The sequence below is a fragment of the Citrus clementina genome, unplaced genomic scaffold, assembly GCF_000493195.1.
Source record: "Citrus clementina cultivar Clemenules unplaced genomic scaffold, Citrus_clementina_v1.0 scaffold_6, whole genome shotgun sequence".
Taxonomy (NCBI): Eukaryota; Viridiplantae; Streptophyta; class Magnoliopsida; order Sapindales; family Rutaceae; genus Citrus; species Citrus x clementina.
In genome coordinates this window covers 20,667,590-20,773,258 of record NW_006262139.1, presented here as the reverse complement: position 1 = coordinate 20,773,258, position 105,669 = coordinate 20,667,590, and the positions used below count along the sequence as shown (strand labels likewise).

At 33.3% G+C, this 105,669-nt stretch overlaps 14 protein-coding genes and 1 pseudogene across 20 annotated transcripts; 2 read left to right on the top strand and 13 right to left on the bottom strand.

Moving 5' to 3' along the window:
* Nucleotides 1-2,211: 2,211 nt before the first annotated feature.
* LOC18039274 (GDSL esterase/lipase At5g03610) lies at nucleotides 2,212-5,610 on the bottom strand. The gene is made up of 5 exons (XM_024182682.1): nucleotides 5,398-5,610; nucleotides 5,059-5,259; nucleotides 3,707-3,978; nucleotides 2,731-3,025; nucleotides 2,212-2,606 (listed from the first exon to the last, which is right to left on the bottom strand). Exons 1-5 carry the CDS (start codon nucleotides 5,453-5,455, stop codon nucleotides 2,392-2,394), a joined length of 1,041 nt encoding a protein of 346 aa, XP_024038450.1. The 5' UTR covers nucleotides 5,456-5,610; the 3' UTR covers nucleotides 2,212-2,391.
* A 9,030-nt stretch (nucleotides 5,611-14,640) lies between these two features.
* Nucleotides 14,641-15,908, bottom strand: LOC18039273 (probable F-box protein At2g36090). Its single transcript, XM_006430189.2, has one exon. It carries the CDS (start codon nucleotides 15,849-15,851, stop codon nucleotides 14,757-14,759), a length of 1,095 nt encoding a protein of 364 aa, XP_006430252.2. The 5' UTR covers nucleotides 15,852-15,908; the 3' UTR covers nucleotides 14,641-14,756.
* Nucleotides 15,909-22,001: 6,093 nt separating this feature from the next.
* LOC18039272 (probable F-box protein At2g36090) lies at nucleotides 22,002-23,230 on the bottom strand. The gene has a single exon (XM_024181965.1). It carries the CDS (start codon nucleotides 23,127-23,129, stop codon nucleotides 22,134-22,136), a length of 996 nt encoding a protein of 331 aa, XP_024037733.1. The 5' UTR covers nucleotides 23,130-23,230; the 3' UTR covers nucleotides 22,002-22,133.
* A 4,790-nt stretch (nucleotides 23,231-28,020) lies between these two features.
* On the bottom strand, nucleotides 28,021-29,235 carry LOC18039969 (probable F-box protein At2g36090). Its single transcript, XM_006430187.2, is given in 1 exon segment — nucleotides 28,021-29,235. A coding segment is annotated over 1 exon segment (1,050 nt). The 5' UTR covers nucleotides 29,200-29,235; the 3' UTR covers nucleotides 28,021-28,149.
* An 11,356-nt stretch (nucleotides 29,236-40,591) lies between these two features.
* On the bottom strand, nucleotides 40,592-41,850 carry LOC18039968 (probable F-box protein At2g36090). The gene has a single exon (XM_006430185.2). The coding sequence runs from the start codon at nucleotides 41,753-41,755 to the stop codon at nucleotides 40,730-40,732; it is 1,026 nt and encodes a 341-aa protein (XP_006430248.1). The 5' UTR covers nucleotides 41,756-41,850; the 3' UTR covers nucleotides 40,592-40,729.
* Nucleotides 41,851-52,128: 10,278 nt separating this feature from the next.
* LOC18038156 lies at nucleotides 52,129-52,443 on the bottom strand. Its single transcript, XM_006430184.1, has one exon. The coding sequence runs from the start codon at nucleotides 52,441-52,443 to the stop codon at nucleotides 52,129-52,131; it is 315 nt and encodes a 104-aa protein (XP_006430247.1).
* Nucleotides 52,444-53,479: 1,036 nt separating this feature from the next.
* On the bottom strand, nucleotides 53,480-57,707 carry LOC18038155 (uridine nucleosidase 1). 3 transcript variants are annotated; one of them, XM_006430182.2, is made up of 9 exons: nucleotides 57,252-57,707; nucleotides 55,965-56,080; nucleotides 55,779-55,838; nucleotides 55,158-55,340; nucleotides 54,962-55,066; nucleotides 54,448-54,544; nucleotides 54,239-54,346; nucleotides 53,984-54,119; nucleotides 53,480-53,900 (listed from the first exon to the last, which is right to left on the bottom strand). In XM_006430182.2, exons 1-9 carry the CDS (start codon nucleotides 57,352-57,354, stop codon nucleotides 53,792-53,794), a joined length of 1,017 nt encoding a protein of 338 aa, XP_006430245.1. In that variant the 5' UTR covers nucleotides 57,355-57,707; the 3' UTR covers nucleotides 53,480-53,791. The 3 variants fall into 3 exon arrangements, with proteins under 3 accessions (XP_006430245.1, XP_024037929.1, XP_024037928.1); XM_024182161.1 differs by lacking the exon at nucleotides 57,252-57,707 and adding an exon at nucleotides 56,272-56,370; XM_024182160.1 differs by lacking the exon at nucleotides 55,779-55,838.
* Nucleotides 57,708-60,265: 2,558 nt separating this feature from the next.
* Nucleotides 60,266-65,850, bottom strand: LOC18039852 (transcription initiation factor TFIID subunit 12). The gene is made up of 9 exons (XM_006430181.2): nucleotides 65,221-65,850; nucleotides 64,769-64,936; nucleotides 63,287-63,805; nucleotides 62,617-62,691; nucleotides 61,971-62,049; nucleotides 61,812-61,876; nucleotides 61,628-61,663; nucleotides 61,307-61,442; nucleotides 60,266-60,560 (listed from the first exon to the last, which is right to left on the bottom strand). The coding sequence occupies exons 1-8, from the start codon at nucleotides 65,770-65,772 to the stop codon at nucleotides 61,323-61,325; spliced, it is 1,614 nt and encodes a 537-aa protein (XP_006430244.1). The 5' UTR covers nucleotides 65,773-65,850; the 3' UTR covers nucleotides 60,266-60,560; nucleotides 61,307-61,322.
* A 541-nt stretch (nucleotides 65,851-66,391) lies between these two features.
* Nucleotides 66,392-70,179, bottom strand: LOC18039498 (solute carrier family 35 member F1). Of its 2 annotated transcripts, XM_006430177.2 has the most exons (11): nucleotides 69,843-70,179; nucleotides 69,632-69,726; nucleotides 69,292-69,349; nucleotides 68,938-69,129; nucleotides 68,594-68,670; nucleotides 68,355-68,437; nucleotides 68,192-68,243; nucleotides 67,775-67,843; nucleotides 67,451-67,537; nucleotides 67,203-67,267; nucleotides 66,392-66,779 (listed from the first exon to the last, which is right to left on the bottom strand). In XM_006430177.2, exons 1-11 carry the CDS (start codon nucleotides 69,985-69,987, stop codon nucleotides 66,668-66,670), a joined length of 1,035 nt encoding a protein of 344 aa, XP_006430240.1. In that variant the 5' UTR covers nucleotides 69,988-70,179; the 3' UTR covers nucleotides 66,392-66,667. The 2 variants fall into 2 exon arrangements, with proteins under 2 accessions (XP_006430240.1, XP_006430242.1); XM_006430179.2 differs by having other exon boundaries at nucleotides 68,192-68,437; nucleotides 69,843-69,995.
* Nucleotides 70,180-71,005: 826 nt separating this feature from the next.
* Nucleotides 71,006-73,971, bottom strand: LOC18039992 (solute carrier family 35 member F2). Its single transcript, XM_024182708.1, has 12 exons — nucleotides 73,836-73,971; nucleotides 73,609-73,703; nucleotides 73,355-73,412; nucleotides 73,061-73,261; nucleotides 72,823-72,882; nucleotides 72,662-72,761; nucleotides 72,419-72,470; nucleotides 72,122-72,190; nucleotides 71,561-71,647; nucleotides 71,366-71,430; nucleotides 71,129-71,257; nucleotides 71,006-71,040 (listed from the first exon to the last, which is right to left on the bottom strand). Coding segments are annotated over exons 1-12 (1,053 nt in total). The 3' UTR covers nucleotides 71,006-71,039.
* A 608-nt stretch (nucleotides 73,972-74,579) lies between these two features.
* LOC18037943 (solute carrier family 35 member F1) lies at nucleotides 74,580-78,323 on the bottom strand. Of its 3 annotated transcripts, none has more exons than XM_006430175.2 (11): nucleotides 77,942-78,323; nucleotides 77,739-77,833; nucleotides 77,448-77,505; nucleotides 77,059-77,250; nucleotides 76,504-76,580; nucleotides 76,301-76,383; nucleotides 76,046-76,097; nucleotides 75,644-75,712; nucleotides 75,311-75,397; nucleotides 75,085-75,149; nucleotides 74,580-74,988 (listed from the first exon to the last, which is right to left on the bottom strand). In XM_006430175.2, the coding sequence occupies exons 1-11, from the start codon at nucleotides 78,078-78,080 to the stop codon at nucleotides 74,877-74,879; spliced, it is 1,029 nt and encodes a 342-aa protein (XP_006430238.1). In that variant the 5' UTR covers nucleotides 78,081-78,323; the 3' UTR covers nucleotides 74,580-74,876. The 3 variants fall into 3 exon arrangements, with proteins under 3 accessions (XP_006430238.1, XP_024037838.1, XP_024037837.1); XM_024182070.1 differs by having other exon boundaries at nucleotides 78,005-78,323; XM_024182069.1 differs by having other exon boundaries at nucleotides 77,739-78,323.
* A 2,732-nt stretch (nucleotides 78,324-81,055) lies between these two features.
* LOC112097405 lies at nucleotides 81,056-83,146 on the bottom strand (annotated as a pseudogene).
* A 5,453-nt stretch (nucleotides 83,147-88,599) lies between these two features.
* On the top strand, nucleotides 88,600-89,900 carry LOC18037942 (zinc finger A20 and AN1 domain-containing stress-associated protein 6). The gene is made up of 2 exons (XM_006430173.2): nucleotides 88,600-88,950; nucleotides 89,045-89,900. The coding sequence occupies exon 2, from the start codon at nucleotides 89,089-89,091 to the stop codon at nucleotides 89,593-89,595; it is 507 nt and encodes a 168-aa protein (XP_006430236.1). The 5' UTR covers nucleotides 88,600-88,950; nucleotides 89,045-89,088; the 3' UTR covers nucleotides 89,596-89,900.
* A 2,931-nt stretch (nucleotides 89,901-92,831) lies between these two features.
* LOC18039928 (purple acid phosphatase 22) lies at nucleotides 92,832-96,168 on the bottom strand. 2 transcript variants are annotated; one of them, XM_024182162.1, is made up of 6 exons: nucleotides 96,066-96,168; nucleotides 95,744-95,942; nucleotides 95,353-95,644; nucleotides 93,828-94,396; nucleotides 93,614-93,702; nucleotides 92,832-93,336 (listed from the first exon to the last, which is right to left on the bottom strand). In XM_024182162.1, exons 2-6 carry the CDS (start codon nucleotides 95,909-95,911, stop codon nucleotides 93,102-93,104), a joined length of 1,353 nt encoding a protein of 450 aa, XP_024037930.1. In that variant the 5' UTR covers nucleotides 95,912-95,942; nucleotides 96,066-96,168; the 3' UTR covers nucleotides 92,832-93,101. The 2 variants fall into 2 exon arrangements, with proteins under 2 accessions (XP_024037930.1, XP_006430235.1); XM_006430172.2 differs by lacking the exon at nucleotides 96,066-96,168 and having other exon boundaries at nucleotides 95,744-96,050.
* Nucleotides 96,169-97,317: 1,149 nt separating this feature from the next.
* Nucleotides 97,318-100,737, top strand: LOC18039927 (probable purple acid phosphatase 20). The gene is made up of 5 exons (XM_024182132.1): nucleotides 97,318-97,716; nucleotides 99,011-99,302; nucleotides 99,432-100,006; nucleotides 100,140-100,228; nucleotides 100,345-100,737. Exons 1-5 carry the CDS (start codon nucleotides 97,558-97,560, stop codon nucleotides 100,526-100,528), a joined length of 1,299 nt encoding a protein of 432 aa, XP_024037900.1. The 5' UTR covers nucleotides 97,318-97,557; the 3' UTR covers nucleotides 100,529-100,737.
* Nucleotides 100,738-105,669: the final 4,932 nt, after the last annotated feature.

The following is a 105,669-nucleotide window of genomic DNA, read 5'->3' as shown; positions in this document are numbered from 1 at the left end:
ATACAGCCTTGACTTTCAAAGAAATCATATCTTGAGGGACAAGGACCCTGAGAGTAGTGTAAATTGATATGATTTTGAATGCATATGGCCCATAATAGGAGATAATTTACTTCAAACAAGTGGCACTCATAGATCTTGGTCCAAGGTTTTATGTTCTTGCCCAATTCTCTTCATTCTAACCAAGATCCTTCTACCACTTATGTCAAGTGGTAAACATTGATCTTAGTCCAAAGTATGTTTTACCGTAGGAAAGAAATGTTGATCCTGAACCTAAAACCTAAATACTAGAAAATTATGTACTCAAACCCGATATTTTTCCTTCGTAAAATAAAACATACAAATACTCTGAGAATAGACCTTATGTTGTGATATAGGTTACCTGCTAAAACTTGGCTGAAAATAATTTGCAGGATGTGTTTGTGGGAGGGGATTTGACCAAAAAACACGAGCACCCCATCCTCTGATGGCTAGACTGCATTTCCTAGCAAGCAAGTTGATCAAGGTAGCAGGTAAAGCAGATGCAGAGCATAAGTAGACGTCAATGCCAATGTTACTACAAAGAGAAAGACTAACATCTAGTTGCTCAGTGTTAAAAACTTGTTAAATTTTCTCACTGTATGGTGCTTGTAGCGTGTAATGATTTAAAAAGCCTGTAGTTACCTAATGGCGTTTAGGCAACAATCGTAGTAATGTGGACTACTTGGCAATTAGCATTTTCACACATCAACACAGTCGATGTAATGAAACTAGAAAAATTAGAGAGAAGGCTCATGAGCAAAGGAGTTTAAACATCTACATTACTTGAATGCACCGTAATGATAATTTCTTAATCATGTATATATTTAGACATACGAAACAGCATAAAAGGTTTTATTAAAGTTTATATTAAACCACACAGCCTAAAAGGTTATTTGTATATATATAAAATAAAATAAAATATGATGAGGTCTAAATTAGAGAAGGGCAAACTCACAACTCTTCAATAAAAAATCCGTTACAAAATCATTTAGCTGGTATTTTTTTCCACAATCAACAAAGTTCCCAACTTAAACCCACCAAAAAAAAAAAAAATCATTGAGTTACTACTATTAAATTATTGTATTTATGAAATTTCATCTGAAAGAAAATTGTTCTATCAACGTAGATGCAATTGGATATAAATTTAAAATAAATTATTGGAGAAAACATGAATTCCAATCGGAACAGACAAAATCAAACCTCAAAAATATTATCAATGGAGTATTATGATGATGAGAGTAAGACGGTACCTTTGAATTTGAGGGGTAAAATTAAATCTGAAAATGCTGATGATAAAGTAAGAACATAGCTCTGAATTTGAATACTGGCGCGGTGAAATGAAAAGTAGAAGACGGAGAAGGAGAAAGAAGCCGCTTGCATCAAATAAAGGGAAGACGAAGTAGAAAAGTTATGAGGAGCATGTGATGATGTAGAGAAGATTTGCCGCCAATTTTTTTGGTGAAGTTTCCCTCCTAATCGTAAAGTTTGAGCGCCGTGGTGTTTTAAAAACGATGCGGTAGGTGGGGTGATGATACTACAGGCCCACTATATCTATTATTATAAAATTAGTCGGCTCTATTTTTGAATTTATTATTCTCTCGCGTGATAGAACAATACTAAACGCATGGGTCTACGTGGATTTGATTGAAAATTAATATGATGAGTCTATACGGATTTGTCATTTGATAAAAATAATAAACTTCAAAAGTGAGGTCGGTCGATTTAGACACAATGAATATATTAATAATGATACTTTTGAAAATTTTTTGTTGGTAAAAGTAAAACCAACCTAAATGAACTCTATTTTGGTACAATAAGATTTTTGTTGATATATTAAAATATACTTATCTCTATAATATCCATATTTATGAGAGACTATTTATCTAAGTTAGTTCTTAGTTTTCAACAAATTTTTATTGTAAACATAATTTAAAAATCCATTAAATAATTTCATCTGTTCCCTGTGAAATTTTACTTTAATATCTTTCATCGCTTGTGAGATTTTACTTTAATCTTTGATCTATAGCATAACTCTATAGCACGTACTGGCAACTCGTTTGTACTGTTGTAAAATATAATGCAAATATTGGAGCAATTGAAGGTTTTATATATTGGGTTCTCATAGGTTATTTCCTCGGAAGAAAGACAAATTGAATCCCAGTTATACAAAAATCTATAGCGTATTATCTATAGTGAAGCTGCAGCTACGTGCAAAAGACACCATCTGTGTTATTTCCTCGCACACATAAAACGAGCAGACCAGCAAACGCTGTTTGTGAACAATTGAATAAGACGGAGGCTTGACATAAAAACATACAAAACACGATGGCTAGCTAACAACTGAATTACAAATTTGGACACTTGAAATTCTAATTAACAATAAATCTGTTGAAGCTTGGGTTTCAAAGCAGAATACACGGATTGCCATCCCTCCTGTGAAGGATGAACACCGTCCCAAAAGAATGATGCTTCAGGCTTCGCACAGACTGTATACAACTTAACTCCATTGTCATCTACACTTCCACAACTGGAATCTTTCCCTATCCCAACACAGCATGGCATCAGCGGATTCTCAGTCTTCGAGCTTCCTGCAGGCATAAGAGATGATCAAGAGATTGTTATATCCTACCTGCTTGCAATAATAATAGAAATAAATGAATGAAGATATTGAAAGCATAACGATTCGTAATCTAGATGATAAGATGACGATACCTTTGTTCTTGAAAGTAGTCATGAAGGCGCCAAAAAGATCAAGAATGACAAAAGCAGAATCTTTGGTTTCATTGTTCAGCTTTGCAACAGCTTGTTGCAACAGAAGGTTGTGGAAGCCGGAGAGGGAATTCTCTGTTTCGTTGCACTGTTGGAAGGACAGTTTAGAAGTGCTTTGAGGAAGACATCCCAATGGTGGCAGAGATGGCACCAAAATTTTTCTCACTCCCAATCCATGAATTCGCTTCATGTTCAATGTAAGTTGGTTCACAACTTTTGTTATGAACGGCTGGAAACCCTGTCACAGTATTAAACAGGTATAAGAGATTGAACAAATTTGGATTTCGAGCTAATCAGATCTAGTGTTGTTCTTTTTACAAAGTTGATGGTTGTTATACAAGTACTTTATGCAAGTAAATTTTACTAGTACATGTTGTAAATATACACATAGAACAAAATCATTTAAAAGTGAAAGTAACTTCGATCACTATAAGTTCTATGATATAGATAATATAATAAATTAAAGATGATAGACTTTACATATTTTCAAAATAGCATGTTATTCGTACTCAAATTCATATTTGTTGAAGTGCATGCATGTACAAGAGCGCGATGCATTACCTTAAAAGAAATTAATTTTAGCATAACCAAATTTAATAGATTTTAAAAAAAAATTAGCCGAGGCAATCCCAGCTGTACATCAGGCATGTACAAAAATGCTCGATCAATTCGTCCAGGTAAAGTAGCTGACTTGGGTCTGTCACTAATCTCCTATAATGGGTCCAAACTTTAAGCTTGTCGCCATCCATCTGATTTATGACGGGACACATACAGACACCAACTAATCAACGGTGGATGACATGTATGATGTATGTTAGGGTCCCACCAGTAAGGGTATGTATATGCTTGGGATTCGACCATTTTTAAAGATTTTTAAAAGAAAAAATAAATAAAATTGACAAGTAAGAGTTGTCGGTACCTCAGCTGAACCATTTACGGCAACGTAAGTAGAGTAATCATTTCCGGCAGCTGAGACGAGGGCCAAAGAAGATTTTAGGTCAGCTGGAGAGTAAACTGCCTCCTTTATAACTTGCTGGAAGAAATCGATTTGGGTCGTCATATTCGGGTTCACAACCAATGTATCGAAAACCCCCGTGCCACCAAACGCGAAATTCATGCCATATTTCAAGTTTTTTAACGCAATTTTCCTCCATCTGTACGCAATCGGTGACTTGATTCCCACAAACCTAGCTGCATCGATTGTTCAGAAAACAAAAATATTGATGATAAATTTTTTTTGGCGTTACACACTTTTAAATTTGATAACTTCTAATACATATATGGTTACCATGTGTAATTAACTCGTTAATTATGTTGAATCTTGGGACTTGAATTAATTAATATTTAAATCAACGAAAACAATTGCACGTTAATAAATCTAACTTTGGGTTACTAAAGTAGAGATAGAACATTAGAAGTAGCTTAGCTGGGAAAGCACTAGCGATAAAGTTTATGGAGATTAGGCGCTAGGTTAAATAATTGATAACTAAAGGTGGTTCTAATAATAATGGTTCTAGTTGCTTTATAGAAGAAGCGTTGCCGCGGTGCCACCTCACCTTTAATTTTGTTTGTAACTTACTAACTTTGCATATAAGAATTATACATATATAGAGCCTTTTAGACTTTTGCTTCAGACCCATTTGGAGAAGATGAAAAATATTTATAAATAATATATTTAGTGGGTCTGCTGACAGCTGAGTTCAAATTAAAACGCAGCTAAATAAGTAGAACAGAGATAAAAATCATGATGTGGCGGGTAAAAAGGACCGTAAGGTACCGCCATAATAGCTTAGGGAAGCACTGCAAGTTACGGTTTATTACTTGAGTTTATATAATAAAGTTTAACAAAGAACAAAAATGTACCATCATATAAAAAATCACGTGAGAAAGTATTAAAGACGTACTACCAAAAAATTAAAAAAAAAAAAAAGATAGAGAGAGAGAGAGATAGAGAAAGAATGCTCAATTGTTGATCTGACGTGATAGAAAGAAAAAGAAACCAGAAAAGAAATAAAGGTAACTCAATAATGCAAGTTAGAAGAGCAAAAGCAAGAAGAAGTGAACAACTCAGTAGTAATCATCACAATATCAAAAGTAGCAAACTTGCAGAGAAGAGGAACCCACTGGCACTTAAATAACACAACACGCGAAACGGGAGAAATGAAAAAAAAAAAACATAAAGCAAACCCATCAAAGAAAAAATAAATAAATAAATAAAGTAAATCATCACAAGAGAAATAGAGATAAAATAATTAATGTTGATAAATTTACCTAAGTAATCAGTCAAGACACGGCCATCCGAAAAACGACCGGCTGGTTTTCCAGGGAAAGTGAGTCCGTAGGGTTCTTTCCAGGAACCAAGTACAGATTTTGGGATGTTTCCTGTATCAACATATGAGTCTCCAAATACAAAGAGCTTTGTTGGCCTGAAACCGTAAAGTTGTCGGTGTCCAAGCACTTGCTGCTGCTGCCCTGCATGCAAATGCAATTTTCAACATATGCAAAAATCAGCTACAAATTAAAGATATAATAGACCCTTAAAAATAGAAGAACTTTAAGTTATGAAGTGAAAAGATTTCGGAAATAGCTTGTTTGAGATAAATTATTTACCTGAGAGAAAGAATAGGAGATGGAAGAAGGAGAAGAGGAGAGCTTTTATTGTGTCCATAATAAGGGACGAGACAAAAGGTGCAAAGCAATTGTAGGGGCCTGCTCGATAGCTTTGAAATGAGAGGGTAGAGAGAGCAGAGGAGCTATTAACTTGGAAGGGTATCCAAAGGTCTTTATGAGTTCATATATAGAAGATCCGTGCCATTTGATTAGATTTGATGAGACTACCAAGCGGTGACATAGCTTTGGTCAACTTAGGAATCCTTATAAAGCTAATTAATTAAGCGAGCAGATTATGGGGTATTCGACTCACCTAAAACGGGGTCCAAAAAGTTCCGATTTCTGACATACGGGTAGAACACTTCTGAAAATTTGACACGAATTAAAAATCCTTTTTATTTGTAGAACATAATATGAAAGGAAGAAATTGTTTCGCATCCATAAGCAGATCTAGAATGGTTCAACTAATTAATTTTTTAGTGACATAAATTCTATGAATTTAATTTAAAAAATAAAGTTCTATGAATTGATTTTCAAAAGTATTGAGGTTAGGAGGATTTTGGTTTATTGTTATATGATGATATTAATCCTTTGAAGAACTTCATCAAAGGAATTTAATTATGTATTTTTTGTGGATAATTGATGCACATCATAAATAATGGATGAAAAATTGAACAAATTCTAACTTTAGAGGTATTTTTGATAACATGATAAATTTTGAACGAATGACTAATAATCTCCTAATATTAAATCCCTTACCTTAGAATTAAAAAAAAAAAAAAAATCCTTTGAAGTGCTTTTGAATATTTCCCTATACCACTAAAGTCAATTTGGAATCATCACAACATCGAAAAAGCTCTTGGAATATTTTATCACAATCTGCCCACGTGCTAATATTTATATATTTTAATACCATTAGTTGGTGAATGGTCGTATTTGGTGCACTTCTGATTTCCTCACATTCACTTTCATCAACGGCAGCCAAGAAAGGGTGAATACTAAATAGCCGTGCGGATAATGTGAACTAATAATGAAATCCAAATAAATATTCTTTTGAATTTGACATTCAACAAGTTGAAACTTGCAATTGTTGGTGAAAATGTTCCCATCTAGTTTGTGTTTCTTTAATATTTTCTATTCATAATTTGATTCGTTCATTTATTTATTTATTTATTTTTTTCAGATGTCTAAACTCGTACAAGGAACTCAGAAAATTGAGATTGCACAGAGTAAGTGTTTGGATCGATATTTGATTTTATTTGGACCTAGATGACATAGAGTGAATCTCACAAAATGGCCCAAGATCCAATTATTGGCCCACAGGCAGCTCATCATCAACTATGTTGACATCATTTGCTAAATTATCATTGATGAGAATAGCGCTTCAAACATTCTTTTATTGATAATGTATATAATATATTATATAGGCTGTTGCCAACCAAATCTCATGCCAAAATGTTTTGCTTTGCATAGTCAAGTTGGGCTTCTGCTGAAGAAAATTGGGCAGGTGCACAATTTATAAACAATAATGTTAGTTATTTTAATATTTTTAAGTTTTAATTTAAGTCATAATTAATGTGATATTCATTTGTTGGATGATGATTAAGTAATTTTAAAAGATATAAAATTCATTATTTAATCAATGAATGACATGTAATATTTTGATTTAAATATTGAGATTCCTAACATAAATAAATTATTTATGGATTGCATCAAATGCCCAGTTTTCTTAGGAGAATCCCAACCTAATCATGAAAAAGCAAACATCTTGGCATGAGAGTGGTTGGCAATGGGCTATAAAAGCTGGAAATAATCATATTCAATAATTCAAACTAATAAAATTCAAATCCTTATTGCAAGAGGATAGCGTATGCCAAGAAGGAAGGTTATTTAATAGGAAGCAGCGTGGGAAAAGAGGATTGCGCCAGGTGTGAGGAACATGAAAATTTTATGCTCAAATAGTTGGGTATTTTGCTATTTTGTGGGCAAGACTATGTTGAATAATTCTAATAGCTTACCGATGGTATGTTTTTCATTATCGAAAACAATTTCCCGTCGTATTTACAACTTATGTGAGCGATTTATTTGAGATATTTATTATAACAATAGATTGGACTACGTCAACAAACTAAACACGTTTATTGTTCAATAGGGCGTCTTATTTTGCTACCTTGCTGCGGTATGTGGAAAAAAAAAAAAAAAAAAAAAAAGCCCGAACCCTGAGCTCGGCCTGACAAGGGCTCAATGTATCCAAGCCAAAGTTGGGCCGGGCTCGAACCCTTGGACCAATAATTAAATGATAAAGTATTTTAAAATACACCCTATAACTTCTAAAATCACACCCTTTTAATAAAATAAATGTTTAAATGTTAATATAAAACTAGAAACATTCCGCAAAACCCTGAGGCTACAATTAGAAGACAAAATTGGACTCGATTAATTTTTAGGATCAGATTGGATTAAAAGTTTGAATTAAATATAATGATATCTTTTGTTTCATGAATGTCGGACATGGCTATAACAGCGTTTTCCTATGTTTGGCGTTTTATGGGACTAGATAATAAAAAAATTATAATTAGTATGAAAATTAAGTGAAGTGAATTATGCTTAAATTTTGACAATAGCTTTTGAACAAAATTTACCTTCTATAAATGACATCAATTTTTTTATTAAAAAATGCACCTGATTCAATAATATCCTACATCTCACTACATAGCCACCCGACATAAACATTTTCTACAATATATAACATTTCCATTAAACTATAGAGCAACAATTTAATTTAAATAAGATACAGATTATTGTATAATATAAATTATAAAATAAAACAATGGAGAAACGATAAACAATAACGAAAATGTCTGCAATTATGTAATTAAGAAATTAAAGAAAATAAAGCAGTGGAGAAACAATAGCAAAAAGTCTAAAAATCAAACAAATTTGATATGAGAAAAAGTAAAAAAAAACCCACAAACAAAACCAAACAATATTATTGATAATACAAAAATGAGAGGAATGTCACTACATAGTTGGAAAAGGTAAGCGAAATAATTGAGATTTGACTGGAAAACCATGTAAATTCACTTATTGATCAAAGAAGAAATATGAGTCTTCAAGTCCTACAACCAAACCAACGAAAAAAACAAAAGATGAAGGCCATATCCAAAAATAAATTTGAATACTTTTGATTGTTGTTCAGAACATCCAATTTTTGCTTTCGACTTGATAAAAAAAAAAATACAATAGTTTCACTAGATATCTTATCCAATGTAAACCTACGTGAAGAAAGAGATTAATAATTCTAAGATGAGTGCTGCTATTTACCTCGAATGTAAAATGCACCGTCTGGTTTCATTTGCTTTTGAGAAGCACGTGTTTCATTTGCTTTGTGTAATTTGATTGTCAGTCAACGAGTTTCATTTGCTTTTTTCATTTATTGCCTCCAGCTGTGCAGCACTTGTTTCATTTGCTTTTTCCTTTCATATTATTTTCGTTTAAGCGGAGTAGAGATTTCATTGCAGTGTTAAAAAATCCTAAGTGTAAAATTTCATTTGGAAACTGTAAAATTGGAACTGGTTTGTGAAAGTGTTGAACTTCTACATTGCAAAACCCGTAAGTATTTATTGTTCATACATTAATTTAAAACGTGTGAGGGTAAGAGAGAAAAGCAAGAAAATGAGAAATGTGTGTGTAACAGAGAAAAACTAAGGAAAGGGAAAGTGTTAAAGCAAATGAAATCAAACGGTGTGTTTTACATTCGGTGCGCAAATTCGGGATAAATAAGAGCCCGTTTGGTAGTGTTTTTTACCCATTGTTTTCATTTTTGTTTTCATAATACAAACGTAATATATGTTTGGTGAGATGGATTCAAAAAACAAATCACAAAATAACAAATTCAGATCCAGTGTTATAACTACAAACATGAAAACATGTTTAACATGTTTCCTAAATATTACAAACTAAACTCAAAAATAGATTAAGAAACAAAACCCATTCTCTTCGGCAGCAACCCTCTCCCCCCTCTCATCGTTCTCGATCTGGTCAACACCCCCCCCCCCCCGGCCATCCTCGATCTAGTCACGGCAGCGGTGCTTTCTCCTTTTCTCCCTCCAACATCATTTTCTCTGCCGCCGCTCCAACTTCGTCTCTACCGCGGCTGTCCTTTGGTGTGCCGTTCTCTCTCCGTCGTGGCCGTTGCCACAAAATACGAACGCCGACCTGCCCAGTTCCAGGGCTGCTCACAACTGGGATCAAAGATGTCACATCCCGCACCTTTACCAAAGTTGAAGCGAAAAGGATTGGAATTGCCGGAATCACCATTTGAGCTTTCATTAGATGAATTCTCATCCTTCGACTTGCCAAGCTGAAATGGAGGGAACGGTCCAGCTTTCTTGGCAAACACACTGAATCTTGGGTTCTTGATGATGAGCCTTGAACGGGGTGTTGTATTGAGCAGAAATGAATTGGAGGAAGCAAGCGTCGTGGCCATGAATTTTGGATATACAAACAGAGGATAACAATCAGAAGGACACTCTCCTTCTTTGATGCAGTTGCAGTTAAGTGTTTTGTTGTATATACAACAAATCTTTGGATTGCGTACAATCGAATTTGGCATTCATTGGGTTTTAATTTGCTTGGGAATCTTTGTTATATGAGTTGCTGAACGTGTAATGTAATTTTCCTGCTAGTGCTGATGATTATTGATTATTGTGGAATTTATGATTGAAAGTGGAGGAGTCGATTGGTGAGTCAATGTGAAGTAGTTTTTTTTTTTTTTTTCTTTTGGCAGAGCAAATATTGTTTCTGGAAAGCAGTTAAACAACTTTCTAATTCCGTGTCTAATGTGTTTTCATAATGAATATTCAAAAAAAAAAAAAAATTGGCACTTACTTCACAAAAAGTTGTTCCAAGAAGATGTGTAATTGGATTTACATTTATTGCTGTGTTTGGGAGCATGGAATCAGAACCTTGGAATTGGAAATTGAAACTGCAAATGCTATATAAAATAATTTTGCACGAGCAAGCTTCATGTTAAATTGCACTAACTCTAGTTCATACCATGCATGCTTTCAGTTTATTATCAAACTTTTTTTTTAATTAATGTTAATTTTAAAACTTTATCGTCATGTAATTTTTTAATAATAAATTTGTTTAAATTATTTTGTTGTATTTATGTATGTATTAGCTAAATAATTATTTTATGACTACAAATATAATGTAAATGCTTAGTAAAAACTGTTTTTGAAAAAAGTATTACCAAACGCATATTTTTTATTTTATCATTTTCAACTGTGTCTACCAAACACATATTACTGTTTTCAGTTTTAAAATATAGGATACAGAAAATGATACCAGACGCATATTTAAATTCGAAATACAGCAACTGCAAAACACCATTTTTATTTTCATTTTTATTTTCAAAAAATACAAATTCAAAAACAATACCAAACGAGCCCTAACTTTTTCCTTTTAGAATAAAAACGAGCTTTTTGTTTTGTTTTTTTTTTAAATCCACATAATCAAACACACTTTGGACAAATTTTAAATTTTGAGTCCTAAAAGTTAGCCTTATCCCGTCTTTTTCTGAGGCTCTGAGCCGCCAAACATAGCCTAACTCTTCTAATCTTCATCTTCAAAATTACCACAGCAGCCCCCTCCCATCTTCCCACCCACAATTTGTTTTGTTATCAAATTGTTGATTATTCCGTCTTCAAAAAATAAAATAAAATAAAATTGTTTATAATTCTCTTCATTTACTATTTTAAATTAATAGACGAATGAATGATTAGGAGCTCATTTTTTTTCCCCAACTTACAGAAACCGAAACCTCATCAACAAATTCGTCTTTATAAATGCAGGCATAAATCTCACATGAAGTTTCCTCTATCCACCAAATTTTCTCCATAAAGTTTGGAGGAACGCTTCTTGAAATTCAGAGATCTGCCATGTTGCTTTATCATCATCATCATCATACCAATAAAGTGTTGGCTCCATTGGCAATTGAGTCCCCTTAAGTGGCTTGATTGGGTTTGTTCCCCAGTTCGAGTCGCAGGGAAGTCGCCTTTGTTGGGAGAACCTGTGCCTCCCGGTTCGAGCGGAGACTTCTAATCTAAATTATGGTACGGGCTTAAAGATGTCTCCCACAATTGGGGCCCTCCCCAAGATACCTTATGGATAAGACCAAAAAAAATAAATCATCATCATCATCATAACAATTTTTCATCGGGGTTGGATGCATTTAGGGGCTGGGCTTTAAGTAACTATATTGTCATCCTTACCTGCTACGTCAGAAATATTGTAATTGAAGAAAATTTGAAACCGATGATTAATTTACTTAACAAAATCGAATGCATTTAAAATTTGTTGAAAAGTAACTGAAAAGAAAGTTCGTACACGAAAACAACTCGAAAATTTCATTGATTAGAAGATTCCAAAGAATGACTGCTTACTTTCTTGCATGATATTTGAGGGAAAGTTATGAATCGATTAAACAAGTCTCACAAATTTAGGAGTTTTCATTCAAATTTTTTTTAATCAACTTGTGTTTGTTTGGTATTGAGGTTGAACAACAACAGCTTAAAATTTTAAAATACTAACAATTATTTGTGGCTTATAAACTGAATTAATTTGATACCATTATTATATAATATACATATAATCTTTTATAATTTTTGTTATAATCATTTATAAGTTATAATTTTCTTTTTAACGCAACTATAATTTAAAAAACTACAACACCTCGATATTAAAAAAGACCCATCGTGTATAACTAGCTGATCGGAAGCAAACATCCAGCAAGATACATGGGAAAGAGATAACTCACTGGCCTTTTGCCCCCACCGTTCCCTGGAGTAAAATTACCAAACTATCCTCCCCCTCAATTCCTTTCCAAACACGTCTTCCAAACGCAAACTCACCATCGTCCCGTGCATACCTCCCCACACAGAGAACCCTTGCATGTGACCATGACCCCCGCGGTTCACGTAAGTCGTAACGTACTCATCGGCTTCCCCTGTTCGGAAATTCCCAAGCATAACGCACGTGCACTTTTCCAGTTGTCAGCCAACAACGTTCTATAGTCACCGGCTCTGTAGCTTGGGAAATAAGATTCATCGCCCCTCAACCAAGACCACTTGCTGCCGGGTTCAATCTTTGACCGGGGGAGGAAGCCCGGCTGGCACGGAGTCGTTCGGGTCAAGTAAGTTAACTCTTAAACAGGGAGCTATTCAATGTCAACAATCAACATAAAGAATGTTTGTCTCGATCTTTACCACCCAACTCAAAAGTTTGATTGTCAAACCAATATTAATATTATTTGACACAAAAATTTATTATCCGTCAACATTAAATTGATTGACTTAACCTTTGTAAATCAATTAAATTTTCAAGTGGGATTCTCTCTTTATTTTATTTTATTTTCTCTCCTAATTTTTCATACTTAAATAAAGGATCAAGACTGAATTTTAATTTTTTATATTGATAATAAAATTAATTTTTTATTTTATTTTATTTACAATTAAACCAGTCTTTTTAACTAAATTTAAAAATAAGAAAAGACTAAGAGATGAAAAAAGAAAAAGAAAAAGAAGAGAATCTCTATCTTAATTATAATTGTAACATTTTATTTTTAAAATCTTCGTTTATTATATAAGCTAAATCTTTATGTATCTAAAAATGAACAACAGCGGAAGTTTGTTGTGTTTTTATCAATCAATAATGCTACGTTTTACTGAATTGTAATATTCACTTATGTGTTCCCAATCATTTATTACCATGCATAATATACTCATTGATTTTAATGATAATTATTTACATATGATTTTTATAACTCAATCAATAGATAATACATAAGATGCTGCACCAATGAGTGTCCCAATTGAGTAAAGGCTAATTTGGTAATGTTGTAGCTTTTGAAATAATTTCTATTAGTTGTACTGTAGAAATAAGTAATTGTGAAAAGAATTAATTAAATTTTTGATAAAATTTATTTTAAAAGTGTTGTGAGTGTTAAAAGCAATCATATGTATTTGGTAAATATTACTGTTAAATTACTGTAAGCATACAAATGATTATTCATTATTTGGTAAATAATACAAGTTATTGGACATAATATTCAATAAAATTTATTTATATATTTATAAACATGTATATGCCACTTTTTTAGTTGTGTATATATAATAATTGATAACTAAAATAAATATTTTTATATTGTTAATTTTTATTTTTTTATTTTATATTTAAATAAAAATAAAACTGATTCTCGAATCATATTTTAAGAAGTTACTCTTTTCTTTCTTTTTTTTTTCAAATCTGTTGAAGGATAGGTTAATTTTGTGAGAAATGATTTCTAAAAAAAATTACTAAATGCTAAAATTAGTTTTGAACTTTTTAAAATAAGTTTTAAACCTCTTAAAAGTAGGGGTGGGCAAAAAAACCGTAGTCTTAAAAAAACCGAACCGAACCGACGGTTTTTTCTAATTCGGTTTGGTTTTTTTTTAAAAAAAAAACCGAATATACCGTTTGTAAAAAAAACCGAAATGTCGGTTCGGTATTCGGTTCACTTAGCTAAACCGAAAAACCGAACCAAAAAACCGAATTATTTTTTGATTTTATTCAAATCAAACATGTGTTAATAATTTTATTCAAATCAAACATGATTTTATTCAAATCAAACATGTGTTATTTCTCTTTATAACATTATGATTATGTTTATATAGATGGAGTATTGGAGTTTGGTTATATATTTTAAAATTTTAATATTTCATATATTTGGGAGTATCTTATTAATAGTTAGTAAGATATTAGTGATAAAATGTGTTTTGAATACTTTGTATTTATTGTTAATATTTGTAATAAAATTAGGATAAATTAATTGTTGAAAAAAATTATTACATTCATGAGGCCCAATGGGCTAAAAATTTAAAAATTCAAAATAGGCCTAATAGGCTCAGAACCGAAAAAACCGAACCGAACCGAAAAGAACCGTTTGAGTTCGGTTCTTATTGAGTTCGGTTCTTATTCGGTTCTTTTTATAAAATAACCGATTTAAATCGGTTCTACTTAATTTCGAACCGTGCCCACCCCTACTTAAAAGCAATCCCAAATGAACCCTAAGTGCATTAAAATAAGTTTTAAATATCTTAAAAGCAATCCCAAATGAACCCTAAGTGCATTAAAATAAGTTTTAAATACCTTAAAAGCAATCCCAAATGAACTCTAAGTGCATTACTCTTTATCAATAACAACTTTTATCAATTATATCTACAACAATTCCAATAGTTTAACTAAACTTATTTCAAATATGCTAATTTTTCGCTGTAAACAAACGATAATGGAGGAGCAAATGTTTTCTATGATGTTTAGAAAAAGATATGTAACACAAGAAAAACAAAAATGAATACCGAAAAAGCCAAAAACAATGTATCTAATGTCCTCTGTCGGTTTAGTGGCTTCCTCACCTCGCCCAGGATTATTTTAATTCTCCTCATCTTCTTATACGCATCGTATCTCCGCCTCCCTTCCTCTTCTCTCCCTTTTACAACTCCCCTTTTACCCATCATTCCCTTGTGTAAAATTGCCAAACTATCCTTCCCATTCAGATGCTTTCCAAACATGTCTTCCAAGTGCAGACTCACCTTGCTCACGTGCATCTCCCCAGTGTGAGACGCACTGAACGTCGCCGTAACCCCACATTTCACGTACTCAAGTGACGATCCCTCTTGCCCGGCAGAGAACACCCATGCATAGCGCAGGTGTACTTCTCCTGTTGACAGCCAGCGACGCTCTGCGGCGGTCACCGGCTTGTAGCTTGACACATTCATCGCCCGCCGTCCGATTGGGTCGATCAGAATCCAACTCAACTTTAAACCCTCGAGGATTTCGCGATACATTTCCTCATTGACCGGGTGAGGTATGCCGGTGGGCACCGGATCTTTCGTCTCGAGCAAGTCAACTCTAAACGGGGAGCTGTCAGTTGTTTCTGTTTCGACAACTTTACTGAATATATGCCTTTCCTGAAAGTGGATATCAACGGCTGAGATTAATCCTGGCGGACAGTCGAGATTCATCGGAGAGGAAGAGGTTGCCATGTCGGGGTTAGTAAAGGCGTGGGAGAAGAAGGAGCGGGGCCCCTTGGGGAACGATGAGATGACGTGGCGCAGACGTGGATGGTTGGTGGAGGGCCATGTGGAGTTGCAAATATTTGTCCATAGAGTTTCGTTGGAAGTGAGGGAGTAGAGTCGAGAGGAGGCGCAGGAGGCAGAAGCGAGGGCAGTGGGGTCTAAACGTGTTAATATATGAGTTTCGATAATATCAGGATGGACGGCGGAGATTGAGCTGCTGCTGGTGCCGGCCAACGACGGAGGATCCATATCCATTTGATTTGATGCGAGGCTTTGTAAATCGTCTTTTTGTTTGACCTTTTCGATAAGATGATTTTTGGGATTGGAGTTCATAACCTTTAAAAAGGGAAAAAAGAAAAATTGAAGACGGCTGTATGCGATATAACACTGCATGTCAAGCGGACCCATATGTATATATATGCGGTTTGCCCACAGCAGCCTCAGCAATACTAGAACGTACTTTATTGTCTTTTTCTATTTCTTTTTTAAAATAACAGGACTGCCATTATACATTAACCACGTTTTTTGTTTAAATAGTACCGCAAAATTTAGTATATGCTTTTATATATGGTCAAAAATGGCGAGCTTGTTGCTACAAATTTTAATCGTTAAATCTGCTTGTCTCGAACCATGCAGTTGGGGAGTCAACCATGCTAGGATAAACTCAGTTCACGATTGATTGGAAGAAATGAAAAAAAAAAAAAAAAAAAAAGGGGGGGAGAGCAATAGAGAGAGAAGGGAGGAGAGAGAAAATAAGAAAAATGCGTCAATTTTACTATTTAATTTGACATAAAATTTATCTTTTTTTTTTTGTTTTAACCACGAAGTATCTTGGGGAGGGTCCCAACTGTGGGAGACACCTTTAAGCCCGTACCACAACTCAGATTAGAAGTTCCCACTCGAAACGAGAGGCACAGATTCTCCCAACAAAGACACATTTTCTTATCTTTTTTTTTTCTCTTCTTTTCCTCTTCTCTACTCTCTTTCATTTCTTCAAATCAATCATGTGATTAATTTTCGGTGATATTAAATTATTCAGATTGTGTGGTTGTCGTATTACGTTTATGTGTGAGATTTAATATATGGTTATGCTGATTGTGGGCCAGCTACGTGATCTCCATGAAATCACAACTTATTTTTCTTATATTCTATATGATTCAGAATCTGTTTGTAGGTATGTATGCTGCGAGAAAAAACCTATCTCGCTATATGTGAGTTTTGATCGTGAGTGATTGTGCCACCAAATAGCATTTAAACAAATTAATTAATAAAAAGGCTACTCATACAAGGGAAATGACTATGGAGCAATAACGAACAATTTAATTTAGGGACTTAAATTTTTTAAATGAATTAAAGTGTCACAAGATATATAATAGATTGTAATGAATGTTATGATGAGTAGATGACTTTTTCCGAAAATGAGTTTAGCGTTTGGGGTTCATATATTTGCTGCCCTCGTAGATCTGAAAATTACGTCAGTCCCCCCCTCCTTCTATTTTCGGTTTGTGTTTTTAAAGTAACAGGATTCCTTTTCTCAATAATATGATTGCCATGAGTCAGGTATGTTGTATACACATACAAAATACTACGCACAACTCAATATCTTTAATTTGAGTCTTTCCGTCAGATTTTGTTTGAGATCCAGTGATCTGTCTGAACAATCATTTGGCATATATATACTTAATAAAATTAAATTTTCAATCAGGTGCCTGGTGCAGTGTTCAACCGAGACATACACCTTATCATTGAGATAAGGTTTTCTGAATTTTAAATGCGTTATACTTGTCGCATGTGCTTCCGTCCGTGGTCAACAAAAGTTAGCCACATGATTTATATTATATTATTCAACTTAAGGACGATAATTTACCCTTTTTACCAATTTGCCAAAATTAGAAAGAGCTATTAGTTATGTGTAATGTAGCACTCTGGTCAACAAATGGCACTCTGGCTTTCCAAATTATTATCATAATCTGCCCTCGTGCTAATATCTTTTGATACCTGATGTCAGTTCTCTTTTTAATAATAATAATAATAATCACATTCAGCATGTAAAAAATTGGGATCGTCGGTGAATTAATTATGATTTCCGACAAGTTTTTTTTTTTAAATAGTATTTTTTTCAATGTTGATTTCTTCATTAAAAAAAAAAAAAAGGAGATCGGAAAATGAGATTACTTGGAGAAAATGATGAGATCACGGAGATTTTTCTATTAGATCATTAGTTTGGAACCATACAAATTTGAGCAACTCCCATAAAATATTATGTTCTAAATCTTTTGCCAGCTATAGTTGGTGTAGGGGTGGGCAAATTCGGTTTGGATCGGTTTGAGAATACCGATCAAAACATATCGGTTTGAAATATTTTCAAACCGATATCAACCTAAAAAATTTTCAAACCGAACTGATCCAAACCGACTGGATCGGTTTGGATCCTCGGTTTGAGCTTATTAGCTAAAATCCCACTTCTTTTATATTATTTTACTTAAATTATATGTTATTTTTTTGTGTCCGTAATCTAAATTGATACCTCTTTTATATTATTCATAGCTGTTTTGATATCTATATAACAATTCAAAGATACATCCATGCAAGTTTACAGCATAATACATCCTAATAAAGAAGTTCTTAACTTGTTCATTCAAAATAAACTCACAAAATTAAAATAAACTTGAACAACATTTGACAATTAAAATATTGTGCATCTTGTCCGTCAAAACTTGTCCCAATTACTTTTGATTTGTCAAAATCTGCATAAAATGATAAATATAATTAGTTAGATTGCTTAACTTAGAATATAATGTAATTATATAATATTTCTGGATTGGATCGGTTTGAATCGGTTTGGAAGAAATCCAAACCGAGTGATGTCGGTTTGCAATCCAATAAACCGAAACTAGTTTTTTTACTAATGAAACCGATCCAAACCGATCCAAATGGTCGGTTTGGATCGGTTTGGATCGACCATTTGGATCGGTTTGGATCAATTCGGTTAAAATATGTCCACCCCTAAGTTGGTGGACAGATCTACTCGGATAGATCAAAAGTCTTTGAATTTCTGAATGGAAATTTAAGGACACAGAACGTGGGAATTTATTAAGGAAATGAGAAAAAGAGAGCGTGGAAGAGTGGGGGTATGGGGAGAATCAAGTTAGTAAAGGACAGAGTAAAATCCTTACCCCTTAGAAATATGCATAGCCTTAATCAAGACAAAGAAACTACATTTTAGAAAAGCCAAACAATTAACACTGGAACTGGAAGCAAGCTTATGAAAATCTATAAACCCATTTACATGCTGATAGAAGAATTTTCAAACTTTTGCAAGTAGAATCTGCCCCCACTGAAAAACAGTAATGTGAAGCCATGAATTGGCAAAGCAATCAACATTCGTCTTAGACGAGCATTAATATTAAAAGCAATATAGATAAATATTATAACAATATAGCACTACAACAAAACTGAGATTTAGAAGCACCTGCAATGTGCTACTAAAGGTAAAAAGGTAATACCTTTCGAAGTGCTTTGTTAGGCCATGTTATTAAAAGTATACTCTTCTATTAGCAATTATTAAATTCCATAAATTACATTTTCGTAGCATACCATAAAAGTTACATATGTATTTTTAGTTGCTTTAGGTAGATGTTACTATCTCATAACTCATAGCATTTATAAATTGCTACTAAATAACTTGCCATAGCGTTTATAAAATGCTCCCAAATTCTAAGTCCCAATACAGTAAAAAATGCTATGATCTCTTATAATTTCGAGCATTTTTATGTTGCTTAAAATTAAGTAGTTAGTAGCATTTAGACATTGCTATTATATTTGGTAACAATGTATTAGCACTGTCATCATAATTTTAAAGAAATTGCCAATTAGCTTAGATATTTATATTATTCATCTTGATAATAATACAAAACTTTTTCAAATACAAGCCTATAATCCAAATGAACAAAAAGTACCATATATTAGATCAAATATTGCATCAAGGTAGCAATGTATAAACTTCATAAGTTGAAGATCAAATATCAACTCCAAATAATAATTATGGTTGACTATCAGCAAATATGCTACTTGTAAAATAGAAAAAAAAAAAAAAACAAAAACTAATGCTTCATCTTCAGAATGTGGCCAAAACTTCTTCACTTGTCGTTATCATCACGACCTGCAATATTATAAATTGAGAAAATAAAAAAGATAAGCATGTACTATCATAAAATACATAAATAAAGTGAAACATTTGCGTAAGTATTTAGATATGTAAGTTTATTTTCATGAGTTTGCATATAAAAATTTTCATCATAATATTTAAATAATAGTAAAATTTTGGTCCTAAGAGCTTTCTTTTCGACTTGTAGCTTTGGACTATTGTAGTAGTAAGAGGGTAACAACTAAAATGTTAGAACTAAACTAGAAAATGAATTAAGTAGAAGGCAATTTGGTTTCAAGAACAATTTAAGAAAGAGATTTGCAGTAGTTAACGGTAGATATTCATGGTATTTGATTCAAAATGTATCTCTTTCTTTATGCATCACCAAAATTGTTTTCTCACTTGCAATATTCATTCAATCATTTGGGCAATTCAATTAAGCTACAAGCAGATAAAAAGGCTTACCTCAATTTCAATAAACTACAGGGATGATCGATATAAAAAAAAAAAAACACCTTTGCCGGAGAGCTCCCGAGTCTAATCAAGAAAATAAACTTTCATATCATTAACATAGAGGTGCCAAAAGGAATATCATATGCACAATCATGTTCAAAAAATTAGTAAAGCACCAAAAGTCTAGCACCCACATCCATTAATTTGTTGTGTTCCAAAACAATACTACTTCCCTCTAATCAGCTGAATACCCTGCATAGTACAAAAATAGTCTTATCCAACAAAAATTAAGCCAATATTGAAAAAGGTGACACAAGTTGAGGTGGCGGTTGCAGGTCCACGACCAAACTTCTTTTTTTAAATCAAGCGACTAGTAAAATTGATATTAAACGGAAACTGTTAATACAACATCAAGCCAAGATACTAAACTTTATCAGCGTGAAGAAGTAGCATGGTTTCGTTGGATGGTGAGGGGTAAATAAAAATAACAATTTTAGGCAAAAAGAATACTATATCTGTATGTATGGAGGCTTTTTCTTAATGTTTTGCTGTAGACAAAATTTTCCCGCTAATTATTTTTTTTTTCCCTTTGAAAACATTTTCTGGTGCCACAAAATTATTGTTAACTTTGCTGTTTGTTCGATATTACATGACACCACGTATAGATATGCTATTGTATTAGATATTATTGAATATTTGAATGTAACATTGTTTTGTAGCATTTCTAAGTGTTACGATACTAAAAATTAAATGTAGCATTTAGAAATGTGGTACAAATTAATTGTGAAATATAATAAAAATAAATAAATGATACTATTTAATGATTAATTGTAGCGTCTGACTCTTTGAATAAGTAAAATTGACAAATAAATATGTTGTTTAAGAGCTCTCTAAGAAAGGGGGAAAAAAAAAAAAACGCATAGTTCATAACTCAAGGGAATATGGCCGAATCATGTGATTATTTAGGGTCTGAAAAGACTTTTTAGAGACCTCCTTATACGTTTATAAAGATAGGTAATCTGTGAGATTTTTATCTTTTTATGAAGAATCGGTTTCAATTTTCCCCATTTTAATTTCAGTTACGAATTTTTCGATACAAAATTTATATACATATCATGTGAACAATACCGAGGACGGAGAAGTTAAACACTTTGCTTAATTTCTTGCTCTGTCCCTTAATTTCTCTCCATTTTCTTCTAGAGTAATAATCCTATTGAAACCCCGTTTCTGTTTTTACAATTTTAACCATCTATAAAGTTACATTAAAAGACAATAAAGATATAATGAAGTACGAAACCTCAGCAGCCTGCACAATTCGTTTTTGATACCTCTCTTCTCTGCAGCCTTTCAAAACAATGGAGAAAAAGGCTTAAATAATAAGGAATTGGTTGTCTATGTTTATAAATTTGTACTAATATTTGTAAACTGTTCCTTCAAATTTGATGATGAGCTAATCCCAAATATTTCCAAAATACATATGCTTCATTGATGCATGCAATTGGGATTAAAGCAACCTTATAACTTTTCTGTTTCAAACATTCTACAAGAAGAAATTAGCTAGTCTTAAAGAGAAATCTCCGCATGATCGTGACACAAACTTCATCACTTTTACTTCTTGACGGAGGATTGGGGGTTCCTTATTTTATTGAAGTTTCTCCTCTCCTCCATAGATTGAAAAATACTAATTAGTCTCCAGCATATAAAAATAGATTATTTTGCTCTACTTTTCTAAGCTGTCGTCTGCTTCTTTATTAAACTCCACTTCTTTTCGTAAGTAATTTCAAGGCTTCGAAGTGGATTATAAAACTTGGTTCTCTATATAAACTTTATTTTTTAATAGTAGACAAGGGTATTCAGAGAATTGAATTTGAAGGTAGTGTACGTTATAAGAGAAAAAGGTAAGTTTTGAAATTATTAAACCGGGGTGTGTTTACAGAAGAGGTTGCGAAAGAATTATTCCGGGGTGCGCCGGTAACGCCACTCTTTCTTCTATAAGGTTCCGAAAGGTGGGGAAATTAAATCCGGCCCACGAAAACAAATAAACCCAAGATAAGCAAAAATGAAGCAACAAACGACGCCTCTACTAATCTCCTTTGTCGCGTCCGCAGCTCGCTCGCGAGTTGCATCTTTTCCATGCTCATTTTCAAATGCGTTTTGTATCTCCGCTTTGCTTCCTCTTCCCTCCCTCTTACAATTACTCTTTTACCCACCATTCCCTTGAGTAAAGTTACCAGACCATCCTTCCCGCTCAATTGCTTTTCACACGTGTCTTCCAAGAGCAACCTCACCTTCCTCACGTGCATCTCCCCACTCTGGGACCCCTTGCACTTGACCATAATCTCACAGTGAACGAACTCATCTTCCCCTGTAGAGAATACACAAGCATAACGCATGCGCACTTTTCCTGTCATAAACCTCCAACGTTCCACGGTCACCGGCTTGCAGCTCGATAAATTCATCGCCCGCCGTCCGATTGGGTCGATCAGAATCCAACTCAACCTAAAATAGTCGCTGAGTTCACTTCCCTCGCCCTCGTTGAACGGCTGATTTAGCCCGGTTGGCACCGAGTCCTGCGGGTCAAGTAAGTCAATTCTGAACGGGGAGCCCTCGAATGTTTCTGTTTTGACAACTTTACCGAAGATGTGCCTGTCCTGATAGTAAATATCAACGGCTGATATTAATTCCGATGGAAGGTCGAGATTGAGAGAGGAAGGGGTTGCGTTGTCGGGGTTAGTGATGGAGTCGGAGAAGAAGGAGCGGGCCCCCTTGGGGAAAGACGAGATGACGCTGCGCAGACGTGGAGTGTTGGTGGAGGGCCACGTGGAGTTACAAATGTTTGTCCAGAGAGCGTCGTAGGAAGCGAGGGGGTAGAGCTGAGAGGAGACGCAGGAGGCGGAGGCAAGGGCAGAAGCGTCTAATCGTGTTAAGACATGAGTTTTCATGATATCAGGGGGGACGGTGAAGATTGAGCTGCTGGCGAGGGCAGTGTCTGCCGGCGACGGAGGATCCATACTCAGATGATATGATGGCCTCCGTACAGTGTTTGAGTAGGAAGAGTTTACTTCACCACAAAACACAAGAGGGAGGGCTTACGGCTTGGAGTTAGTTTTTAAAGAAAGTAAACTGTCATTAATCGGCGCCAGTGCGACACGTGTTCGCTTCTAGAAAAGGATGCTAGTTAAAATTATAAGAGCTTTGGCTACCTTGGAGCTGATCCAAGGTGGCTGCTGCCAATTATAAAATATGTGGCTTGGGGAAATTGGTGAAGTGTGCGGGTGGTGTGATGTGATAACGCGGTGAAAGTGTGCGGTAAATCAGATGTACAACAGTCAACTTTGAAATCAGACTTTACAGGACCGCATATGTAAGTAAGCGAAATCGAAATCGAGATGTCCAAAATATCATTTTTTTTATTTATGGTCATGCCTAATTTATAATTGTTGGCGGCTTTTAGTGTGGATCACCTAGGCAGTCGATCATATTTCTCTAATAATACTTGAATTAATAATTTTTTTTTACTTTTTTTAGTAAAAAAAAAAGCCTACTTGACTTCTTCTTAAGTAATAATTAATTATCTTATACAAATATATTTGATAGTCTTTATATTAAAGAGTTATAATTAATAATCTTTGTCTAACAGTTAAATTACTATTAATTTTTTTCCAAAAATAATTTAAATTCTTTGTCATTTCAATTTAAATCCTACAACTAACATTTTTATACAAATATATATCAATAACCTTAATGTTAGAGAGTTATAATTAAAATATTTGTATTGCCATTAAATTATTATTAAATTTTCTAAAAAAGTAAAAATTTTATTGTCTTTCAATTTTAAAAAAAAATAATTATTTAACATTACTAAATTTCTTATGTTCTTATCTAATAAAAATTTGTTAGCCCACTTTTGAAGCAAAAAAAAAAAAAAAGGAATAAAGATTCAAATAGAAGTTAAAAAAAAATCTTGTTGACTATTTTTTTTTTTTTACAATTTCTTAATAATTTACTGATTATTATTAAAATTTAAGATATAATTAAAATTTTTAATAAATTTTGATATTTCTTTATATTTCTATTAAGTGTTAAAGTTAAGAAGTCTCGTAAAACAATTTTGTCTGGAATTCCCTAAATCCTGTATAGCCAACTTTGTGGATCCCAAGATATAAACTTGACAATGAGATAAATTGTCAATCCCACAATTAGGGGTGGGCATTTTCCGGTTCGGTTCGGGCCGAACCGAACTGGAACCAATCGGTTCTTAAAAACTCAAACCGAACACGAACCGAACCGAAATATTTCGGTTCGGTTCGGTTCGGTTCTAAAATTCGGTTCGGTTTGGTTTGGTTCGGTTCGCACATATTCCTGTATTTTACAGTTTTAACCAAATGTTTTACTGCATTTTATAATTTTCACCTAATCTCACTGCATTTTACAATTTTCACTTGCATTTTACAGAATATAAGTTCACAACAAGAAAAATAAAATTTTGTGAGTTTACAATTTTGTGATTTAGCATTTTATATTTTATATTTTGAATTTTGATTAAATTAATTTGTAAATAATTGGCAAGAACCGATCGGTTCTTCGGTTCAGTTCGGTTCAAAACCGAACTGAATGTAAACCAATCGGTTCTTGTAATTTCAAACCATTCGGTTTTTTACCTTAGAACCGAACCGAACCGAATTAAATTTTTTCGGTTCGGTTCGGAAAAAACCGAACCGTTTGCCCAGCCCTACCCACAATAGACTCACTTCTAGAAGGATTTATCTTTGGATCCAAGCCGCGTCAGATTTACTTCTTTTCTTTTCTTTTTTCTTTAATACACTAATATTTACCATAATAAATTTATCGAAATTATCCTCCATAATTTTATTATAATATAGGCCGAATTTCCATTCCTCACATAATATTAGAAAGATATTTATGCTACCCTAAATTACAAAGAGATAAATCAAAATCTATCAAGACTATCTATATCTTTAATAATTCTACTATAGTATAGCCGCCCTAATTTTGACATTTACATAATTCTGAAGGGATATTTATTCTACCTCTAATTATAGAAAGACAAATAAGTTTCCAGCCGTGCATTAGATTCACTTTTTATATATATATACTAATATTTACGATAAAAAATCCATCTAAATTATCCTTAATAATTTTATTATAATACAGCCTAAATATTTACCCTCACATAAAAGTAGAGAGAGATATATATTCTGCTCTTAATTATAGGAGATAATTTTACCTTTATAATTTTTTTGGGTGGAGAATTGAGTCCCATCCAATATTGGGACTGGATCGCATGTGTATTTGTTGTGTAGGCCATTGGCCGTCAGTTCTTTGTCTTACATCCAACAACTTCCAAATCTTTTGTCAATTTATGTGCTTTCATATATATAGTCTCCAAAAGTTAGCTGCTTGTCATATTTTTGACCTCTAAGGCTGCAAGTTTTGGAAGCAATTGCGTGACAAACAGCTTTAAGGCTGCATGTCACATCCCTTGCACGATATCAAGATGGACGGTGGGAGATATAGCGGGTGTTCGCCAACAACTGAGCAGCCACATGCAAAAATAGGATGTAACTGTGATGGCTTCTTAAACAGTGTTTGATTAGGAATGGGCTTACCAAATATTATAATTCTTCTGTTTTTAGGCTTCAATTCTTGCCTTTTTAATTTGCCGAGGTCATGGCAATTATTATCTACTGTCGTTGAGGAGTATCAAGATGACAAGATCACCTTGTAAAGGATTTTCAGGATCATATGTAATCCATGGGACGATCATGAGAATAAACACATGCAAATTATCGAAATTGACACTTAATTGCTTTTTACATGGACATTGGTCCTAACCCATAAGCACATTAATACTCAATTTATGTTAAAATTGCACAGTTGTCTTTCTCTGTCTCTCAAAACGAGAATAAAAAAAAAAAAATGTAGTTTCAACAACTGAAATGTAATAAATTAGCAATCTTTACTGCAAAATCAAAGATACGAAAAAAACAATTAACCTTACTGTTCAGTGTTTGGAAGGACCGAAAGATCTGAAGATCAAGTGCTCAGGAGTACATCTCTTGCAACAATCTAGTTAATGACTCATCTTAGGAATCATCAAGTGATAATGCCGTGTAAAGACCCAAAATTTTGTAATGACACCTAAAACGAATCTCAGGACACCGCGTGTCAAGGTATTAGTGTAAGGGCGACATTGTGATTAAAAAAGGCCCGGGCCTGCAGCCGGCCTATACAAATAAAATAGAAGCCTAAAGCCCATTTTATTCGTTGAATAGAGGAAAACTCTGGAATTCGGGGAAGATTTTCCTAGCAATTAACCCAAACAACAGGTGCTTTTAAATGATTGTCTTAAAAAAAAATTTCGTTTTTTAACGATCGTGTGTTTTTAAATGATTGTGTATCGGTAAAATTTATTATTTTTTTTAATTTTTATTAATTTATCAACTAATCATTTATATATATTTTTATCTATGAGAAGTTTAGTTAATGAGAGAATCGAAACCAATTACATTTAGTAAATTAAGCTTTAATTTAATTTAATTCGAAGGATTAAAGACTATGTGTGTCAACGTCAAAACGTCACTAACGTGGGGTTTAGTGAGTGAGGAGTAAATACTGTTCGCTATTTTAGAAAGAGTTATTACTTTATTAGTGACTTGTGAAAAAAATTGAAATAGATGAATTACACATCCGAGGCCGGCATTAATGTAGAAAGACTTGTTAGCAACTGACATCACAATAATGATCCCCAATATATTTATACGAATATATAACATTAACATTAGGGGTTATTTATATTAAGAGTAATCAATAATATTTAATTATTGTTCATAATTTATCATTTTAATATTTCCATAAAGCAAATGGGTAAATCAATACTCTTACTATTTAATTGTTCATAATTTATGTGTAACGATATTTAAGGATATATATCTTTATGAAAAAAAAAACCTTAGTATAAAAAAAAAATCGAACAAATTGATGTAGGATGAAATTAGAATTTAATTTCAACGTATATATATAATTCTCAGTAGATTAGAGTGGTATTTGAAAAAGAGTGAAATGATCTGAAATTTTATTTCCTTATTTGATTATGATTTCATTTTCAAGTTTGAGTTGAGTCTTGGGATGAAAGTGCTTTTATTCTATTATAAATGAAGTGGTTATTTGACCTTTTTAATCATCCATTATCTTGTTGTGTTGGCACTGGCAGGAGAGGAACACATAACTGATCTTCTAGCATTGCCTCGACATAGGTCTTTCATCCCTTCATTTGCACAAAGGCTGGGTGGTTATGGTATCAATTATTTGATTGAAAAGGCTGGACAGCCGTGTTATATTGAATGAACCAAATTCCAAGCCAATAAATTCTGATTGATTTTTTGTGCCGACCTTTTAGTAAGCTGTGATAGGTAGTTAATGAAAAATATATATATAAGTAATTAAATCCTAACTATAAACTGTTATTAATAAAAAAAAGTTTTCAATACTCTTGAAGTAGTGTTTATTTTTTATTTATTCACTGTCACATATATATACTTTAATCAAATTATGAAAATATCCATGTTCATATGGTAAGCATTGAATGAATAAAGAGCAATGCTCCAAAAATACGAAAAACCCTTCTCATTATAAATACATGTGTACGTACACCATGACAGAAGTGGAATTAATGCATAGTTATAGCACGCAAAGAGAATCTCTTGGATCAGTAGCTGACAAGAGTGAAAATGGATGACTTCAATTAAGAACAAAATCATGCAAACACAGAAACCCAATTAGTAAACTCGACAAGCTGACGATGAGGAGATGAACATGCGTACGTTACTTAATAATTTTCTCTTTGTAATAATATATACATAATTGTACATATCAGCTGGTTGCAAGACTTTGTACATGTGAAATTAACAAAAGAGACATGACTGAAGATGTTTCCCAGCTACATTTTGCTTTTCCTGCATGCATATATGTTGTCTCTAGTTCTACATGATTTCCATAAATTACAGAAGTTCATAAAAAGAGAAACATAAATATCCTGGAAACAACTACTAACCCTAGCGAAGCAAATATCAATGCACCAAAAGCCATATACAACGTATCTATTCTTCCTTGATGTAAATTGATTCTATTCCATATTTCACACTCTTATTTCAGTGTAAGAAAACAATCTACTCACACTTCCTCTTCCCTCCCCTTCACGTTCCCCCTTTTACCCGCCATTCCCTTCCGTAAAATTACCAGACTATCCTTCCCGCTCAATTGCTTTCCATACATATCCTCCAACTCCAAGCTCACCTTCGTCACCTGCATCTCCCCGCTCTGGTTCTGAGACCCCTCGCACGTGACTGAGATCCCACATCTCACGCACTCCGTTGTTGATCCCTTCTCCCCTGCATTAAAGACCCACCCATAACGCACGTGCACTTCTCCCGTTGACAACGAGCGACGTTCTACTGTCACCGGCTTGTAGCTTGATAAATTCATCGCCCGCCGTCCAATTGGATCGATCAGAATCCAACTCAACGTCAAACGCTCGCCGAGTACACGACTCAAGTCCTCGTTGACCGGCTGACCAACCCCGGTGGGCACCGAGTCTTTTGGGTCAAGTAAGTCAACTCTAAACGGAGAGGTATCGAATGATTCAGTTAAGACAGCTTTGCTTAGTACAGTCTTGTGCTGATAGTAGATATCAACGGCTGAGATTAATCCCGACGGACAATCGAGATTGACCGGAGAGGAAGAGGCTGCGATGTCTGGGTTAGTGAATGAGTCGGAGAAGAAGGAGCGCGGCCCGTTGGGGAACGAGGAGATGACGTGGCGGAGACGTGGAATATCGGTGGAGGGCCACGTGGAGTTGCAAATGTTTGTCCAGAGAGACTCGTTGGAAGCGATGAGGGAGTGGAGTTGAGAGGAGACACAGGAGGTGGAGGCGAGGGCAGAAGCGTCCAGCCGTGATAAGACGTGAGTCTCGATGATGTCAGGATGGATGGTGGAGATTGAACCGCTGCCGCTGCTGGTTGTGTTGGTGGCGGCCAACGACGAAGTGGCCATATCATGCATTTGATTTGATGATGCGGGGTGTTGTAAAATTGCAATTCTTTTTTGTGAAATGTCTTTCGAGATGCGCAGTTTATACAATATATATATATATACACACACACACACACGCACACGCACACGCACGCACACTCTCCGCACAGTGTAGGGCTGTCTTGTCGGTTTTGTATAGGACAATTGGGTTTCTGTTAATTAATCACAAAATTGCCATTCATTTCACGACGTCTTGGACATTGACCTTTTGGTTTTCATGTCCTTGTATCGTCTGATGGTGTGTTTCCGTTAGTGTGAAATCACAATATACAAAACACTACGTTTCATTTTCCTCTCCCAGCGTATGCAAACAGTAATTAATGATAAAGACGGATTCTAGAATTTTGTTTAGGACGAGCAACTTATCTCATTATTATTATTATTGCTCAAACATATATTTGTTAGTTGTAAGGGAGCATTTGTCAAGTTTTAAATTAAATTGGATTTCCGCCAAATTTTAGTATGGAAAATGGAATCAATCATTCGGGCTTTCCAAAGCTAAATTAATCGTGTATGTGTGTGTGTGTGTGTGTGTGTAAATTCTGAGTTTTTAACGGGTTTCTAGCACCAGATGGGGTCAGGAGGTATCTTCGCATTGTAAATGTAAAAAAAGTGTAAAAGTATCTGTAACGAAGATCTGATTATTTGTTTTAATTTCTTCAATAAAATAAATTATTTTAAATATTATTAGTAATCATTTTACAAACTAATTAACACACGCGTGTATTTTAGTAATAAAATAAAATTTATGGATTAAGCTATTTTAACATAAAATTTTGATACAAATTTACATCAGTTGATCTCTATACAATTAATCATATAACATTCAATGGTTTTAAAGATTGGAATTTAGACAAGTTGGCGAAGCGAAGGCATCTAGAGGCGTGAAAGGATCAAAATTTTTGAAACGTTGCTACATGGCCAAAAAAAAAAAAAAAAAAGGTTTGATTAGCCATCTAAAATATTAGATTATATTTTATTTAAGAGTGAAGGATATCACAAAAAGGGTCGGGGCTTCGAGGCAGCTTCCAACCGTGATTCCGTACCCCAACATTTCGTCTTTCACCGATTTGGTCGTTAGATTTGCAGCGTAGCCATTGAACGGCTGTGAATTAATTTAGACAAATAACGGTGGACGTTGGCTACCGTCACGAGCCATTCGAGTTAGGTTTTCAAAGAAATTAGAGTTGTATTGGGGAACATCGACGGCAAGGCGGTTGCTGTCATTAATCCAAAAATTAAGACAAACATGAATCGATCCTTTTTTGCATTACGGTTGCCAGCTGAGATTATAAGATAAGTATCGATCGAGTCTTGCATCGATCATTCAACTGAGAAGATTGGTCTTGGGCGAGCCATATGGAAGGGGATTTTGTGAATATTTCATCATAAGTGTGGAGAATCAAATGCGGATGAGTCAACAACTAAATTGAAACTGAGATACACTTTTCCAAAGAATTGATGTGAATAATAATTTTGTGTAAATGGTTTGGGCAAGAAGTGCGTTAACATAATATTGTGTTTATTGGGATCATATAAAATAGCATTGTCTTCCTTCCTTACAATTATGCAATTAGATACCCACATTATATGTGTCGTGAGCATTAGATTTGATTGGGTTATGATGATGAGTTTTCAATAAATGTAATTTGGTTGGATCCATTTCAGTATGCATGTGCGCGTGTGTAAAGACATTCATCAAAAAATGTTTTGTTGTCCTTGTCCTTTAAGCTAGCCTACTTATGTTGAAATAGCTTTTAGGATGTAAATGATATAACGATTATCAATAATTAGATGAAATTTTAATTAATTTGTAATGGTTATATGATATTTAAATACACAAAAAGAGAAATAGTTTTGTTTCCACTTAATTTATAGCTGTTTGTGGTAGTCCCTTTCCCAACAATAATTAAGTTTTAAATCACTAGTTTGAAGCCACGAAGAAAGACGGAAAAAGTTTTTATTTTTATCTTTTATCGCAAACACCTTTTTTATGGGTTTACTTAGTGGCTAGTTACGGCGGTTATCAGAGCTCTACAACTTTATCCATAAGGAGATAATAAAATTGCCGATCTATATATTTTTATTCAACTTCCCTTCACGGTTTTTTCCTCAAGATGTTTACTTAAACCATACATTGGAACTATTATCTATTTACCTCTACTGATATTTTTTTTCTTAATAAAAAATTATAACTCTCTACTTAATCCAGTAGTGAAATCACTTATTTACATTGTTCGGAATTCTAGAATATTTTAAGTATTTATTTTAAAACTATTAGATAAATCAATACTTACGTTGCAAAAATGAGTCTCAACCTTTACTTGCAGAAATCAATTGATTGCATATATTATGCGTTGGATCCCCCTATCTTACATACACGTAAAATACATCTCCCTCACATAAACAGTAAATGAGTCACATATATGCACTGTTCATATGAGAGGGATATATCTTACATGCATGTAAGATAGGGATTGCCTCATGCATTTATTTGTTACAACATTTTTACCCATTTGTTGTATATATTCTTTGACCTAATAGTTGTTTGTCAGTAGTTGATCAGCCCATTACCCACTTGACAAGTTACTTCCAGTGGCTGTCGTGTGTCATCCTAGGTCGTTGGATAATATCCAACGGTCTTATGGCTACAGGACAAAAATGAGGGGTTTACAACCACTGTTGCAATGTAGACGTGGCCTCATAAAAAATTTATCCCAAACGAGATAATAAAAATTAATTCACTTTACAACTTGTGAAAAATAATAACCATTTGATAATGACACGGCATTTAATAAATTTAGGATAAAATTCATTACAACAAACAAACTTTCCAAATCTCCTCATTAAGGTATCTTTTATTATAATTTGGTTCTGTTAGTTATACTTCAGAACAAATTTCCCTGTTGTAATTTGGCAGCGTTAATTTTTGCTTTTTTATTATGAATATTTTCCATTTGATTATATAAGATTAATGAATGAGAATTTTTAACAAAATTTTGAACAAAAACTTTTAAATTGAAATAGCTCCAACCGTGATACAAATACGTAAATGATATTGCCGTCTAAAAAGCTTTACTTCTGAGTTTCCGATTAGTTCATGATAAGGCATCTCAATTCTCAATCACTAGTGTGAACCATATCCGACCGGCTGCTAATGAGAAATTGTTTTTTTTCTTTTTTTGATAGGATAAAAATTATGCAAGTGAACATGATGTTCTAATTTCTAATTTATATTGATTAAAATTGGCCGTGAAATCAATATATATCACTTGCCCACTAATTGTTTTCATAATAGCCAATAACTTTCTGACATGATAATTTTATAATATTACTATTATTTTTAAATACGCTTTCATTTATATTTATTGTAAATTAAATAAATAAATCATATAAGTAGAAAGTAACATACAAAAATTTAAGTATTAAAAATAATAAATATATACGAGTGTGAATAAAATTAATAATAAAATATTTTCTTGTACTTTTTATTATTTTTAATTATTTTTCTAAAAATAAATATATATTTTGTATCCTCAAGATAAATAATTAAACAAATGACATATTTACCAATCTTTTCCTCTAAATTTTTTTTGTACCAAAGAGTGAATATTAAAAAAAATAATAGGAGATAAGTAATATATATTGATTTTAATACGAAAAAATTGGGTATTTCCGTATTTTTCTTTTTTGGCGATCTTCCTTTAAAATATTTAAGAATTGTGCATTGATATTACCATCAAGATTTGTTTAATCAATTGATGTATAATTGTTGGCCCTATGCATGTACTTGTTTGATTGGTTTTCAAACAATTATTTTTCAGTAGTCCCTTGAAGTTGAATCTTGTGTAGAAGACATGAAAAGAATACATGCATTTAGATGTGTGGGTTTCTTGGAAATCAAACTACGCAGCAAACAACATAATTTGACATCTGGTGATTAAACCCATAATTCTATAATTTTTAGCAACACAATTTATCAAATATTGTTCTACTTTTTTTTTCTCAACTGATTACTTAATCAGGAATAAAAAAAAAGTATTTTATTTTATATGCTACAAAATCCTAAACTAGCCTTAAAGGAGAAAGTTAAAAACTTTTTGCTCATTTAGATTAATTAAATAAAGTTGGCCCTTAGTCATATTTCAGTTGACTGTGAATGCGGATTACATCTATGATCACCCAAGGCCAAAAAAATAATAATAATAAGAGATAAGGTTTGGTATCTAATGAATGTGATTATCACCCCTATTTAAACCTTTAACTAAAAATTATTTTAGTTAAGTTTATAAATATCTTTCAGGTGGAGTTATTTACACTCTAAAACTTACTTTGAATACTCTAATTTTTAATAAAAAAAATTATAGTAAATTATTGTTAAGGATAATTTATTATAAATTAATATACATAATTATTTAGATCACTTACACCCATGTAGAATACTCATTGCCCCCAAGGACGTGGTCGGGTTGGTAACAACACGAAACTTGTAGCCGTTGAACACATGAGTTTAATTCTTGGGGGTAGTAAGCGGGAAAAAAAAACCTATTTCTTTTTTGCCCACCCCCTTACTTTAAAAAAAAAAATGTAGAACACTCATTATATAGTATATAATTCCTATTTCTTATTAAAATATTTATTCCAATATCTTAATTAATATTTAAATGGGTTGTGAGGACATCAATATTTTGAAACAAAATTAACTACAAAGTATGCGTGACAATTTTATTTTTCAAAAATAAAATCAAACAAAATTAATTTATAACAACCATTTTTTTATTGGCTTTCAACCCTTTTCATTCTTTTTCTTCAAGGTTTTCTTCTTCTCCTTCTTCTTCTTTGTTGTTAATAATTATAGAATAATTTTTATTAGGTTGTTCTCATTGCAAGTTATTTTGGATGGAAGATTTAATATTGAACATAAAAAAAATTAATAAACAAAATAATATGTTTATGACTTGACTTGGTTTGGTTATGTTATTGTAAGTATATATTAAATCTCTTAAAATTAGGTGTATTAAATAGTTTTTGTTAATGTTTAAAGTAAAAAAAGTTAATAAATGTAGATAGTTTAAGTAAGAATTTTTTTCGAAATTTAAAAGAATATATAAAGTAAAATTTAATCTTTTAAAATTATATACATAATTATACAAAAAAACAAAGGGCTTAAAGTAATTTTCAAAATACATATCCCCACCATGATCTTCCAGTATCACCATGAAACAATCAGTTCAAGTGTTCAACTACCTTTTGTCGTTTTTCAAATAAAATACGTAACCATCATTTGTAAAAATCATTACTCACAAGTCAAACTTTGCCTCTTTAGATCACCGGGAACTCACTTCTAGAAGATGGTGTTATGTACTTTAATTAATTTTATCGGGTATTCTATTCGGATTCACGTTTGTTTGGGTGGTGCATTGCAAACACTCAAAGATAAAGAAACGGGCTCCGCCTACTAGCATAATTACTTTTATAGTGTGTTTAAAATTTTTACTGTGTGTTTACTTTTTAAATTTGGAGAATTAAAATTTAGAATTGATAGTATTTATTTTATAAAATAGAGGTAGGAATTAGAAGCGAGACCCACCTCAATTTAGGAATGAGAAATATGAGACAACTTAATAATAAGTCTCTTACACTTAAAAATGATGATTTTGTCCTTATTAACATTTCTAAAAATACTTACTTATAAATAAAAAATAAAGAAAAAGGCAAATCGCAGCAACCCAATTGTCGTTGCCAAATCGAGCAGCAAAAGCAACTGGGATCCAGCAACCAAACCATTGTGGTCATTTCAAGTTTAATTTATATAATTCAAGTAAACAATTTAATTTGATTTTCAATCTAGCTCATTTCAATTCCTTCCCATCTGATTTCAATTCATTTTGATTCTCATTATCTATTCTTATTCAAGCCCATTTAAATTTTTAACCCATTATAATTTTATCTCATTCCAATTTTTTTTAGCAAATGCACAGTTATTCTACAAAAAATGTAAATAAAAAATATCTCTTCTACAAAAATTATTAAATCGAGATGATCGAAGTGATCAATTCGCTTGAATGAGGTGACATGACATTTGATGTTACAGTGCGTTAAAGATGGCCAACATCGTCAAACCACAACCGAAATATTTTTTATAAGGGCACGGCACAGCCTCGTGCCATGCTCGGGTCGTGCCGTGGGCAGTGTCCCCATCAATTGTTTTTTTTTTTCCCTCAAGCCCACATGTTTAGTGTATTTAAAAAAGCTTACGTGTCTGTCGTGCTTTTTTAAGCACAGCAGCCTGATAACAACAACAACAATAATTTTTATTAAGAGACAATTAACATTTTATATCAGTTTATCATAATTTCACAACTATATATTTAATTTCACTTTAATTTATCATAAAAAAATATTCGTTCATAATTTTTTTTTTTTGTGTATAAACATGAAAAATATTTCATTCGCAATTGAAACATATCTCCATTAACTAAGTTATGATTTCATAAATGAACTATTAATATCGTAAAACTTTTTATTTATCATTTATAAAATAATGATATTTATAATTTTATTTATTAAAATCATGATATTTATTTATTCATTTAATAAATTATAAACATAAAACAACTAGAATATTTATTTAACCTAAAACTTAAATGAATTTTTAAAAGCTTATGCTAAAAAATATATTAAAAATTTTAATTTCAATATATTTGTAAAATCAAAACATTTTTATAACTTTCTTTAGGGCCTGTTTGGGTTAGCTTTTGCTGTTACTTCTACTTAAAAGTAAAAAAATAAGGGGAAAAAGATACAGAGACCCCCAACGCTTGAATAAGGGACACAAAACCCCCTAATGTTTCAAAAAAGACACTCAAACCCCCATTTGTTAACAGAAATTATAATTTTAAAATACAATTACCATTATACCCTTATAGCATATTAAAAAATAATTGTTCATTGTCCAATTTATTCCTATATTATTAATAAAATTACGAATGTAACTTCATTATCCAATTTTTCCATTTAATTTTTGTTAAATTTTCTCTTCAAACTAAATAAATTTAATCCATTGCTCAAGAATAAAAATAAATTAAATTGATTACTAATATAATAAAAATAACAATTCTCCATTTAAACTTATATAATCAACAAAATAAAAAAAACTGGTTACAACAATAATTACAAAATCTTAATTGTACTAAATAACATATCCAATAGATTGACATATGGAGAATTGTTATTTTTATTATATTAATAATCAATTTAATTTATTTTTATTCGTGAGCAATGGATTAAATTTATTTAGTTTGAAGAGAAAATTTGACAAAAATTAAATGGAAAAATTGGGTAATGAAGTTATATTCGTAATTTTATTAATAATATAGGAATAAATTGGACAATGAACAATTATTTTTTAATATGCTATAAGGGTATAATGGTAATTACACTTTAAAATTATAATTTCTGTTAACAAATGGGGTCTGAGTGTCTTTTTTGAAACTTTAGGGGGTTTTGCGTCCCTTATTCAAACGTTGGGGGTCTCTGTGTCCTTTTCCAAAAAATAAGTAAAAACTCTAGTTTATTTTTGCTGTTTAGATGATCATAGTAAAAAAATATTTTTTTTTTAAATAAGAAGCTCTTTTTGAAGTGTTTGGATGACCATCTAAAAAAAACCTTTTAATTATTATAAAGTCATTAATACCTTTAAGTATTTGAATCTAACAAATACTTATCAAATTTAAAAATCAATGACAAACAAAATAATTATTTAATCAATCTAGTTAAACTTTTACAAATTAAAGTACCGTTTTTCTTTATAAAAAAAGAAGAACAAAAATAACTAGATTAAGTTTATCTAAACATTAGTTCTAGGGGTGGGCATTTTCGGGTTCGGGTCGGGTTCGAATCAACCCGATTGGATTTCGGGTTGATCGGGTTAGAAAAGAATTCATCCGAACTCAACCCGAAGTTGTAACCCGATCTGAACATAATCGAATCGGATCGGATCGGGTCAAATAATCAAGTTAAATTTGGGTTAATTCAGATCGGATGAAGCTACTGCACAGATCAAATGCAAAATATTTAATTTTAGTGTTTAATATGCTTAATCTATTCATTAAAAACAAAACAAAAAAAATCAATTCATACTTATAATTTAAGCTTCTGCTCCAAAATTTTCCATACAAGAATTTCCCTCATTTTATTATTAACATTTAACAATACATATAAGTAGTAATTAACAGATAATATATAATATATTATTATATACCATCAAAACATCAAAAAAGAAAAGAATTCAGGTTGCCAATTCGCGGTGGAACTTAGTGATAGTGGACGCTGCAGTGGCAGATCCAGCAGCAGTAGATTCGATAGTAGCGCAGCGAATTCAGCTGTAGCAGATCCGGTAGCTACAGATGTCACGAAGTAGTAGATCCGGCCGCGGGTTAGGTGGCTGCGTGCGCTTCCTCTATTCTCTTCTCTGCGTTTGTTGCCGGCTGCCGCTTTGCTTTTGGCTTTTGCGAAGTGTGTGTGTGTGTGTGTGAAGTCGTGAGTGTGAGGATGATGCTGTGAGGCTGTGATCTGTGACTGCAGTGAGATATGTTTGTGGGTTATAATTTGATTTTTTTTTATTTGTCAATTGTTTTTTTAGCCAATTGTGTTTTGAGTTGTGACTTTGTGTGTGCTCGTGTGTGTGGTGTCTGGTGTGTGTGTGTGTGTAATGTGTTTAAGTTTAGTGATTTTTTTTTGGGGCGACCCGATCGGGTATTCGAATCAACCCGATCAGGTTTGTAATTTTTCACCCGTTCAAGTTTCAATAACAACCCGAACCGACCCGAACCCGATTTTTTTCGGGTCGGGTCGGGTCGGGTATTTTGCCCACCCCTAATTAGTTCCCTAGCAATATTTTGACGAACCACTCCCATTTCACTTGCTTCATTTTCATCAACATTAATGTTAGTTGATGATTTTTCATCATCTGTAATAAAGCATAACCGAATATATAAAGAATCAAAGCATGAGATTTCCGTGTATATATACATATTAAAAATTTAAAAATAAGATGCAAATTAAAGCTTGAGATTACAAAAAAAATTTCTTACTTAAAAGAAGATTGGTGTGGTGATTTTGCTCCTTATGTTGTTTTTTTTTTTTTTTGTTTGAACAACGAAGAGGCAAAGCAAGAAAAATACGTAAGAAATAGGGTTTAAAGGTTTGGATATGAATATAATTTTTGTTGTCCCTTTGTTAATTTAATATTAGTTTAAGAATTATGAAAAGTGTAATAAATGAGAAAATAACTTCTCAAAAGTTCTTTTGGCAAAAGCAAAAAATCCTGCATTCTCTCAAAAGACTTTTTAGATTAAAAAAATGACTTTTGGTTTGACATCCAAATAGTCTCAAAAGATAATTTTTAATTCTAAAAGCCAAAAAGAACTTAATTAAGCTAACCCAAACATGCACTTAAAAAATTTTATTTTGATATACTTTAGCCCACGTGTTATTAATGATTACGGGCCGCGTGTTAGCCCACAAATAAAGTGTACTTATTACGTGTCTTTTCATGTGCCGTGATTTTAAGGTCCGCGTACCTAAACTTTTAGGCCAGGCCCGGCCCCCGTGCGTGCCATATTGTACCGCGTGCCCTATCGAAACGTAATCGTGTCGTGTCGCGCCGCATAACGCCCAGCCCATTGGCCATCTTTACAGTGGGTTAATTGTTCCCAAATCATCAACGTCCCATCTCATGTTCATCTCGTCTTGTTCTTGTTTATGGAAGCAATCGGCATCAGAAAGGCCAAAACTTCATTCTCCGTTCACCACTCAATTCCTCATCTTTAAGCTGTACAAATCAATGGCTTTTTATACGAAACTCAAGTGCAACCCAAGTGCCGATTTGACACCAAGAACGAAAAACCAAATGCCAAAGCAGAAAACTGAAAGCAAAAAATAATAATAATAATAAATAAAAAGGAAGCAAAGGACCATGCTTGTACAATTTATAAACTGAGAGAAGACGAGTTTTCGACAGTTTAAGTAAACTAAAAAGGAAATGCTTCAAGTCTTGTTGCTGAGCAGATTGCATTTTCAGATCTTCCCGAGATGCTTGCCGCCGTCGAGTGAGGAGGATGTTTTTTTTTTTTTTTTTTTTTCTATATATTTAGATGAGAACAAAATTTTGTTATATAGGGATTTTATTATTTCTGGGCATTTTCGTCTTAAAGATAATATATCTGGACATTCAAGTAAATTGACCAACTTTGGTGATCTCGGTTTAACGGTCATTCGGGCCGTCTGTTTACTCTTATCGGTTTGGTTAGAGCTGACCGGCTTGGCTGGTAAATAATAAAATAAAGAGTTGGTATACACTGGAAGACAAACCGGCTTAATGCAAAATCGGCGGGGCAACAAAAGTTGGTGTGGGGTTGAGGAGATTTTGAATTACCTGCCAGTGGAGAGTGAATCATCGGTCTCTTTTTTCTGCTCTCGAGAACTCACCAAAATCGAATATATCAACAAACCCAGTTTGAAATTCAAGTTGTTATCTTCCACTCGTCATGCTTAAAGAACACACAAGAGAGAAAATTGCCGCAGTACAACGCCCAATTTCAAATCCGCCGGCGGTGATTGATCAATAGAAATATATCACCGATGTTGGTAATAAAGTAGCACCAGTCAAAAATCCAAAAACGTGGACAAATATTTGTATCATGTCATTTGGCAAATTTGATGGGTCTAACAAATTTTTTATTTTAAATATTATGAATCTCATCGCATCTAATCTAATCTTTAGATTTTCACTACAAAACTCGTCAAACCTGTCAAATAAAGGTCCGAGTGATTAGACGTACTATGTCCCTGTGCTCCACACCAACTTGCTAAAAAGACTAGTTGACGAAACATTTTGAGTGTTTTTTTTTCCAATTGCAGTAATTGGATCAAGTGGCTTTGAATCCAACCGATGACGAAACAAATGGACAAAAAGAAATGGGGTTACGTTACGTACCCCTCTTGCAAAATAGCCGGACCTAAAATTAGGAAGTCGAATTTGCGTACGATACTACTACAACTGTTTTGAGCAAAAAAGGGGCGTGTCCAGTGACTCTTTTTTTCAATATGAATGTCGGTCATCCTTATCGCCAGCGACTGTTGCTTCTGATAACTATAAAGTAACAATTGGCGCGCAACCCACACGTGTCAATCCGAAATTCTCTCTTTCAGATATTGACGCGCGCATTACTTAAGCTCAAGCGACTGCGATTTCAATGCTCCCAAAATTTCAGTTAACCGGGGAGACCTGGTGGTCGGCCGGTGACCGTAACAACATGAATTAACATGCGAACGGAAAAGAAAATGATGAGACAAAAGGAGGAGACCGAACATACTTTCTAAGTAATTCTCTCTGTACATGTGAAATAAAGGAGGGATTTGGATTACCCCTGGCAACAGTTACATTGAACCGGAGGAGATTTAAGTTAAAATAAAAATAAAAATCTAGAGAAGAAGATTAAAAAAGTCTTCTGAAAAGCAATAATCCGAGAGAAGCAAACATGAATAGAAAAAAAGCCACACGCAGCTTGTCTACTCTCTCCGGTTGTTTGCTAACCTCGCTCAATATCCTTTCCCTCCTCATTTCCATGTACTCTTCGTACCTTCGTTTTCCTTCCGACTCCCTCCCTTTCACTTTCCCCCTTCTACTCGCCAACCCCTTCTGTATAATTGCCAAACTTTCCCTCCCCGTCAATTGATTTCCATACATGTCCTCCAGATCCAAGCTCACCTTGCTCACGTGCATCTCGCCGCTCTGACACCCCTCCCACGTGACTGAAATCCCAAATTTGACGTACTCCGTCGCCGACCCCTCCTCTCCGGGCCCCGCACAGAAGATCCAAGCGTAGCGCATGTGGACTTCTTCTGTAGACATCCAGCGGCGTTCTACAATCACCGGCTTGTAACTCGATAAATTCATCGCCCGCCGTCTGATCGGATCTATCAAAATCCAGCTCAACGTGAAACGCTCCCCAAATTCGCACATCATCTGCTCGTCCACCGGGTGAGGTATCCGGGTGGGCACCGAATCTTTCGGATCAAGTACGTCGATCCTGAACGGAGAGCTATCGAAATTCAATGGCTCAGTTTCGACGACTTTACCGAATACGTGCCGTTGCTGGTAGAAAATATCAACGGCTGAGATTAATCGTGAGGGACAATCGAGATTGACCGGAGAGGAGGAAGGGGTTGTGATGCTGACGTCGGGGTTGGTGAAGGAGTCGGAGAAGAAGGAGCGGGTCCCCTTGGGGAACGACGAGATGAGCTGGCGGATGCCTGGAGTGTTGGTGGAGGGCCACGTCGAGTTGCTAATGTCTGTCCAGAGAGTTTCGTCGGAAGCGAGGGCGTAGAGCTGAGAGGAGGCGCAGGAGGCGGAGGCGAGGGCAGAGGCGTCTAAATGTTTGAAGACATGAGTTTCCATGATATCAGGATGGACGGTCCAGATTGAGCTGCTGGTGGTGTCGGCCACCGACGGAGAATCCATATCCGTTCGATTATTTTATGGGATGGGTATGAGTGAGAGGAAATGTAAAAGCTCTCCGAGATTCTTAATGAGAAGATTCGGAGTTGCGACTTTTAAAGGCGTCGCTCTACGTAAATGACACTCGGTGTTCCCTTATATAACGAGATTGCCATTCCACCTCACCAAAATTTGTTACGCTTACCACTTACCACCAAAATTTATTATAAACACTCAACAACAACCACACAAATAATGACCCATATAATTTATGTGGATATTATTAAGTGTGTATTTACCTTAATACATTATTATTCATCAAATTGCACGTTAAAAACAAAATTCCAGGCTGTCTTTATCGCGTTGCGTCATTGTTTGCACATGAGAGAGAAATCTAAAACGGTTCCAGGACGGTGGGATTTCTCGGAAAAGTATAAAAAAATGCATTTTTTTATGTACTTTTAAAATTTCAGATTATTCAATGCTAGTGATATGTTTTTTGTATCTATTTATTTATAAGATTATGATAAGTTGTTCTCAGATAAAAATATATGAGATTAAGATAAGTTGATTTAAGGGCGTCTTTAAGATATATCTAATATAAATTATAGTAAAAAAAATAATTCATTAGTTCACATGATTCTACTGTTTTGTTATTTATTTTTATATTGAAAATTTTGATTGTAAATTATAAAAAGTTTTAACTTAAAAAAAATATTAAATTTTATATGGATTCAAATTTACTAATCTGTACCGGAGGGACTCTTTACTGCATTAAAAAATTTTTAACCTTCTCTGTCGCAATATTTAATTTTTTTTTTTTAATCTTCAAGCCAAGTAACTTTTACCTTCCACTCTTGTGTTTGTCAAATCTTCAAGTGATTGTAAGAACTTTTTAACTTTGTCAAGTGAAAAGAAAAAATGAAATTCCCTTTGAGAAAGAAAATAATATTAAGAATCTATAGGTAACACTTTCACTATATTTATAATTTGTGAACATCTTAATAAAATTTTATTATTATCGTCGTCATTGTTGTTGTGAAGACTAATTTCGAATAGAATTTGGATTGTATAAGGAGGGTATTCTGAAAGAATTTGAAATTGAAAGTGACCTAGGTAATTTGGCGAAAATTTGAGTTAATTTAGATAAAATTTGGGTGCTAATCAGTGCGGTTCAAAAAGCTTGCTTACTCATTGATTCATGGTAATAAAACAAAAACAAAAATTTTGCAAAATATGACTTCATTATTCAATCACTTAGTTAAATTATCTTAATAGAGCGAGGTCAAAGATGATTCACGTGCATTTACTTGTTGAGTAAAGGTAGAATGACTATTTTTCACACAAATTAATATGACATGAGAGTATTTCTATAAGTTTATTTAGTCATTCGAGTGGATGACAAATTGAAGTAAAGTTAAAAATGATAATGTTTTCTTAATTGGCTAATTCTCAATATGTATGAATATAATGGAAACATGATGTGATGCACTAGACGTTGACTTGAGAAAAAATTAAAGGGTAAACTCCAATCCATTAAAGGAAACAAATAGAAGTTAGAATACTTTTTAAAATATCGATATGTATATTTTAAACAATTTTTATGATTAAAAATTGATTGTGACAGCTTAAATTAATTAATTATGATAAAAATTAAATTTTTAGCATCACAAATATTTAAAAAGAAAAAAGAAAAAAAAGAAATCTACTTCGTTAAAATTAAATCCCCACCCGCATCCAATTTTAAAAATTGGGAACATGGTGTCACCAGTTGGCCGGTAGCCCATTAGCCTTCCAGCTTGCATTAGTTATATAGCTCATGACAATTCATCTCGATCTTCTCAACTTTGAAGAACATTCCACCGGCCGTTTACGTAATAATAAACGAATTTGCTTCTTTTGATTGGATAGACAACAACGCAAGTGAAAATGATGTTTTCCAAACCCAATATTTGTCAATAAATTGATGTACGTCCATACAATAATTTTCTCGAACGCGCAATGTCAGAAGTTCTAGATAAACTTGTCTTGAATACTAATCTAAATCCAGTGGTGCTGACAGGGACGCTGCTGAAAGCAATTAGAATTTCTCGAGGCTATAGCTGATCTGGAAAGAGGTCTCCCGCCATGGATACGGGCCTATCCAATTAGATTCGCAGAGCTTCATCGGCTTAATCAACGGTCAAGGGTAGAGCAGGTGTCAAATCGATCATGGAAAATTAAGGAGCTTTACATGTGGCAGCAAATCATTCAAAGCTTGTAGTGCAGTGGATTGGCTCTCTCAGCTGAGAATAAACTTGTTGTTACGGCTGTACATCTGCAGGATGCGCCCAGTAGAAATTTCTCATGTGCCGTTCAACGGCTTTCCTGGTCCACTCTTTAATGAAATCATGAAGTTCTGTCAAAATAAAAAAAACTCTCCGACCATTTTTCCTCTTCAAGTGTGTCTTTTTTTCTTTTTAATTCGTAAATTAACTAAAAAAGGTGAACAAAATTCTACTTGTTAGGTGAAGAACTGAAGATGAGGCCAGGAAAAAATTATGGCCTCTCAAATTAAACTGAAAAATGTGTGGTGCTGGTGCATCCACATGTATCACTTTTTCATAGTTAGTACTATCATAAAAAGGAATAGAGTTAAACCTCAGGCTAATTTATCAGATTAATTTAATTTAATTTTACAAATCAATCAAATATAATATTCATATCTAACACAAAAGATATACATAACAAGTTAAGACATATTAACAACTAAGGATCCACTTAGAATTATTTTTAGATGTTTAAAAGTGATTTTAAAAGGACAAAATAATTTTGATATTTGGTAAGTATTATATCAATTAAATTTTATAAATGAAAATGAATATATTGTTATGAAGTGTTATATGTAATTTATATCTAACACAAAAGATCTATCTAATAAGTTAATTAAGACATATTAACAACTAAGATTCCATTTAGAATTAATTTTTCGATGTTCAAAAGTGATTTAAAAAAAATAAAAATTAATTTTAGTATTTTAAAAATATGTTTAGAGATTAATTCTAGTAAAGCCACTGCACCATGCAGTAGATTTTGAAAAGCTATATATATATATAATATGTTGTAAGAATCCAAAAGTATCCTTGTTAATTATGAAATAAAATCATTAGCTTTAAAAAATGATTATTATTATTATCGTCGTCGTCGTCGTCGTTAATTATCTTAAGATAACAAAATAAAGAATAAAATTAATAATATAAGATATTTATTTCAGTTATCAAATGTTATATACATGAAAAAAAATATTTTAGACATATATTTATAAATATGTAAATAAATCTTATTCAATACTATGTCCAATTCAATTATTTATATTTTTACAACAGTTTAACGCTAAAATTTACCAAACACATATGGCTGCTTTTAAAAATCATAGCATTTTTAAAAATAAATTTTACTAAACGCCTAATTGATTCTCGTTACAATTGATTATTTCTACAATAAAAATAACAACAATTATTTTAAAGGGTAGAACATTACCAAACTAGTACTCAAAAGTAGTACTTGAATTTTTGATACACTCTTGAGTTACATGTAACTTAGGTGGTGTTTGTTAATTTGTCTGAAATCTGAATTGGTTTAAATTCTTAATAGAACTAAATGTTTGAATCTAAATAATATGTTTTTTTAATTTGAATTGTTAAAATAAATTTCAGTTGTTTGTTTTTTTAACTTAAAAATTTGAAAACTAGTATTTTTATATTTATGCCCTTTGAAATTATGAATGTTACACAAATAATAAACATATCAAAAAATATAAATAAGATAATATATTATTATAATATAAATTTTGTTCAAGTGAATAGAATCATTTATATTCTAAATTAGTATATGTTAATCAATTTTATAGTTTATGATTTTTTATATGAAAAATATTGATAAAAGTTATGAGGATAAATAATGCTAATATGAAGAAAATAAAAAGATAAAAATAATAATAGTCTACTATTATATTATCACAGGTTATAGAGATGAGTTATAATGTTAATTATTAAATTTTATTTAGGTAAGAATGAAAATTAATTAATTAGATAGAGATGCTTTGACAAATATCTTTAGTGATATCATTTAAACTTTTTAGATTAATCAAAAATTTAAAAAATTACTTTAACAACTTAATAATTTAAAGACTGAAAATTTTTGTTAAAATAAAAAATAAATTTTCTTTATTAGTTAATTGATTGAAATTAAGTTAAATAATAAAAAAAAAACCTTTTTATGACCACTAAAACTGAAAAATGGGTAATGCGTAGACCTAACGGGGTTAATTAACTTCGGATTTAATAATGTGTGGTGCGTACACACGTGTCACTTAGTAATAATTATCACTATCATCATAATTCCTGATAGACTTAGCACACACATTATTTAATCCCTGTGAGACATGATTGCTTTTGATGACTCGTGTGAGACATGATTGACCAGAATTGTTTAATAATGACTCGTGTGAGACATGATTGCTTTTGATGATAACTCCCTCCCCCAACACCCATTACAAAAATTAGTGGATATATATTGAATAATTTACTCTTACTAGATGAGGCTACTTTTAGTTTGTGCGGTTCTTAAAATTCTCAAGTTAAAAAAAAAAAAAAATTAAAAACCCTGTAAACGTCATTGATGAGAAGGTCAAACTTTGCTGCTTAGCTCACAGCGACTCGCTTCTAGAAGAAAATAACATTTCATTTGTAATTGAAACTGTGCCACGGGCTGTGTGGCCCGCGAAACGTTGTGTTTCTAGAAAAAGGGTAATTTAGCGTCAGCCCCAAGATGTTTTGACATTTTACACCGAGCTCCCCTTATTTTTTTACCTTGAGCACTATGCTCCATTTTCGTCAATTTCACAGTTAAATCTAAACAGTCAATGGATAAACCGAGTAAGTCAAAATCAATAATTTCAATTTTGTTTCTCTTTTTCATTTATCTTCTTCTTTTTCTTTTTATATTTTCGTTGTTCTCTTCTTCTTCAATTTCTTCCTTCATTATTTTTCATTTTCTCTTCTTTTTTCTTTACAGTGTCAATCTTATTATCATTCTTCGTCTTTGCAACGTTGATTTGACACAACTCCTAGATCGTGGCAGTGCATCGTTGCTCGTTAGTGCATCACCATCGCGATTACTGCTACTATCAGCCCTTAAATTAAATAAAATTGAACAATTACGACTATTAAATTAAATATTGTAATTGATATGTACTCATTAAATTGATTTTAATAGCAAAATACAAATGTTAAAAGAGCGAGTAAGATAAAATAATTTATGGAAATTATTATTTTTAATTAAATTTGCTATTAATATGTATATTTAAATAGCATCAGTTTCTTAAGTCATCTATTTTAAAAAAGTGTGACACTGAAAATATTTGATTTTTGGAAATTATTTTTACTTTAGAGAAGAAAACAAATTTTCAGCACTTCAATAGTTTAAGTAAAAATGGTATGAAGTGATATGTAACGATTTAGTTGGTATTCTCATAAAAAAAATGATATTCTCATAAAAATGGTACAAAATGGTATTCTCATAAAAGTTTGGTTATTTTTAACGATTTAGTTGTAAAATAATAATAATTGAAACATCTAGTAAAAATATAATTGTTAGAATACTTTGGTGATAAAGTGATATGTAAAAAAAAATCAGGTAAATATTAGATAATATCTCTAGCTTTATTCATTCATTTGTATATGTATATATTTTTGAATGATTAGATTCTATTTTTAACTTCAAATCTATATTATTGGATTGGATGAATCAAATATATAAAATTTAATTTTTTAAGTCATGATTTTACGCAACAAATGTAAGCTAAGGAACACACATTTTTTTAAAGGAAAATGATACTTGAACCAAAAAAAAAAAAGTTATAAAATTGGGACAAAGAATAAAGAACAGGCCAAAACATCTTGACAAAAAGCAAGTCGTAAATAATTACCTAGATATTTTAATCTTTTTATACTTTTGTTAAAATCTTGTAATTCAATTTTCTATCAAAATAGAATTGTTAAAAATTTATTTACGTATGAACTGTGCTTGTCATAGATCGATGCAAATTTGGATGTGTCTTATACTTATATTTAAATATACTGTGAAATTAAAATTGAAATTGTAAGATTACAAACAAAATTTAGATGATTTTATCTCTCTCTCTCTCTTTCTCTATCGCTTTTATACATTGTCTCTCTATTTTTGTTTTGCTTTGTTTTTTTTTATCCCAAATTATAACCTCTTCTAGAGAGTAGAAACAAGAACTTTCAACTTCAAAACAAAACCAAAAACTTCCAAATCTCGCAATTGAAAAAAATAAAATAAGATGAAATAATATCATAAGAAAACAAAACAGACAAGAAAGGAATTTTTATTGATTTTTTTTTTCACAGCAACACACAGACCGCATTTTCTTTTGTTTGTCAAATACTAGTTGAAGAAATTGAACTTATGTCAATGGCAGAGTTCTTAGTTTATTATTTGTTCATTCCAGGTTTTTGGTTCTCATCAGCTTGTTTGTGATTATTAGGAAGAACGAAGAAACAAAACCTTTTGAGAATAAATGAATATTCTACGTATGTCTATGACTAACCAATTCAGGCCAGCATGCAAACCTCAAAGAAAATTCCACGAGAGGATTAACGTCTTCGGAACTCTTTCAAGTGAACTTTGCCACTTGTGCACATGCTTGAATTAATTTTCGAAAAAGGAAAAAAACCGTAGTGGTTACCACGCATTTTTTATTATTTATTATTATAAAACTTTTGAATAAAGTATGTTATCTAACACCTTTTTGTGGTGCTGTCGAACTGCATCACATTTAATGTGCCTGTTATTGGATTTTGGTCAAACATGATCAATTTATCGCTCCGTGGTACATTCACGGACAAAACTGTATTTTTTTTTTCTTTTTTTTTGAAGGCAATCTCTAACTTACGTTTAACGTAATTAATCTTAAACCGTTAAGATATTTTAAATTTGAATCCAACGGATATTATTAAATTTATGTAAAAATAATAACAAATGCAAACCGATTGAATTGGTCAATTGAAGAGATAAACTACCGGATGAAACAATTTGAAAATGGTTTGTCTGCTCACCCATTAATCATCGATAGCTCTTCAAGCCAATTTCGGTCTTCCCCCAACAAAATTACCCACGAAACAAAAAAAAAAAAAAAAAACTTTAAACGTCAACGGTTTAACTTTCACACTTTAACAACCAAACAAATGACTTTCGGACATTAATATCCTTGCCTCTCAAAGAGCATCAACTTTTGAAAACTTTGAACGTCAATTTTCAGCTCAAGTTCTTACATTTTGGTTCACTCAATTTTATTTTCATCATCTACGTCAAGCTTTCTAGCAAAACAAAAGAAGCTTTTTGGCTCATTAAGCTCGGTACCCAAGCATATATCAAGCTCGATTTTTAGAAAGGGTTTCCAATCTCATTTTAACACGTTTTTGTTTCTTGAACTAGATGGTTGTATTATGTTGTGGTGGATTTGTAATTGAATTGTTGTGGGAGTTCTATTAATGGTTGTGTGAAGTTGTAAAGTTTGTTTCAGTTGTTTAGGATATTAGAGTTGTAAGGTAAATCTAGAAAAACGAATTGTTAAAGGAAATGGTGCCAAGATATAATGTAGACTAGATGTTTGATAAAATGCCACGTAAAATTATATTACTTTGGGATGCTTTTTTTAGAGTTAAACTATGCTAACAACCAAATCATAAGTACTTTATAGCAGAAATATCAGAAAATCTAAAGTTTCTCAGTATGGAACTTAAAAAAGAAAAAAAATTGATTTCGCCTAAAACCAAACATTTGGGCAACAATGTGCCGTTGCTCGGACGATAGGCCTATTGACCGCCCGCAACCAACCTGCACTCTTTGATAGAACTCTTCAATTTTTAATTTTTCCCCTTTTCATAAACCCTAGAGCATTATTTCTTACTTGGTTTTTAATTTTTACCGTCCACAAATAGGCTTAACCATTTGTTGCGATTGCTAATCATTCTAAACAAACCAATTTAGCCAGTTTCTCTTTCGTACTATTTTTAACAAATTAAATATCATCCATTGGATAAGATTTTAACACATTGAGTGGTTGAGATTTTCCGGACTGTAACTTCCGTTTGTCGTCTTGTGAGCCGTAACGATGTAGTTCCATATATTCACCGTTGTTTCTCCTTCGCTCGATGGTCTATGGAGTCGTCGATTTTGGCTGCAATTCAACAGTGGAGGTTTGAATTTTGAGGAAGATTGTGTTGGTAGAGATGGAACTGTGGTAACTTTATGTTTGTCGCAACCAGCTAGAGAAGGTACCCTACAGCATTGACCACTTTTAGTGACCGGCTTCAACCGATTAAATCAGTTTCATTTTATCGCTATTGTGTTTACTTGGTTTGTGTTTATTGGCCAGCTAGTCAATTCATTGGCTGTGTGTTACGATAAACATAACTTAGGGGGAACTTATTTTTTTTGGATAGAATGGATTAAACAATATCACAACTGTTGCACGGTACCATAATTTTATCTTTTATTTTCTGACCTCTACTATTTTTTATTTATAATTTATTTATAAGTATTATAATAATTTTATTTTCTCATTCTCTATCCCTCTCCTTTATATTCACATATTCTGCCCCTTTCTCTCTATTTAAATAATTAATAGACCATTAGTCGGTAACCTCTTTTAAATAAAAATATCATTACTCAAGAAATTACTTCAATTATTTTTTACATCACAACCAAGAAAAAAATGCAGTAGCTTGAATTGAATATTTGGATGACAATTTTGAGATCCTGGCAATTGAATAAATTAAAATAACAAATCAAATGTATAAGTTAGAAGTGATTGATATCATATTGGTTTAGATTAAGGTTTAAGGTTTATTATTTTCGAGTAACTAATAATTTTGAAATTAAATTGTTTTGTATTGTATTTTTTTTTGGGTTCAATTTGCACATATTTAAAAAGTATTATTTATTTAATATTTTATTTTAGTAATGTCATGCTAATTTTATTTTTCAAGTTTGATTTATTAATTGAACAAAGGGTTAGATATTGATGTTTAGTTTTAAGTCAAATTTTTAAGTTGAGACAACCGACTCATTTTTTAATTGATCAAATTATTTATAAATTTGAAACAATTTAGATTTATGTGTCAAAATTTTAAAACATTTAATTTTTGAGAATTTCAGTATACAATAGGGACTATGGTGTTATTTACCGAACCACAACATGTTGCCATTGCAACTAGTCTTACGTTAAATCTAATGGTGACAGAACAAGAAGACCAGATAGGGTACACCTTGCAACAGTTTCGCGGTTGTTGGACCTTGTATTCATATGCCTTTCTAGAATATATGTTATTTAATATTAAATCCAAACTTAAAAATAATCTAATTGATTTTAATCGATACTTGATCATTTGATAGCCTTATGCAATAAAATCAACGAGATTGTGGTTTATATATATATATATTAGTTTATTTCTAAAACTACATAGTGATTTCTTTAGATTTTGAAAATTTTATTCTTTTTTATTGTTAAGATCAAATATTCAAATATCAAACAATCACTAGTCAATAATCATGCTCATTAGTCATTGTTCTAAAGAGAAAGCAGGGCTTGCAACAAAGAGAGCAAGAGTCCTATATAAAGATCCTTAGTTGGAGAGAATATCAAGAACATGAGATTGAGGGTAGTGAGTGGACAAGTCGTATCAATTAAAAATCAATTTTAGAAGAGACTCTGCTACCTCAAAGGAAGAGGAAGAAGAAAACATGGATGTGGGATTGGAATGGGGCACCCGAGCACCAGTGATTATAGAATGAATATACGTGGGTTTAGAATAATACTGTTTTTTGAATTACTTAGTGGGCTGTTTTCCGTAAATGGGTTTTATAAGGACTTCTGCGGACTGCATTTAGTAAGAAAAACATGAAGTGGGCTTCTGGCCTACTATCCCTATTTCAATCTCTTTCCAATACGCATCCTCTAATGATCATCGTAAAATCTTTTGGAGATTATTAATATCCTAATTTCTTGTGTATGAGTATGATGTTAATTTAACGAATGGAATGGAACTATATATGAAATTAAAAATAGATGGGCAAGGGGAGTTCGTTGGAGACGATATGCAGGCATACGGCTTGACATGTTGGGGATGCAAAGATCTTGGCCCATTCTCAGCACCACAGCTTTAATCGTTGTGTTTGTTACAAGGATTGGGTGATTTAATGTCATAGAAATGAACACGATATCTCTTTGATCATTAATCACAGAAAGAATACAAATCTCCCACAGTGTGAGTCCCACAACATTTACACTCAACCAAAAAAAAAAAAAAAAAGCCAAGAAAGTAATAAGTCTACCTATTCTTGAAAGGAGTAATCTTGATAACAAGGCCAGGAAAAACGTCATCTGGGTCATTGATATGAGGATTCTGTTCAACAATGTAAGGATCCCCACATTTTTCACTAATAGTATGCAATGTCTCTCCTTCTCTGACCACATAAATTTCATCACACGGCTTGTTTACATTCCTTGGCTGTGTCACTTGACCCATGAATCCACCGCCATCGCTTGATTCACAGCAGCTCAAAACCAACATTATCGCCATGAACAAAGCACAGTGCCAAGCAATCTTCTCCGCCAATCCAGTGGTTGATGAAGCTCGCGTCATGATCGATCGCAGAACTGAAGCACTAGTTGAGGTTTGATTTAATATTTCTTGACACAATATTGTTCGATTTGGATGCTTAATTTATATGGTATAAGATAAAGGGGTTCATAAATTTTGTCACTGGATTTGGTTGTTGGAGTGGGTACAGTTTTTGGGCGGGAGTTGAAACGGTCCTCTCGGTGAGTTAGGTAACTGTCGATGGCACAAACTTATAAATTAGTCTTAACAAAGAGTTGGTTTAACTGCTTTATTAAATGATTTTGGTCATTGCTTTTGACTAGCTGGTTTGATTGTTTATTTACTTTTTATATTTCCTGGAAAAGGTCTGTTTCGAAGGGACTGTGACTGCATGTTTGCATGGGAAGAACAGAAAGTTCAACTCTCATGCAGAAGTCGTGTGCAAGGCAAAGACCCTTCCCTGGTTTGAATAATATTTTGTATGCATTTCTAGAAAAAAAAAAAGGGGGTTTTTATATTTGAAAGCTCTGTTTATAAAAGCCCTTTCAGTTGCCTGCGCTCAAATTTAATAATTGACCAATGAATCATAGGGTTGACATTTTAACAAAGACAGAGGTTAGCTAGGCAGTTGCATCTCTTAGGTAAGGACGTAAGGTCATGTTATCTACATTTGAAAATATCACGGCGGTTTCAGATTTACTGTGCTTGCTTGCGTTTAAGGACTGCAAGCAAAATATTTTGACCTTCTTTTGTCATACTTTGCAAAAGGCACGTGGTCATATCCAAAAGTTGTAGAATATGCATTACAGTAGATTCAGGTTTTAATGTGCCTTCATTTTGCAATCCAGCAGTAGTTACTTACCGTAGCAATTAGTTCAAGCAATCGAGTTTACCGCAGGGTTAAAGCTTAAGAAAACATAATTGGAGGGAAGCAAATTATGAGTTTTGGCAGGAGCTTTGAAGTAAAATACCCACCAATAAGACGTGATCAATATCCCATTTACTTGAACAGGATCAGAAGATAAAACTTTTCTGTTACCGTAGCTTAACGTTACTAACTCATTTTTCAAGCAGAAAGTTGAGCAGATGTATTTCTGGGTTGCTGTAATGCATCATTCTTAACATTAGTGAATGGCATGACTTAAGCCAATAATTTACAACTTCAAATGGGCATCTTTATTAATTCAGAATCATTCAGAGTATGTTTTTTCACAAATGCATGGTAACATTAAGAAGAATTCCATCAATTTGTTCCCTAAAACCCAATATTTGGGTTGTCACCAGTGAAATGAGAATAACTGACGGAGTGTTTTCTGGATCTTTACGGCAACCCCAACACATTTTGAGGTTTAACCTCTTCTGAAATGTGGAGCACAGATTAGAGCAGCTTTCATTGTTTCATCAGCAGTCTTTTAATATAATTGAGCACTTTATCCACATTGACCGTCCAAGCAACTGAAACAGGGGAATAGCCTGTCCATGGATTACTAACATTCCATCTGTACCAAATTACAGTGTCACTATTGGTACAAGCAATAACAAATGCAAAACAGATCTAAATTCATAAATAGAACACTCGAACCTTTTCAGTCCTTGATCCATTAGTGTATGCCCCGTACATATTCCTTGCGTCTCAACCCTCACAACTCCCTTCTTGAATGTGAAGAGATCTGGCCGAACTAATGCCACAAAACTAACAGGGTCGTGTAGGAAAATGCCTGTGACCAAATTTCTCAGAGTTAACCAAGAACATTTTTGTTAAGGAAGTTGACAAAAAGAATGTTCAAGTTTCGAAGCAGTTATTGTATATTCATCTAACTTTTAAATGAAAAGTTACCATGGACACCATCAGACTTCACATGCCAGTCTCGGTAAAATTTGCACATGTCACCCAATAGCTGAACATACCTTCCTTTAGATTGCCTCAATTCAAGCAAGTCGGCATCTAATGCATAAGATGATGCAAACTATCAGAAAGTCTTTATTTACCACAAAACAGGAAGAGGAAAAGTGAAGGGAAAGAAGACCAAACGAAACTTGCTCCACCTGTCAGTTTGACTTGCGTAGTAATGTTTATTCCAACAACAGCAATGTTTGCCCCAGAGGTAAACACAACATCTGCTGCTTCAGGGTCTCCATAAATCTGCAAGTTGGACAAATTAATGGTCACTCTGATGGTACCTGATTGTTTTGACGTTGATTCAAGCTAAAACCAATTTCTTCACAACTTGTCACTCATAACTATAGTTAATCATTTTGTATTTTAGCGGAACCTTTTAAAAATATATTGACTCCTTTTGCTGCAATGAGAACCTTTGACTTCCAAAAAGACAAAAGGGAATATATGATGGTGCTTTGAAACAACAAACATCGAGTTTCAAGTATATAGTTGAAAGAAACTTGGGCAAAATCTGCAGAACCAAAGCTTTTGGCTCTGCTATGATTTATGAATCTAATTTCCGAAGGCAACAAATCCACACTGGGAAAACCTATTCAATTTAGAGAAGCTTTTATGATGCTTTGTGTATAAATCACAAATGTAGGAAAAGCTAGCACTTACATTCGCTTCAGCCGCAGGATTGACATTTCCCAATGCAAAGAAAGCACCACCAAGTACAACAATGTTTTTCACCTTACTTGCAAAGGATGAGTCCCTTTTGATTGCCTGATTTCAGAACAGCATTAGAAATGAACTCGTGAATTCTGAAAATATTAATTTCAACTAAGCAAACTGGGAGAGGCCAAAAAGAACTTACCAAAGCCAAGTTAGTTAGTGGTCCAAGAGCAAGTATAGATACTTCCCCTGGATATTCTGAGACTTTATCAACTAGAAATTCAGATGCATTCTTATCACATTTCTTTGCTTTTGGAGGCGTTAGAGATATATTTCCCATCCCATCAGAACCATGAGCAAATTCAGCAACCCGAGGCTTTCCACCCTTTTCAAGAAAAACCATGGTTACTTTGGCTACAATAACAAGAGGATGCCATATAACTTGGAGAAAAAAGAGTTAGAAGAAAGAACTCAAAAAGTCTTGACCAGCAGACATGATGCAAATCTATTCACAACAAGGCTAACTAAATACCACAAACATTTAACCCTAAGAAGGTAGCAATGAACTTTCAGAAAAATATGACGATAGATCATCGACTAGGCATATTACATGAAGAAGTTAAAAGAAAGTTTGTCTGCCACACATAGGATCTTTCACTAAAAAGAAACATCAAGCAGATGAAGTAACACCAACATACATCATCTAAGTGGCAGCTTAATAACCTATCTTTGGTAAAGGCACCTAACGCAGTACAAGCTCAGTAATTTAACTTTGGTCAATCTAGGAAATTCTTTAAACACAGATTGAGTGACACAGACATACCTTCAAAGGCTCAGGGCTGCCTTCTGCCACAGGAACACCTGGACACCCTGCCATTTCACACTATCCTTTTGCATATCAAAAACGGGAAATTGATCATGGATATATTCCAAAACGAAGAAAAAAACCTAAAATAGGAGAAATAAAACCAAGTACAAGAGGACAGGGTCAACTGATACATATACATACCAGAGTCAAGGCATTGCGAGTGGCGTCTTCAGTAGTAACATTACCAAAGATTGTTGTCAACCCCAAGATCTCCAATTCCGGAGTTTGAAATGCCATTAAGATTGTCATGCTATCATCTGTTGATTAAAGATAACCCATTCACATCTCACCCGTGACACCAATCACAACAAACCAATACAAAATTAACGAGTTGAACAACCTAGACAAAAAATTGGAAAGCTACAGAATTTTTGTTAATTCTTTTCTCAAACCATTAATAAGAATCACATCATTCAGATATAAACAAGTTCCAAAAATCACTGATTACCTTAGAACTAAGTGGTCCGAAAACCCCAAAGCATCATAATTATCTTCATCATTGCAGAACCCCTTGCTTAGCTATATCATCATGGTAATCCTTTTTTTCCTATTTTGACACAATGTATGTTCTCTAATTGAAAAATTCATCCACCCTCAAACAGCAGCACCAGAGGTCATCATCTATCGAGCAGCATTTAATACATCCATTTACTTTTTGCCCTTTGCAATTTTGAAAGTGATTCCCATTCTTTTCCTTCCCAATATAAGGTCCAGTAATAATGCTCTTCCCAACTTATTAGTTTTTACCAATATTTGTACTTTGATTGACATAGCAAATGACTAGACTCGTCACATTTTCTACATAAATAAATCTGGAAAAGTGGGTCTAACTTACAAAATACATTTAGTAATTACCTTGCTATTATTTTTGCTTTTTAATTGTTGTGTTTGAAAAAACGAAAAATTATACCTGTGTGTTTCAAACAAATTTCTCCTTTCTGAATCTGGAAAAGTAATCTCTTAATCTGTACTATGATCAAACAATACCTTTTCCAACCTTTACAGCCGAAAACAAAAGGAAAACACTTTTATATGCGAAGCAAATTATCCCTAAACACTTGCAATTGTAGCTATACAAGTCTCTCTCATTTTTTCAATCACCTTTGCTTACAAAACAAACAAACGGAATTGATGCTCTCATTAAAGCTCTCAGAACCCAAAAAAATTTCTAACACAAAACTAAATTACACAACCAATACAGTTAATTATTTTAGTTTTACCTAGACCAATCCAACAAACCAAAAAAAAAAAAAAAAAAAGAATTTTCAATTGGTTTACTTCACATTAAGTAATGTATACATATTTCCTTTTTCAAAAATTCAAACCAGTTCACCAACAACGACAATGCAATCACAAGTACATTCCACAAATGCACATGTCTTCTTATTTATTTTTTTAAAAGGAGGAGGAGGAGAAAGTGAAACTCACCGATTCCGGGGTCAGTATCGATAATGAGCTTGGCGGGGTTAGTAGAAGATCCCAAAACGACGCCGCTGCCGTGAGAATTTTCATTCGCCATAACTCTATCCATAATCAAAAGCAAAACAAAACAAGAGGGAGGGGTTTTGAGACAGCGAAATAACAACCGAAGACTCAGCAATAAAACTTATGCTTTGTCAGCTCAGCCGAAAGGAGACGAGACGAGACGAGGAAGCCGAATGGCTGATGCCAAACTGAGCCGCCCCGCAAAGACTAAAATCACCAAAACGCTGTGGTTAGCTGGTACAAGCGATACAACAATTTGATTTGATTTCGAACTTTTGGTTTATTCAGGCCCCGACGCGTGGAGTGTTTTAACTGGATCTCAATCTTGTAAATTTCTCGTCTTTGTATTCGCTTTGCCACCAACACGAAGATCCGCAATCTTGTTTTTTTTTTTTTAAATTGCCACCAAAATAAAAATATAATAATAAAAATAAAGCAAATAATGGAGAATTCCATGTGCTATTCGCTTACCTTTTTTTCTTTTTGGGTCAAGTTTGTTTAACCCGCTGTCCCAGTTTAGATGGATTCACGTCGTGTTCAGAGCTGTTTAAATTTGACTGAATTTTGTTTGATTAATTTATTATGACACATTCTCCTCAGCTTTAGAATATTATATAGAATATTACGCCGACATTCACCCAAAGAATTTGATAATTAATATGATTAGGAGGATAATCACATCCGAGAGTTTCATGATTTTTCTAATAAGAACAGAGTTTGTCTATTTTTATAAATTTGTCTCCTACTATAGTAATAACCTCGGTGCGTAGTAGATGCCACCGAATCTTGTAGCGCTAGTGGTAGGCTTTTAGTTATGCTCTCGGAACATTCACAGGGTGTGAGTTCGTGCTCCCTTCACTAAAAATCCCATGGGAGGCACAGGTACAGCGCATATACGTATATTCCAAATCAAGGAGGAGTCTTTTTTTCTTTAATAAAGCAAGGGAGGATGATCTCCAAGAAACTAAGCAAGGGAAGATCCGTCGTGATTGTGATTCATTTCTTGCGAGTCAAACAAGAAAAAAGTTCATGACGTATGTTACATCCTGAGGTCCTAAAGTAAATAGAGACGAAAATGCACATGTTCCACGGGACCCACATCATTCTAATAACCACGTGCAAGCACATGACAATTTGTCAACTCTCTCACGAGCCAAGCCAACGCCCCACGACAATATGTTTGTAATTATTAATTATTATTTCTTCACCCATACATCATGATTGTATAATATTACATATTCAAGAATATAACAAAAAATTATCAGGGCAGGTATAATGTAAAATAAAAAAGAAAATTTTGATTTCTGTAAAATTTAGCCAATTGCCTAAAACGGTTACCTCATGACTCAATATAATATAAAAATATATATAAATTTTAATATGTTAAATACTGTATTTTTTTATTAATTGATGACATCCTTATTTTATTATTAAAATTTTAACAAAAGATTGTCCTTGCATAAAGAATTATTTTATTATGTAAAATCCAGATCCAATTTTTAAATGAACACCATCGCAAGCACAAGCACAATAAACAAAAAACAAAAAGGTAAGCACCTTTTTATCTACCGATGATTTTTGTTAACTATGATGGTACCGAATGTGGTTGTGTAAGCCCCCACGTTTCTCTCCACACAATTTCATGTGCAATCACATGCTCATTTATAAAACTTGAAGCAATATGTACTAGCAGCAATAAATCATATCATTATTCAAGAGAAATGGATGGCTCTGCTTCTGAAAATCTTGCACAAAAAATCATATATATTTTGTGTAATGCTATTGCGGACTAACTTGTTAAATATAGGGATGGCAAAAATTCTTACGGAGACGGATACCCTCAGTGATTTTTCCCATTCGGGGAGGGTATGGGAAAAATTTCATACTTAATTTCTTATTCGGGGAGGGGACGGAAAAATTTTGTTACCCAATTTCTTATTCGGGGAGAGGACGGGGATGAGGTGGAATCCCCATCCCCTACCCATTTTCCCATTTTAATTTTTAATTTTATTTTAATTTTTTAAAATTACTAGTAAATAAATTATAAAATTTAAATTATAAAATTATAAATATTGGTAAAAATAAAAAATATCAAAATATTTATATTATTAAACTTTTAGGCTTAATTAACTAATTAAAGTCCTAAATTTTTATTTAGGACATTAAAAAATCCGAGTAGATTCTATTAGCCCAAAAATTTTTTATTTTTAATATTCTTTAAATATTTTAAACTTAAATCTGTTTTTTATTTATTTTTAGATGTTATAATTGCCCACAGCGAATAACAATTTTAATATCTAATCTAATCTAATCTAATATTTACTCTTATTTGCTCCGATTTAACTATTATGTTGTAAAGGGAATATGCCACATTTATAAAGTACCTACGCCACCATTGAAAAAGTTAATTTTGAATCTAAATTTAATTTTATTTGTAACAATTTTATATTAGACTATTAATTTGTTCATAATAGCTTGTAAAAGAAGTTTGTATCCCTTGCATGCTGTGTTACTTACTAATTTAATGTATGTAATTTTTGTAATGGATATTAATGTAAGATATATTTCGAACTTTACTTTTATTTGAATTTTTTATTTTAATATGATTAACTCAAAATAAAAAAAAATATATATTAGTTACTCGGGGATCGGAGACCCTCGGGGATCCCCTGTTATTATTCGGGGAGGAGATAGAGATTCACTCAAGTAATTCTGACGGAGACGAAGAGGGGACGGGGACATACACAAAATATCGAGAATGGATACGGGGAGATTGGTCCCCTCCCCTCCCCTCCCCATTGCCATCCCTAGTTAAATACTACCTCACAGAAAAATTATGCTTAAAAAAAAATGAATTTTCTTTAACATTTCCCCTTTTTTTGTGGCTCCACTTTTACTTTTTCCTTTTTCTTCCCCCAACATATGGTTAAAATCGTTCATAGCCAATACATACAAAATGAATGAATTTTGTAACATTTTGGGCACTGTTAAATAAATCTCACTGCTCGAAAGGCGGAAGCCACTTCTTGAAAGGTCGAAGCTGTGCTTTAAAAACTGCCAGCGAAATCAAAATTGCCACAGCATAAAACGAAGTTAGTGGCCTGAACATCCCGAAGGCATGAATTTGTAAAATTTTATACTTTCGACTTGCTCTTAGGGTGACATTGCAGCTATATTTGCTAAATACAGACTACGATGATCCAAATAGGTGAAATCGCACCGTCGCACCAACAATTCCTCCTCAAAATTAACCTGAACAAAATGAAAATCTAAGAAATGCCATAATAAAGGCTTTATAACAAATTTAAATTGCCAGAAGAGTTAAAAGCCAAGATAAACCACAATCTTGTTGTGCCAAGACAAGACACTCTGAAAACACCATTCAACTCCACATCCTGCACATGCTAAAAGGTCTTGAATGGGAGAGTTGTCATGAGGTTTAAACATTGTTGAATGTAAAACTAAACTTGACGTTACTCGTAATACCTAACAAGTGTTATCTGGTTAAGACCAAGCCGTCTTTCTATCTATTGGCTCACTAACTAGCTACCCAGATTATTAGAATTCGATGCAACATCATTTTAATTTCTTTAAGGACCTTTAAATAGTGAGTAATATTAATAAGAAATGATAAAACCACAAGAGAGAGAGTTATAGAGAAAGTTGGTAGCGATTAAACATTGTCCCCACCAACTGGAGGCAATCTGGTCCGAACGGCCGCAAAAAAGATTATAAACCTGTTTGACTCAATTATATTTCAACCATAGTTCATTAAAATTGAGATTTGTACTTTAATTAGACTGTACTCATTCCTCCAAAAGTAATTCAGCCTAGGCAAAAGGTCAAATCCACTAACAGAATAGATTCTAAAATCTAATCTTGTAGGACATCGGCAAACCTACAAACTTAAGGATAAAAGCAACCTATCAAGAATATACAACTAAATCATCTAGTACATATAAATAAAAAACAAGGAGTTATTGATTCCCTTAACATACCCCACTAGAAAATGCCTCAGGTAGAGCCAATGATATTAGCAGGCATCTTCCCCAGGTTACCCTTTGCACTGGCGGCAGTTTGTCCACCCGTAGTCCTAGCACTTGCAACCTCAGTTGCCATGACTGATTTCTTTATCTGCCAAAAGCAAAGTATCTAATAAATCAGACGCCTTCCTCCAAAAGTAATTTAACTAATTTCCTATAACTTTCCTCTTTAGTCAATTTTCAGTGTAAACCAGCACAATGATATGTGAAATGCACAGACAGACATGCATCTTTATATATAACAAGTAGACACATGATATCAAGGGTAAAACTCACTGCAGCAAGCCGCTCCTTGTGGATATCACATACAAGCTGTAAAAACCATAGAAATACAATTAGAAAATATAGGAAATTTTGAAAGATGTTTCTTAAACACAAAGCTTCCAACATCATAGCCTGGAGGCTATATATTGGACCATAGCCCCATTCACAATGGTATTGGGTCAGTGACGATTCTTACTGGTTTTCTGAAGGTCTTGATCTCATCACCACTAAACCCAGGAAGTGTCATATTCCAATTTCTTTCTGTATCAATGCATGAGAATAGTAAGTTAAGTACTAGCTGTACATAAACAGAACCAAAAACAAAATGCAGAATATATTTTGCAGCATAACTAACCAAGATGTACAAGTATGTCTTTTGCTTCCAATGTATCTGATTTTCGATGCTTAGCTAATGAGCAACCAAACATTGTAATCTGATTAAAAAAATAAACAGTGCATTTTAATGACAAATACAGGTAGAGAAAGTATCAAATAACAGCACAAACATTGTGGTAAGGCTTCAACTACTGGGGAAGAAGATTAAAGGAAGACTTTTATCATACATACATGTGGCTAAATATGGTAATTATAAATTGCCTAGACAAATTCTTCATGGCTAAACATTATATCTTGCAACCTGACACAATATCATTGCCTCTGCAAGATTTGTATATAAGTATGATTGACAATTATAGAGATATACAGCAATCTTTTATATTTTATATACTGGAAGACCAATCATATAATTCTTGTTTAAGAGTTTCTAGCCCACATTAATCTGCGAAAAAGATCATTATAAATATGATCATATATGTCATTGCCCAAGCAATGTTCCAACTTCACCAACAAAAACAGGGCATCATTGAAAATTCTTGCCTTGAAAACGGTCCGGATTAACCTAGGAATTCATGAAAGAGAATCCAAGAGCACAAAACATCCTTAAAAATGTCCCGTGTGTGTTGTGTGAGAGAGTTCAAGAGACTATAAATTCAACTACTCACAGACTCAACAAAATCTTCTGCAATATCCACAAGAATATCTTCAACGTCCGGATCCAACCTCTCTGATGGATCAATCTGTCAAAAAAGCATAAGAATCCAACTTAATACCAAGAGACAGAAACAAAGGCACAGAGACTCATTTAAAATCTAAGAGAACCAAACACAAGATAGTTAAGAAGTGAGAAAACACCAACCATATAGGACCAAATAGACAAGTGTAGATTGGCCAATGCTTCTAAAGCTAATCTATACATATCATCCCCAAATCAAATATTGACATGCACAATCAACAAGTATGCCTTCAAGACAAAAAAACAAATAAAGCACAAATCACATCACATTTGTTGCATTATATCCCCAATAGCTGACCCACTACACTGCTAGCAATGCACTGTCAACAGGATGACAATGAGTAAATGCATATTACTGGTACCGCTCACTCTAAATAAGTTGTGAACGAGAGACACCATTAGAACAAGTAACCAATAATGCAATGACTTAACAAGATCTCCTTTGCCATGTTATAAGTCCAACTCCTCAATTGTGAAATAAATGTCTATTTTCAGTTGTTTGCAATAAAATCAAAACTGGAAACAATCCCAAAACTTCTAGGTTTGGAGATACGGCTAGTACGAATTTGAAATATTAAGAGAAGGTAAATATGTTTCACCTGGTTAACTAGCTCCTGGATGCTTCTTTTGGTGAGAATCCGATTACCAAATTCATCACTTTCTGTGCCAGCTATTTTACTCTGATTCCCGGTCTGGACAGCGTTAGGCTGTACCAATGCAAGGGAGGAAGGTTTCTGAGTTGCAGAGCCCGGCGGCCTTGTAATTTGCTGTTGATGGGGTGAAGATTGAGGCACCCTTGGTGAGGAAAACTGTTGCCCATAATGGTCAGGCAGCTGATGTGATGGTTTCGATTGTTGTGACTGCACAGATGAAAGATGCTGTTGCTGCAAATTTGTTGACAAGGGAGAATGTTGCTGGGGAATATGTGACCGCTGCTGCATGGATGGAGTGTTCATCTGTGGTCTATATGTAGAGGGGGGTGGCAAAGGAGGCTTCCCTTGTGATCCAGATGATAACCATGGCTGATTAAAGGACTGCACACTTTGTGATGTATTTGGTGAAGAGGAACCAGGTGAACCAACTTGTGAGACCCGCATAAGGCCTTGCCCTTGGAAATTCTGCAAAACGTAGATGAAAGAACAAATCAGAGAAGAAATGCTAAAGGAAAAGGTCAACAACCCAAATCTCATCAAAAACTTTTCATCAGCCATGATAAGAACAGGTCAATCCAATACAAACAGCGATTGAACTTGTCAAATCATCAAACCATTAAGTATCCCATTGCCAGCCAGAATTCTCCTTATTCCCATAAAAGCATACCCCAAAAAAAGGAAAGGTGGCCTATGTCCACCGCAATAACACCCAAATTAAAGCCCATGCCTCCAATTCTCCTTATTCCCAACAAAGGGAAAAAATTTAGATTATTCCAGTGCTCCAAGGTTTTCATATGCCAAGATACACAGAAGAAAACTAAAATTTAACCTCTGGAAAGAAATTGCTGTGCACCAATTTGGACCATCTAGCATAATTTCCACTTTGATTTCAAAGAGTTTACTTCATCATATTTTTCATGAGTACGGCTACTGCAATGTTCTTATTTTTGGGGTAAAACAAAGTATTGCATTTCAATTAAAACAAAATATTGCACTTCAATTGGCTATCCATCCACCAAATACTCCACCAACCCCCCGTCCCCCTGTGGGGTACCCCTTCTTCCTTAAGGAACAACAAACAAACAAAAAATCAAGTTTTTTTTTTTTTCCATTTTATATACTCAGAGAAGGTATTTCTTTTGCTAAAATCCTAACTTCTGTTGAGTAAAAATTTAAAGCCAAATTATGTCAATATTTAATCATTCACTTGAATTATCACAACATTAACCTTCTTTATGAAAATTTCTTTTGAATGAGGGGGGGGGGGGGGGGGGGGGGGGAACTGTGAATTAAACTTGTGGATTACACTCAAGCCAACCCCCCACCCAGACCACCTTAGCTGATTTTCCACTTTTGAAGTTAACAAAATCTAATCTTAGTCACACCATAAATACATGAATGTATTAAAGAAAATTAATTATTACTAACTTGGGTGCCTGGAGATTGACTACTTGGGGAAGATGGCGGCGGTCTAAGGGAAGATTGTTGCACAGGCCTTGGTTGATGGTGTTGTACAGAAATCCCAGCAGGCCGCATTTGAGAACTCGAACCTAGCGATCCCATCACCCCCATTCCTTGGATTGCAGGTGGCCTCACCTACAAATTACAAACATCACCCAATTTAATAACTGATGAACAAAGTGTCTGCTTGACAACAAAGAAACTGAAAGACCATCAATAAATTAGGACAAACACACCACCCCATTTAATAAAAGGAAACAAAGCTTTTTTTAGAGCATTCCTTTCACCAATCTTAACTTAAAGAAACTGCCAAAATCACTCATTTATTGAAAATAAATAACATAAAATCTAAATAGTCTCAGAGCTATAACCGATTCAAAAATAAATAAATAAATAAATAAAGGGGTCGAAGTAGAGACCGAATCAGGAACGTTAACTCCGGAGCGGCCCAACCCGCCAAACGGCTGGCCAAAAGAAGACGAAAAGGGGGGCGAGGGTTGGGGAGATGAAGCTGTAGGGCGGGGTGCTGGAACTCCAATGGCAATGCCGCCCCTCGGGGGAGAGGGAATCGGAGGCGAAGCCGAGGTCGATGGAGTCGCAGAAGAAGAAGAAGGAAGAGAAGAGAAGTGAGAAAAGTGTTGCTGCGGCGGTTGCCATGGTCTCGAAAATGAGGTGGGTCTAGGTGGTGGTGGTGTGAGCGAAGTGGGCCTTGACGGTGGGGCCGGGCTGGGGCTGGGGCTTGGGTTAGGGTTTGGGGTGTTGGTTGTAGGAGTTGAAGTTGGTATTGTTGTAGATGAAGGGGTTGACGGTGTTGGTGGAGTTTGTTGTTGCTGTTGTGGAGGCTGTGACGACGGTGCCGTGATTTGTGAAGTGGTGACGGTGCTGCTGGCAGTGTTGGCTGTGGTGGTGGTGGTGGTGGAAGGAGTGGGGGTTTGTGTTTGTTGTGGCTGTTGTGGCTGCTCTTGATCCATTGGGAGTTGGAGGGAAAATTGAGACAGATTTGGGGATTTTATGTGGCTTTCACTGGCAGAGGGGCTTTGTCGCTTTGATTTGATAGGTTGGTTTTATTATTATTATTATTATTATTTCAAAAGTAGCAAAACATTTTATTGATGTCAATTTGCCTAGCATCGGTTAATAGGTTAATCTTACCATGCTTATATCAATGAAGGACACACGAGGTGAGTTTATGTAATTCCTTTTTATTATTATTTATGTCAATTTATAATTGTTCGGAGTAAATTCCTTCTCAAATATGATAGTTTTTGGACATCTTGAACCAATTCAATAAAAATAGTGATAACATATACATTTAATTTAAAGATCTTAATTTAAAAATTTGACATAAATTTTCTGGTAATCTTTAATCCTTACACAACCATTTAATGGTGAATATATTAATATCAATTTTACCCACCATCGGATTGTCTAAAATTAATGACTTAAAATTTTTATTTAAGTTAAAAGTTTCAGTTAAAATATTATAACCATATCGTTTAAATTTATATTAATATAAATAATAATATTACATAAATAATAAATAATACTTCATTTAAATTTTGTATTTAATTAATATTCATTCACGTCATATATCTATTATTCAAGAGTTAAAAATGTACGAAATGTCATCTATGGATGGGTTATAGAGAAGACATGTCTCTATGCACAGAATAAAAAGAAGACATGTCATAGCTGCGATTACTTATAAACGACATGTCTTACATATTTTTTTGGAAACATAAAGGACATGTCCTACAAATTCTACAACAGTTACAATGTATCATCTATGTTATGAAGTTATAATCCATCGGTCATACTCGTACATCAATGGCCAACCTCCAGATTACCATAGCTGCATCATTTTCATCAATAGAAAGACTCCTTTCCTCTTGACGCCATATTTTCATCATCAAGCCTCTGATATTGCACATCATAATTTCCATTTTCAAGAGCTGGTATGGGAAGCAAATCCTTCGCTCTGTTATTAGTAACAGTAGAAGTGACTAACATGAGCATAAGTTATTGCGGCATTTCATACTTAAAATAAGCTCATTTCTAAGTTTCTAAATGATTAACACGAAAAATATAAAGCACTAGTGACATCTCATCTCTTTAATGTGCCAAAGCTCACATTTTCATCTTTTGAATCCATCATAATTTATCCATAATGATCAATGACTTCCCAGCAGGAACAATTTGAGTTAGGCCAACATTTTAGGCAGCAAATCTTCATTAAAGCAATTAACTTTCTGTCCAACTATAGATGCAATTTGTACTCAAGTTTTTGTGTGGATTTTAAAAAGAATGCCGAAAGAGTTTACCATTACAGGCATGGATCCAGGCACAAAAGCTATTAAAGGGATTCAAAACAGGATTTAGCATAATAGGAATTAGAGCATACGTTGTTGAATAAATGATAAGTCCAATCAGCACAGCTGCAAAAGCAAGATAGTATGTCCAGTTCACCTGCAAATGAGGTACTCACCACATGGTCAGATGGGTTTTGAAAGGTGCCAATTCCGAGGAAAAGAAGGAAATTAGCTCATAGCTTATCAAAATATGTATAAGGTGGAATCAAACTCATTGGATTGACTCAATGTGATGATTCATATAGGCATGGTAATGAAAGGAATAATCTGAAAATAATACCTGTTGGTGGTAACAAAAAATACGGAGGATAACTGCCCACATATCACTTGTAAGCACTGACAGAATTAACATTGTGGCTCCACTCAGCTGAATACAAAATATCCTCATTAGAGTTCATCCAACCAACAAAATCAAAGAAAATGCTTTCTTCAGAATTTACAAAAACAGCATTTTGACAAAATTTTGTAGCCGCTAGATCACTTAAATAACTGTGGTTTCTTTGTGCAGAGACTTACATGGGTGCCGGAACATCAAGGAAATGTAGTTGATTTTCATGTAAATAAAAATTGTCCAATAAATATTTGTTGGTGATAAGAAACAGACCTTTAGAACAAAAGGAACAAGTGTGTAGAACATAAAACTGGATGCTGCATTGCCCACAAAGCTCAATATCTAAAACCAAGAACCATAAAAATTCAGTTTGATAAGGTAAGAAATAATTCATCTCCAGAGAGAAAGCTAAAGTATCACATAGGTGAACTTATGATTCTTAAACAAAAATTTTATACACACCTCTTCTAAAACCATTAGCTTCATATGAAAAGTGCAACACATGCATTATAAGTTCAATAGATTTTATAGTCTTTCATATAATCTCCTAAATCCTAATTGATAACCTTAGGTTGCTACAATCTTAATATACGAAATGAGAAAATGCACATTGTACAGAGAAGCAGAGATAAACCTTATGAAAGCTGTTCACCAATTCAAAGACTGTGACAAATTAAATAGGTTACTCACAATATCTGTCGACCACTTGACTGATTCTAGACTCTTAAGCTCCAGTGTGGATCTAAAAGAAGGTAATGGAATGAAAGCAAAAGGAAATTTAATCATACCGCACAAAGAAGTATACAATTTATTACATGTAAATGTAATCATATCACCCAGCAAAAAAGGATACAATTGAACCACGCTCACTAGAAGTCCATAAACGCCAATCATGCAGACCACTTCAACACGATCTATTTTCTTTACTAAGAATTCCTGCAATTGGGTACATGATTCTTTAATGAAAATGATACTGTTGAATATGGATTCTGCAAAACCCACATTTCAATTCAACGAACAGACCTTTCCTAAACTAAAATAAAAAATTTAAACCTCATCGAATTTTATAGAATAAGAATGGGATTAACCAACCTCACCGACATAGCTCATGGCAAAGAAAATGGCCCCAGCAATGACAAGTATGTCGCCCAGGAGAGGTCTTGGACCACCTGAAAGAAGGTTAGTAAATAAGGAGACTAAAACAAGAATGATTATGTGGCTACTGATAGATTTGGTACTTCCAAGTTCAGAGGCGCAATTGTTTCTAAACCTTCCCCTTAAAATATATATACATGTCTTTCAATTTACAAAACTAGGTAAATGGTACCAGCAATTGGTGATACACCTATTCATAAATAGACATTGGTTGAAATATAATAGAGAAGCTGAGAAAACGAATATAACTTGATTAGAAGATGTGGAAAAGAAAATGTCACCTCCACCAGCCATCTCAGCGTCAGAGAGCAGCATTAAACCAAGGCCAAGCACACAGAGGGATGCACCGAACAATTGCCATACAGAATATCGAGTGCCAAGGAACACCCATGTGAAGACAATTGCACATGGTATTGCGCAGCAGTCCAATAGAGTCACACTACTAATTGATGTGAACTGGAATGCTTTATTAACTGCATCAAGAATAAGTGCCAGGAGGTCAAGGAATCTGGAAATTAGCAAGTCTATATTGAGTTTCATTCTACATCAACACATCTTGACGGTATTTTAAGATTTCTGGACATTTTGTAACAAAGCTGAAGAGCATAACGACAGTTAATTAGTTTTTCACTCACAAAGGAAATTTCCTTGAACGTCAACAAAGCCTAAGAGTAGATACCAATACCACGAAACCTGCCAATATCATAGAACATATTCCACATCTTCAAATTGATTTAAGTAAATTATTTGTAGCATTGTGACAAATGAAATTCAAACAACACCTTTTAAGATTCTAATCCACACACACCATATTGCCATGACAACAAAAGACAAGAAAAATCTAACTACATTTTGAGTTCTTTTGCTGTTTATCAGTATAATTCTTCCACATGAATCTAAATAGCAAAATATAAAACATACTTCTATATTCTTTTACCTTTTTTGGTTTTATAAAGCAAAAAGACGGACCCTTACCTGAAGTCTTTGGCGTCTATAAAGCAAAATACCACCATAAACCAAAGCCAAAGACAAGTAACATAAAACTGACTGAGTAATAGGAGCGTCAACACCTACAGAGGTAAACAACCAATATGGTGTAATCCAAAATGGCGCAAGGAAAATGAACTTATAAAGAAAAGAGAAAAAGATGATTTTGTGAAATGTTAAAAGGTTCGGAGAATGATACCAAGATCTGTTATAACAGCTGTGGTGAAGCTCGAGAGGGCAAGTGAAAAAGAAACAAGCTGACCCAGAAGCAGAAGGTAAAGAGTTCTCAAGGCCATTTGGCTTCTGCCGCTCCAACAGCTGATAATGGCGTTCATCAAGTTCATTTGTTCAGATTCATTGCAAAAGCCAAGCTGAAGTACATTATTTATTGAGTTTCTAATATAATACTTTATTGTTCGTTAACTGTTAGAAAAGTCCATTTCTGTAATATGTGGCTACCGTTCAGGGATGTTGGGCTCGGGGCTGGTGAGAGTGACTTCACTTTATGGAAAAGAGGAAGTGTCCCATCAGAGCTTGATTGCTGGCGATTGATTATAGTTTCAATTTTTTCTGTTTTCGCGAACTAAAAAGCAGTAATTTTATTAATTGATTGTACTACCGGTGATTAATCTGTCAGGATCATCGGGTCAAGGTATAGCGCTAGCGATGAAGACGTTTTTAGGACTCAGATAATTAGTAGTTTCTGAAAAATAAATAAAAAAAAACAGTTGGATCCATTTGTTTGAAAATGTGTAGAATAAATTAGCACAATAATTTAGTAAATTTTATGTTGGTACACTTTTATTCATTGTAATTATCAATAAAATTAGTAGCTTTAGAATAAATACATACAAAATAAGAGATGCATTTTATTTTTAGAATGAATGAGTTGAGATGTGCATCTTGCATGGTAATTAATTAATTATATATATATATATATATGAATTTGACGTTTGAGAGATTATTTAGAAATTAGTTTGGAGTTAAGTATATATTTGATTTAAATAAATGGGAAGAGAGGAAAAGAATAAAAATGAGAGAGGGGGAGAAAAAATGTGGGCACTAATTTTATATGATGGCCCATAGGTTAAAGAAAAAGCTTAACATAAATTTCTATATTTAATTGGTTTTCTATCAAAAGCACAGATGGTTTTAGGTTCTCGTTTTAACGCATGCATGAGTTAATAATAATGAAATAACTTTCCTCCAGTGTAATTGCGGAAGCCCTGCTACTTCTTGATCAGTTTTCTCATTGAAGCTGAAGCCATGCATCTTTCAAAACTAGAGCATCAAGATCTCGGTAGTTTAACAGAACCATTTGAGGATACACAGAGGATGATAAAGATCTTCATGCTCTCTTTGCTGGTCTCCACGTCGAATAATTAAAAGGACTTGATCTGCAAACGGTATAAATGATCATGTTAGGCTTTTTTTTTAACTACAGCTCAACCAGAAGTAGCTGCAGTTATTGAACTTCAAGAGTACCATATCTGTTCCACTCCTGATGAATTGGATGCCTCATTTCTTGATACCACACACTCGTTATCAAGTAGTTGATATTGTCCGTGGTTGTTTAGGCTTTCAAGAGCAGGCAAAGGAATGGGGTCCTTCTCGCTGTTATGCAGTAAGCAACAAAAGCATTAAGCTTAATACTGAATAGAAAGTTAAACTATTAAAGAGAGTGAAAAAACAGGATTAAACATGATAGGCATTAGAGCAAACTTTGTTGAATAAATGATGAGTCCAAAAACCACAATTGCGAAAGCAAGAAAGTATAACCAATCGACCTGCATAAGAGGGCACCATCGGGTCATGGATGCTTTGGACTATGCCATTATAAAGAAATGAATGAAAGAAGATTTCAGTTGTTCCAAGAAAAAAAAAAATTGTATATGATAGTGTCGCAGAAATAAATACTTGCTCCTGGTAGAAAAAAATACGAAAGACAACTGCCCATATATCAGCCGTAAGCAGTGAAAGATTGAACATTGCGGCTCCACCCAGCTGTATGCAAAATATCCTTATTAGAGACCATAACCGTGGCTATTTCTCAAGTAAAAAATTTATATGCTAGCAAGAGCTGAATTTGGACAACATTTTGGTGCTGATAGATTTGATACACTGTTGTAATTGATCGACTGGCATTTCTGCCACATCAGTAAACGACATTAGCAATTATTTCCAACAACTGAGTAAATTTAGTCATCTAAAGGAAAAATTATCACCAACAAAGTGTTGGCTCCACTGGCAATTGAGTCTCCTTAAGTGGTTTGATTGAGTTTGCTCCCCAGTTTGAGTCGCAGGGAAGTCGCCTTTGTTGGGAGAACCTGTGCCTCTCGGTTCGAGTGGGGACTTCTAGTCTGGGTTGTGGTACGGACTTAAAGGTGTCTCCCACAGTTGGAGCCCTCCCCAGGATACCTCATGATCAAACCAAAAAAAAAAAAAAAAAAGGGAAAAATTATCAATAAGCAAAATAACCTTCAGAACAAATGTAGCAAGTGTGTAGAACATAAAGCATGACACTGCATAGCCCACAAATCCCAAAATCTGAAGAGAAGAATCATAAAGTTCAGCTTGACAAGATAAGAAGGCATTCATCAATGCAGCAGTGAAAAGAAATCATAATTTTAGCTAATTCCGACGATTACTTTGTTTTAAAGAAAATATATTTATGCTTCCTTTTACTGAATTTTGACAATAACTTATCAAGACAGATTAACTTGGAATGGGAAAATGGTCACTGAACAGAGAAGGCAGAGGTAAAGGCTCGCTTACAATATCTGTCGACCACTTGACTAATTCCAGACTCTTAAGCTCCAGCATCGATCTAACAGAGTGTTATGGATGAAAGCAGCATTTTTTGTCAAGTTACATTGCGATTCACCTGTGTGATACTCCATAAAATTGTCTCCAAAGCTAAATTGAAACAAATTAACTAGGAGCTGAAACTTGAGTTCCATACACAAGCGAATATACATATTTGTGCGTGTAATCATGTGGCCGAACAAAAAAGGATACAACTGAATTGAACTCACTAACAGTCCATAAACACCAATCATGCAGACCACTTCAACGCGATCATTTTTCTTTACAAAATATTCCTGCATTTGAGGCATCGGGCATGAGTGAGAGTATGGAAACTCAAAATAGGCAAGTACGAGATTCTGTAAAGAAAAGGATAGCATAGAACATGGTCCCAACAATGACAAGTATATCGCCCAGTATAGGTCTTGAAACACCTGAAAGAAGAACATTGATGAGCAGACACTTCGTCAACAATGTATCTAGAGTAAATTTCTCAACTTCACACAAACTGGTAACCAATTACGAATAAGTCATAAACAAACATTGGTCAAAATAGAATACAGCACTAACAAAATGAAAGGCTTAGTTCTAAAAGGGAAAAGAATTTGTCACCTCCACCACCACCACCAACCACCTCGGCATCAGAGAGGAGAAGTAAACCAAGTCCCAGCATACAGATGCCTGCACCGAACAATTTCAATGGGGAATATCGAGTGCCTAGCAACAACCGTGTGAGGATTAACGCCCATGCTATCGTGCAGCCGTCTAGCAGTGTCACACTGGTAATTGATGTGAATTGGTACGCTTTATTTGCTGCATCAACATAAACTTGTGAGTATTCATTTCAGTATGTCTAAATCTAGATGGCATAACAAGTTAACAACTATTTATTAGTTTTTCACTCACCTAGAAAATTCCCTTGAAGGTCAACAAAGCCTAAGAGTAGATACCAATACCAAGAAACCTGCAAATATCATATAATAAACTGCACATCTTCATATTCATGAAAGTGGAATTACTTGTAGTTTAAAGACAGTTGAAACTCAAACAACACACTGAAAGATTCTGGTTTCACGAACACCTTATTGCCATGACAACAGAAGAAAAGAAAAATCTAACTAAAATATCTAATCCTATGCTATCTAACAGCATCATTTTACCTGTAGTCTTTGGCGCCTGTACAGCAATATACCACCATAAACCAGAGCCAAAGTAAAGTAAGAGAAAGCTGACTGAGTAACAGGGGCATCGACACCTGCAATACAAACACCGGAAAGAAAAACAATATTGCATAATCCAAACATTACACAAACAAAATAGGAACTTAATTAGAAACCAACAAGATTTTATGAAATTGTTAAAAATTAAGGTCGTCGGAGAATAATACCAAGATTTGCAATAAAAGAGGAAGTGAAGTTCGTGGCAGCAAACGTAAGAGAAGCAAGCTGACCAATGGACAGTAGATGCAGAGTTCTCAAGGTTACATGGCCTCTCCACCAGCTGTTAATGGCGTTACAGTTCATTGTTCAGAATTTCAACCAAAAAAAACCATTTAAATGGTTGTAACTCTATTGTTTGTTTGTTCGTTAAAATGAGGCACAATATCAGTTTCTTATTTGCTGAAAGGTGAAAGTGAGTGGTCACTGCACATGATTTATTTATTTAGGTGCTGCAAAAAGTTTAGAAGTTTAAAATTTTACGATCATTATCAATCCCTATCCCTTACCCCACATAAAAGAATAAAATAGCTTCAGCTGTTAAATATTCTTTTTTAGTGATTGTGACATTGAAGTTTTGGATGATTCATTCTGTTTTCTAAATCTCGCGTAGTTGTTAAAAATGGATTCTTGGTTAATAGCCTTGAGTTTAGTCGTTTATAAAAGCACAGGGATGGATTTTCTTAAATTTGGGAGTTTATTGCTAAGCAAAACTTAATCAATTAATAAATTAATAACCCCTGTTCCTACTAATGTCTCCATTGAAATACCCCTGAAGCATAGCTACAACTTATACTCCGGGGGCAGGGATTAGCTTGGAGCTAAGAGCCTGCAACAGTTTAAAGCTGATGGTCGATGTGGTTCTGGTCTATAATCTCTCTTGATCATGAGAGCACAATTTTTTTTATCACGGCTCATGGCTTCAGTTTGAAAAATACTAATGTAAATATTTATATGCAATAGGACTTGTAGTTGTAGACTTGTAGCACAAGCAAGCAAAGACGTGCCTTTTCTGTTTTCATAGTCTAAAACCTCAATACGGAGGATACATATATTAAAAAGATCTTTGCGCTTGTTTTGTTTATCTGCATGTTGAATAACGACTTGTCTTCGAAAAGGATATCTAAATGCCTAGGATTTCTTGTCGGTGGCTCAACCAGTAGTAGGAGCAAATGATTGAGCCTTCCATGGTACAAGATCTGCTCCGCTCCTCATGAATCAGATGGCTCATTTGATGATGCCACATTTTCATTATCAAGTATTTGATATTGTAGGTCGCTGAATCGGTTTTCGAGATCTGGCATGGGATTGAGATCCTTCTCGCTGTTATGCAGGAAGCAAAAATAAGTAATAATTCATTGGTTATTGCCTAATTGTGCCAAAAATTCTTAAGAGAAAGATATAGGAATTAGAGCGTACGTTGTCGAATAAATGATGAGTCCAATAACCACAATTCCAAAAGCAAGAAAGTATAGCCAGTCGACCTGCAATGCGAGGGTAACATCTCATCAGGTATGCCTTGGACTATGCCATTCCAAAGAAATGATTGGAAGAAAATTTCAGTTTTTCGAAAAATGTGTACGGTAGCAGCAAACTTCAAACTGGTTTCACTTCCATTTAGAAATCAGTGGTTCAGAAAAAATACCTTTTGGTGGTAGAAACAAATACGAAATACAACTGCCCACATATCAGCTGTAAGCAGTGAGAGATTGAACATTGTGGCTCCGCTCAACTGTATGCAAAATATCCTTATTTGAGACTGTAACCACGGTTATTTCACCCAAAAAAAAAAAAAAAAGGAGGGGCTTGCTTACTGGCAAGGGTTGTATTTGGACAACATTATGGTGCTGGTAGATTTAGTAGATTGACATTTTTACATTATTGATAAAAAGTTTGCAATTATATCCAACAACAGGGTAATGTTTTAATCTAAAGGAAATCTGATCAATAAGTAACAGTTGGCGAATAGCAAAATGACCTTTAGAACAAATGGGGCGAGTGTGTAGAACATAAAACTCGATGCTGCATAGCCTGCAAAGCCTAAAAGCTGAAAGGAAGAATCACAAAAATTCAGTTTGACAAGGTAAAAGGCATTCATCTGTGCAAGGTAAAAGAGAAATTATCACAAAAGGCTTTTAATTTCGACAATAATTTAGTTTCTTATATACTTTAGTTCCTGTATCTGCTTTCAAAAGGTCATTTGTACTTCTGCACCAGAACTAAAGCACTGTTGATGTGAAACTTGGTCCAAATTTAAATGGAATCTTCCCTTTCTTATCCTCCAAATTAAAATAGAAATAAGAACGGAAACGGCAGAGATAAAACTTTATGCCAGCAGCAGTTCACCAATTCAAAGATTATTCAAAAGTAAGTTACTCACAATATTTGTCGACCATTCAACTGATTCCAAACTCTTAAGCTCCAGTATTGATCTAAGAGAATGTTATGGAATAAAAGCAACAATATTTATTAAATTAGATTAATAATTTATTGTATCATACTCCAAACAATAGTCTCCAGAGCTAGTTGAACTTGAAAGCAGAATAAGAAAATTAATATGGGGTTGAAATTTGGAGTTCTATTACAAAATTGAATGAATGTGTATGGAATCATTTAGTGTAACGAAAAAGGATACAATTGAACTGCACTCACAAGCAGTCCATAGACACCGATCATGCAGACCACTTCAACGCGATCTTTTTTCTTCACAAAAAATTCCTGCATTTGAGGCCTCAGGCGTGAGTAAGAGAAGAGAAAACAGACAAGTACACAATTCCATAAGGCAAATGATGGTGACAGAATACAAAATGTGAAAAGGAGAAAATGGGATTAACCAACCTCACCGACGTTGCTCGTGGCAAAGAAAATTGTCCCACCAATGACAAGTACATCGCCCAGGAGAGGTCTTGAATCTCCTAAGAGAAGGACACTAAATCAGTGAAAGAAAACAGAGTTTGTGTTTGGTAAACGAGAAAGTTAAAATGAAAGAGAAAGAAAATATTGATAAACTGGAAACTTCAATCTTATTATATCCAGATCAAAGTATTTTCACACTTATATAAAAAGTAACAATTCCTTGTTAATAAGTTGTTACACATGCACGTAGTATCTCTTAAACCAAATTAACAGATAGAGCCACAAACTCAACCAGGGAGCTAATCTGCTACAGTACAACACACATTAACAACCATGTGCTCACTTCCTCTGTTTCATCACAATTAATCAATTTCACTAACAATCAGTGATGACTATGTAAGTACTAATTGATTTAGCACATGCTAATTTACAGAATCTGGCACCATAACTCGCCGTTGATGATATACACAATTTAAAGCTATTCTTAAACAAACGTTGGTTGACACATAAGATGGCAGCAGGAAAAGGAAATGTCACCTCCACCATCCCCCCCAGCATCAGAGAGCAGCACTAAACCAAGTCCCAGCACACAGAGGGCTGCACCGAGCAACTGCCATAGGGAATATCGAGTGCCAAGGAACAACCATGTGAGCACTATTGCCCATGCTATTGTGCAGCAGTCCAATAGAGTCACACTAGTAATTGATGAGAATTGGTAGGCTTTATTTACTGCATCAAACACTAAGATGTTAAGAGATTCTGGAAATTATCCCGTTATGTCTAAATTATTTAATGATGCTGTTTTGGTCCAAGATGAAAACAAGACGCTGTGTAATGAAGCACACTGCCCCTGTTTTGTTTTCTGTGTGTGAGCCAGAATGATTTAGCTGGAGGGCATAACAACTATACATTACTTCTTCACTCACCAAGAAAATTCCCTTGAACGTCAACAAAGCCTAAGAGTAGATACCAATACCAAGCAACCTGCAAACATTTATCATAACATATATTGAAACTGATAGTGAGATTCTCTACAACAAAGAATCTGACTAAGGTATTGATTATTATGCTACATATGTATCCTCTTTCTCCAACAAAATCAATTCTCAACCAAAAAATAAACAATCTTCTTAGTATCGGTCGAGATTACTCCCTCCCAAACGATATGTTTTATTAATCACTTCATAAGCCAAATAATCGAAAAAATGGATAATTACCCGTAGTCTTTGCCGCCTATACAGCAATACACCACCATAAACCAAAGCCAAAGAAAAGTAAGTGAAAGCTGACTGCGTAACAGGGGCATCAACACCTAGGAGGCACGTACACCGCAAAGAAAAACCATTATCATTGAAGGAAACTAGTGAAGAAGAACATGATTTTATGAAAACGTTAAGGAAGGGTCGAAGAATAATAATACCAAGATCTGCAATTAAAGAAGAAGTGAAGCTCATGAGAGCAAGGGTAAAAGAAACAAGCTGACCCAGAAACAGGAGATAGAGAGTTCTCAAGGTTACATGGCTTCTCCACCAGCTGTTAATAGGGGCGTTCCAGTTCATTTTTCAGACTTGAGAAAAGGCCAGTTAGTTATTTTGAAGTTTGAACTCTACTCTTAGTTCGTTAAAAATGAAGGAATAACAAACATTACAATCGCAGTAGCTAAACTAAAAGTAAGTGAGCACTGGGCACTGGCACTGCACATGTTTTATTTCTTTGTAATTGCAAAAAAGTGAGTTTCGGAGATGTGCAGTGCAGCTACCATTCTTCAGTGTTGTTAGCGCTGGGGCGGGAGGCATTCTGTAACTGACAGTCATGCTCACACGCTATTACACATCTCCAATCTGCACGTGGTGGTTCATAACCACCCCCTCGGCACCCCCCATGTCTCCTTTATTTACATTTTAGTCCTCAAATGATTATTATTTTTTTTTATATCAATCACGAGGTGTCCTGGGGAGGGTCCCAACTATAGGAGGCACCTTTAAATCCGTACCACAATTTAGATTAGAAGTCTCCGCTCAAATCGGGAGGCACAGGTTCTCCCAACAAAGGCAACTTCCCTACGACTCGAATTGAGGAGCAAACCCAATCAAGTCACTTAAGAAAACTTCATTACCAATAGAGCCAATACTTTGTTGGTTAGTCCTCAAAAGATTATATGTTTCGAAGTCCCATGCAAATTTCAAGCAGTAATACAAATTCAGTCAGTGCTGTATTAATGATGTGTGGAATTACAAGTCACAGTCTTGTATCACATTTAAGGGTTTTGAACTTTTTGTACAATCTTATCTTTCAGATTCTTAATATATGTGGTTTGAGTTACGGTGTTTTATTATAGGGTCCGCCTATGTTGCAACAGTTGCAACATACAACAACTTTTGTCATTTTGTGTTTGATTACACTACACTACCTTATATTTTCTACAAAATTCAATAGCCACTAAAAGTAACAAACTTTTACATATAAGTCCATTTTTGGAATAAAATGACATTTGAAAAGAATTTTAATTTATTATTATTATTATTAATATCATTATTATTATATAAGATTATTTCTATTAAATTTTATTATTTTTATTTATTTTAATTATTATTATTTATGATTATTACTGTCATTATTATTATTATTATTAAAATTTATTTCTTTTATTATTTTAATTGTTATTATACTGTAATTAATTCATTAATATTAATATTTATCTTGTTATGATTAAAATTATTGTTATTAAAATATATTAACTTTATTATTTTAATTATTAATAATTATTGTTGTTATTATTATTATTATTAAAACTTATTAATAATTTTTATTATTTTTATTATTATCATTATTAATATTATTTCAGTTAATTTTTTTATTATTATTGTTATTGTTAATTTTTTTTAATTTTTTGTTTTAATTAACATTATTGTCATAATTATTATTTTTAGTTTTATTATTATTATTGTTTAATTATAATATATACAAATAATTTTAGGGATATAATTAACAAAGGGCATTTTAATAACTTATAATAGTTTATTCCAATTATAAAATAAAGTAAATACATCAATGGGAATGTTGTTCATTCCGATTCCAATTCCTATAGCTCAAGTAAATAACTTATTATAATTCAAATTCCTTATTACAATTCTAGCTCATTTCAATTATTATTTAATAAACGCATTATTAAAATGTGTTTAGAACATAATATTGTATATTGTTATATTGTTCACATTAATTTATTACTTACCTATGTTTGGAAGTTTTAAAAGTTAGATTGTAGTTAATTATATAATTCACTACAGTGTGCTAACTTTTGTCTTAATTGAAACATTAAATATATTTAAATTATATTTTTATTTTTACTATAATAATTATAATATTAAAAATAAATTATATTATAATATTATTTTATTATATCATATTATATTTATATATTAATAATTAATATAAAAATAATAATCAATAAATTTAAATAATGAGAGTAGATCTAGAAATGATAGTAATAATTAATAAATTACGAAATGTTTATGAATTTGTGGAATAAATAAACGAGTATTAAATCATGCATTGTAATTGCCTAATATCAATAATAAAAGTCCTCTTAAATTTCATATTTATTCCTTATTCATATCATTTAACAACTAATCTAATAAATAAAATAATAATAATTATATTATTTCCTGGCATTTCAAAAAATAAGAGGGATTGCAATGAAAAAAACCAAAATAAATACACCCTGCCGTTGGATTTGCTTTTACCATTCTTACCCTTGGATCTAATGGTTAAATTACAAAATGACAAAAGTAGTGGTATGTTGCAACTGTTGCAACATAGGCGGCTCCTTTATTATAATGTTACGTGGCAATTGGCATGACCGTGTGTCTCAAATGTAATTCTCATTAAATTTTGATGTGATTTTCTGTTTAACTTTCCCACCAAAAAAAATAAAAAAATCACAATCTTGTAAAATAGTCTTTCAGTGTTTGTCCATTTTCAATTAAAAAAATTATATATCACATAACATAAATGCCCATATATCAAATTAATACTATTAAAGAATAAAGACAAATAATAAGTCCTTATCATCTACAATTATTTATAGAATTTATATAGTCTACATGTGATTGATTATCTTTTAGTCGATCAACCGAGGGAACATACTCCCTTACCGCCTTCCGCAGCAGTTCTCTGTGAGTCTTTTCATTGGGATTGTTCTCATTTCCAACAAAAATTACGAATTTCATTAACTTTAACACATCAAAAAATATAGAGATTAATTAAAAAAAATTGTCAAGATTTTATTCTTTTTTTAGTATTGATAAGCACACATCATAATCACTACAATTAAGTGAAGTGGTGTTTGATTTGATGGAGAGGAGAGGAAGAGAAAAGGAATTCAGTTTTCATCTCCTAGACAAAAACTTCCGAATTTAATCCTTCTAAAGTTTTTAATCATTAGTTGATGTTGATAAATAATTATATATTGATAATTTTATTATATCAAAAACTATTATTGATAAAATAGATAGGCACGTAACAATTTAATCAACTTAGTGACTACCACAGCTGCTTCACATTCACGAATCGAATAACTTGTTTCTTGATGCCACTTCTTCATCATCAAACACTTGATATTGCAGGTCGTGGTTCCCAGTTTCAGGAGCTGGTGGAGGAATGAGATCCTTCTCTCTGTTTTAAATGCAAGTGGGCAAACATGATCATATATAGGTTACTGCGAAATTACATCCTTGAAAGGAAGTTCAATTCTGAGCTTGTGGCTGATTAACTAGAAAAATATAGCAATAATGACATCCCTTTAACGCGTCAAAGCTACATTTTGATCTTTTTAATGCATCTTAGATTCAGTTTGTATACAAGGTTTTGGTCTGGATCGATTTTACAAAGACTGGGACAAGCATTTCCTATAATCAGTATGCATCACGACACGGAAGCTATTAAAGAGATTGAAATCAGGATTAGGAATTAGACCACACGTCGTTGAATAAATGACAAGTCCAATAAGCACAACTGCAAAAGCAATATATTATAACCAGTCGACCTGCAATTTGAAGGTACCATATGGTCCTATGTGTTTTGAAAGATGCCGATTCTAAGGGAAAGAAGATATGGACATGGTGGAATCAAACTCATTGGTTTAATTCAATGAAATGATTCATGTAGAGCATCGTAATTGAAGGCATACATCTGACAAAAATACCTGTTGGTGGTAGAAGAAAACACGAATCTGTTGACCACTTGACTGATTCTAGACTCTAATTAAGCTCTAGCATGGATCTAAAATAAGGTAATGGTTTGAAAGCAAAAGGCAAGTATAATCACTTAGTCCGTGGCTAAAGAGTATACAATAGAGTACATGTAAATATAATCATATCGCCTAGCCGAAAAGGATACAATTGAACCAGGCTCACTAGCACTCCATAAACACCAGTCATTGCTAACCACTTCAACACGATCTTTTCTCTTTACAAAGAATTCCCGCAGTTAAGCACATGATTCCTTAAAGAAAATACTAGTGTAGGAATATGGCTCCTGCAATTTATAAACTCAAATCATCAAATAAAATATTCAAGCCTCATCAGATAGCCAGAAAATAAGATGGGATCAACCAACCTCACCAACGTTGCTCAGGGCAAAGAAAATGGTCCCAGCAACGTAAAGTATATCACCCACAAGAGGTCTTGAACCACCTGATAGAAGGATACGTGATAAGGAGACTAAAACAAGAATGATTATGTGGCCAAAAACTCTAAATTCTGAGGCAAATTTAGTTTCTAAAAGTTTCCCCTTAAAGTATCTAGACACACAGCCATCGACGATGCACCAATTAAAAATAGACATAGGTTGAAATATGATGCAGAAGCTAAGAAAATGAATATAGGTTGATTAGGGAATCAAAGAATTTGTAATAGAATGTGTTTGGTTAACAAGAAAGTTAACGAGAAAGAGAGGAAGAACAATAAAGAAGAATATGGAGTTTATTAGAAACTGTTAACTCAATCATAATAATGATCTGAGCTTTGTTTATATACAAAGATGATTACACTCACTTGAGTCTGTTACAACAAATACACACGCTTAACAAACTCATTAACAGTAAGCTGAGTCAGCTAACTAACTATAACACGTCAGCAGGGAAATCATCTTATGTTTGCAACTCTATATTTTAACCATGCTCTGTAACAGGGAAAAGAAAATGTCACCTCCTCCAGCCATCCCAGCATCAGTTAAGCAGCACTAAACCAAGGCCAAGCACACACAGGGCTGAACCGAACAATTGCCATAGAGAATATCGAGTGCGAAGGGACAACCATGTGAGGATTATTGCCCATGCTATTGTCCAGCAGCCCGATAGAGTCACGCTAGTAATTGATGTGAACTGGAAGGCTTTATTAACTGCATCAAAATTCAAGTGCCAAGAGGTCAAAAATTGACGTAGTTTCCTGTCATTTTAATTTATCTATTTTTAGTTCACCGAACATTGCCAATTTTTTTTCCAGGTGACGTCCAAAGTTTTATATATTTGTTTTGCTGAGTTAGGCGCCGTTTATGATTGCGATTAAAATGATATATATATAAAATTGAAACTCATAGTATACATGCTAACATTCTGCTTCGACATGTATAACAACAACAAATATAACTAAGGGTGCGTTTGCGATTGAGGTTGGACAATTATAATTTCCGAGCTACAGTACTAAAGTGTTTGGTAAACATTATCTGTTGTACCTTGGAAGTTATATTGATGTGATTTTTCACTTGTATCCTGAATTTTTTTTTATATATTTATTATTTTTGTCAAAATTATTATTTAAAATTTATATTTACTACATATTACTAACTTTTGTTTCGTAGTTACAGTTTTTTTTTCATAACAGTTGTAATTTAAAAACTACAGCACCTCAATCCCAAACGCACCCTAAATCTTGAATGTTGTAGTTATGTATCAATATCATCCTTTTTCACGAAAATCAGTTCTCAACCAAATTAACTAGAAACAAGCGATACACAGTTCTCAACTTTACTTGGCTTCGCCACCAGCTGATAATGGCATTCCAGTTCATTGCTAATTCAAACTTTCAGAGAGAAAGCCAATTAATTGGCTATTATTAGTATTAGTTCCTTCAATTCGGACGGGAGGGAGACTTGAGATTATACATATGCTGATATGCGTGCGTATCATCAGACGGCAATTGTCTCACGTGGTGGTTGCTCGATGATCAAACTATCCCTTTTTGTTTCTTTCTCACATTTTTGGCCTCAAAACGATTCTACAAGTCCCTGTGCAAATTTAAACCAACACTAACGCAGTTCATGCTGTGTTGCTCATATCAAATTCACGTCGGCATCATGTGATTAACAATACATACACTACTTTAATTTACATTCTCTTTTTTTTGTAATCAAGCCAAAAAAACGTGTCCTATATACATAATATAGATAGAATCTTTTTTAAGTTTAAAAGAGTTTGTCCCATATTGACTCTTTAGGATTACATCATTGATTGAGATTGCGTCCATTTATTTTCTTCAGAGTGCATTAAAACGAGTGGCTGCAAGTCCTGAAGCCACGTCGTGATTGCTTGGACCAACAACACCTGCACAGGTCACGATTGATGATCCTTATCTACCCCTTTTCGCAATTTATGATCGATCCCTATCCCTTACCCCATTTGAACGAAGAATTAGCCCTGGCTGTTGCATATCTTTCCGATATTGCGCATTGGAGAAAGTTTTCACTGCTCCGACATATGGTCCCTCGTTCGTTGAAAATTTTCACCTGTATATTTCAATTATTTATGTAATAATAAAAATTACATAAGGAAAAATTTAAGATGAATGAGGATAGTTGGAAGAGTTGGACTATCGGCACCCTTCTAAAATTCTTTTAAAACCCCTCTTTTGTTTCAATTATATTTAAGGACAAATATTCTAATATATTTCATATTTATTTTATCTCACTTCAAATTTTTGTATTTTCTCTCTTAAAAAAAAAAAAAACTCATGTATTTTCTCTGCTATCAAACTCACACATTTAATTTTTTTTCCTCAAATTCTCTATAATTTTTTCTTCAATTACTAAGACAATCTATTGATAATAAATAAAACACATTCTGACAAAATTATTTATCTTTTTTTAAGGCTCATAATAAAACTTTTTACATCATAATCTTATAGATATTTTATTTAGTTAATTGATTTTTATCAAGAAGTTTATCACCCATAAAAGTTTTTTTATGAAGAGCGAGAAAATAATAGAAAATTAAAAGATTTACAAATTAAACATTTTTATTTAGAAATAAGGGTATTTTTGGCATTAAGCTTAGCATTATTGAAAAAGGAGTTTCAGAAGAATTTTGGAGGGGTGCCAATAGTCCAACTCTAGTTGGAAATGAATTTAGGGTGAGGTTATTTAAACCCATTAATATACTCTATAAGCTTATTTACTAAAAAAACTCACTACTAAAGTATGAAAAATTAAGATTTTGCTATATTCACCCACCTTAATACCCTAGATGGCCCCAATCTATTTTAAACACATAAATATACCAACTAATACGCCCATTGATTTCCTTCAAATATAAATCAATTTTCTGATTAAAAAATATTGTGGATTAGTATCAATCATCTAAACAGGTATTTGATTGGAATTATTATCATAAGTTAACAAATTTGATTTAAATTTTGCTTGAATTTTTCATTACAATACATCGTGTTTAAATAAATTGCATATATGCATGCCTCTAGTTACTATCAATTTGTTTGCGTTAATAACAAATCAAAACCAAAATAAAAATTAAAAACATGTAAAAAGTAAATGTCATAGTTATAAGTTAATAAAATTAAATATTAAATAACTATTTTTTGTATATTAATTTTTGTAACTTAAAAATAATTTTAAAATATACTAATATTAAATAATATAATATATTAAATAAAATAAAATTATAATATAATATATCAGACACAATATAATATAAAATTTTCAATTTAACTTCTATTTACTAATGTCAAATATAATTATTTAATTTAAATTTATTTTGAATTTTTTTATTTTAGTAAATAATAAATTATTAAATAATAAAAAACTTTTACATATTTAAATAAAATTTATTTATGTAATAAAAGTAAAATAATTTATTGTAATTTATTTATTAAATTTTTATGTATATTAATATTAATATTTTATTATTATTATTTATATTAAATATAAATTTTATTTTAATTAATATAAATATAAATTAATATCTAATAAATATAGATTTATTATAAATTATTGAATAATAAAAGTAAAATGATTAAATTTAAAATATGGATAGTGTTTTAATGCAATATAACCTAAATCATATTTTCTCATGGGTTTATTTTCATGCTCTTTTCATTATATTAGTCATCATTTTAATGCAGTGCAGTACAAGTAAAATTTACAACAAAAAATGAGCATGCATAAAAAAAAAGTATTTTAATACAATATAAGTGTAATACAAGTTGTCAAACGCACCCTAAAAACTTTGGGTTAATATAAACCATTATTTTTATGAAACATAATCTCTTTGTATTAATTAAAATTCATATCTAATATTTTGACAATATGTTGTGACAAATGGTCTTGATGTCGTGCTTTTAAAATTAATTTTCACCATATAATGTTCAATTGGCCCTGAGTATAGTTTTTTAGATATAATATTATATGTTTACATAATTGAGATGCAGAGTTTATAAACTGATCATGTATTATCATGATGCATTAGGTGTTAATTGACTTTATTTAATAACAAGAATTATTAATATGATAATCTTATTTTATCCATCAATAAATGACATGTCAAATATCACATCACATGAATACATATTAGATATTCCAACCACTTAGGTATAGCATTTTAATTGATAATTTGATTCTGTTTTCTTCGTTTTAGATTCTTAAAATGGGGATTATTACAAAAACATACTTGAAGCTTAACATAAACTTGATTTGTCTAAATATATTCATGATGGTATTAATATCTTCTAAACCTTAAAAGAGAAATTCGTTGATACCAATAATAAGCATAATGGTCGTTAATCCGTTATCCGTCGCAGAATCTAGTTAAATGTCTTCTTTACCCTTAATTGCTTGAGAGTTGAGAATTTACCCCCTTTTTAACTTTTAGCAGCTCCCAGTATACAAACCTCCAAGCAGTGGTTTTTAGTTGTTGGCGCCCGTAATTTGTAAAGTGCGGCTCATTCTCCTGTGGGCGCACAAACCTCGAACAATTAAATACTATTATTGGTATTTCGCAAATTAAAAGGCTATATATTCCTGCAAGATAAAATTATTTTACAATTTTATTGTTTTTTTAACTTAACAAGCTGACATTCTCAAGCTCATATCACGTTAGACTACTACCAAAGAAAAGGTTATAAAATCCAATCCAATTGACCGTAATTGATTAGTTAAACAAAATGACATTCTCTCTTCTGTTTTGGTGCTTGTGCTGCCCTCTAAGACGGAATGCTCCTCTAATATTGTTGTACAAAATGTCAAAAGACTAATCAAAATAATACAAAAACTTAAATACACCTATGGAACTATTTGGGTATAATAGATGGTGTTATTTTTTTTTTTGATTACATGAGACTATTGCTCAGATTACAACTTATATACATGAGACTATTACTGATATTTACAAATCAGACTATTACTGGGACCAACTGACATCAATGCTAATGGAGCTCTGCCCAGATTTTAACCCTCACAAATATTCGAGGGATGTATACTCCTCACTCATGGGTAAGGGAGAAGACTGCCTTCACTCAAATTAATTGAAGAAGGAAATACCTCCACAATACTTTTGTGGGGGTCGAACTGCTGCCCTCCAAGATGGAGGGCAGCAGCCCTAGCCACTCGGGCTATTGCCCGAGTGGTTAATAGATGGTGTTATTTGAGTTGTCATTTCATTGATTTAACAGTTGAAATCATTATCAACATTGAGGTCATTGTGGGTGACAATGAATTAAGGGATAAATTTGTTTAGATGATACAAGATGTTTGAAGTTTGAGCCTTAGCTATACCGATGAGAAGAAGATTTAGTTTATAATTACGGTATGCTTTAAGGAAAGGGCGGTCATATCTTGATTGCTTAATCAATGTTACAACTTACAATCAAACAGTGGCAAGTGGTGGTGCATCCCGACCGCCCATGACGTAAATCAATGCGCTGCATGTGTCTCTTCAGACATGGTTGCATAATCCTTTAATCATTTACCATTTATTCTGAACATTATGTCAAATAATGTTCCCAATTTCACCCCAGATGCCAACTGATATCGTCCATTTATTGATAATCATCATTATTGAGGTGTAATTATTTACGCGTAATTATGAAGCGATATTTTTATTTAGGTGGATGGATAAGCGTAACAGTCCAAAGATGTTGAAAAAAACATCATTATTCATTCACCAGAAAGACAAAAAATAAAAAATAAAAAGAAAAAAATATACCCTGTCATTTTAAATCTATTTAAACGAAAATTCATATTTTTGTTTTTAGATTTAGTTTGCTTTAGAGAGATTTCACGGTTAGAGAGAGAAAGATAACCATAAATAATTAAATATAAATTTTCTTGCGTGCCAAGTACCAAATGATGTCCGTTAGTTTGGCGCCGAACCTAACTTTGCCGCTGACAAAGCAAACCGAAGCGCGGAAACGATACGCCGAGCCTCCGAAAACGAGCCAAATATCTAAACCTCAAAATCTTTAATTCTAACGACGGCAACTTTTAGGCTCCGCATAAACTGTAGCCAAAAGAGAGCATCATCGAGACAGCTAAGCAAAAGCCATAATCGATCCGATTGTATTTCAAAAACATAAAAATTAACCTAACAGAGACAGAGTTGCAAAATTAATCATTATTATTATTATATCATTTAACCAGCCACCTATTTCTACTAAAAATTAGAAAAAAAAAAGGATGGTGGGACCACTTTTGTAAACCACGTAGCAGAAGCCACGTATCATCGGAAACGGTGCGCACCTGGCAGCACACGTTAAAAATAAAATTGATTTGAGGCATGAAAATCCGTAGCCACGCACGTTTCATTCATTCGCTTCGGCCGAAAGGCCAACATTTAACAATGCCTGACGCTTAGCTTCCAATTTGCCTCTGGCCTCCAGCCTGGCTTCTGATATTTCTTTCCAATTGTTAATTGTTATATACATATATATATATAATTAAAAATCATCTATCTTTAAACAAATCAATAATTTAAAAAATTAATAATAACAATCATCATCGGTTTGTCTCTTTTCGCCGATCCTTCCTCCCTTTCTCCCCCTTTATTATCCTTCTGACTCATTCTGATAAATCTTGTTTACAAAATCTTCTTCTTCTTCTTCTTCTCATTCCATTTTTTGTCTCAATTTCCTGAAATCCTCTTTACAGGTAATAGTCTCTATCATATTTTTATTTAAAATTATTTATGTTTCATAGATTATTCTTATTTTCTATATTTTAAAGTTATTTATTTAATTAGCAGAATAAGGAATTGATCGGTTGGCAAAACTAAGTGGAGGCGATCATATGGCGGAGGAGCACAGATTCCAAGCACAAGAAGGGCACAGGCTCTGCGCAAACAACTGCGGCTTCTTCGGAAGTACGGCGACGATGAATCTCTGTTCGAAATGCTACCGAGATCACTGTCTCAAGGAGCAACAACAAGCGTCGATCAAGACGACGGTTGAGAATTCTCTTTCGGCTTCTCCTCCTTCGTCATCCGCCCCGTTCCTCGGATCTCTCCCCGATCCTCCAGCTTTGGCCCTGCCGGAAGTCAACGGAGATAAGGATGCCGACGTGGCTGTGGTCGTCGAGCAGCAGCAGCAGCAGCAGCCACCGCAGCCGAATCGGTGTTCCGTTTGTAGGAAACGGATCGGGTTGACGGGTTTCAAGTGCAGGTGCGGGACCATCTTCTGTGGGACCCACCGGTACCCGGAGAAGCACGGATGCTCGTTTGATTTCAAGAAGGTTGGCCGAGAGGAGATTGCTCGAGCTAATCCTTTGATCAAAGCGGAGAAGCTCGAGAAGATTTGATTCCCACCGTCCGGATCTCATTACATTTTAGGAAATGAAGACGTCGTGTAATCAACGTCGTCAGGACCGTACATCCGGTCATGCCTGAGGCTTGATGGTTGATAAATATTCTCTCTTTTTCTTTTTTTCTTAATTTTAATTTTTAATAAGGTTAATTTTGGCTTCTTCTTTTTTTCTTTTTCTTTTTTTAAATGCATGTAAAAAGTTTGGGTTAAAAAAGAAATTGGGAGGAGGTTTCATCCAATTCCGTGTAGATTATTAAATCTTCATTTCGAGAGTGAGAGAAGTTGGTTACTTGGTTTGGATTTTTGATTTGCTCGTGTGAAAACTGCATGTGCGGCCAATCATGAGAACCCCGTCTCAATGGATGCTGCCCATTTTCAAAAGTTGTATTTTTTTTTACTTTTACCCAGTTGGATAGAAAATTAAAGAAAGGTAGGTTTGTGTACTTACACGTTGTTGTTGGCATGTTGCTATTGGACGCTCAAAATTGAGGTCTTCATTTTCATGCCATTAGGTAGATGCATGAATCAGTTGTTTGTGCTTGGAGCGTATCCAATCAAATCAAGAATGGAAAGTAGAAACGTGTTTGATCACCTCTTAACTACTGAAGCCTGCGGCCAAAACTAATACACATGGACATAAAATAACATATTAGTCTTCTACTTGTTGAAATTTTATTTTATATGCCATTGATGTTTACTGCTATTATATTATATACTATTTTATAAGTGGAGTTATTAGCCGCCGAAAGTTTCTGTTACACCCCTCAATTTTTATGTCGTATATCCTCAATTATGCATCCTTTACGAGAAAGTAACAAGAAATTTGAGACTTGTAGCAAAAGCTAACTATAACAAAAACCATATTGGTGCCGTATGATAATAGCCTTTTGTCGAGAATATTTAACGACGTTCACAATTTATATTCTTGGACAATGAGAAATTGAATTTTTTTCACCTTCCAGATGTTGGGAAGACCCAAATGTGCAAACAAGTCCGGCCCAATTCAGATGGCATCCATTCACCATGAAGAAGTGAGGATTGAGGAAAAGATTAAAATGTAACACATTAAAATACTCATCACCTTGTATATAAACGATCACCAGATAGCTGATGAGCTTGTGGATGAGAGAGATATTGCACAAGCCTGGTTCATGCATAAGCAAAGGCTTTAGGAAATAAATTTTTTGCAGGCTCCACGGGCAGACTCGTGACTTCTTATTATCTCAGATAAATTTACAAATTTATTAAACTAGCCTAAAAAATACGCGTGAAATACTCAATTTTAATTTCTATTAATGTAAATGAGAAATTAAAGTTTCAACATTGAAGGAAATATATAAAATGTAACAATTTAACAAAAATTCTCTATTTTAAGTATGAAATACAAAAATTCTTCAAATTAAGCACAAAATATTTAATTTAATCTGATGTAGGACGTTATTTTAGGAATTTTAAGATTCTAGAATTTTATTATTTTAGAACTTTCTATTTTAATTACAGTCAATTATGGTATTTTATTATTTTAGGACTTTCTATTTTCATTAAAGTCAATTAAGGTATGAGATTTAGCTAACCTAGGGAAGTATCTTTTATTTCCATTATAATTGTGATTTAATTTTCTTTTTTAAGTTAACTTAGAGAAGTGTGTTTACTCTATTATAAATAGAGAGGTTTTGTTATTATTTTCATAGTTCATATTCAATTATTCAATAAAATCCCTCTTTTATAATTTTATTTGGAATTATCTATCAAAATCTCTCTTGTAAAGTCATTTGGATTAGAGCGTCATTTAATCTCGCTTTACGCATTATTAAAAATCTCATTGAGTCGTTTGGATTAGAACGAGATCTAATTACGCTTCGATTAGAGAGTGCCCTAATCGCGTTGGCTTGGTCCAGTACTAGAACAATAACTAGTGTTTCTTACCCTATCAATTCCGCTTCCGCCACCCTTACTCCATCATAATCACAAGTATTTTTAATTAGAGAAAAAAATATTGTGACCAACCACAGTAGGTTTGGTTTTAGGTCTAACAATTGTCAATTTTACTTTATATATTTTCTTAATTAAGTATTGAAAGTTAAATAATTTAAAAGATAAAAAAATAATGCTAGTTAGTGGATACCCCCAGTTATCCACTGGATTTTCCTCTTTACCAAACTCGCTTGCTATTTGCAGTGGGTTTTGTTATATATTACCAAAGTTACCTATCACCTGTAAAATTATTCTTTCCGAAATTTTATAGATGGATAATTGTTGATTTGTGGCCAAAATTGTCACCCCAAATTCCGGTTCAAATTTGGGATCGTTAGTGTGCAAATACTGTAGATATTATGAAAGAACTTATAATGAAAATTTTTTAGTTACAAATTTCTACACCTTCTAGTGATTGCAGTGGCTATATGAAGATAAATGATCTCTGCTACAGACTAGAGTTTAAATGCGACATCTCTTTTATGCAAGACCAAAAAAAAAAAAGAAAAAAAGTTGAACACCAATCTGCTTGTCTACCACTAAAGAGCAATATATGGTGATATAGATTGATCCATGCAAGATATTTATCATGGTATCAGTTTGTATGGCCTACTAACATGGCAGAGGGTGATGTAAAAGACTTTGGAAGTATTGGTGGAGATCTGAGTTTTAGTCATATTGTGTGCACATTTTGTGTTCTTTGAAAAGATCTCGGATGCATCAGTTTTCCTCTTTGTACATCAGTATGATTACTTATAAATTGATTTATAGTAAGGCTATATATGCTTACTTACTAATGTATCACTATTCATTTTAATGCAATCTGCATGATATTTGTTAATCCTATTATTAAGTATTATCCTAGTGTTTTTATAACACGCTCAATGGATAATACATAAAATGTCACATCTGTGAGTAAACAAAATATTATAAGAAAATAACTATAAAAAAAAAAATTAATGTCTATTACAGACAAATCATCATATAAAAAAATTCTATAATTAGACTCATTCAATTTATATATCCCACTCAAGTATTTGTAAAAGTAAAACATTAAAAAAATCTTTCGAAATCTAAAACGACACGCATTTTATTTAGAAAGATTTCATAAATGTTTTCTGAAGGATTATCAACACGTAACGTCGTGCATTATAACATATGCGATTTCGCACTAGATGGAAGCACAATGTTTTTTTTTTTTTTAAACAATGTATTAATAGTTAATTTTTTTTTTTTCCACAAACGTGAGTGCTTTGATTGGTGCACTAACAAAGAGTTTACTAACAAACCTTAGCCTAAACAAACTACAGTTTCACAATAGCAATCTACAAACATTAAACACCCTTCGAATTACAACAAGGTACATATTTCGATATATCTAAAAGGGTTTTCACGAAAGTTGCGAAAACCTTTTTCGCAAAAGATAATTTAAAAAAGGAAAACAATCAAAGAACGTGTACGTATAGCCAGCTCTCCTATCTAGCTATATACAACAAATCTTCAATTAAATCTCCGAATTTCAAAAGATCATAGTTCGTCTTTAGTGACTGATGATGATGATGATTCTTGGCCATCTGTTATTCCCCAACATTGCTTTGACGTGCTTAAACTTTCTAACCTGACTTCATCAGCAATAACTGCATCCGAATCATTGTTGCGATACCACGACCAGTGAGCTCTTCTTTCGTCCAAAATCTTCAACCGTGCATGTCCAAAACTTGACTCTTGAAACATCGAAAGAGGGGATTTGGGCTCCTTAAACCTTCACATAGTCACGTATATTAATTTCCCAAACAAAACAACACAGTCAAAAATATATTTTCTATGTTAAATGTTACACCTATACCCTTCAACAATTAATAATCTATTTTACCTGTTAATTAAAGACACTGCGAAAATTTATAAAAAAAAAAGAGCGTAAGTGGTAAAAAGAGTATCTTGAATGGACTAAAGTACTGTTAATTTCCCATGAAAAAAATCATTAAAAAAAAAAAGGTATAATGCACCATTTACATATAGTGAAATAATTCTTTACTCACTCTAATGCAAGTCCTTCTCTGTTCCCTCCATCACCAATTGTTATATAGATCGGACCACATGGATCAGCCTTGTTGTCGTAAATCCTAGTCTGTAGTTAAATCCAAAATTAAAAAAAAAAAAAAGAATTAGAAAATCTTGTGACACAAATGTGGCACAAGATCACTATGATGTCTTTATATAAATTAATGAAGGGGGATATATATAATGACTTACGAATCGTTCATAAGCATGAACATGGCCAGCAAAAACGACGTCGACTCGTGCATTATACAACAACTCTTCCATGGAGTTTCTCATGCTTTCACCTTCCCCTTGATGAGCAGTATTAGTATTATACCACGGAGCATGCAGGAGAACAAATATCCAAGGAGTCTTCTTCCTATCAATCTTAGCCAAGTCAGCTTTGAGCCATTTATACTGAGCCGAATCCTCGTCAAAATCGGTATAAGATCCCAGCATTATAATGTGAGCACCAGCAACATCAAACGAGTAATACAGATTCGAAGAGGATCCGCTCTCTTCGTAGGGCATGAGCCAGCGTGCGTTGTAGGCCTTGAAGGCGTGGGGGAGGATGATGGGGATCGACTCGATCTCGTGGTTACCCTCCGTCACCATCCAAGGGCGGCTGCTGGCGTAGGGCTCAACCAGCCGCCCGAAGGAGTCCCAAAGCGGCTGCTGAAAATCTGCGTACGACAAATCGCCTGGTAATAGAAGTACGTCGTAGTCTTTGCTGCCAACATGTTCGAGCGTTGAGTTTGTCCATTCCGTTTGTCCAAGGTCTCCTGTAGACACAAAAGCTTCTCATGTCTAGCTAGCTGAAGGAGCTACATCTTAGATTTTCATGAAAATTTCATCAACACGGATCAAAATGAGAAAAAAAAAAAAAAAAACTATAAACTTAAGGAGGTTAACACGTAAAATATTCAAAGAAATCTGTAAATTTTAAAAGCTATAAGGATGTTTTGGGATACTTTTTATAATATAAAAATTAAATAGGTATTTAAATAAATAAAAAATAAGGACTAAAGTATTCTTTGTCTTTACTAAGAATTAATGACAGTTAGGTGAAATTAGGATATATCCTAGAAAAATATTATAAATTTTTAACCAACTGAACAACACAGATTTTATGTGATAATAGTAAGAAGTGTACACTCTTCTAACTTTTCCATTTTGGTGTTCTTGCTTATTCTCGAAGCACTAACCAAAAAAGACCGTCACAAACCTAAAAATTAAAGCAAAAGCATGTTTTATTAGCATCAAAATCACCTAACTCCAGAAAAGCAAGTCTATTTTAATTGTTGTCATCTTGCAAACTCCAACATCCTCTATCAACGTAATTGGAGAAATTATAGAATACATCTGAAGTATTATGTCAGTCATACAATAAACAAATAATATTATGACATGTGTGCATTTATTTTAAAAAACAATCATGCAAGTAGTGATTATATTAAATTCAATTACACATGTCATGCATGTATTAATTAGTTGTAATACATCAAAGGTATTCTAAAATTTCTCAAGTAACTGAAACTCACTTTTATTCATTCACGTATCAATTTATTTCATAATTTGCCATAATTAAACAAATACCCAAATGGGACACATTAAATTTACCAGCATATGAAGAAATACTGTCTTTTTTTGTTTTTTTTTATGCATGCCTATTTTTTATGGCTGTGCTTATTCCTAACAATATCTACAGTTTCTTACACAAATAAATTATCTCACCTACCAACGATAGCGAATTCTATGGGAAAACTTGCCGGAGGCATCTTGAATGAAAACTCGGGCCCACGACCGCCGCATCGGTAATAATAAGTAGTGGCTGGTTCAAGAGGTCCAATTTTAACGTGGTGGATCTTGCCGGATTTATAAAAGAAGAATTGATACGAGGTATGTTCTCCGGTAGCCATTGTGTTATATCTCCCTGGTAATTTTCCATATTCCACCACTGATTCTGCTTCCTTGTCATCCGTTATCCAAGAAACTCTAATATAATCTTTCCCCGCCAATGAAATATGGACCTAAAAAGAGAAGTGAAAAGTTGTTGAACAAAGTGAAAAATTAAAGAACTAATTATAATGGGCGTGAATGTTTTCTTCTTGTTATATATGTGTATTTACCTGTTGAGGATCGGATTCAGATCGTTTGTTGGGAGTTTGAATGACACTGCGAGGCGGTTGGCGGATGTAATATTCTTCGGCTGATACATGAGAATGAAGCATTATTTGAGGGACACAGCAAATTGTTAAGAGAACACGAAATGCTGCTGGTGACCATAATTTTGCCATTCTTTTTTCTTGCGATTGGAATTTGATGAAGCTGGGGAGGGATATAAGAAGGGGTTTACAGAGTTTGAAAATTTGTAAATTATTAGTTGCATTGGCGTGAAGTAATAAGTGCATTATTAGAATATTTATTAGTTAAATTTAGCTGTATGCTTACAGAAATGAAACACTCAGCAGAGAGTATCTGGCCCGCCCTCTCAGAACTGGCAAATATCAATTCTTAATTTTGAGCTAGCTAAACGAGGTCAGCTTTTTGCTTCACTTATCTTCAGTTCCGTATATTAGTGGCCACAAGAAACTAGAGATAAACGGTTGGAAATATATATATATATAACAAACTTATTCAGGAGTACATAGAGATACCTATCTTCGTTTCTTAAGTTACAGATAATTTATAATCAATTTTTTTTTCCATGATCCAGTTATTACTTGTTATAAAATTAAGAGACAATGAGAAATTATTTTTAAGATACATATAACAGCTGCCTTATAAATTAGTTAAATTTTAATATGGAGGCTCTTGTCTTAGCTAAGGCAACTGTGTCCGAAAATCTAAAGGCTTCCATGGCCAGGCAAACACATGAAAGAAATTGAAATTCACAGGAAACCGCGATTATGTAATTTCAGTGATTTTTTTTTTAAAACAAAAAAAAAAATCAATGAGCCGGAACGTGCAGACGAGTAGTAATAACCTAAGAATCTACCATGCGATGAAATTACAGAGCGTAGCAATTAATTTTCTTTCAACAGTGATAAGGACTGCTGAGGAATAAATTAAAATAACAGTAGCGCGTATAAGTCAATTGTCTCGGGAAATAAGGCATCGTGTTTTCATTATTTCTCGATATTAAATCAAGAAATTCAATTTCAACTGTTTTGAGTTTAAAATAACATTTAATTTTGGTATGAACACGTACGGATCAATGGAAACAAGTATACGTGGGGTTGGATGTCTGGTCTGGCTTATATCCGATTAGTTGACTCGGAACAACTAACAAAGGACATAGTTATAAGTTTTAAAAAAGTTTACCTAACAATTAACTAAGAACCTCATCGTTCCTTGTTCTCGTTGAATTATATCAATGACATGATTTCCTTTTCGTATTCAAATTGGACGTAAGAGAGGCAAATGGACAAGAAACAATACACCGACCAAAAAAAAAAAAGTAATGATAAGCCCAGAATAACAATCATGCATGAATACATACAAACGGCCGAACACAAACAAAGGGGTCACTGTAAAGTGTAACCGTGGCCGCAATGCAACATTACTAAAAGGTCAACAAACATCGTAACCATGACGAACTCTTTTGGCCTTGGACAAAAAATAAGTAACAAACCACAGCAATATAACAAAATAATAATAATAAAGGAAATTCCACCTCAGAAATTAGATGCCACGAATATTCTCTGATTACACGTACGTGTCCTCCGGCTATGCGCCCACTTGCCAACTAACCATATGTGTGCAGTCTGCAGGCTGCACCGTCAATATCCTAAAACCACGATCCTTATTAAAACAAATTATTATCATCTCGTATCCCATACTAGGAATTAAAGAAGCAATTCCGTTTAGAGAACTTTTCAGAATCTCCCTCTCCGTCGTCGTTTCATTCATTATAGATTTCATCAGTCATCTGCGTACGCCCATGGCTGCTCAAGGTTTTCGTCATTTGGTGTTAGCAATATTGGTATTTGCGTTTGAGGCCTCATTATTTAGCGGCGTCGTTTCGACATATGTTCGTCCACCGCCGCGTCAGACTCTTTTTTTTCATCATAAAGATCAGGATTCCGCTTCGCCTCAGCAGGTAATAAATCTCTCTCTATGATCTTTTCGGCTTCATCAATTCATTCATTCATTCATTCTCTGGCTCATAAGACATCATTGATTCTCTCCAACCCCCCCCCCCCCCCCCCCCCGGGGGTATTTTTAGAGCCTATATTAATTTGGATTCAACTATTTAATAGATTCCGAAATATAAGAGATTAATTTAATTTAATTTATTTCAACTTGAAGATTATAGATTAATTGCTTCTCATTCTCTGAGAATGTTTTAAAATTTATTATCTACCTGTGTACCCTTTTTTTATATATTCAATTTGAAAGATGGAGTTTGATGGTGTTTGAAAGATCATCTTTTAATTAGATCTCTCGTATATTTTTAATGATAGTGTATGAGTAAAAATTTACATATATTTTTCACTTTATTTGAGTATAGAGAAAACACATTCAAAGAAATATAAGGTACTGTAAAATAATAGTAGCAATATAAAATTTGCTCTCCCTTTTTTTATTATGCTCTCTCATTTAAATATAGTGACGTCATCTTAATTTGTTTGAGACTACGATTATTAGTGCCATATTTAAGGTCGTAGTTGCATGGATGGTGTGCCTCATTAGGTCTAGAAGTTGGTTAGATGACCAAAAAGAAAGAAATTTCAACCTTTTTCACTCACCAATTTAGTTGAAAAGAACCAACCAACTGATCACTTTTTTTGGGTGATTAATTTCTTTGAACTGATAGTGTTATCAATACGAACAATGCGTTAAGCAATCAATGACGCTAAAGTCAAACATGCGAATTTTGTATAGCATACTCTACTGGTTTGGCAAGAAAGAACCACGGGATAACCAGTAAGCATTTTTCTTTTATAAGAAAAAAAAAATAGTAATCTGTATTTTGAAATATAATTAAAAAATAAAACCAAAATTTTATTTATTTATTTATTTAATCTATTTCTAGTTACATCACAACTGTTCCGGGAAATTTGATTCAAGATGTGTCATTTTATTACTGTGGAGAATATGCCACCTGGCGGAAGCCTAAAAAGCCTAACCTGAATGGTGAACGCTAAGTGGATTTTGGGTTGTCATTTCACATTTGTCAACTTTACAAACATTGGATATTTGAGACTTGAGAGTGCCCACACGCCAACACCCTTACATTAGTTAGAGTCAACACCAATATAATTATTCTGTAGTATTTATCGGAGTTGGGTTAGGTAAAGTGGGCTAGGCCTTTCTAATGGCCCATAAAGTCCAAGATAGCAAAATGGTTGAAACTTTAACACATTAGACATCGTGACATTGTGCTGCTGCAGGTGCATATATCACTAGTTGGCCAAGACAGAATGAGAATATCATGGATTACAGAAAATTCATCTCCAGCAACGGTAAAATACGGCACGTCTCCTGGTGTTTATGACAATTCTGCTAATGGAACAACATCTTCATATCATTATGTGCTGTACAAGTCCGGTGAAATTCATGATGTGGTCGTTGGCCCATTGAAGGCCAACACAGTTTACTACTATCGATGCGGCCCAGACTCGGCCCAAGAACGCAGTTTCAAAACCCCGCCTGCTCAGCTTCCAATCAAGTTTGCAATTGTGGGTACGTATGTATGTATGTATGCATGCTTGAATCTTCTATACAACCCGCCAATGAATATATAACATGTGCACATTTTTTAAGTTGTATGTTGTATGGTTCTACTGATTTGTGCATATTGCAAAATGGCAGGTGATCTTGGACAGACCGGCTGGACGAACTCAACGTTGCAGCACGTAGCAAAATCAAACTACGACATGTTGTTACTGCCAGGGGACCTATCGTATGCGGATCTTGATCAACCTCTTTGGGACTCATTCGGCCGTATGGTCGAGCCATTGGCTAGCCAAAGGCCGTGGATGGTGACACAAGGAAACCACGAGATAGAGAAGCTTCCGATCATCCATAGCACTAAATTTACGTCCTATAATGCAAGATGGCGCATGCCGTTTGAAGAGAGTGGTTCCAATTCAAATCTCTACTATTCATTCGACGCTGCAGGTGTTCATGTTGTCATGTTGGGATCTTACACTGATTTTGATCAGAATTCGGATCAGTATAAATGGCTAGAGGCTGATTTGAACAAAGTTGACAGAGGAAAAACTCCATGGATAGTGGTGCTTATTCATGCTCCGTGGTATAATACGAATACTGCTCATCAGGGTGAGGTTGAATCCGAGGGCATGAGAAAAGCCATGGAAGGGTTAATTCACCGGGCTCGTGTTGATGTTGTTTTTGCTGGGCATGTTCATGCGTATGAGCGCTTTGTAAGCTTCATCAATTTTCCTTCTTCACCATCAGCTACATTCATCATTTTCATTTTCATTTTCATTTTTTTTCTCTTTAATTTCCTGATAATTTTTTTATTTTTATTTTTATTTTGCTCTATAAATGTGTCAGACTCGTGTTTCCAATGGCAAACCTGACAATTGTGGCCCGGTGCATATAACCATCGGGGATGGTGGTAACCGCGAAGGCCTTGCGAGTAGGTAATAAATTTATTTTCACTGAACAAATTAATTTTGTATTTTAATTATGCGGATGTTGGAACTATCAAGTAATTTTTATTTTTATTTTTTGTGGTGTCGTCTCTTGTGTTACTCAGATTTATGAATCCGCAACCTGCAATATCAGTATTCAGAGAGGCGAGCTTTGGGCATGGGCAACTGGAGGTGGTGAATGCAACCCATGCACAGTGGACGTGGCACAGGAATGATGATGATAAGCCAATTGCAAGCGACTCAATTTGGCTGAGGAGCCTCACATCTGATCCTACTTGTAAATTGTAATCCTGCAATGTCTTGGAGCCAATATACTCAAAATCACAATAAAAAGCACGCATATCAAAACATAGATGCCAAAGCTTTTATCTTGTAACTTATTCATTTATTTGTAACCTCGTGGACATTATTTTATCAACCAAAAGGAAAGTGTCAGTAGATAAAAAGGACATTTGATTTTACCATGAATATGTGTCTTGATTATGAATGAGGTAAGACCCAACTTGATCAAATTTTTAGAGCCCATTAGTTTTTCTATCTTTTATAAATGCTACCAAAGTGGAATGGGCGGAGAATCACATAATGGCCCAAAAAAAAACTAACCCTTGCATTTGAGAGATTTTGTAACTTAACTGATCTATTAAAACTTCATCAGTTGTTTGTATTTAGAAAAAAATATGTTGCGACATCTAGAGCTTTCCTCTCTCCCTGCAAGGAGCCGCAAAGCATGTCGGGCATATTCATTAATTTTTATTTTTATTTATATGTTTAGTGGTATCGTTTGCAAAAAGATTTTCAAATCTCTCTTTTTTAAAAATAAAATAATAATATTTAAAAATGGAAAATAAGAAAAATGTGTTTAGTATGACTCGTTTTTTAAAAAAAAATTAGTTATACGAAATTGAAAACATAAAATCAAGTTTCGTATTGGGAGGAAAAAGATAGAATCCATTTTTCAAATGCATTAGCTATGAATGAAGGCACTGGGTAATTTAGCAATTTCAGCTGCCGTAATATGTTTTTATTATTGCCTCTCAATGTGGCATTAATCAGTAGTTTGTAATAATTTCTCTCTGGTTAATGGAGTGAAAGGCTTTTTGTGCCACAAGTTGGTGCCTCCTAAAATGACAACACAATCCTTTTAGATTCATAATTATGTTTATCAAAGGTCAAATTTTGTTGCTGCTTCTTCCTTCTTCTTTAACTGTAGCTGTGATTTCAACTTGGGAATTTTCTTAAAAGCAGCAAAACTAAAATTTGTTGGATCATTGCTGATATCCAGCGAAATGTAAATGGGAGAAAATTTGTTTAAAATTCAGCATACTCTAAAGAGATTGAAATGTAATTACTCATACTCTAGCTAAATATACAGTAGTTAGTGGTGATACTTATATTTGGCGGGACTCTTATCCCCCTAAAGTTATGTTTGTAATCACTTAGTTGATCTAATGAAAGTAATTCTTTTATATCAAAAATAAAAATAAAAAAGTACTAGGAAGCATAAATTTATTGATATTATGAGACAATTGGGACGGAGTGGGTTTCTTATTATCAGCAAAACAAGTGTTCTATGTTAAGTAAAACCATGAAGCACTCGTTACCAACTTTCAAGCTAATTAGCCCATGCATCTATTAAGGTTTATCTTTGGAATTGGGGTTGAAATGTTATAAGCGGTCTATTTCATAAATTTTGAAGAAAATTGTGTTTGGTAAAATTTTCAAAAACTGTTTATTTCATAATTTTTTTTTCTATTTTAGTAGTAGCTTTTATAAATAAGTAAAAGGTTGTTTTTATTATTTTTATAAGCAATTTATTTAATAAATCATCTTACACTTTTTAAGTTTCTATTATATCTTTAATATTTTAATAAAAAGACAATTATAATTTATTTTTCATAAATCCTACACATATACAAACTTTTGTCTATTTTGGTTAATTAGCTCATACATGCACATGGATTAAGGCCCCATTTAAAATTGAAGTTAAAACACTATAAGCGGTTTATTTCGTAAGTTTTGATAAAAATGATGTTTGGTAAAATTTGAAAATTTGTTTATTTCATAATTTTCTCCAATTTAACAATAGCTTTTAAAAAAGAGGTAGAGGCTTTTTTTTAGTATTTTATTAAATTAACGACCATAAATTTTTAAAATTCTTATTATAACCTTAATATTTTAACAAAAAGACAATTATGTTTTATTTTCCATAAACCCTAATTATATATAAATAAAAAGCAACTTAAACTATTTTGTTAATTATATAATAAAACAACACTTTCATAATAAATTTTACAAAATACATGTATTTAGCAAACACCAAGTCACATTTTTTATAAGCAGCTTATTTGATATGCACAACAAAATAATTTATTTCATCAGCCATAATAAATTCTAAACAGGCCCTAGAACTTGGAAAACAGATTGGATATTTTCTAAGTGAACATCATCGTCATACATATATTTGTAAGTGGAGGTGGTTTTACACAAATTGTGGGGGTAAGAATATGACTACCACCCATGAGGCCATGACCTGTTGACTAATGTCATGCAATTTAAGATATATTTGGTATTGAGGTTGAGAAGATATAACTTTAAGTTAAAGCATTCGAGTATTTGTAAACACTAATTGTTATGACTTAAAAGATAAGATATTTTGATTTCATACTTATGTGATGAAAAGTTTGTAATATCTTTGTTATTTTTATCAAAATTATTACTTAAAAATCATATTCACTATAACTATTAATTTTTATTTTATAAATATATCTTTTTTTTCATAATAATAATAATAGGTTAGAAGTTACAATGCCTCGATACTAAATAAAAAAAGTTGTTAGTATCCTCAACTTATCCGAAAACGACGGGTAACAAATTTAAGTCCACTGTTAATTGGATCTCTGCTTCGTAGGCCCGTCCAAATTGCAATGCTCCACTTTTTGACATCTTCGCCCTTAAAACTGTACTGGAATTTTTTCTCTCTCAAAAAAAAAAAAAAAAAAAAAAAGTTTACCCTTATATATTAATTAGCCCACTAGAATTGCCAATCATGTCACATATAAACAGCCACAAAGACCACATTGCAGCATTCAAATTCATAATGGAATTGATTTTGTGGGGCTGCAATTCGGTTATTATTCCTATCCATATGAACCAGACAAACTGGAAACTTAAAAATGAAAAATAAAAGTGTTATATAAGAACTAGAAATTCATCTTCATTAAATTCAATCAACAAGCAATGCCCTTAAATTATATATATATATATATATATATAATTATTGAAGGAAAAAAAAAAAAAAAGTCATAGCCAACTTCTTTGACGTGTGGTGTGAAACAGAACTGAATTAATGGAATTCAAAAGATAGGGCGTGGGTTTTTCCGTGGTCCCCTTTTAGACTCAACACCAAAATTAAAAATAATAATTAATAATAACAACAGAGTAATCTTAATTCCTAAAGTAGAGGTTGATGAATGATCAAAACCCTAAACCCTAAGCTAATAAGGTCACGTGTAGGGCTCAATGCACACAGTTTGGCTACCATGATACTGTGAAAAAAAATTCATCATTAGCCATGCAGGAATTGGTTATTATTTGATATGATTAAATATGGCCTCAGAAAGTAGACAAAACTCAAAAGGAGCTTCCTATTTAATGAGATCATGCTCGTTGTCATTACCCATGGGTCATGGGTCATGGGCTCATGGCTGGTTAAAAATTTAATTTACAAAGAACTTTAATAAAAATAAAAAATATATATATTGATTACCTGTGGGTCATTGAACCATAATCCCTGCCAATGAGATCACAACTTCCCCAATGATGTGAAAAGATAAAAATTTCCAAGGCTTTCACGTGTCTAGCATCAATGCTGTCCAATCATAATCCACGGGTCAACTAATCTATCTACTTCATCGGTGATGCAATCATCTCCATCTTTATCTTTGGGTTAATTTTTTTTTTCACTCACCTCACTTTTAGCTTAATTATGCATGGGCCTCTCTGTTTTATGAAAAATGAAAAAAAAAAAAATTAAATGTATATGAATAAAAGTTCTATAATAGGAAGGTTTAAAAAAAGAATTACAAGCTTACAGAAAAGAATAATTCATATTTTTCTTTTAGATTTTTTTAGTGAAAATTATATTAACGTAAATATTGAGTATAAAATGTCCTTATAATAAACGTGACGTTAAAATATTAAAAGTAAAAGAGTATAAGACAAATTTAATAACAATTTAAAACACGTAACGCATTGCTCTGTCAATTTATATCTAAACAAAACTTTTTATTTAGGGGTCTTGATTCATTCACATTGGGGGTAAAAGAAATATTTTTTTTGGAAAAGAAATACTGTTTGAATAAAAGGGTAAATTCTTTTCCCTTTTTTCCCCTTGGCTTTTTGAACTTTGAGTAAATGAGTAAATGAGGTTCATTACGCAGTTGGGTCACTCTGAATAATTGTAGTTATTGGCAAAGGAGGAGATGATGATGATGAAGAGTACTCATGAATGCCTATCTGTGGCCATGCAAATCTCTTGAGCACTGTCATACTCATTTATGAAAAATAATAATAAAAAGCTCCCCCCCTCCCTCCTAACCCCCCTCTTTTAAATCATGAAAGCCAAAATTTTCTTTTTTTCCATTAAGGGTGGGTGAGCTCAAAGATTGCTGCAAAAAGCTAAAATTTATTTAAGAGGGTGGAAAGATTACAATGCAAAAGACCATTAATAATGAGTTTTGCCATCATTGGTTGTTTCAGAATAGACTTCAAAACCTAGCGCTAGATTTCAACACTTTTTAAGTCCATTTATTTACTCACTTGCACGTTTAGGCAGCTTGCAGACTCCTTTTGTTCCCTTTTGCCTCCCTATGTTTTGGTTTTTCAATTTCTTTTAGATTTTCTCTTCTCACAGTTTGAGCATCATATGCATACTGCACTGTTGCTCATGCCACTGGAATTGGTTACTTCAATTCGATTACTAGGCCAAATAACTAAATGAAATAGAGCTTGTGCCTTTCTTGTGGAGCCTTACATGTTAAATTTCATTCAATAATAAATTTTAAGAATATTCAATTGAAATAAAATGAAGTTATCCAATGAATGAAATGTTATCACATATATTTCCGCTTTAAATTTATATAATCATTATAGTCTTCAGAATAGGTGCGAAAAAAAAAATTGTATCACAATTTTTATTGAATAACTTAAAGGGGGCCAACATCTCATATAAGACTTTCTTCACATTTTTAAGATTATATATATAAAGATATAACACATATGTTATTGCACAATTCGACGAGCTTATGTTGAATAAAATGCAAGATTGTGAATCTGTAAATCTTTACCATTTATAAATGTATTAGTCACACCAAATCTTTAAAAATTAACTAGTGCTACCCATCCGAAATTTTTTATCAAAAAAAAAAAAA

Coding starts and splice junctions, on each gene's coding strand:
- LOC18039274 (XM_024182682.1), bottom strand. CDS start 5,455: ATGGACACAATAAAAGCTCTCCTCTTCTCCTTCTTCCATCTCCTATTC. Junction 5,260..5,397: donor TCTCCTATTCTTTCTCTCAG/GTAAATAATTTA, acceptor ATTTGCATGCAG/GGCAGCAGCAGCAAGTGCTT. Junction 3,026..3,706: donor CCGTAAATGGTTCAGCTGAG/GTACCGACAACT, acceptor ATACTGTGACAG/GGTTTCCAGCCGTTCATAAC.
- LOC18039273 (XM_006430189.2), bottom strand. CDS start 15,851: ATGAACTCCAATCCCAAAAATCATCTTATCGAAAAGGTCAAACAAAAA.
- LOC18039272 (XM_024181965.1), bottom strand. CDS start 23,129: ATGGATCCTCCGTCGCCGGCAGACACTGCCCTCGCCAGCAGCTCAATC.
- LOC18039968 (XM_006430185.2), bottom strand. CDS start 41,755: ATGGATTCTCCGTCGGTGGCCGACACCACCAGCAGCTCAATCTGGACC.
- LOC18038156 (XM_006430184.1), bottom strand. CDS start 52,443: ATGACGCGAGCTTCATCAACCACTGGATTGGCGGAGAAGATTGCTTGG.
- LOC18038155 (XM_006430182.2), bottom strand. CDS start 57,354: ATGGATAGAGTTATGGCGAATGAAAATTCTCACGGCAGCGGCGTCGTT. Junction 55,839..55,964: donor CTCGCAATGCCTTGACTCTG/GTATGTATATGT, acceptor GCAAAAGGATAG/TGTGAAATGGCAGGGTGTCC. Junction 53,901..53,983: donor ATGGATCAAGGACTGAAAAG/GTTCGAGTGTTC, acceptor AATTTGGTACAG/ATGGAATGTTAGTAATCCAT.
- LOC18039852 (XM_006430181.2), bottom strand. CDS start 65,772: ATGGATCAAGAGCAGCCACAACAGCCACAACAAACACAAACCCCCACT. Junction 62,050..62,616: donor CAGAAGATTTTGTTGAGTCT/GTGAGTAGTTGA, acceptor TTTTTTAATCAG/ATTACAATGTTTGGTTGCTC. Junction 61,664..61,811: donor TCAAGACCTTCAGAAAACCA/GTAAGAATCGTC, acceptor TGGTTTTTACAG/CTTGTATGTGATATCCACAA.
- LOC18039498 (XM_006430179.2), bottom strand. CDS start 69,987: ATGAACTTGATGAACGCCATTATCAGCTGTTGGAGCGGCAGAAGCCAA. Junction 67,844..68,191: donor TCAAGTGGTCGACAGATATT/GTGAGTAACCTA, acceptor TCTTGGTTTTAG/ATATTGAGCTTTGTGGGCAA. Junction 66,780..67,202: donor CTTATCATTTATTCAACAAC/GTATGCTCTAAT, acceptor TACTAATAACAG/AGCGAAGGATTTGCTTCCCA.
- LOC18039992 (XM_024182708.1), bottom strand. CDS start 73,971: ATGAACTGTAACGCCATTAACAGCTGGTGGAGAGGCCATGTAACCTTG. Junction 73,262..73,354: donor CCTTCAAGGGAATTTTCTAG/GTGAGTGAAAAA, acceptor ATGTTGATGCAG/CAAATAAAGCGTACCAATTC. Junction 72,191..72,418: donor TCAAGTGGTCGACAGATATT/GTAAGCGAGCCT, acceptor TCTTCTCTTCAG/ATTTTGGGATTTGTGGGCTA.
- LOC18037943 (XM_024182069.1), bottom strand. CDS start 78,080: ATGAACTGGAACGCCCCTATTAACAGCTGGTGGAGAAGCCATGTAACC. Junction 75,398..75,643: donor TCGCCCCATTTGTTCTAAAG/GTCATTTTGCTA, acceptor TTTTGCATACAG/TTGAGCGGAGCCACAATGTT. Junction 74,989..75,084: donor CTCATCATTTATTCGACAAC/GTACGCTCTAAT, acceptor CCTGCATAACAG/CGAGAAGGATCTCAATCCCA.
- LOC18037942 (XM_006430173.2), top strand. CDS start 89,089: ATGGCGGAGGAGCACAGATTCCAAGCACAAGAAGGGCACAGGCTCTGC.
- LOC18039928 (XM_006430172.2), bottom strand. CDS start 96,025: ATGCACTTATTACTTCACGCCAATGCAACTAATAATTTACAAATTTTC. Junction 94,397..95,352: donor CATAGAATTCGCTATCGTTG/GTAGGTGAGATA, acceptor TTGTGTCTACAG/GAGACCTTGGACAAACGGAA. Junction 93,337..93,613: donor AGAGAAGGACTTGCATTAGA/GTGAGTAAAGAA, acceptor GACTATGTGAAG/GTTTAAGGAGCCCAAATCCC.
- LOC18039927 (XM_024182132.1), top strand. CDS start 97,558: ATGGCTGCTCAAGGTTTTCGTCATTTGGTGTTAGCAATATTGGTATTT. Junction 99,303..99,431: donor AATCAAGTTTGCAATTGTGG/GTACGTATGTAT, acceptor GCAAAATGGCAG/GTGATCTTGGACAGACCGGC. Junction 100,229..100,344: donor CGCGAAGGCCTTGCGAGTAG/GTAATAAATTTA, acceptor TGTGTTACTCAG/ATTTATGAATCCGCAACCTG.